The sequence below is a fragment of the Plecotus auritus genome (assembly GCF_963455305.1).
Source record: "Plecotus auritus genome assembly, chromosome: 5".
NCBI lineage: Eukaryota > Metazoa > Chordata > Mammalia > Chiroptera > Vespertilionidae > Plecotus > Plecotus auritus.
In genome coordinates, this window is record NC_137776.1 from 38,437,881 (window position 1) to 38,562,790 (window position 124,910).

The following is a 124,910-nucleotide window of genomic DNA, read 5'->3' on the forward strand; positions in this document are numbered from 1 at the left end:
AATGCCCAGTGGGGGTGAGGCCTTGTGTTAACCCCCAGGCAGGGCTGCAGATCAGCCCAGGGTGAAGGCCGTGGAGTAAGCAGGCTCTCTGGGTGGGCCCGGGGGAGGGGGGTTGGGAGCCCCTGTCCTAGTGTCCTAGGGTCTCCAGCCCTCCCACAGCTGCACCTCATGGGACTAGGGCATTTACGGGGGCTCTCACTCTCAGGGTGCTGCCAGTGTAGGGCTGGCCTCCTGAAATTCTCGAATGGCCCTGATTGCATCCTAACGGGATCTGTGTAAACCGGTGGCCTCAGAATTATCCACACACACAGAGACCCTCCCACTAGTTCCTAAAAATCACATCAAATGTTCCTTGTTTTGACTGCAAAACAACATGCTCATTGAAGATGTTTTGGAAAATACAGAAAAACAAAAGACAAGTGTGAAACCTCTCAAGACCTGGTGACTGTTCTCTCTGCTTATCTTTGGAGGGGGGCCGTGTGCACCTGTCTTCAGGGGCCCGGGGCTTGGCTGGAGTCACCAACATCAGGACTCTGAGAGCAGAGAGGATGAGGGAGGAACTGAGACCCCTAGAGTCGGGTATTGCCCTGGGCCTGGGGACCCAGAGGTGAACAGATGCCCCCTGAGGGACAAATGTGCAGTGATGTCCCAGGTCAGCAGTCCCAGAGGTAGAAGAAGGGCTGGGATGACCACAGGCTGGGGACAGAGAATCTGAATTGTGGGCTCTTGAGGTTTTACTCCCACCCAAGGGCCCAGGGACATCAAACCACTTGCCAGAGGCCCCCACTGAACAGGCTTCCCCCCACTGCTTTACATAGGAGTCGCCAAAATTCTCTTGCTGCCTGCACCCGGCAGGAAACCTCTGGGGCAGAAACACTTTGCTTAATATCCTGAGGTTCCCCAGGCCAGGGGCCATTCCCACATTAAACCGGATAGGAAGCCTCGCCCCTGCACAGGAATCCAGTGCCCCCAGGCTCAAGGCTAGGGAGGTTTGGGGGGCAATATAGGGCTGGCATCTGGCCTGTTCTAGAAGGGTTCATCCAGGCAGTGCTCAGCCAGTGTGGCCCCCCCACTGACGACACTCTGGCAGCGGGTGAGCGGGTTCCCTTGCCGGGCAGCAATCTGAAAGAGCACACGGAAAACCTGACCCCAAGTTAAGGTCTGTCCCAAAACTGCTTCATGCATAACACTGCGGCCTCACGGAGGAGGATGGTCCCCGTCGCAAGGCGTGCGCCCACGGAGCCCTCACTTCCCCAACACCGACCAGGGGGATACGGGAACGTGGGGGCCGCGGGGGGCGTGGGCTGGGCCTCCAAGCGGCGGAGGGCCACTAAGTGCCCCAAGCCCTGGGTCAGGGGCTCGGTGCGCGCCCCCGCTCTTTCTGCCGTTCTGGCGCTTTAAGAGTCTCCCTATTTGCATGGCCCCGCCCATGCCGGTGTGCGGCCCGGCTCCACATTTAAATAGCCGCCCCAGGGGCGGGGCCCGCCCCGAACGCGGTCCCGCCCGGCGCCTTCCTCCGCGGAGCGGCCACCGGACCGTGGCCCGGCCGAGCTCGCGGGTGTAGGGCGCGGAGCTATCGACGGCGCGGCCGCGCTGCCCGAACGCCCGCTCGGCCCAGCGGGCCACTCCCGACAGCGGACTCGCTCCAGGCGGTGGGGACCGCGAAGCCCCGCTCTGTCCCTCTCTGTCCCCATTCTGTCCCCGCTGTGCCCCCGCTCCGTTCCGCTCCGTCCCCGCTCTGTCCATAGCAGTCCCAGCTCTGCGCTGCTTTGTCCCGCCCTGTCCCCGCCGCCGACCACTGGCGATGCCGTGCGGTGCCGCCTGGGCGCTGCTCTTGGCTGTGGCCTTGGGGCTCGGGGCGCGCGGGGTGCGCGGCGCGGTGGCCCTGGCCGACTTCTACCCGTTCGGCGCGGAGCACGGCGACGCTGTCACCCCCAAGCAGGACGACGGCGGCTCGGGGCTGCGGCCGCTCTCCGTGCCCTTCCCGTTCTTCGGCGCCGAGCACTCCGGACTCTACGTGAGTACCCGAGCCCGCGGGGCGCCGGGGAGGGCGCTGTGCCCTGGCCGCTGCCCGCCACCCCGACTCCCGCCGCCGCCGCCGCCAGCAGCTTGGCACCACGGCGGCCAGAGGTGGAATGAGGACAGCGCTTCCTCCCTTGGCGGCCAAGGCCGGACAGCGGCCCGCAGGAGAAGCGGGCCGGGTGGGGGTGCGAGCTGCAGCCCCACCACTTTGGCGACCGGCGCCTGCCCCGCCCCTGCTCCCGCCTCACCAGCCTGGAGCTTGGACAGGGTGCACTGAGGGTCTGCCGGTGCCCGGTCCCAGCTTGGTGGGGGGAGTCCTGGCCCGGTCCTGACTTTCACAGACAGCAGGCACGGGCCAATTCTGTCTCCACCGCTCCCAGGGCGGGACCCTGGCCACTGAGGGAAAGAAATGCTGTGCCTTGTCACTGCATCGTGCACTTTCTGTGGGTGGGCCACAGTGCACTGGCACCTGACTTCCCCACATTGCCCGAATCTGGGCTAGAAAGGGGCTGGGCAGCCTGATGCACTGCCACCTCCAACACCAATGCCCGGAACACAACCTCTGCCATTCCCACCACCATCACTACCACCACCTTCCATTCCCCCATCAGCCCACCATCAGCATCACCCCCTGCACTGCCATCTCCCCCATCAGCATTGTCATCTGCTCCATCATCCCCACCATCTCCAACAACACCTCCATCACCATCCACAGCTTTGGCACTGCTATCATTCTTACCCGCCACTGTTCATGTGGCCTCTGCCACCCCCTCACCATCATCGGCTCCCTCTACCACTTGGCCACTCCACAGCTGGGTAGCTGTCTTTCCCAAGCCCGTGCAGAAAGACCTCCTCACATGGGGGGCAGCATTTGCTGATGTGACTGTGGTGGCAGGAGGCAACCATTGCTCTGTAGATGCACCCACTGGAAGTCCCTCTGGTCCAGGATTTGGACCTTGAGTCAGGACTGACTTCAGAAATGTGGAAGGAGCAGGGCAGATCTGTGCTCAGGGTCTTTGGGAGCCGAGGAGCCCCATACATCTTAGAAATAGGAAAACTCCTGTTGGCACCATCTTACACAACACTGCATCAACATGGCCCTAAGGAATTGGCCAGGCTCAACTTTCCCACCCATAGTCACAGGTGAAAATATTATGAAAACAGTCGACCCTCTGACCAGCCCCACTGAAAACATCGACCCTTGCCAAAACAACGGGAGAGAGAGCTCTGAAGTGGACAGATCCGCTAGCAAAACAAATGGTTTCATCAGAAACCAACATTCTGGCTGCTAACAAAACATAGATCTTCATAAGAGCTTTTTCCTGAAACAGAGATGTTATTTGAAAAACACTTGCCCATGTGGACATAGTGAGCCCCTTCACCTTCTCTTCCCTCTGTAGGAAAGAATGGAATTCTTGAGGGGGCAATGTCCAGAGCACCTTGCCTGAAATAACGACGGGCTCTGTGTCAGGGAGGGAACGGACCGGTGGGCGTGGAGGCCTTAGAATCACAGCCAAAGGAGGGAAGGGATGGTATTTGTTCTGAAACAAGTGGGTACGACCAGGTGCCCCCCACACCCACTCAGGTCCAGAATACACTTTCCTGCATGTCCCTGGATCCAGTCATTATCCAGCAGAGCACACCTGGGCCAGCCCTGAGCCCAGCCCCCTGTGACCAGCTGAGTGAGAACCCAGTCCCCGCCCTCCCTGCCCCCCCCCCACCCCGCCCTCGGTCCCCTCAGTCCCCAGCCCATTGTTTGGCAAAGAGCAGGCTTGTTGAGTGGCTGGAGAAATGGATGGATGGGTTGATGGATGGATGGGTGCCTCAGGCCCAGTCATCACACGGCATGAAGTCAGTAGTGACGCTGCTTGGAGATCAATGCTTTCTGAGTCTCCATGGAATCAGAACACAGGCTACACCCTACTAAGGATTCAGTCCTGTAATACTTGGGGGCCCCCTTTCCAGAAGGCACCCAGCATTAGGCTTTTTCTCACATCAAACAGCTGCATGTGCTAAGTTGTGAGGCTCTGAAAATCATGGACAGTCATTCTATAGCTAAGGTTCTACACCAGGCAGTGCTGCTAGGGCAGTGGTCAGCAAACTCATTAGTCAACAGAGCCAAATATCAACAGTACGATTGAAATTTCTTTTGAGAGTCAAATTTTTTAAACTTAAACTTCTTCTAATGCCACTTCTTCAAAATAAACTCGCCCAGGTCGTGGTATTTTGTGTAAGAGACACACTCAAGGGGCCAAAGAGCCGCATGTGGCTCACGAGCCGCAGTTTGCCGACCACGGTGCTAGGGGATTGGAGCTGCAGCACCCTGCTGAGGGACATGGTGTGTGAGTATAGATGGCAGCTGTGCCATGGCCTACGGGACTGGCCGAGGTGGAGCGCCCACTCAGGGTGGCATGGGAAGTGAGAGGCAGCGATTCTGCAGAAATCCCAGGTGCAGCCCCCGCCCGCCCCCCAACCCCGGGTTGGGTTATGGAGATGCAAAGGAAGATCTCGATTTATTTGTCACCAGGAACTGCAACCAGTGGCTTCAGGTAGCACGTCACCACTCAGCTTCTGTTCCCTCATTGGGTGAAGGGTTTGCCCGGTGGGCAACACCTGTGAAGGTGCCCCACCCTGTGAAGGGCCCACAAGTATGTTACAAGGTTGCAGAGGCCAGGAAGGGGGTGCAGGGTCTGACAGTCGTGTTTCCAAGACTGAGCTGTTGGAATGGTAGACAAGGTGTGCCCCTTAGGGTCCCTTCCACCTGTCACCCCGGGGCCTCCTCCAACCCCTGCTGGCCTCTCACCCATGCTGCTCTGACCCCTCTGACCCTCCTTGTCTTTTGGAACACTTTGGAGCCAGTCCCAGCATGCAGAGCTGAGTGGGAGCTGAGGTGGACAGTGTGCCCATGGAGCCCAGAGGGAAGGCATGGTATTAACAATGAATGACCGAGGCAGGCTGCAGTCCACCCTGAACATGCCGTCCCCACCCTGCCTGCCCCAGATCAGGGCCGCCATGGCTAGTCATTTCTTCCCAAAACCTCAGTTTCCTCTCTATGCAGTAGAATGCCCCCATGCCCATGACACATGTCCAACCATCACTGTCACAGCTGTTCTGGCCACCGGCTCCAGGCCATCTACAAAAACTGCCCTGACCCACAGGGACAGCCTGGTGAGATGCAGGCAGGCCTGGGGGTAGAGTCCTGCTTCTTCTGAACCCACTGAGCAAGCCCGTGAGAGCCTAGCCGGCTCCAGAGTGGCCCAGGAGCTGCCCCTCTTCTTGCTGTGGGCGCCCTCATGGGTGCTTCCTTCCTGCTGTGCTGAGTGGTGGGGGGGGGGGAGGGAGGGAAGCAGCAGAAGAAAGGAGATGCAGGGGTGGAATAGAGCAGGAGTAGGGTCGAGCTGGCACTAGCCCCCCTGCCCAGACCTCCTCCCTGGCAGCCTGGCAGAGGACAGGTGGGATGGTCATCCTCTGTACAGATGAGGAGACTCAGGCTAAGAAGGCAGATCCAAGGCCCCAGACTCCCATGTCCAAGTGCCTCCTTACCATTCCAGCCCAAACTAGCAGGACCCAGCCCAAAGTCCTGCTTCCTCCAGCCCACTGCACAAGGCGTGCAGACAGCATCCGAGCCTCTTCAGGGCCTCCCTCCCTTCCTTGTCCCCACATTGTCAGCAGCTGGACCTGGCAGCTCCACCTTAGAAACACGTTCACTTCCCAGCACCTGCAGTCAAGTCCCTGGGCCAGGCCACCATCCCCACTCACTGGCCCCCAGCTGTTGGCCCTGCCCCTCGAGCCTATTTACAGGGCGGCCAAGGAAGCATAGCCAAATGGGCCTCTCCCCTGCCTCTATTTCCTGCCCTTACCTTCCCCTGGTCTTTAGGCTGGATGGTTTGACCCTGTGCACCTCACTGGGCAGCAAGCTTGGCCAGCTGGGAATGACTCGGGTGTCCCCACTCCTTATCTCTTGGGGACTCTGTGAAGCCAGAACTTCTTAGCTAGAAGTGATCAGCTTGCCAGACTGTCTCTCAGACAACTTGCATGGAAACCTGGTGTGTTCACTCCCCTTGGACTTCTTCACTAATGCATTCATCCATGTAGCATCCGGAAGTCCTGTCTGAGGCCAGGGGGCAAGATGTGGTGGCAGCAGCATGTCACTCTGAGAGTTGAAGTCACTGTTTCCTGCTTTGTTCCCGCGCTGTCCCAGCTTCCAGGAGAGTGCTGGCTCCTGGCGGCCTCAGTCAGTGCTAGTCATCCATCTTCTGACATTGGATGACACAACCGTGATCCTGCATCCACACTCTCTGGTTTGTTTCAAGCACCATTAGGGTTCTACAAAACAAACTTGCCCTTTCATACAAGTTTCTGTTGCACATATGTGAGCATTTTCCCATGCCTTGAGCGTGTAAGAGCATGCTTTTTGGTGAGTATGATATTTCCTCCAGTCGCTGCACCATGTCGTTTTAACCAATGAGTTGTTGACTGTGGGTGGTTTCAGGATCTCCCATGAACTAATGTCGCCGGTGCACGACCCTTTGTGTGTCCTTATGCAAGTCTCCCGTTCTCTCCTTCCTTACCAAGTGGGTCAGAGGGAATGTGCTTCTCACAGCGTCTCCCTGCTGCCTGTCACCCAGAGGGCATCCTCATCTGCACCCTTCTCTCCTGGGTGAAGGAGTCACCTCATCTGGTCTGGGTCAACCTGGAGGCCACCACTCACTCAGCTCCTGCATGGTCCAGGACTAGGCACCTGGCCAGAGCAGATCCCAGTGTGGGACTCTGCAGGGTCACCTGGGAGCAGGAGAGAAATTCAGAGCCCTGGACCCTCCCCAGTATGCAACGGCCCCAGACTCCCATGTCCAAGTGCCTCCTTACCATTCCAGCCCACTGGTTTCACACCCCGCCACCTCCCCACAGGGGTCCCACTCAGTGGGGCAAGTGATTTGTTAACCACCAGCTGAAGCACTGCTTCCCACACTGAGCTCTGCAGGGAGACCAGGGTGGGAGGAGGGAGAACAGGACAGAGTCCAGGCATGGGTGCCGACCCCAAACCCTGCACACAGCAGGCAGCCAGGGCCCACTGTCCTCCAGTCAGTCAGGGCTTGTCCAGGGCCAGACACCACCCTTGGCACTTGAACACATTCTACCACCTGCACTAGCCTGAGGGGGCATCAGGCATAGGCCACCTTGGACGCTTGCTGGGAATGGGGCCTGGGATGGGCTGAGTCACAGCGGAGCAGCCACTGTCCCAAGTAATGAAAGGCCTAGGTGTGTGGGGGGAGCAGGGGTGTATCAGGCCCACAGTGGGAGTTTGTGTCTGGGCTCAGGCTGGTGATGGGTGTAGAAGGTGGGTATGGGGGCCCAGGTGATGAGGGACTGCTGCCCACAGGCGAGCATGTCCAGGGGCCTCTGTGGAGTTGGGCTCTGGCCCTAGAGGGGCACCTGGCTGAGGTGTATCAGAGGTGAGGCAAAAAGGTGGCTTTGCCAGGGAGGGGGAGACACGAGCGGCTAGGTGTACATGGGAAAGGGAAGAGAGGGGGGACAGCAGGAGGATATGGAAGGGACAGGTGTTGGAGGGGTTCAAAGGGCTGGGCTCAGAGAAGGCAGTGCCATGAGGCCCTGCAGGAGACCAGGGTGTGGCCACAGGGAATCCCTGGACAGCAGACAGCAGGAAGTGCAACCCAGGGCCCACAGCCCTGCAGGGCTTGGCCTGGAAGGGGAGGAAGGGCTGGTCCCCCAACACCAGCTTCTCTTTCCCACCCTTGGGAATTCCTCCTTCACCCCTCACCCTCACCCCCACCCCAACCCTGCAGCCATCTGGGCACTGGCTGCACTCAGATACCCCTCCCCCAGGAAGTTGGCCCTGGCTGTCCCTGGTGGTAATGCCCTCCCCTTCCAATCTTCCTGCAGCCCCAAGTGCTGTTCCCCCAGGGCATGGGTGCCAGCTAGGAGCCAGCCTTCCTCCTCCCCGGGCTGGGTGTACACTAGGCTCAGGGCTCCAGGGCTCAGACTGACCTTGCCCATGGGCCCCAGGAGCCCTGCCCACTCACTGCCCTTCAAGCAGGACTCCGGCCCCAACTGTGCTTGTGGGAGGAACCCTGATTACCCAGAGAGCTGCCAGGAAATAAAAGACATGCCTACATTTTTCAAAACAAGCTTATAAAAGGCCTCAGGGGCTTTATTGTTTTATTTTTGGCAGAGAAGTCAAAGCAGGAACCAAGGCCCGCCCTCTTGGCTCTGATGTTTGCAGAGCTGGGGTCTGTGGCCCCACATGCGGGGTCCCTGGCTCCCCTCCAGGCTGCCCTCTCAGAGCAGCCCCACCCCCAGCGAGGTGGCACCAGAGAGCCCTCCTGCTCTCCCGCACAGGGGACCAGCCAGCCCCACTCACACGCTTTTGGCTGGAAGTATCTCCAAGAGACTCTCCAGGACACTTCCGCTCTTTCCTGCTTCTATCCAAGTCGGAAATGCCACCAGCACAGTCTCTCTGTGCTTCTTCCCAAGCCAGCCAGGGCCAGCCGTGTCCTGCAGGAAAGGCCTGAGTCCCCACAGGCCAGTCCCCTCCTGACCACACATGTCCCCGCCCCCCAGGGCCTCTACCATGAAGCATGGGCCTCTACCATGCCCCAAGGGCCACCTGGAGTCCACAGTCATTGGGCTTCCTGTAGCATGTGGCCTCAGGGCTTCTCCCAGCTGACAAGCCACTCCCCTCTCAAGATTCTCAGTCTCTTCAGAGGGGACAGGAACACCCCCTCCTTGACCACAGGCCTCCTGTACCCGCCTGGGCAAAGAGGAGGCACTTGCCAGCTGCTCACCCTGCACTCAGATCCCTCCTCTCAGGCCGTCTTTGTGCTGTCCCATCCTAGGATGTGACACCCAATGGCACCTTGTTTTTCTCAGAAGCAAGTGCTTGGACACCAGAGAGGTGGCCCCTGCTGGAAAGGACAGCAATACCAGCACTAACCTCAGGGCCTGGGCCTGAGGGCCCGCAGGGAGGGCTGGGAAGGCTGCAGTGGGGGCAGAGCAGAAGGCCCTATACACAGTACCACACATTTCCCCTTTCTGCTCCTGGGTCTCCTTGCAACTCTACAAGTGTTCTCTGGGCTGGGCTAGGCTGACTTCAGGCCCACGTGGCCCCTGGTGTGGGGCAGCACTCGGGCCCTGGATCCTAGCAATAGCCAGGCCACAGCCAGTCTCTGAGAAGAGCATGCTGGTGGCCCCCTGTGTAGGTGAAGGGTGGGATTAAATACACCTCTCATCTGGGGTATGCACCCGTCCACAGGATGCGTCCGGCAGGAGGTCTGGCTTCACCCTTTCTCCTTGTTTCCATGTATGTGCTGTGTGTTTTACTAAGTACTATTGAAAGTAGAAAAGTAATAATAATAAAATTGATATTTTGTAGGAAGTAGCCTTTGCCAGGCAGGGCCCACCTCACCCAGCCCTTGCCCACTCCCCACCCACACAGGATGCTCAGGGTTCCCATCTGGACAGAGGACGTCCAAGGAGGATCCTGTCCAGGTGACAGGCCTGCCAGCAGCCTGCTTGCCCAGTGCCTGGCCCCGCTGCCTGCTCCGCTGTGGTCCTGGCCCTGCCCTGCTCTGGCAGGGGAACAGGGCCGGCTTGTTCTGCCTCCTTCCTGGACCCCCGGGCTCTGGGCCCACACCCCGTGGGGAGGCACACAGGAGAGGAATGAGGCCAAGTGCTGGTGGGCAGGCTGGAGCGGCCCCTGCACACACCACACACACCTGAGAGTTGGACTTGCACTTCAAAGGCAGGAAGGAAACCTGGTCCATCTGTGGGAGCCGGGCCAGGAGGGGGGATGCAGGAGGGGCAATGTGGCAGGTCCCACCCCAGCAGGTGGCCCATGGCGCCTGTGGCAGCAGCCCAGTCCCAGGACCCGCCCTGGGAATAGCAGGCCAGTGTCTGTGGGAGACAAGCCCAGTGTGTGTTGGTGGCTTCGCCTCAATAGCACACAGTCCTTCCCTCCTGCCCAGCTGCCATTTCTGGCATGAGGAGTCCCAGAGGCAGGGGCAACCTAGGATGCACCTCCAGCAGCTCAGTCCGCGTCAGTCCCATCAGAGGGACCAAGACTGTTTCATCAGCAGCTGCAGTCTGTTCCCTCATTAGGCCTCGAAGTGGGCGTCTTTGGTGAGGCATGCTGTGCTCTGCCCGTGGCAGGCCCGCCAGCAGACGGGTCCGCCAGGCTTTTTCCAGCAGAGGGCCAGGCAGTGGACATCTTCGGCCTGTAGCCATACGGGTTCTGACTGGCTACTCTGCTCTGAGCCCCACAGATAGCGAGTGGGCGTGGCTGTACCATTAAGCCTGGATTTGCAAAACCAGGGGTCCCCATAGCACAGCCACAGTATGGCCTGTGAGCTAGGGATGTTATTTATATTTTTAAAGGGCTGTAAAAACAAAAAGAAGGAAGAGGAATGCACAATAGAGACTGTATGTGGTCCACAGGCCAAGGAGGGTCATTGCCTGGCCCTTCAGAGAACAGCCTGCTTACCCTGATGAGGCCATTTGCAACAACCCAAGGTCAGTAAAAATCTGGCTTGTCTGGTCCCAAAGAGCCCCCGACATGGCCAGGGTGACCACTTCCAATTCTGCCCACAGCAGTGACTGGCCTTTCCAAGAGCTCCCCATGTTGGGGCTGCACTGGGAGGCTGCCGCCACCCAGGGGACCCTCTGTGACTGGAGGGCCCAGGAAACCAGTGGCGTCACTGGAGTGGGAGAAAAGGCTTCCCAGGGGCAGCTCCACTGTTTCACAAAAACCGAGGTGACTCTTGCCACTGAGCCATTTCCATTAGGCCTCCCACCCTGGGCCCTTCCCTTGTTAGTGTCAAGTTCCAGTCAACTCACCCCAAATGAGAGGCCAGCGAGTCACAAGGCCCCCACAGGTCACACTCAGCTTTGACAAGCTCTCACCCTGGGCCCCATCCGCGTCCCAATTTTAAACAGGGTGTGGCTGGGTCCTGCTTCAGCTCCAGCTGTGACCGACCTGCTCCTCTGGGAATCTCGGAGTTTCTGCAAAGGGCCTGGGCTGGGGCTCTGTGGTGGCCTCTTACCCCAACGGCTGCGCCGTGTTCCCTTCTCTGTGAACCCCTCACACTGGTGTTTCCTGTTTCTTTGGTGAAAGCCACCCTGGTGGGTGTGAGGTGGTACCGCTCTGTGGCTTTGACTCTCTTTTCCTGATGGCCCAGCATGTGCTGATTGGCCATTCGTGGATCTTCTTTGGAGAAATGTCTGTTTCGGGTCCTTTGCCCTATTTTTAATCAGGTTGTTTTGGGCTTTTTTGTTGAAGGAGTTTTCTCTATATCCCTTATTAGATATATGATCTGCAGGTGTTTTCTCCCATCTAGTGGGTTGCTAATCGTGCCTTTTGATGCACAAAAGGTTTTTAATTTCGACGGACTGCAGTTTGGTTTGGTTTGTGGCTGTGCCTTTGGTGTCACCTGCAGGAAATCACTGCCGAGTCCAACGCTGTGAAGGCTTTATCCTGTGTTTTCTTCTGAGTTTTAGATTTTGGGCCCTTACCTTTAGGTCTTTGATCCGCTGGAACTAATTTTTGGCTGTGGTGTTAGGTAAGGATCCCACTCCATTGTTTTGCCTGTGAATCTCCTGTTTCCCCAGCACCGTTAGTTGAAAGTCGTTTGACCACACGAACAAGGGGTTATTTCTGTCCTGGCCCATGGGCCTCTCCGCCTGTCTGTACATGGTAAATGTAGTTATTTTATTGTCAGGTAACTCTAGTATCTGGTGTTCCTCATGTTTCCACTTGCTCCTGTTGGTGGCGTCCTGCTTCCTAGTGCGCCCGTTATCTCCGACTGTGTCCTGGGTTTTGCATTTGAAGCATCATTCATGGGAGTGACTTGAGCCTCAGGTGAGACCATCTTCCTCCAGAAAGGGTGTTTCTCTGCTTCTGCCTGGCAAGAAACAGCTTAATCCAAGTCACAGGCGTGACGGGAGGGGGTAAGTCTGCACAAGACTCTTCCCTCACGTTCATCTGAACTGTGTGGGCAGCTGTGGGGTCCCAGCTTAGTGTGGGGTTCCCTAGGCTCCCTGCCTCGAGCCAGCTCTGAGCTCTGACATCTATCCCTCTCCCTCCATGAGGCCACTCAAATCGCAGGTCTGCTTTGTAGCTGTGGCTTCTATGTCTGCGGACGTAGTCTCTCAGGGAAAGAGCTCTGAGTGCCAGGGCCCCTCCATGCTCCTTGTCCTCCACGTGGAATCAAGACCCTCACTCGCTTGTTTGCTCGTTGGTGCCTTTGAGAAGTATATTTATGAGCCTTTTTTGCTGGTCTGGGTAACAGAGCCTCCCTCATCTAAGGGGGAGTCCTAAAGGTCTTTTCTAAAAGCACAGTTCTGACCACAATCTTCCCAGGAGTGAGTCAGGACAGCCTCGAGCCCAGCTCTGTGTTTGCCAACTCATTCACCCCTGCGAGGCCAGCAGCAGCATTAGCCCCGCCTCCGAGGTAAAAATCCAGAGCACAGAGAGCCCAGGCTGCACCTCCTGGATGCATAGCCAGCGAGTGGCAGGGTCAGGGCTGTCCAGCTGCAAAGATGCTGCTCCCCTTCCTCTGCTCAGGAGCTTCTAGGGCTCCCCCTTCCCAGAGTCCTGAGCACAGAAGCCACCAGGTCATTAGGCCCTTGCAGCCTCCCCTGGCAATGCTGGCCCCTGCGCACCCCGCCTCTGGCTATGGGCACTCCTGCCCTCACCTGATCCTTCCAGACCAGAGGCTGAGACCCTGTCCTACCCTCCGAAGGCTCCTGGCTGGAATGGGATCCAGAAGCTGGGGCTGCTGAGCAGGCCTGAGTGCCCCACATGTCAAAGACCAGGGCCCACACTGGGGCTCCCTGACCCCAGAGCAGCAGCCCAGGGCTGGGTACCCTACAGGGCATCTGGGACACGACCTGTCCAGGAGGGAACGGATCAGGCTGAGGGGTTCCCTGTCTGGGACCAGGAACTGCCAGGCCATCCTGGGATGCTCTTACCAAGCCCAACTCACTCTCACAGGGTGCCTGGTAGGGGAGGTTGGGAGGCGTTGGCCTGCCTGCCCACCCTCAGCCCCCATCAGTCCCTCTCTGGCTTTCTGCCCTGACAGGTGAACAACAATGGGATCATCTCCTTCCTGAAGGAGGTTTCTCAGTTCACCCCAGTGGCCTTTCCCATCGCCAAGGACCGCTGTGTGGTGGCGGCCTTCTGGGCGGATGTGGACAACCGGCGTGCAGGGGATGTGTACTACCGGGAGGCCACCGACCCAGCCATGCTGCGCAGAGCCACGGAGGATGTCAGACGCTCCTTCCCCGAGCTCCCGGACTTCTCTGCCACCTGGGTTTTCATCGCCACCTGGTACCGCGTGACCTTCTTCGGAGGCAGCTCCTCCTCCCCCGTGAGTGTCTGTCCTGGGGAAGGGGGAGGCACAGCTGGGCCCCGGCCTCCCTCCAGAGCACCCACTTTGCTGAGGGGTGTCAGCTTTAGTTGCCGGCCCATGCCTGAGAGGAAAGACTGGGTTCAGGCACGGGAGTCACTCATGAAGGTCAGAGCCTGACAAGGCCCGGGAGAGTAGCTCACACGCCGGGGAGAAGAGAAGGGTGATGTGTTAGCGGGTTTTCCACTGGGAATGCTTCTGTCCTCAAAGGGTCAGACAGGAAGTTATCACGTCTGTACTTCATCCTTGACTGTGCCAAGCAACAAATGTGAGCTCAGTAGTAAGTGAGCACTCTGCCCAGCATGGTAGTGCTGGTGGGCGGGTCCCCCTGGGTGGGTCCTCCCCCCGCACTGAGGACAGTGCTGTCCCTCCTGGGGGGTCACACCATGCACGAGAGGAGGCACTGGGAGCAGAGAGGTTCTCTGAGCTGTTTGTTCACGCATTTAACCCACATTTCTGTAGGGGCACCTCTTGGGGGGCAGGCTCTGGACAGAGCAGACAGGACACGGCTCTCTCTGGAGTGTCACAAACGACCATGTGGTAAAGGTGCCAGGTGCCCTGAAGTGGCCAGCATGGCTGTGCCAGCCGGAGGGTGGGTCTTAGTGACATGGGGGTTTGGGGGTGGAGGACCAGGATGGCTCAGAGCAGCCACTGGGGGGATGTGACAGGACACTGGGCAGCAAGGGAGCAACAGCAATCACAGCAGAGCCTGGTTCCCGTCACACACACTGGGGAGGGCGGGGTGGACAGGGGGGCCTGCACTCAGGCTCTAGGGGTGCAAGTGAGGGACTCGGTCCCGGATGTGCCAAGATGGCCATGCCCAGCGGGCATCTAGAGATGGAGCCCAGGGTCCCTAGAGGTGGCCCAGGGGAACTGGGAAGGTGGGTGAGTGGGTCAAGGGAGGGATGTGCCAAGTGACAAGATGCCCACAGACTCTGAGCTTCCCAGCAGCCAAAATGAACAAGTGAGAGAGAGGAAGAAGGTAGTTAGGCAGGTGCCTACGAGAGGGAGACACTCCCTGTGTGGGCTTTTCTGTGAACATGCCTGCAAATCTGCGCACTGGTGAACTTCTGTCCATACACAGCCCACTGACATTTTGTAAGTTTTGGTGTGTTTTTTTTCTTTTCACCAATTTGTTAACAAAACAACTTTGTAACAAAAGGTAAAGAAAACCCAACTATAATTCCTCTACCAGAAGACAACTCCCATCAGCATTTCCTAGTGTACACGGACCCACAGTCTGAACAATAAACAGAGCGGCCAAGAACATGCTGTTCTGTGAGTGGTGGTTGTTTTGTTCTTCACTCAACAGTATTGTGGGCATTTTCCTCATTTTATATGTTCTCTTACCTCATTTTAGAAATTACTCTTTCACCTCTGCAGAGGAAGAGGCACCCAGAACGCCTCCGGAGTTGACAGAGAACCTTAACGCTCCCATTTCCAAACCCGGAGATGTCAATTAGGAAAGGAGTATCCACATCACATCCTCATAAGACAGGGAGTCGGGATCCTGAGTTCGGGCTGGGAGGTGGTCTGTGACCGGAGACTTGGGAGCCCTCTCTGCAGCGGCAGCTCCGGAAGCAGGTGATCCACGAGTGGTGATGGTGCAGCTGCTAACGCTCCTCAAATCCGGGCCTCACCAGCACACAGCTCACGCTGCTGGGACCATGCTGCCACTCGCCTTCATGGCCATCACCTCCTCCCTGTCCTCAGAACTCTAGCACTTACGTTCACACCTTCCCAAAGGCAAGCGCTCAGTTCCCATGTTAACTTTAACCTAAGAAGACACACAGGCCACCACCATAAAGCAAATATCACAACAGAATGAGTCACACTACTTTTTTTGTGTCCCATTGCATATAAAGGTTATGTTGACACTATACTGTAGTCCGTTACGTGTACAATAGCATTGCTGTACACTTTTAAAAAAGTACATACCTTAATTAAAAATATTATATTGCTAAAAAATGCTACCCATCATCTGAGCCCTCAGTGAGGGTTAATCTTGGTGCTGTTGGAGGGTCCTGCCTCGAGGTATGGCTGCTGACTGATGGGGTGGTGGTTGCAGATGGTTGGGGTGGCCGGGGCAGTTTCTTAACATATGACAATGACATTTGCTGCACTGGTTGATTCTTCCTTTCACAAACTACTTCTCTGTAGTGCTATCAGCGTTTTACCCACAGACTTCTTTCAAAACTGCCGTCAGTCCTCTCGACCCCTGTCAGCTAAGTTTATGTGATATTTTAAATTCCTTGTTGTCACCTCAACAGTCTTCACAGCGTCTTCACCAGGAGTGGATTCCAGCTCAAAAAACTACTGTCTTTGCTCATCTGTAAAAATCAACTCTACATCCATTCAAATTTGATCATGAGGTTGCAGTAATTCAGTCACACCTTCAGACTCTACTGTTAATTCTAGCTATCTTGTTATTTCCACATCTGCAGTTACTCCTCACTGACGTCTTGAACCCCTCTGAGTCTTCCATGAGGGCTGGAACCACCTTCTGCCAAACTCCTGTTAAGTTGCTTTGTTGATCTATTTCCATGAATGTCCTTAATAGCTTCTAGAGTGGTGAATCCTTTCCAGAAAGTTTCCAATTTACCTTGCCCAGGTCTATCAGAGGAATCATATGTATGTGAGCTATAGCCTTACAAAATAATAAGACTTAAATAATAATGAGACTTGAAAGTCGACATGACTTCTTGATCCATGGGGTATAGCAGGCGTCCTCAAACTATGGCCCGCGGGCCACATGTGGCCCGCCGAGGACATTTATCTGGCCCGCTGGGTGCCGCTGCCTGTCCTGCTTAGCAGCCGACTCGTCCCAGGCCCGCAGTGCGCATAGGAATTTGTTCATAGTTTTTTTTTTTAAACTATAGTCCGGCCCTCCAACGGTCTGAGGGACAGTGAACTGGCCCCCTGTTTAAAAAGTTTGAGGACCCCTGGGCTATAGAATGGGTGCTGTGTTAGCAGGCATGAAAACAACATTAGTCTCATTGTCCATCTCCATCAGAGCTCTTGGGTGACCAGCTGCATTAGCACCTAACAGGAGAGTCAGCCTGTCCTTGAAGCGTTGAAGCCAGGCATTGACTTCTCCCCAGCTATGAAAGTCCTAGGTGGTGTCTTCCAATATGAGCCTGTCTCATCTGTATTACAAATCTGTTGTTCAGTGTAGCCACCTTCATTAATTATCTCAGCTAGATCTTCTGAATAACTTGCCACATCTTCCACATCAGCTCTTGCTGCTTCACTTTGTACTTTGATGTTATAGAGATGGCTTCTTCCCTTTAACCTCATGAATCAACCTCAGACAGCTTCAGACTTTCCTTCTGCAGTCCCCTCAATTCCCCCAAGTCTTCATAGAATTGAAAAGAGTTAGGGCCTTGATCTGGGTTAGGCTTTGGCTTAAGGGAATGTTGTGGCTGGTTTGATCTATCCTGACCACTAAAACTTTTTGCACATAAACAATAAGGCTGTTTAGCTTATCACTGTGTGTTCACTGGAATAGCACTTTTAAGTTCCTTCAAGAATGTTTCCTTTGCATCACAACTTAGCTGTTTGGTGCAAAAGGTCTGGTTTTAAGACAGTCTCAGCTTTCGACATGCCTTCCTCATTAAGTTTAATCATTTCTAGCTTTTGATTTAAAGTGAGAGACACGTGACTGGTCCTCTCACTTGAACACCTAGAGGCCATTGTGGGATTATTTATTGGTCCAATGTCACTATTACTGTGTTTCAGAGAACAGGGAGCCTGAAGAGAGGGACATAGACAGGGGAACGACGAGTGAAGCAGTCAGAACACACATTTATCAATTAAGGTCATTGTCTTAATGGGGTAGTTCATGGTGCCCCCAAACAATTACAATAGTAACATCGAATCACTGATCACAGATCACCATAACAGATATCATAATGATGAAAAGTCCAAAATATTGTGACACTTACCAAAATGAGACACAAAGTAAGCAAATGCTGTTGGAAAATGGCACCAACAGACTTGCTCAATTGCAGGATCATCACAAACCTTCAATTTCTAAAAGCGCCATAAATGAAACACAATGAAACAAAGTGTGCCTATACACCGTATGATCTCTGGTCACTGCCACGTCCACACACTGGCCCAGAGCCGCTGGCCCAAGGCCTCGAGTACAGGGTACCCTGAGGTGGGCATGCACAACCTCAAGTCCACTGAGGTTTATCCTGGCATGAGCCTCTAAAAGGGAGATTACTGCCTGCAGAATTTCATGTTCCCCTCAAAAATGTGCCCACGCATTCTCACATGCCACATCCATGTGGCCGGTTCCCTGCACCCCAGCCAGGAGTCCTCCCGCTTTCCTTCCTTGCCTTTTCAAACTTCCACACCTTTGATTCCTAGCGATGCTGGATTTGTTCCTGTGTTACCTGCTAGTTGTATTCTACTTGTCATGCATCTGAGCATAGCCTGTGTTATCTTTTTGGTCTTTTTCTCATTGGTCTGCGGAAGTTCTGTATTAAGAATACAAACAGTCTTACCTGCTGCATATATTATAAAAACATTTTTCACTTTGCTGTTTGCCACTCAGTTTGCGTTTATGGCACTTTGTGATATTCAGAAGCTTTTGTAGCCAAATGTATAAATCTCTCTCTCTCTCTTTTTTTTTTTTTTTTTGGTTTTTGTGTTAACCTAAGTCAGGCTTAAGCCTCCCTGAGAGGCTCTCATGGTCCCCATTATTTCTTCCAGTGCTGCGACGGTGTCATTTATAGCCTTACTTGATTTAGGCTTTATTTTCATGAGTAAGGTAAAATTCTGATTTCATTGTTTTTCAGAGTTTTCTATTCATCCCATGATCCTTTGCTCGATCTGAAATAGCATCTCATATGTACCCTACCCACTAATATTTTGGACTAGAATTCCATAAAAATCATAAAACCTAATTATTAAAAAATGCTTTTCCTTGATTCCTCTGTTCATCTTTCCCTTTTTTATGTTTTTGTCCTATTCCCTCAAGGCAGTTTTGTGGATTTGACCAAGTGAGCAGGAACTCTCTGTGCCCCCGGCCCCCACAGGGGACAGTGTCTGCTCCTGGCATCGTGGGCCCCCACAGCCCCCGTGCAGATTATTGGGGAGGGGGGCAGGTTGGCCTGTGCCAGGGCCTCAGGCACTGGAGACACAGTGGAGGATGGAGGACGAGGCCATCAAGGTTCTGCCCTATGGCTGACCAAACGTCTAGTATGTACAGGAATATTGGATGGGGTAGAGCCTGGGAACGGAGACGAGGTGGGCAGGACCCTGTTCAGGCCTCCCTCCTTGGCAGGTCAACACGTTCCAGACTGTGCTCATTACGGACGGCAAATTCTCTTTCACCATCTTCAACTACGAGTCCATCACATGGACCACAGGCACACACGCCAGCAGCGGGGGTGACGCCACTGGCCTGGGGGGCATCGCGGCCCAGGTAGGGGTTCCTGCTCGCCATTGCCAGCACTGTCATGAGCTGATGAAACGGACAGACCTCTCCCCGCCCCCACCCCCACCCCCACATGCACTACTGTGCAGAGGCTGGTGTAAGGCGATCCAAGCCTCTCACAGCCCAGAACCACAGAAACATCTTTGGCCAAAGGCCTTTGTCCTGACCACACTGCCTGCCACTGCAGCAGGGAAAGAAGGTCCTGGGATCTCTATGCACTGACTGCCCCCAGGTCTGGCAGGGCTGTGGCCCCAAGGACCTCGGCCAGCAGGAAATCCCAGGTGTGGGGGGCATGGTCAAGTGCCAGTGCCCAGGGCCTGCTGGTCGCCTTCTGACTGTGCACCCCCATCTACTTCCCCTGAGGTTGCACTTGCCTTGCGGCTGGGCCCTAGGGGAGACCCAGAACCCAGCAGTGAGTCATGGGGGGGGGGAGGGGGCGTGGGGGTGCCAGGCCCAACCCAGTCCTTGGCAAGCTGCTGACATTGGCAAGGACAACGTGGTGGGGGGAAGGGGTGGATACCCCTAAACCTTAGAGCTCTCTGGCTGTCTCCCACACAAGCTCTTTGACCTTGACAGTGTGTGCAGGAATGGTGGATGGGGCAGGGCCCCATCTGGAGGAGGTGGGACCATTAGGGAGACCTGCGGACCCAGCCCGTACCTGCCCCCACTCTCTCACACCCACCCAGGCTGGCTTCAACGCGGGAGATGGGCGGCGCTACTTCAATATCCCAGGCTCGCGCACTTCGGATATGGCGGAGGTGGAGACCAGCACCAACGTGGGCGTGCCCGGGCGCTGGGCGTTCAGAATCGATGATGCCCAGGTGCGCGTGGGGGGCTGCGCCCATGCAAGTAAGAGCACCGAGCGAGCAGCTCGGGCGCCGGGAGGGGCGTGGCCTAGGGAGGGGGGCGGGGCCGGAGGGGGCGGGGCGGGGACTTGGGCGCCAGCTCTGCCCCAGACCCAGGGCTGAGCGTGGCTACGCCCACTGCGGCTAGTGTCCCGCCCCGCTGGCCCCAGAGCCTCAGTCTCTTCCTGGGGGGGCCTTCGCGCCTCCGCTGCGCAGCCGAGGGTCCTGCTGGAGCCCAAGGTTTGCGGTGTAAAGGGGAGGAGTCCAGCCTCCTTCCTGGGCCGAGATGGGCGTCCCGGGCCACCTGTGTCCCCAGACCACCTGGGAAGCAGGTGTTCTGTTCACCCCATTTCACCTTTTCTGCTGGGACTTGCAGCTTTTTTGACAACCCGGACATACATCTACCCGCCGGGAGGGAGACATCCAAGGGTCCCTGACACCCAAGGGTCCATCTGGCTCAGAACACACTGCAGAGGAGGAAGGGTCCACCCCAGGGGAGAGCACGTGACCTGTGGGGACAGTGGGACTGGCTGCAGAAGGGTGTGTGGCACTGGGCGAGTCACAGACCCTCCTGAAGCTGTACTAATAAATAGAGGGATGGTGTCAGTGGTTGACTCAGCCACTCCGCCTAGAGGGGCTGATCATAAGCCCTACCAAGTCCTGGTCATTCTGAGGCTGATCCTGGGACCTCCCACCACCCCCAACTCACCTCTAACCCATGGAGACCCAGGCCACTGGGAAGGGCTGCTCCCCCTAACATAAAATGGGTGCGAGCTCACCCAGGGAGGCAGGCATGCACCTCAGGGCCAGGGCCGGGTGGGGTGTGAGTGCATGAGGGACAGACGCTGAGCCCCCATCCATGACAATGCGTGGGGCAGAAAGACTCACAGACAACTGGGGATGGTACCCCCTGAGAGAGACCTGGGAACCTGAGCCTGCCCACTCACTGGAGCACCCAATAGCCCCCAGTCGAGAGACTGAGCTTAGGGGGTGAGAGGCTCATGGCACCAGGTGCCAATGATTTCTCTCCCTCCCCCAGAGTAGCAAGCAGGGCACCTATGAGCCAAGCTCTCCTGCAGCCCCAGGGGCGCTCTGGTCAGTGGTGGCTCAGGGGCTTGGGTTGTGGTTGAAGAGTAAGGTATGGGTGCGGGTGTGGGCTGGTCCATGCTCCTCTGCAGAGGCTGCAGGCTGTGACCCTGAGGAGTGGGGGTCCTCAGAAGAGGGCCCACAGTCCTTTGTGGACCCCTTTCCTATGTAGAGATGCCTCCCTCTCTGTCCCAGGCCTCTGGGGGGAACAGATGGAGCAGGCACGCTGGGCCCTCCAAACTAGCTGCACAGAGGCCCTGGGAGCAGTGCTGTGGGAGAGGACCAGCCCCCTGGTGTCCCTACCCACACTGCAAGCCCAGGAGATGGAGCCAGTGTGGGTCAGTGCTGGGGTCACACACATCAGCTTTACCAGGAAGGGAGGGTCGGTTCACACCTGAGAGGCAGTGCGTCTGCACTGGGAACTCTAGCTCCTGAGCAAGGCTGGTCCAGAGACAGGGCTCGTGCAGTCAGCTGCCACACACCACCGTGTAGCCAAAGCGCAGACTGAGTGACATGTAGCTAAGTGATGGAAAGGTGCAGTCCTACAGCCTTGATGGCATTCTGGGCCACAGGGTACTTCCCGGAGTGCTCCCCTCCTACCCCTGACACCATGCCAGCTCTCTGGGGCCCTCAGTAACTTGAGTTACAGCAGGACGTGCCATAACCTGCCAATCTGTGCTGATTAACCGCAAATTTCAGCAGCCTTGATTCTCCAGGGGGCTCTACATGCTGCCTTTCCTAGACTGGGCGAGGGCAGTGTTGGGTGGCCCTAAGGGACTCCAGGAGGCACCCCCACCCTGGCCAGGAAGTACCAGATCTGGTTTTGCACACAGGGAACGGAGGGCACAGGGCATGCCCGAATTATGTAACTGTCTGAAGTAGCGCTGGGACCAGACTGCAACTGCCAGGGGGTCTGAGGGGCTCCCACACCACCTGTGGTTTCCACACAGGCACCCCCTTGTCCACGAGGAGCACTCGCGTCTCCCCATGTCGCTGGGAGTCCTCAGGTCCCTGTCTTCTTAATCCCCCGGACAAGTTCGGAAGCTGATAGATTAATGGAATAAGAAGGTGCTGTGGGGTTCTAAAGCCTGCCCTCCACCGGCAGCCAGGGTCACAGTTTAGGAAACAACATCCATGGGAAACACAGGCAGAGGACAGACATCAGTGGCACTGGGCACCCTTGCGCAGACCTGGGCGTTTTGCCGCTAGAGGGTGACACAGCCATTCCTTGGAGATGGAAACTTTAGGTCTGGGAGGAGGGAGGGATGACTGCTCTGCTCCTCCTGTGTCTGCAGCCTCCGTGTGCCTGGCTCTGCGCCCGTGCCTCAACGGTGGGAAGTGCATTGACGACTGCGTCACAGGCAACCCCTCCTACACCTGCTCCTGCCTCTCTGGCTTCACAGGGAGGAGGTGCCAACTGGGTGAGTTCACTGATGGCACCACCCACTGGGAGGCACTGGGCTCTGAAGGAACCCTGGAAGTGCAGCCAGTGGCCCCAAGTGCCCAAGGTCAAGGGTCTCTGTCCCTGTGGTGGGGGGTATGTGTGTGGGGCACCACTGGGGGTGCCAAACACAGTGGCTTCCTGACAGGTGTTACAGATGCCCCTCTGAGCCACTGCCCCAGGGTGAGGCCCAGGAAGGCCTGGTTTGCTGTCCCCTCTCCCCTCCTCCCAGGCGTGGCAGATCCTCCCACCCTGGTTCCTCCACTGAGGCCCCAGCCCACCTGTTTTTCAGATGTGAATGAGTGTGCTTCCCACCCCTGTCAGAATGGTGGGACCTGCACACACGGCATCAACAGCTTCAGCTGCCAGTGCCCAGATGGCTTCGGGGGACCCACCTGTGAGACAGGTAAGAGGAAACCACCTGGGCCCCCAAGTTTCGCTGGCTGCAGGGTGGTCGGGTGGTCCTGCCCAGCCAAGGAGTGGTGGGCAGCCTGGGGGAACTGTCAGGTCAGCCATGCCACAGAGGGCTTGGCACCAGGCAAGGGCCACCAGAGAGGCCTGAAGGTCCATGGCCTCCTGAGCCCCAGTGTTTATACCAGGGAGGAGGCCTTGGAACAGGCCAGTGCCCCGTTCCAGACTGGGCCCAGGTCAGAGCCAGACTGGTGGCAAGGCCTGGGTGTGGTAGGAGCCATCAAGCCCCCTCACCCCAGAACTGGCTTGAAGGGAATGTGGGGATGTGGGGAGGAGCCAACACCCCCTACCTTCTTCCTGCCTGTACCCTGGAACCCTGAACCCCAACTGCTCTGGTAGGAATGGAGGCTGTTTCTCTCCAACCCCCAGAGCTCCCACAGCCTGGGTATGGGTTGGGGTCCTTCTTGAGACACCCCTGGGTTCGAGTGATCACAGACTGGCTCAGAGCTGAGTTCCCATCTATGCTGCCCACGACTTTAGCCACCAAAGCACCTCCACACCTGGCGGGGGGGGGGGGGGGGACCCTCTCCTTCCTTTCCTCTCTCCCACCACTCCAGAGAGGGCTGCTCATTCATCCAGGATGTATCTTGTCCTTGTATTGAGTTGCTTGGAGACAGGCAACGTAGCTGGGGAAAGGCAATGTCTCCCAATCCCTGGATCTGCTGTCAGTGACCACCAGGGAGTCAGGAAGACTGAATCCCCAGGGAAGGGTGGGTGGGAGGGTGGACAGAGGTGGGCTGCACCTGCTCACTCCCACTCTGACTGAGAACTGAGTGCCTTTGCACGATGTCCCTGCAGCAACATGTCAACCCCCCAGGACCATTGAGGCCCCTTCTGCACCCCTGGGCACTGCACACCCCTTAAGGCTCCATCACAGGCTGTATTCCCCCACCTGGCTGGAAAGAATCTCTCAGCCAGTGCCCCAGAGTCCGGCTCTGAGCCAGCTCAGCGAAGCCCCCATCCTGCACGCACACCTGCTGAAAAAAACTCTATTCAGCAGCTTTCAGCAGATGAGCTTTCAGCAGCCGGTGGATGAGGAATGCCCTGGTCAGGACCCCCTACCACCTGACAGGCCCCAGGGGCACTGCAGCCAGGACTCCAACGGCCTTCCACCCTCTGCACTTGTAGCACAATCTCCATGTGACACCAAAGGGTGTGTGAATGGCGGCCAGTGCCAGGTGGTCAGCGGCTCCGCGGTGTGCGAGTGCCCAGTGGGCTACACGGGCAACGCCTGTGAGACGGGTGAGTGGCCTGCACTCGGGGAAGGTGGGGAGGGGGGAGGCAGAGAGGGAATGGGACAGAGAAGGGTGGGGCGGGGCCAGGAAGGGAGGAGCTACTCCTGGCCAAATGTGGAGCTGTGGTCAAAGGCTGGCTGGAAGCCCAGCTCCTACCTCCGCTGCCCACAGACCTGGACGAATGCGGCTCCAGCCCGTGCCTGAACGGAGCCTCTTGTGTCGACCTTGTGGGGAACTTCACCTGTCTGTGCACAGGGCCCTTCGAGGGACCACGCTGTGAGGCAGGTAATGGCCATGTAACCCCCCAAAGGTGATAGTGCTTTCGGGGTCACTGGCCTCGTTCCATCACCGTCTGGTTAGCCCCACCCCTGTCTCCTACACTGGCCTGTCCCCTGAGTCTCTGCGGGGAAACTGGTCTAGGCTGTGCCACCACGTGCTGTGTGAGACCAAGCAAATCAGTTCTCCTCTTGGCCTGTCTCCTGATTACACGCAGGGATGGGTGACCACGCTCAGGGAGAGCACTGGCTTTTAACATACCGCCTTGTGCCCAGACCCCTCACCAGGCGAGGGAACCACTGTGGGAGTCGGAAAGAAAACTGACCTGTATTACTGGGATGACATCCGCTAGTTTCCATTCTATTTCAAGTTGTTTTAAATGCTGGTTATGACTCAGATCAATTAAAAGACCAACTAGATGTTACAACCCACAGAATAGTAAACCCAGGGCTTTTATTCAAGGCATCGCCCTAACCTCCAGCAGCCTCGGCCCCTGTGCCCAGGACAGCTGTGCACACAGCAGGAACAGCTTCTCCCAGGAGACAGGACAGTCTAGTCCGATTTTCCTTGAGTCTAAAAACTTAAGGAGGAAATTATATTTGTGCACAAGTGAGAGGCAGATGGATGCTGTGCTGCCATGGGTCACTGTGTCCTCAGAAGAGGGTGAGGCTGTGCAGTGCGGAGGGGAGAAGGGTGGCATTCTGACCTGTTTGGCTGCTTTAAATTACTGTGTATGTCACAGTTGTCCTTGTCCAGATTTTAATCTAAATATCAGCATGTTTAACTAAATGCAAGTCAGAAAACATAAGTGACTTCAAAAGGTTTTGCAAAGAAACCACATTTTAAAATGATCTTTATTGTTGGAAGTATTACATATATTCCCTTTTTCCCCATTGACCCCTTCTAGCCTCACCTCCCACCCTAGGCCCTCACCACACTATTGTCTGTGTCCATGGGTTATGCATATATGCATACAAGTTCCTTGGTTGATCTCATCCCACCCACTCACTCACCCTCACCTTCCCTGAGATTCAATAGTCTATTCTATGCTTCTGTGTCTCTGGATCTATTTTGTTCATTAGTTTATTTTGTTCATTCCACATATGAGTGAGATGATGTGATACTTGTCTTTCTCTGACCCTTTGAGACAGCAAGGAGGGACTTGGAGAATATTATGCTATGCGAAATAAGAAACCACATTTTATAGAAAGAATAAAGCAAATGAAAGCAAACAGGAAGAAACAACAGAACTGACATTCTATTCCTGATATCAGCTCATTAGTCACATTACAAGGTACAAACCTTGACATTCTAATCAGATCCAGCAAGAAGTTGGCCAAACTTTGGAGATTATTTAAAGAGAGTGAGAGAGAGAATCTAGCTTCCTGCTCCTTGCCCAGCAAGATTAGCTGTGCTGGGAATTTCCCTCTTACTGTCAAGAACTAGAAAACCAGACAAACTACTGGATACATAGTTAAAAAAAAAAAAACACCATGGTTATAAGGTTACTCAAGAATTTTCATGAGACTTCCAAGGATCTTAGTGAGAATGTCAAAGACATGTAAAAGGACCAGTCAGAAATTAGGCATACACTAACTGAAATAAAGAATAATTTATAGGGATTCAACAGTAGAGCAGAGGATTCTGAGAATCAAATCAACAATTTGGGATATGGGGAAGCAAAAAAACACCTAATCAGAAGAGAAAAGAGAAAAAAGAATCCAAAAATATGAAGATAGTGTAAGGAGCCTCTGGGACAATTTCAAGTGTACCAACATTTGCATTATGGTGGTGCCAGAAGGAGGAGAGAGAGAGAGCAAGATATTGAAAATCTATTTGAAGAAATAATGACAGAACACTTCCCCTACCTGGTGAAAGAAATAGACTTACAAGTCCAGGAAGCACAGAGAGTCCCAAACAAGTAGAACCCGAGGAGGCCCACACCAGGACACATCATAATTAAAATGCCAAGGGCTAAAGACAAGGAGAGAATCTTAAAAGCAGCAAGAAAAAAGTAGTTAGTTACCTACAAGGGAGCACCATATGACAGTCAGCTGATTTCTCAACAAAAACTTTTCAGGCCAGAAGGGAGTGGCAAGAAATATTCGAAGTGATGAATAGCAAGGACCTACAACCAAGATTACTCTACCCAGCAAAGCTATCATTTAGAAGTGAAGGTCAGATAAAGAGCTTCACAGACAAGAAAAAGCTAAAGGAGTTCATCACCACCAAACCACTATTACAAGAAATGTTGAAGGGTATACAGGAAGAAGAAGGAGGAGGAGGAGGAGGATCAAAAATATGAACAATAAAATGACAATGAATACATATCTATCAAAAACTGAATCTAAAAATCAAAATAAAAGGACAAGGAATCTAATGAACAAAATAAACTGATGAATAAAATAGAACCAGAGGCATGGAAACATGGAACAGACTGATGAGTCTCAGAGGGAAGGGGGGAGGGGGAAGCAGGAAGAGATTAACCAAAGAACTTGTATGCATGTATGCATACCTATGGACACAGACAATAGGGTGATGATGGCCTGGGGTGGGGAGGGAACTGGGTAGAAGGGGTAATGGGGAGAAAAAAGGGGGGCATCTGTAATACTTCCAACAATAAAGTTTTGTTTTTAAGAAAAATATAGTGTCTGAATTTTAAAACTGCACTGGCCCATAGTCACAGTAGGTAGTGCAGAAGAGAACATCCGCGTACTTGAAGAGAGAAATGGGAACAGCTCAACATGCAGCACAGACAGGGTAAGGCTAAGACCAGCTCTCAGTGACTAGTGATGCGTTTGGCGTCCCAGGAGGAGGGAGGGCTGGGGGCACAGAAAGTATATGAAGAAACATTCGCTACATTTGATGAAAACTAAGACCCACATGTCCAAGAAAAGCGTTAAGGAAATCACATGAAGCCACATCACAGTCAACTTACTGAAAACCAGTGACAAAGAGAGAAATTACTCATCCCGGGAATCTGGCCCGGCTTCTCTATAGTACAAGAAATACGGCCAGGGACAAAAGAGAAACCTTTCATAATGACAAAGAGAGAAATTGCCAAGAGGATCAACAATTTTAAATATACTATTAACAAGAATCAAGACACATGAAGCAAAAGCTAACACAGTGGCTCTCAACCTTCCTAATGCCACGACCCTTTAATACAGTTCCTCATGTTGTGGTGACCCCCAACCATAAAATTATTTTCGTTGCTACTTCCTAACTGTAATTTTGCTACTGTTAATGAATTGTAATGTAAATATCTGTGTTTTCTGATGGTCTTAGGCTCTACAGCAGCGGTTCTCAACCTGTGGGTCGCGACCCATAGGTTGAGAACCGCTAGCAGGGTCGCCTAAGACCATCGGAAAACACAGATATTTACATTACAATTCATAACAGTAGCAAAATTACAGTTAGGAAGTAGCAACGAAAATAATTTTATGGTTGGGGGTCACCACAACATGAGGAACTGTATTAAAGGGTCGCGGCATTAGAAAGGTTGAGAACCACTGAGCTAACAGAACCACTAGGAAAAACAGATCATTGTCGGTGGAGAGGTCAGGATACGCCGGCAGCTCAGGACACGGGAACGAAGTCAGCAAGGATGGACCTGCCCAGCACTATCGGCCGCCTGGCCTGATGGGCATCCAAATACACATTCTTTTCAGTGCTCAGGGAGCACTCATCATGACGGGCCATCCTGCCACCATAAAATGAGGCTCAATAAATTCAAAAGGATTGTGTTCACTGACCACAGCAAAATTAAACTAGAATCAACATCAGAAAGGTATCAGGAAAATCCCAGTATTTTACTAAGAGATGCTCAAGCAGAACCATCTGGAAGCCTCCGGCCTTGCTGGGACCTTCGGTGCCCACCGTGGGCCCTTCTTACCCTTGCTTCTCATTCTGCTCCAAAGAGGGGCTCTCGGGGAAGGGGCAGCTGGAAATTAGCTCCCAGGAAATAAGCCTCAGGCTTAAACTGCGCTTGGCACTGGGAACAAAGGTTGAAACCCCAATGTGTGCTGCTGCTCTGGTGACCACTGTCTTTCTTGCAGGAAGCCAGCCAGTGCCTGACCCCTGCCTCTCAGCCCCTTGCCAGAACGGGGGGACCTGTGTCGACGCAGATGAGGGCTACGTGTGCGAGTGCCCCGAAGGCTTCATGGGCCTCGACTGCAGGGACAGTGCGTGTGGCCGGGCTGGGGCCTCCTGTGGGGTGTGCATGCAAAGAGCAGAATAGAGAATGTGTGAGCACGTGGGGGTATACACAGCAGCTCTTACAGAAAGGTCGCCAGGAGCAGGGCAGGGTCAGGAAAGGGCTCTGCCCTCTAGCACCCCCACATCGGAGGCTCCTTCCTCTCTCCATGGCAGGAACCCCTGATGACTGTGAGTGCCGAAATGGTGGCAGATGTCTCGCGGGCAATACCACCCTCTGCCAGTGCCCCCTGGGCTTCTTTGGGCTCCTCTGCGAATTTGGTAGGTGCCCAGAGTTGAGCTGGGGACATCTTACCTGCCCCTGACTATCCTCCAAACCAGGGTTTGAAGGCGGCTTCAGCCTGGACCAGGATCCACAAGGCCAGACCCTCCACCAGTGTTTCTGTGACCCCACCCCAGGAGGGAGCTGCCAATAAAAGTGCCTGAACCTGGTCTCCCTGGTGGGGTCACTGGGTCTTGCACAGCCCCACCCTTGTTAAGAACGCCAGGTCCCTAGGAAGACCTGCGATAGGGCTTCTTCCTCCCCCCGCAGAAGTCACAGCCACACCCTGCAACATGAACACCCAGTGTCCCGATGGCGGCTACTGCATGGAGTACAGCGGGAGCTACCTGTGCGTCTGCCACACTGACCACAACATCAGCCACTGTGAGAGGGGTGGAGGGCATGGACACGCCTGAAGGCTGGGTTGGCGCCCACAAACTGGGGGGAGGAGGAAGGGTTGGGAGGAAAGTGGCAGCTTCCCTGCAGTGCACCAGAGGACCTGTGGGTGCACCCCCACCCAGTTGGCAGTCCTCTAACACAGGCCAGGTCTCCACCCATCTTCCCTGCAGCAGGCTGACAGCCAGAGGGCACCTGACTGCATACAGATGCCATGCAGCATCTTCCCAAGCCTCTAGCTTAGCTGCTAACATGTCAACAGGTGCCTAATGCAGCATGTGATTAAACCTTACCACCACTACTATGTGTGATGATGGTGTTGGTGAGCTCAATCCCAGCTCCTAGAAGAGGGAGGCTGAATTCTGGGAAAATCAAGGATAAAAGAAATTCCAGGGAGAGGCTTTAGAGCCTGAGTGAGGAATCAAGACAGAGCAGAGTATATTTTAGGGGCCGAGGTCCCAGCCAGGGTGTCAGGGTGGCCTTGCCAGCCTCTTGCCCAGAATGCAACAGAGCTGCCCTCTGACCCCACAGCACTGCCCTCACCCTGTGACTCCGACCCCTGCTTCAACGGAGGCTCCTGTGAGGCCCAGGACGACTCCTACACATGCGAGTGCCCACGTGGGTTCCATGGCAGGCACTGCGAGAAAGGTGGGTGTCAGCACCCTGGACAGCGCCAGGGGCCTGGCTCCTCCCCCTGCCCGAGGGTATTTGTCCGTGCATTGGTCGCCCTGGGCACCTGGCCCCGTGGGCCTGTGGCTCCCCTTCCAATGGTTCAGGGGTTCCTGGATCTGGTCTGTGGCCTCTGGTCATCACTGCTTTCCTCAGAATAGGCTTCGTTTCCTGCTCAGCGTTTTTTCAAATAGCTTTTAGAATCATTGATTTGAAGGACATTCATTAGGATTTTGTTAAATCTAATCCAACTTGGAGAATGTCAACAACACAGCCACTTGAGAATGTAACTATTCTTCCCTAACTACTGACCAGCACCCACCCTGGATGGTCCCCTCCATGCAGTTTGAAGGGCCTGGGGCAGAGGTCCTGAGAGAGGGGATCTACAGACTAGACTGGCTTGGCCCCTCCTGCTGCCAGGCCTGTGGGGCTGAGAAGCAGGCCAGGGCCTGCAGGGCCCACAAGGGCCTGAGGACTGAGAAGACATGGGTGGGGGTGTTGTGAGCCCTTGTTTACCTGCCTCCCTCTCGCTCTCTTCCTTCCACAGCCCGGCCACGCCTGTGCAGCTCAGGGCCCTGCCGGAACGGGGGCACCTGCAAGGAAGCAGGTGGCGAGTACCAGTGCAACTGCCCTTACCGCTTCACCGGGAGGCACTGTGAGATCGGTGCGGCCCCTGCTGCCTGGGTTCGGCTAGGAATGGGGGTGGGAACCAGGACCCCCGACCCACCACCACGTCTGCTTTGGGACATCTGGGGACCAGGGAAGGGGCAGAGGTGGTGGGTATATGACACCTGACCCCAACAGTGCCCTCTGCTCCCAGGGAAGCCAGACTCGTGCGCCTCCGGCCCCTGTCACAATGGTGGCACCTGCTTCCACTACATCGGCAAATACAAGTGTGACTGTCCCCCAGGCTTCTCTGGGCGGCACTGTGAGATAGGTAAGGTGGATGCAGGCCAGCTAGAGACAGAAAACACACCCCTCATGGCTGGCCCAGGCGGGGGTGGTGGGGGTGGGGTTAGGAAGAACGGCACAGAGGGGACATCTCTGTGCAGCCCAGAAGCCAGTGGGGGGGAAGTGATGGGTGATAGTGGCCCCTGTGACCTTGCAGCCCCCTCCCCCTGCTTCCGGAGCCCCTGTGTGAATGGGGGTACCTGCGAGGACCTGGGCACAGATTTCTCCTGCCGCTGCCGAGCTGGGTACACAGGACGCCGATGCCAGGCGGGTGAGAAGGCCGGGGGACTGGGGTGGGGGCAAAGGAGTTCTTCCTAATCCTGGAAGAGCAGAGGACAGTGTGCAGGGGTGGAGGGAACAGAGGGGAAGAAGGAAGGAAACCTCTGGGCAGCCCATCCTGGAGGTCAAGGCAGGCTGTGTGGGGAGCAGGAGTTCTGAGCTCTGTGGCCTGGTGGGCAGAGTAGTGGGGCTGGGCAGGTGCCCTCCTGTGCAGAAGGGCTGCTGTGTCCTTGCAGAGGTGGACTGCACCCTCGAGGAGGTCATGCATGCCATATGGCGCTTCAACGGCACACGGCTAGGCTCAATAGCATGGTACTCTGGGACCAAGGCTCTGAGCACCCCCAATTCCATCCACGTCTGCCAGCTGCAAGGCATCTGGAGTGAGCCTCCCCAGTGCCATGGTGATCTGTGGGCCCTCTGGGGTGGGGCAGGTGGGTGGGCAGAGCCAGTGAGGCCCATGCCTTCATGGAGGAGCCCAGGTGTGCAGTTCTGACCCACTCTGCCCCTCCTCCCTTTGTTCTCCTTCAGAAGAAGTGAGGCAGTACGTAGCCCAGTGGCGATGGTGGGGATGGCCAGTGCAGTTCCACTCCTGACCATCCACTAAGGGCTCCCTGTCCTCAGAGCAGCCCAGACTCTGCAGATGGGGCAGCTGATGGGAGCCCAAGGGCAGAGTCCTAAAGAGACAGGTCAGATTCAGGCCGCACCTCCTGCTCTAGGCCCTCCCCAGACCTGTGGAATCAGACCCCACACTGACCAAGCCCTGGAGGCCCCCACATGTTGAGGCGTGCTGCTCTAGGGGACATCGTGCAGGCTCCCACAGTGCTGATGCGTGGTCTGCAGGCAGGGTACCCTTTGATGATGCCCTTGGGGTCACGGGGCTGCTAACACAACTGCAGGTGTATTGCACTAAACCAAAGCATTCCAAACTGTTCATCAGAAAATCTGTGTGATGTTTACTCATTTTTCATGAAACAAAGACAAATTAGTGTAGGGACAGTGACGGCATCCAGAGATGGGTGGGGCTCATACGCATTTCTATCTCCCAAATGTCCCGCAAAGCCCACCTGTGCACCGAGCTCAGGTGAAGAGCTCTGGAAGACAGGTGGGCACCGCCATGCCTCGGGCAGCTTTCCTTTACTCCATTCGGTCCTTCCTAGCCCCCAGCTGGAGGGTACTGGCTAGAGACACCTCGTCCGCCTCCCCAATGTGCTGTCAGGGGAAGAGTCAGTGTTCTGGGGAATGTGAGCACTCAGCAAAGACCCCTGAGAAGTACAACCATCTCAAAAATAGTAATGAGTCCTGGCCAGTGTTCTCAGTGGTTAGTGTCAGCCTGCACACCAAAGAGCCAAGGGTTCAATTCTCACTCCAGGGCATGTACCTGATCCTTGTTATACAGGAGGTTAATCTGGAATTCAAAAGCAGTTCTTCTGCTAAATTGACTGGACAGGCTGAGCCACCAACAGGGGAAGAAAATTAGCATCTGAGGTGATTTTACTTATGCCACTTCTCAAAACCTAGAATAAACATTATCCTAAATAGAGAAACATACCCCTTAAAACTGGAAATAAGACAAGGATGCCCATTGTCACTAAGTCTAACCAGACTTATATTGGTTATACTAGCCCAGTGGTCGGCAAACTCATTAGTCAACAGAGCCAAATATCAACAGTACAACGATTGAAATTTCTTTTGAGAGCTGAAAACCGACTTCTGCGCATGGGCCACGAAGTTTCAATCGCACTGTATGTGTGCGCCCGCATGTGGTATTTTGTGGAAGAGCCACACTCAAGGGGCCAAAGAGCCACATGTGGCTCGCGAGCCGCAGTTTGCCGACCACTGTACTAGCCAATGCAATAAAGAAAAAAATTAATGTCATGAAAAGGCTAAAGGAGGATGTAAAAATGTCAGTATTTTTAGATGATACAGTTGTGTTTAATCTACAGACAAACTACTCAAAAATGATAGGAAATACAATATATTTAGTGGATATGGGTTATTATAATAAAATTAGTTGCATTTTTATATATCAAAAACATTCAGAAAATAAAAAATCTATAATAATAAAAGCATAATATGCTAATTAGACCGGACAGCCCAACAACCTTCCAGACTGTGAGGGCTGAGCCCCTTGCACGAATTTCATGCATCGGGCCTCTAGTATATAAATAAATAAACATTTAGAGAATTTAATTATAAAAAACATATATACAGAGAAAAATCAATGAAACCAAAATCTGGTTCCTTGAAAAAGTCAATGAAATAGATAACCTCTATCTAGACTGATCAAGAAAAATAAAGAAAAATTGGCAATATTAGAATGAAAGAAGAGACATCACTAATGACCCTACCAATGTTTAAAGGACAACAGGGGGTATTGTCACTTTAGGCCAATATATCCTACAACCTAGATGAAATGGATGAATACCTTGAAAGACACAAATTACCAGAACTGGCAGAAGGAAAACTAGAAAATATGAATATCCCTATATCTATTAAATTTTATTTGGAATGAAAAACCTTCCTGCAAAGAAAATATTAGGACCAGATTTTCATAACACTGGTGAATTTTATCAAGCATCTAAGAAAGGAATTATACTCTATACAAGCTCTTTTAGAAAACACAGGGGGAAGGAGTATTTCTCTACTTATTTTATGAGACCAGTATTTTTGTGATACCAAAACAAGACAGAGACATTACAAAAAGTGAATTACAGATAACATTCTCATGACATACATACAAAAATCCTAACAATGTTACTAAATTAAACCCAGTACTACGTAAAAAGCAAAACACATCATGACCCAGTGAGGATTTATCTCAAGAGCACAGGCTGGTTTAACATCTGGAAATCAGTCAATGTAATACACCATATTAGGAGATAAAGGAGGAAACCATATGATCATCTCAATAGAGGCAGAAAAATCATTTGACAAAATTCAACTATTATTAAATACTTAATAAACTAAGAGTAGAAGAGCATTTCTTCAACCTGATGAAGGGAACCCATGAAAAACTCAACAGCTAATAATATACTTAATGATGACTGGCTTCCTGCCATAATCAGTATTGAGGCAAAGGTGTCCATCTCACCAACTCCTCCCAATGTGATCCTAGAGACCACAAACAGGGCCATGGACAAGAGGAACTAAGGGTATATCTACTGGAAAGGAAGCAGTGAAGATGGCACAATAGTGAACACAGAAAATGCTAAGGCAATTCTACAAAAGAAGCTATAGAACTAATAAGTGAATTCAACTAGGTCACAGGATTCAGAGTCAACATACAGAACCAGTTATATTTTCATATTCTAGCAGTGAACACGTGGGAAATGAAGTGAAACAAAATGATGTAAAATGGTATCAACATCATGATACATTTTTATATGTGAAATTCATTATAACATACATATAAAGGCCAAAATTATAAACTTTGTTTTTTTTAATATATTTTTATTGATTTCAGAGAAGAAGGGGGAGAGAGAGAGAGAAAGATCAATGATGAGAGAGAATCTTTGATTGGCTGCCTCCTGCACACTCCCCTACTGGGTATTGAGCCCACAACCTGGACCTTTTAGTCTACAGGCCTACGCTCTATCCACTGAACCATCTCGGCTTAGACTATAAACTTCTTTAAAAAGGATGAGAAAATCTTCACCACAGCTGAAATAAAATTTTCATGCACTTTGAGAAATATTACATTGGTTTCCCACTTCTCACCATACACAACAATCAATTCCAGATGGATTAAGGATTAAAATTTTTTTTAACTATATACACTGAGTGGCCAGATTATTATGATCTCTGAATGCATAATAATCTGGCCACTCTATATATATATATATATATATATATATATATATATATATATATATATATATATATATATATATATATATATATATATATTAGAGGCCCGCTGCATGAATTCGTGCATGGGTGGGGTCCAGCCTGGCCAGGGGGAGGGGACATGGGCGGTTGGCCGGCCTGCCTGCTGGTCAAACTCCTGGTCGAGGGAACAATTTGCATATTAGCCTTTTATTATATAGGATATACACTGAGTGGCCAGATTATTATGCATTCAGAGATCATAATAATCTGGCCACTCAGTGTATATTTATGTGGGAAATATAGGTAAATATTTTTTTGGCCTTGGGGTAAGAAAAGATGCCATAAGCCAGAAAAATAAAGCACTAACTATAAAAGGGGAAAAATGGACAAATTGACTGAATAAAAATTAGGAACTTAAAGAAGAAAGTGAAATATAAGGTACAAACTGGTTTCAAGAATATATGAAGAACTCTATGAATCAATAAGAAAAGAATAATCAACCCAACAGGAAAATCAGCAAAACTCACAAACAGGCATTTCATGGAGAAGGAGGTACACAAAACCAATGAATGCAAAGAATGCAGCAACCACCCATATGCCAATCAAAAGCATGCCGAGATGCGTGCAGTTGGCCAAACTTCTGGGTTGAAGAGGCCTATGTGTTGGTGAGGATGTGGACCACAGGATTTGTGAGAAAACTGCTGGAGGAAGTGTGAATTGTTTAAGCACTTTGAATACCACTTGGTAATCTGCCCATCGAGCTGACTGTTCATATAAGCTGTATCCCAGCAACTCCACTTCTTGGTGCACATCCACAAGCAGTAGATGGGGAAGCAGACACAGAAACACTTGTTTTGCAATAGTAAGAAGTGTAGGACCAACCCAAGTGTGCACCAAACAAGGATGGGTAAAGAACAGTATAATCACACTGTGGAATATTATACAGCAGTGAAAAGGAGGATCCCACAGAGAACCACAGCAACATGGAGATGTCTTATTAACGTAGCGTGGACAGAGAAGAGTACATATACTATTGATAAAGTTCATAAATAGCAAAAGCAAAGCCATGTATAGTATTGGTTAGGCAACTCATAAAAATTTAAATTTAAACAGGCACAGAAATGAAAGCCACAGAAATTCATGTCACATGGGGTGGGGATGTGCACATGACCTGATGAGCCCCTCAGCATTCTAGTGCCCAGGTTGAGTGCAGCTCCAGGAGTCATTATATCATTACCATCTATTTACTCACATGTTGTTAAGCATTCAAATTAAACTTTTCTAAATTGAACATTTTGAATTCAGTAGCACAACTCCCAGTTTAAGAGGCACACAGGGTGAACATTTTAAAACGAAGGACTCAACCCCATTGCATTGTTTTCATACATGATTGTTATTAACTGAATTGGCAAGATTGGGCCTGTCCACCTGAGCTGGGAAATTGAGTCCCACGGTGTCTCCTCAGAACAAAACTCATTTATATCCATCTTAATTTGGCTTCAAGCCATTACCTCTAATGACGGCAACATTGCTTTATTCTTGGATCTCTCCTGGCACCCGTGCACCTGGGTACTCCCTTCTCCCAGAAATTGACGAGTGCAGATCCCAGCCATGCCTGCATGGGGGCTCCTGCCAGGATCGAGTCGCCGGGTACCTGTGCATCTGCAGCCCAGGGCATGAAGGAGCCCACTGTGAGCTGGGTAAGACAGCCTGGCCCTCACCATGGGCAGCAGCTCCAGCAGCCTGGCCATGGCCTGCCCTGACCCCTCTTCACCCTGGCTGGTGTCTGGCTGGCTACACACTCTGGCCCCTGCCAGCTCTGCCTCCACATACCTGGGGAGATTGGGAGCTTGGCTAAGAAACACTGACTGCCTTCTTCTGTTCCTGTAGACTGGCTTCAGGGGTAGATAAGATGGGGTTCAGAGAGGGTAGGTCACAGCCCTGATACCTGGCCAGTGCTCCAAGCTGGTGGAGGGAGTGGGGGCCTGCCAGGTGCCCTGCTGGATGAGCTCTGCACCCCTTACACCTGTGTGGGGCTCTAATCCTTGAGATAGTGACACCACCCAGGCAAGGCCAGGCCCAGGATGTCTAGCCTGGGCAATAAATTTGGGAGTAGCTTGGGGTGGGGGTTTTGTGGGGCACGCAGTGGAGACGGCAGGTGAGGCAGAAGCCTCAGGCTGAACACGGAACCGTGGAGGTTATGTAAGTCCATGTAGGCCCATGTAAGCCCATATAAGACCATGTGGGGCCATGTAGGCTCATGCAGCCCCATGTCCTGTCTTTGCAGAGACAGATGAGTGCCAGGCGCAGCCTTGCAGAAACGGAGGCTCCTGTAGGGACCTCCCAGGAGCCTTTGTGTGCCAGTGCCCCGCAGGCTTCACTGGAGTCCACTGCGAGACAGGTAGGGGCTATGCTTGGGTGGGTCCCCTGTGTGCCCAGGCCCTCACCCACACTTGTGATGCCCCAGATACCCAGGCAAAACTGCTTTCTGAAAGCCCAGACCCTGGGCCACTCAAGAGAGCAGAGGGGAGGGGGCAGCCACCCTGGCCCTGCTGGACAGATTCCCTGGCAGGCAGGATTCTAGGGGTGAAGGGAGAGCTGGGCACCCACCAAGGATGAGAGAGACTTCCACCCCCGGCTCGTCCACGCCGCCCTTTCCCTTCTTCCCGCTGTCCTCTCCTCCCTCCCCCAGACACCCCTTTGCCGCTCGGGCCCACTCTTTGGGTGTTCTCCAGAGGTGGATGCCTGCGACTCCAGCCCCTGCCAGCACGGAGGCCAGTGCAAGAACGGTGGCGGGGCCTACCTGTGTGTCTGCCCAGAGGGTTTCTTCGGCTACCACTGTGAGACAGGTGGGGCATGGCCCGGACGCTCCTCCTCCGGCTCCTTCCAAGCTCTCCCACTTCCCCTGCTGTCCCTTTCCAGCCCAGGGTCTGGGCACCCCCCATTCCTACACCAGGAATAGACTCCCCCTGGGACATGTCTCTCCCAGATCAGGCATTCCCTGACTTCTGACGGGTCGTGCCCCCAGCACTCCCTGCCCTCTGGGGTTGTCTCATCTGCATTCCCTCCACTTGCTGTCACACCACTCTCCTAGAACAGATGTGTCCGTGGGGGAGGCTGACCTGCTTATGGGCGTGTCCCCAGCCCCCACTGGGCCTGGCTGGCAGCACTTAGCTGTGCAGGGTGGACGGGGCTTCCAGGGACAAGGTCTGTGACAGGACTGCAGACACAGGACCCTGCCTAGGGACAAGCACAATGGGGACTGTTGGTGAACAGGCCTGGGGTAGACCGGGGCCCAGAGGCAGGGAAGCAGCTGAGACAGTGATCAGGGACTTGCTGCTTGTTTGCAAGTATTTTCTGTGGTCATGCTGGGAACCTGCCCTGGGTGGGGACTCAAGTCCACAAGGGCAGCCACAGCTGCAGTGCAGAGGGAGGCCATGGAAGGGCTAGCGCTGTGCTCACCCCACCACAAGTCACTGCCTGCCAGGGCACCTTGGCTGGGGGTGGTGGAAAGATGGCCTGGCTCAGAGTCAGAAGGCCACACCTGCCCAGCCTCTGATGAACCCTGACCCCACATCCTGGAGTGTCCCTTCTCCTATTCCCACCCCCCACTGCCTGATAGTACCCTCATCTCCACCAAAAACACACCCACACAGGAACAACCAAGTCCCACAAGAGCAAGGCCCAGGCTAGTGAGGGGCCTGGCGACACCCCAGAGCTCAATGCTGCTTTTCCCCCTCCTCCAGTGAGTGATCCCTGTTTCTCCAGCCCCTGTGGGGGTCGTGGCTACTGCCTGGCCAGCAATGGGTCCCACAGCTGTACCTGCAAAGTGGGCTACACAGGCAAGGACTGCGCCAAAGGTGAGGCATGAGGGCACCAGAATGAGGTGGTAGGGCCTCTATTCCTCACTCAGGGGGCAGTAGACACCCCAAAGGACATGCCAAAGTGTCAAGGCTCCCCCTCCACCCCAGAGCAGAGCGTCTCAACAGCTGCTTCCCAGGGTCTACCAGGGAAGTAGGGAGGGGCACATAAGTCAAAGGTGGCATTAATAGTCACGTGTGCGCATGAGACCCTCCAGGAGGCTTAAGTGCGGTCATGTGTGTGCAGGAGCCTATTGCAGGAGCAATAGCCAGAAACCAAAATGAAAGCATCCCCTGCAGGTGCCAGGAGTGGCTTCCCTGCCAGCAGTGCCCACATCTGCCCCAGGGTAGCCAGGCCCCACAGTCACCAGGCTGGGCACCTGCTTGGGGTCCGGGGCTTTGATGGCCGACAGCTGACTGCCCCCCTTCCCTTGTTCTTGACCGAAACCCTGAAGAGCTCTTCCCACCAACGGCCCTCAAGGTGGACCAAGTGGAGGAAAGTGGGGTCACCATCTCCTGGCACCCACCCGAAGGCCAGGCTGCCAGGCAGATGCTGGATGGGTATGCGGTAACCTACGCCTCCGCTGACGGCTCCTTCCGCCGCACCGACTTCGTGGACCAGAGCCGCTCCTCCCACCAGCTCCGAGCCCTGGGGGCCGGCAGGGCCTACAACATCTCCATCTTCTCGGTCAAGCGCCACGCCAACAATAGGAACGACATCAGCAGGCCCCTGGTGCTGCTTACCCGCACGCGTGAGTCCGCCCCAGCGTGGCCCACCCCAGACACAGGCCAGGCAGAGACAGGCTGACAGAGACTGGCAGGGTTATGGAGCCAGGCTGGTGGAGGCGTGTGGAGAGGAGGGGCTCTCATGGGGAAGGGCAGTGGGACGGGTGGGTGGGAGCCACTAGGGATGGTGTAGAGCACTGGGGAGGGGGGTGCAGCCAGGGGAAGGAGTGCTGGGGGAAGGAGGTGGACTGGAGGGGTGGGGGGGTGCAGCCCTGGGCAGTGCTGAGCTCCCACCACACCAGGTGTTGGGAGGCAAGGTCCCAGGGAAGGGAGAAGAAAGGCATCCTGGGGCAGTGTGCCAGCCCTCACAGGGCACTGAGGGACAGATGGGAGTCAGGATAGGTGTGTTGTGGGGAAGGACAGCAGGGCCCTGAGCATGTGGCAGCATGGGAGTCCTGGGGGTCCAAGGGAGAATAGGGATCATCCTGAACTTGGCTTTAGGAGGAAGCACTTTCAAGGCTCCTCGAGAAGGGGTCTGCCCAGAAAAGGCATCTGGGAGGAAGATGGCCTCCCCTTCTCATTAGAATGGGGTCTCCACCAGGATAGCAGGGTGGGTGGGAGGACCACTGCCCACTGGACTGCTGCTGCAGCACCCCCTCCGCTCCCCTGGTCTAGGGTTTGGCCTGCACCCAGCCCCTTCTCTGGGTCAGAGGACTCTCCTAGCTTCTATCACCGATAGGCCCCAGCACCACCCCAATGATTACATCAGTGCGACCAAAACATCAGCCAGAGGAAAGACAAGGGAGTGTCAGGAGGGGCCCTGCGCCCACCCGCTGGCCTCTGGTGGAGCTGGCTGGCCCTTCGCAGCCCTGCCAGGGCAGGAGCCTGGGGCAGGTCCACCTGACGGAGTTCCCACTGTGGCTGAGGGATGCATTTAGCAAGTCCAGGCTGGCTGCTGCCTTACTCGGCGCCTTTCTGTGACCACCCCCCCTGCCCCGCCCAGCACCTTCTTGAGCCTCTTCTGTTGTTTTGAGCTCCCTCCTTCCAGTAAGGAGGTACTGGCAAAGCTAAGCAACCCTTTGTCTCCCAGGACCCCGCCCTGTTGAAGGCCTTGAGGTCACCAATGTGACAGCCAACGCCATCTCCGTGCAGTGGGCTCTACATAGGATACGTCATGCCACTGTCAGCAGTGTCCGTCTGTCCATCCGCCACCCTGAGGCCCAAGAGGACCAGTCCACCGATGTGGACAAAAGTGTGGACACATTCACGTTCAGGTAAGAGCTCAGGCCGGCCTCCTTTCCTCCTTGCAGCTCCCCTATGGTTGCCCACTGGCCCTGCCCACCTGAGGGGTAGGTGTGTGCCTCCTGTGTCCACATGGCACCTGGTGGTCCACACAGGGCCCAGCTACTCTCAGCCTGGGCTCATTCCTGCAGTACTTCCTCACAGGGATGCCAGACAAGGGGTAAGTGTTCCAAAAGAGCAGAGACACCCTAAAAACCTGGAGGCTGTATCTCCTGCAAGGGAGTGAGACAGACTCGCTACCTGGAGACCAGCCGGTCACGCAGAGCTCCTCCAGCCTGAGTCACATAGACCTCTCTGAGAGGAGAAAAAAACAGGCGAATGATACGTTCAAACCTTAACCTAGGCACATAAACTTCTTATGCCCAATTATTACAAATTAATGACAAACACAACTCATTCAAAATAGCTATCGAAATCACCACTTTAATGACCCATACAGGGTCTCAGACACCAGGCCACCCGGGATCAGGTTGGGCAGGCAGACAGTGCTAAACGATGAGAGAGTGAGGAAGGGGGACTGACTGGTAGCATCCTGGGGAGGGGTGGCCTCGGCCCTGGATTCTAGGGCCTGCAGAGTAAACACAGCTCCAGCGGAGGAAATTCCCATCCAGTTACTGTGCTTGCCAACAGATGTCCAGGCTGCTCCTGGGAACAGTACAGCAGCGTGCAGCCCAGAGCAGTCAGGGGTCAAGGGACTCTGTCCCTGGGCATCCTCTAAACTATCCGCACTGTTTAAGATTAGTCTGCAGCCTCATCAAGACCCATCTTTTTCCAGCCATGTTGGTCTCCCACCAGATGGTCATCTGTGCTGGAGACAAGACTCTGCTTTAAGTGTTGCTGTCACTTTTCTTGATTGACGTCCTGCCCACTTCCAAAGAATGATACGACAGAAACAATACCTGTGGCCCCAGGGGCACTTGGTGACTGTTGGAGTCCCCAAGACCACTCCCAGGCTTGCTGGGAGGACTCTCATTACTCAACCGAGGCCGCATGTACAGCTGAATCCGTGACAGAGAAACGTGATGAGCACACAGAAGGGAAGAGGCCTACGGAGAGAGGTTAGGGTCCAGGCATGAGCTCCCAGAGCCCCCTCCCCATGGAGCCACACAGGACACGCTTCATTCCCCGCCACCAGTTGTGACAACACATGTGAGGACAGAGACACAGTGCCCAGGGTTATTGGGGCTGGTCACAGGCGCCCCCTGCTGGTCCTGGGGAAGAGTCCAGGCTCCCAGGAGGAGGCGACAGCTCTGTGTGAACCACACTTTGCACAAACATTAGGCTCAGCGAGGCCCTCGTATTCGTGAGAGACTGGGGACCCACCTGGGAATTCCAGCCAAGGGCCCCTTACTTGTCTGAACACCAGCCTCCTGGCCATGCTGAGCGCTCTACACAGGCCTGTGCCTTCTCAGACTCTGGACTGGACAGACAGGGAGCAGCTTCCCACCAAGGAGCACCCAGGTCTCAGGCCACAAATCTGCCCTCCTGGAGCCGCCTGGGCCACCAACTAGAGACCGTCCACAGCCTAACCCCCCTGCTCTGGAAGAGCCACATGCAGTCTGGCCACAGAGCTGAACACATAGCCCGAGACCATCCTGTCCTCTCTCCCCACAGTGCCCTACTTCCTGGAAGGAGGTACACCGTCCGGGTGACCGCCCTCAGTGGGCTCGGGGCACAGGAGCGCCCTACGGAGAGCGTGGCCTCCGCTCCATTGCATGTGTGGACCCGTGAGTACACAGTGTGGCCGCTCGTGGCGAGCAGAGCCTTCGGAAGCCCACATCTCCCTCCAGCCCACCAGTACTCTCCTTAGTGGCTGAGACACTAGGACCCCAGCCCTGGGCTGAGTGTACCGGACACGGCAGTGTGCCCGGCAGTATAATCCCCTCCTGCTGGGCTGACCCTCACACCCAGCGGCTCCTGAGCACAAGGCCAGAGGAACATCGGGCGAGGGAGCCCACTTGCTGAGCTCCATGGTGTCTCATGGGGAGTGGACACTGAGCACTGTGCTGTCAATGGTGAACCTGTGAACAAGATGGAGGGTGGGGTGGGGGAACGGGTGGCTTGGTGAGAGGGAAGGTGTGAGCAGGGCCTGACCAGGTGGGGCAAGGAGTCAGCACAGGCTTAAGTTCTCTCTCTGACCCTGAATGCTGGGACCCACTCCCCTTTTCTATGTCCCAGGGGAAGGGGTGTGGCCAGGCTCAGGGGGGTCAGAAGTGCCACGCGGGAGGGGACACTGAGCAGGCTCGGGGCCTTGCTGGGTGCTGGCGGGCCACATTGTGGGGGTGGGTCTCAGGACAGGAGGAGGGTACTGCAGACCCCCACCCCCATCCTTCAGGACCACAGTAACTAAATCTGGTTTCAAACGTGGTTTCCGCAGTCCGTGTCAGATCTTTAAACTGTGTCCTGGGCACAAGACCCCATCAGTCCCTTCACCTCTCTCCCCTGCTCTGTGCCTCTTCCAGGGCCTCTGCCGCCAGCAAACCTGACTGCCACCCGAGTCACGGCCACCTCTGCCCATGTGGTCTGGGATGCCCCCACTCCAGGCACCTCATTGGAAGCGTACGTCATCAACGTGACCACCAGCCAGAGCACCAAGAGCCGCTACGTCCCTAATGGGAGGCTGGTGTCCTACACGATACGGGACCTGGTGCCCGGGCGGCGGTACCAGCTCTCAGTAACAGCCGTGCAGAGCACAGAGGGTGACCAACTGCACAGCGAGCCTGCTCACCTCTACATCATCACCTGTGAGTGCAGGGCAGCGGGCACAGGGCCGGGTGGGTGGGCCACCTGTACCCCAGAACCCTCACCCAGTATGGCCAACATGTCCAAAGGACATCAGACAGCCTAGAAATAGGACTGTGTCAACACGGGTGAATTTGTGTGAAAAGCGGTGGGGAAGGAAGGGTTTGTGGACAGTTGATGCTAGGTCAGCAGAATGCAACTTGGAAAAGCAGCATTTCGCTCCTCACCTTGTGTCATCTGACTCTGTGGACCCCGGACAGGCTGAACAGTAAATACAGGGCATCACCAGAAATAGGTGCTGAGAGAAGGCAGTGGTAGGACCCCAGTGAGGCAGGCAGTGCGGGAGGGCCCAGGGAGGAAGCCAGGCTGACCCAAGAGGAGCCACTGGACAGGAGCAGGGGAAAGAGAGGCCAGGACAGCCATAGGAAGGGTTGCAGGGAGAGGCAGGAAGGAAAGCCAGAGTGGATGGACAGAAGGGGAAGCAGCTCAGGAGCACGGCGACTCCAATGGGCCACACTAAGGATGTGGGCCTGCCCCAAGTGCATGGAGGCCCTTCAGGTCCCCCCAAGGTTCTGCATAGCCCTGCTCATACTTTAAAGCTCACTGGAGGTACTGTGGACAATGGTGTGTCTGAGCATGGCAGGCTGCTCGGAGTCTGACCCAGCTCAGCTCAGCTCAGCTCAACTCAGCTCCAGGGCATGTTGGGGCCACCTCCATGAGCCGGTCCAGGGAGGAGGGGCTTACAGGGGGCTGAAGCACGTAGCTAGATGACAAGGACCCACAGAGAAACCACACTGCCATTCTCAGGGCAAGTGTGGGGTGGCAACCTCGGCCAAGGGAAGTCCCGCCAGGTCGAGTGCCTGGCCCTGCCCTAGAGGTGGGGAACTGGACCCAGAGTGGGGGGTTAGGACCAGCCCCCCTCAACACTGCCAGGCAGTGTATGCTTCCCAGTAGGAATGCTATGGCTCCTCCTCAGGTGGGGTGTGGGGTCTAGACTTCTCATAAAGCCATAAAGGCGCCATTGGACTGCAGGGACAGTCAGGTCCCTTTAGTTCTCTCTGAGCAGTGGGGCGGGAAGGAGACAAAGGGAAGCCCCAGACCTGCCTTATGTGCCCCCCACCCCCTCACTTGCTACCTGCAGCCCCAAGGGATGGCGCCGACAGACGCTGGCACCGAGAAGGACTCCACCCTCGGGTGCTCAGAAACAGACCAGTCCCAGCGCGCCTGCCGGAGCTGCGTCTACTCAATGACCGCGGGGCCCTCGAAATGCCAACGCAGGCCCCCAGGTACACACCTCTGCCATCAGCCCCCGCTGGGTAACCTGGCATGGCCCTAGGCATGGAGCTCCACGTGGCGACACTAGTGACTCTCCCAGCAGGTTCTCGGAGCTCGTAGACGGCAGAGGACGAGTGAGTGCCAAGTTCAGTGGCTCACCTGGCAAATCGGTCACAGTGAGATCACGTGAGTACCTCACTCACCCAACCCCAGCACAGGAGGGATGAGGCCCCTAAACCTGAACTCAAGAGATGACTCCCAATGCCCATATCACAGCTGGACAGTGCCCACGGCCCTGGCCTCTGGGGTCAGCATGAATTGCTCATGCCATCCAGAGTCAGAGGAACCTTCCTGATACAGCCATGTGGGTTGAGGGTGCAGGTTGCTGGCAGGGCATATGAGAGAGGATGAAAAGTAAACATAATAGAAGCAGGTCCAAGACATGGAAGCTTTGCTTGTGAAGCCAGGACTCCAAGCATTGGTAATCAGTAGACAGGAGAGTGTGGCTCCATCTGAGCTGTTGCTACTCTCAGAGGTCCCTGGACCAGCAGCACCAGCCTGGGGGCTGCTAGACATGCAGGGTCCAGCTCAGAGCTGTGCCGGAGGAATCCATCTGCTAACCAGGAGCCAGGTGACTGGCACGCAGTGTGGCCCCAGGAGCTCACATCCTCATCACACTGAGGTCATATCCCGTGTTAAAAGCAGAGCCTTTGGATTTATGTCCTGCTTGGCCCAGACTAGTGGGGCCTCTGCCTGGCCCAGCAGCATAGGGCATGAGCAATAGATTGAGAAGCCCTGGCCCTTCCCTCCTGGCAAAGCAGGCCTCCCCCAAAATTCTGACATGGCAGGCCCACAAGACTGCCACAGATGACCTCAGACTCTGGGTGGGGATTCCCAGGCCTCACCCTCACCCTCACTACTAAGCCAGAATCCCACCTTCACAGAGTTCTCTGGCAGAGAGCCTAATCACCAGTTCAATGAGAAGTTTCTACCAATGACAGTGTTCCTAGTCAGGGGACAGGTGCACCAGGGAGTGATGAGGGAGGGCAGAGCATCCATAGCCCTCGGTGACCAGGAGTGGGGAGAGCACAGGCAGGGACCTGCAGAGCAGCTGACCTGCAGTTAGGGGTGGCCAAGTGTGCGGTTTGCCTGAGCACAGATATGAAGGGGGAGGGAATGTCATCACCCCTGAGAATCAGGGGTGGCAGAGAGGAGATGGAGTTTGAAGGAGACTTAGAAGCTGAGGCCAGGAGGTCAGCAGGAGGTTCGGCCCTGCCTCAGGCCACTGGTAACCTTCACAAAGAAGCTTTGGCCAGGGCAGCTGTGGAAGCCAGGTCCCTGTGGAGGGTTGGCAGGAGGTGAGAGGTGAGGGCTGGCCCCACTTGGAGAAAAGTGGGTCTTACTGGAGACAGTGCCAGAGACCATGGGTCCTGTGCCCAAGTTGGGGAGCCAGCAGGTGAGCGAGCATCCTACTCCTGCCATACAGGATGGCCCTACACCCTGAGGGAGAGAAGCAACTCAGGAAGGCGGCCCAGGGATAGTCCTGGGTGAGAGGCAGCAGGCCATGTGGTCAGCACTGCTCATCCTGGTTTCTCCTAGAACCCACAGCTCTGGTGCAACTCGAGGACACCCCTGAGCAGGTCAGCCTGGCCCTGCAGCACCCCAAAGATGATGGCAACAAGGACGTGGGAAGTAAGTCAGCAGGAATGGACTTCCAGGGCTGAGCACCCAGAGTGGGAACAGGAGGCACTGAGCCTGCCCCAGGGGCAGCCAGATGCCCCACCCTGGAAAGGAGGCACTCAGCACCCCGTCCTTTTACAGACCAACTACCCAGATCTGTCTGGACGTACCCCTGTCCCTCCTGCCCCCACCCCTCACCACATACGGCAGCCTCCCCACTGCCTCCCTGCAGAGGAACATGTTGAGCAGAAAGGCAGGAATCCACAGAGGAGCAGCACTGAGCATGGCCCAGCTGGAGCACCACCTGGCAGACCCAGGCTCGGTGAACAGGGCGATCAGGGCCCCTGCTGACACTGGGCTACACAGGGCCTAGACCAGGGGTGGGCAAACTTTTTGACTTGAGGGCCACAATGGGTTCTTAAACTGGACCGGAGGGCCGGAACAAAAGCATGGATGGAGTGTTTGTGTGAACTCATATAATTTCAAAGTAAAGGAGCGGAGGGGAGAGCAAGAGAACCGGATAGAACAGCTGGATCCGGCCCGCGGGCCGTAGTTTGCCCACGGCTGGCCTAGACTGTCCCCAGCACAGTCCTCCAGCCAGAGAGAAGGGGGTGGAAGCACAGGCCAGGGCAGAGCCCGGAGTCTCTCCTGAGGCCACCAGTGCCCGACCATAATCTAAGCAGTGACTCGAGGCTCCTCTGCCACGGAGGGCTCAGCGCTGAGGGTCCCAGCAGAACCACTGTTTGGACCCTGGCCCTCAAGGTAAGGGGGTCAGAGCCAAGCATCTCTCTGACCAACTGAAACGGGACTGCCCCTAGGACACAGCAGTGTTGGATACAGCCAGAGGCAGCAATGTGGCAATGCCAGCAGGCCTTCCTCTGGGGTCCTAGAGACTAACCACTCATGACCCGTTTGCAGACAACCCTGGGAACTGTACAGAAAACCCCTGTCAGAACGGAGGCACCTGCGTGCCAGGCGTGGATGCCCACAGCTGTGACTGTAGCCCAGGGTTCAAAGGCAGGCGCTGCGAGCTCGGTAAGTCAGGGCCCATTCAGGCCTGGCCTCGAGATGCCTGTTACAGCAGGCTGGGCTGAGACTGCTGGGCCAGGGTGGGTTTGCCATGAGGTGTCCAGGCACAGAAGTGGCGGGCAGTGAATCACTGGGCTGCTCACAGCCCCAGAGTGCCAGGCCAAAAGGTGCTGCCTGGGTAAGTGGGAGATCTGGGGACAGCCAGAAAGTAAGGAACATGGAGCGACAGCCACCCCACAGTGAGAGGTGGGTGAAGGGGCTCTTTTTGGCTCAGGGGCCAAAGGTTGTGGGAGGGAAAAGGGCCACAAGCCTCCCTCAGAAGACTTTTGGAGTGAGCCCTGAGGATACCAGTCCATAGGCTCCAAGGACCCCAGCCCGGGTGTGGACCTCCCAAGGGTGCGGGAGAGGGCAGCCAGGGCCCGAGCCCCCGGTGAGCCTCAGCCTCTTTTGTGCTCTGCAGCCTGTAAAAAGCAGCCCCAGCCCTGCACACGCCTGTTCTCGGAGACAAAGTCCCTGCCAGTCTGGGAAGGAGGTGTCTGTCACCACGTGTAAGTTTCTTCCCTCTGTCCCTGACCTCCAAAGTGTTTCCACAAAGTCCAGCTCACCCCAAAGAGGCTTGCTTTGACCATCTGTTCCTGCCATGTGACATGTTAGGAAACTGAGGCAGAAAGGCTGAACACCTTGTCTGAGTCCATGCAGCAGGGAGCAGAGGCACAGGAGTTCTGGAACCCTGATCCTCTGGCTCTGGACCCTTTGGGCGGCATTAGCCCCCTTCCCTGGACAACAGGGTCCTCTCTGCCACGGAGCCCCGGAAAACTAAACAGCAGCCTGTGAGAGCTGGAGTCGGTTCTGCCACTAAGTGGTGATGTGGCCCAGTTTCCCCATCTGTGAAATGGGCTCTGGAGGAGTTTGCCTTGCTCGCCTCTGAGGACCTTTCTTGCTCACACTCTGTGACTCTGGGTCCCACTCACAATCTGGTTAGTCACCCAATACATACTAGCACATCTGGGAGCCAGCACAGCTCTAACCCTTGGCACATGCAGTGAACAGGACAAGCCCTAGCCTTGCCCATGGCTCCTTCCATCCAGAGGGAGATAGCCATCCACAGAGAGCATAGGTGTGTTAGACAAAGGAAGTTCTGAGCTGCACTGGGACTTTGGATCTGCGTTGAAAGGCCCTCGACTTGGGGTTCTGGGGAATGGCCATCCAAAGTCATAGCAGCCACCAGCTCCCGGGGGCCTGACTAGGAGAACTCCGCTCCTGCCAGAATCTCCCCCACCCCACCCCTTCCTCGGGGTGGGGTCTGCTTTACGCCCGGTTTTCACTGCAGGGACCAGACCACATTTTAACATAATGATTTATGTGATTGGTTTAAATCTACCACATTGCTACTAGTTTTCTATGTCCTATCTAATCTTGTTACCTTTCTCTTTTCTTGCCTACTTCTAGATTATTTCTTAAGATTCTGTTTTACCTCTCCTATTGGCTCATTGGTTATACTTTTTTGGTTTAATTTTTTAGTGGATCTAGAGAGTAACAATATGCTCATCACAGTATCCCTTTATTTAAGGGAAGACTTGTTTCTACTTCCCCCTCAGTTCTGATTACCGATGTCAGACTTTTACTTCCACCATGCTCCAAGCTGCAAAATGTTGTTTTTCCTCTCAACAATATATTTTAAAATGTTGAGAGCAAAATCTTGTATTTACCTGCATGACCGCCATCTCCGGCACTCACTCCTACAACATAGGTCTGCTAGCAATGAATTCTCTCTACTCCTTCTAAAAAGATTTTTATTTCACCTTCATTTTTTAAAGTTAAAGTTGATAAATACAAAATTCTTGGTTGACATTTTTTTTCTTTCCACACTCTAAAGAGGTAGGTCCTTCCTTTGTCTTCTGCCTTGCCTAGTTTCAGATAAGAAGACTATGAAGCCCTAGCTGATTTGGCTCAGTGGATAAAGCCTCAGCCTGTGGACTCTAGGGTCCCACATTCAATTCCAGTCAGGGGCACATGCCTGGGTTGCGGGCTCCATCCCCAGTGAGGGGAGAGCAGAAGGCGGCCAATCAATGATTCTCTATCATCATTGATGTTTCTATCTCTCCCTCTCCCTTCCTCTCCCAAATCAATAAAATTAAAAAAAAAAAAACAAACAAAAAAAAACTATGAAATGTGTCCCCAAATCCCCTGTGGCTGCTTCGGTTTTCTCTTTATTACTGGTTTCAGGAAACTTACCTATGATGTGCTTCCGTGTGGTTGTGTGTATGTCTGTGTGTTTACAGTTTGGAGTTATGTTTGGAGTTTATTAAGTTTCTTATATCTCTGGGTTTTTAGCTTTCATCAAATTTGGAAAATTTTGGCCATTATTTCTTTAAAATATTTTTCTGTTCCTCCACTTCTCTCCTCTCCTTTCTGAAATTCCACTTACACGTGTATTAGACTGAGGTTGTCCCATAGGCCACTGAGGCTCCTTTCATTTTTTCCCCCAGTCTTTTCTCTATTCATTTTGGATAGATCCTATTGCTATGCCTTCAAGTTCACTGACCTTTCCTCCTGCAGTGTCTTAGCGACCACTAATCCAGTTGGCAAAATTACCATTTTCTTCAGAAGTTCCACTTAATTCTTTCTTAGATCCTCCATGTCTCTCATTATGTTTACATTTTTCCTTTAGACCACTGAACATGTGGAACAAAATTTATAATAGATGTTTAAGGCCCTTTCTGCTGTTTCTGTCATTGCTCATCTCTACGTGTTTTTCTAATCAATTTTTTTTTTGACTATTTATGAGTTTCTTGATTCTTTGTATAATTCTTTAAATGTCTCATAATTTTTGTTGGATGCTGGATGTTGTAAGCTCTGTTACTGCGTACTGGATTTTTAAATATTTTTTGTATTCTTTTCAAGAACATTGGGTGTGTTTTTTTCTGCAAGGCAGTTATTTTGAGTTTGATTCTTTTGAGGCTTGCTAAGGGTGGCTTTAGCACCAACTTTGTTCTTGGATTAATCCTGCCCCTCTCACTTCTAAGGCATGGCCTTTCTGGGGTTTCTATTTTTATAGAATGGCCTCTTATTGAGCAAGATCCCTCCACTCTGGCTCTCTTCCACTGCATGGTTCCCTCCTCTCCAGTGCTCCACCCCACAAAGCCCCACTGCCTCTGCTTTCCCAACTCCAATCTGTTTCCTCAACTTGCAACCACTGCTTGGATCCCGGACCTGAAATGAAGTCCAAAAAGTGTCTCCAGAATGAGTTCCAGAGTGACCACAGGACTCATCTCATTCATTTCCCTTCTCTCAGGGATCACAGTCTTGCTCTGTTTTCTAATATCTGAAAAAAAGTTACTTCTTATATTCTGTCCAGTTCTCTGGTTTTTTGCATTGGGAGGTAGTTCCGTATCCTGTTACTCCCTGATGGCCGAAGTCTTACCAAAGGCCTTAACTCCCAATGGCTCTCCTAGACTGAGCACATGAGCTGGAGCTGTGCCCATCCAACTCCCTGGATCTCTCTCTCCCTCTCCCTTGTGATGTTTGAGAATTTTAAAAAGAACCAAAATCCTTTCCATTCATTATCATCTATAAACCTGTGAGAGAGGTAATGTTTTACACAAAACTGGGGCTTAAGTTCCAGAGACATGCTAGGTGGAGCATGAAGTCAGCTCTCCTGTTCCACGCTGTTCATATCAAATGCCTGCATCTCCAAGGCTTCTCACGGTGAATTGCCCATCAATGGAGAAGTGGGTCATTGCATCTCAAGGCCACTAGGCCAAGTGGCCTGCCTCAAGCAAGATATGTCTTTTAAATTTCACATTTTCTCTCTTAATATCATATAACTCTCAATACTCCTCAAAATGTACTTAAAATGGGTGTATCTCATTTCATGTAAATTATGCCTTGGTAAAGTTAATTTTAAAAATTACATGACTTTTATGTGGGACATTTTAATACATCCCCATAAGGTAAAGTTTTATTAAGAAAATAATGGCCTTTCCCTCAAACACCTGCACAGTTTACCTGGTCTCCATGTAGCGGAGGTGAACCAGCTGGGCACCATTCTGCTCCAGTTCCTGCCTTGATGGAGCTTTCTTATGACAGGTATAAACGAGTCTACAAGGTACACCAGGATATCTGCTTCAAAGAGAGCTGTGAGAGCACAAGCATCAAGAAAACCCCAAGCAGGTGCGTCTCAGGAGGAGGCCCCGCTTGTCCTGCTGTGGCTCACAGGGCACAGGCAAGGGGACTGAGCACTGTGGATGCAATAGGTCTTGGGCTGAGCCAGGCTGTATATCTGCCCAGATGTGCATGTAAGCACCCCAAACAGGAGGTGCTAGGCTAGGTGGGTGCTGGGGTGGTCAGAGGGTGGGTGCTGTGGGGAGGTCACAGGGTAGGTGCTAGGGTAGGTCACAGGGTGGGTGCTGGGGGTGTGAGGGGTGGCTCTGGTCATGCATGTGCACTCAGTATCTGGTGCTCAAATTGGGAAGCATGAGCATTAGGACAGGCCCAAGTACATAACTACAAATACAGCAAGTCTCTGTTTACTTTTTACCCTCCCACACCCAGGTTCTTTCCCTAAAGGGCTCAAGGTAGTCAAAATAATTATTATATAAAGTACTGAGTACATCACATGCTTTCAAAAGAGCCTAGGCACAGTCTTCACAGGCCCCCAATAACCACACACACTGGGTCTGCATCACTGTGTTCAGGAAAAACGGGATGACAATTCACAAGGGCTGGTGCAAGTTTGTCCTTGTCTCCCCATCAGTAGCTCAGGCTCCCCACTGCCCCCCTTTCTCTCCATCTCCCCCGCCCCAACACTTTTATGCTGCATGAATTACCCAGCCATTCAGCTGAGTGGGAAGGGGGCATACAGACTGAAATGCTATCCTTGGCATCGGGCACACTGATGTGTAAGCTAAAGAAAAGGGGGTGGCAGCAGGCAGCTGGGTGGAGGGTACCACAAGGTCACAGGTCCACAGTTTCTTTTCATAAACCACCTTCTCTATTTCTTTCAGGAAACGAAGTAACAGTGCAACACTGAAGACAGCGTAGGTACTAGGTACGTACTTACATTCGCAGCAGCTAGGAGAGCTGCAAGGAGGCTCTTGTTAGAAAGCCTAGACCAGGCTTCAGAATTCCGAGGGAGCTGGGTGAGAAAGAGTACATAAGGCCTCACAGTAGACAAACCTGTGACAGATACGTCTTCAGGTAGAAACGAGGCTCTCTGCAGGGAAGACAAACTGCTTTGACTCAAGGAAACCAAGAAACAGGGTGGGGGACACAGGAATGCTAGGGGCTGGGGGTTTAAGGGAGTGCTTTCTAGACCCTGTAAATGGCCATCTATTGAAAGAAAAAACAGGGTGTGGAGGCCTTAGTCACAACTTTTGGGAAGTCCTAAAGACTCTGTCACTGAGAGAGTGCTTAGGAGCACTCAGAAACCTTGAGATGAAAGAAGCTTCCTGACTTCGGTTTCACCTAACATTTCCCAAACCCTATTGGGGTTCCACCTCCCCACATGGAAGCGGCCCAAGTCTTCACAGTCACTTGAAAGATACCGAGCTTCCCGCTGACCACAGGTTCTTGTCAACACAATGTCACTTGGTGGCCTGGGACAGCTCACTGCTCTCACTCCATCAATGAGCCAAATAGTCCATTGCCTATGTGGTAGGAAAGGGAGGTGCTCCGGGTACACGCAGCTTCACACAAGCCATTGTCACAATATAGCTGAGGAATATTATTCAGAGACCTTTACCAACAACCAGAAGCAAAAGAGCCTTGCAGTTGTGGGCTCACACCAACCAGGCAGGGATCTGCAGGTGGGAAGTACCATGAGAGAACCATAGCCTCCAGCTGCCATCCCGTCAGATGTGAAGTCACTCAAAGGCATCACCCCCCACCTCAGGCTCCAAAGACATGCGTATGCAAAACACATACTCCAAGCCCTACAAGCAATTCAGGACTGGGATCAAGAACCCACAAATATAATTTGGGTTTCAAATATTTATATTGCAATAAGTCACCTGAAAAAATATATTTTTTTAAAAGTTGCTCAACAAATCCATTTCTCTAAAAACAAATCAAAAACCCTCCACTAATTATCAAATACTGGCTTTTACAATACTAATTCTTGAAACAATGGAAAAAACACCAACCAACAGGACACAGAAATACACAGACACAGTCACACACCCAAAGCCACCACATAAGACCTCATTTCAACCCAGAGCAATGGGGCAGCATGCCTCAAGGAAAGATCAAGGGCATCACCGAATGGGGGAGCAGCCTGTGATGCTGCCGAAAGGTCCCTACCCAGGGGACATGGTCAGTCCTTGACCAACCTGCCCCACCCTGTGTACTGCCACGTTAGAGGGCAAGGACCTCACAGTTCTGATGTGGCAACAACATGGGGCCTGGGCAGCGAACCAAGTCACTAAGAGAGATGAGAAGTCACCGTCTCAGAGATAAGGATACCATTCTCCTCATGTCCTTTTTTTTTTTTTTTTCTTCAAAGGATTCTGGACATTCTTGCTATAATCCATCAACCTCACAAGTTTCTAAAGCCCAGGAAGACGAGGTCTAAATTGAATTGACAAGGACACCCTGAGTGACAGGGTCCTGGCTGGAGTCTTACCCCTCTGTGACTTCGCTCCTCCGGCTTCTAGAAGACAGATGGCCAGGCGGGTCCAGCCAGGGAGGTTCTCTAGGACAGACACCTCCTAGTCCCACACTGCCTCAGCACAGGGATGGAAGTTTCCTCCACGGTGGCCTGCGTCGCTGACGAGCAGCCATCACATGCGGAGAGCACTGGATGAGCCTGGTAACATCCAGAAACTAGTTCCAGATTCTAAATCATAGAAGGAATTCTCCCTTTGAGACCCAACAACCAAATTGAGGAGGAGCTGCCATCGAAACCTGCAGAGCAGAGGGTGGGGCTGGGAGGCAAGGAAGGCAGACTGATGAGGGGCACAGGGAATCAGGCTCACCTCCCCAGCAGGTCATTTACTGAGGGAGGTGAAGGCTAGTGATCCATCAACCGACCAGCAGATTTTGAAAGAGAAAATGTTCATACTAACATGGAGTTTAGATACTTAGTCTGCCCTTTTCCCAGAAAGGGTCAGGCAGGAAATATCTTTTGACTTTGTAGACTAGATGGTTTCTCTGGCAACAACTCAGCCCTGTGCTTGTGCACAAAAACAGCCATTGACATGTGCCTAACCCCGTGAGGCTGTTCCAATAAAACTTGATTTACAAAATTAGGGGCCACTTCCCCTTGACCATATGTGGCTAACCCCACTCAGGCTTCAGCTGATGCAGAGAAAGCCATCCCGGACGACGAGTCACAGCATGGCACCAAAGACCCACCCGAGTGTCATGGAAGTGCTACACAAACCCTGTTTGGGAAGGCACTTGGCCGTAGCCAGGGCTCCTCCTTACGGGTCTGAGTAATGAAGACAGGCATCTGGGGCGGGAGAGGCCACACGATGTTTAAGATCCTCTTAATCCACGACTCAGGCAACACAGTCTCAGGCTACCAGGCAGCAAGCACCATCTCCACACCAAACAGCTCCCAGCAGATGCGCATCATCGCCACACCACATTCCAGAGCCTTCTGAACAGCTTTCTTCCCTGCAAGTGAGGCCACTACAGAAGCCAGCCCACCTCGACCTGCTGGGCACTTTAATAGCCAACCCAACTAGAACCAGAGCCCTGATGCGTCTTCACTGACACTGCCCAAGTCAGTTTTGCAGCCATAGGAAGAGCTCCTTCCTCTCATCTTTACAAAACATTTTTTAAAGAGTTAGAGTATATTTTAGAGGTGTTTTTTTTTTTATTAAAGTTGTGTGTACATGTGTCTGTGTAGTATACTTGTCATTTTCAGAAAGGAGGATTAGTCATTTCAAGAAATCTCTACTGCGCTCCCAGTCTCAGGGCCATCTGAAGGCACAGGCTCCATCAAGGGGCTCCAACCCTGGGTGAAAGGAGAAAACCATGACCATGAACACATGCTGCTGACTCCTGCTGCAGCACTGCAACCTGTCACTGTGCGTCCACATAAGCTACAGCATCACCAGCAAATGACAAGACCAAGTGACATCACTGGAAAAGCAGATGAAACTTTCTATGACCATGTTAATGACCTCAAGCCCCTCAGCCACGAGGCAGACATGCTCGATTTTAGCTCAGAAGCATTTGTTTTATAAGTCTACTGAATCCTGGGCTTAGTGCCGTGTGGTCTTACAATTAGCCCATTTTGATGTTGTACAAATTAAATATCTAGTATAAAGACTTCCTGACACTAAAGGAAATTACAAATCATCCTTGAAACATTCCAAACAAGCTTCCACATGGCTCCTTCGTAAAACTCTTCTTCCTTGAAAATATTTAATGTTCACCCAAGGAAATTAGTAATGGATCAGAAAATTGTTAGGGCATCAACATTTACTTCTGTGTCAAAATCACAGGGGAGCAACCTTGAATTGCAGAGTTAGCCACCTGCTGACCAGGCTGGGTGACCTGACCATCCAGTCAGGCGTAGATTTGGGATTTAGGGTTCCACTGTGTCTCCTAACTGGGCACAAAAACCACACTGTATGCTCCAGGGAACATGCTGGTCACTTGGACACCACAAAATGGAGAATAAGTGAAAACACTGGCATGTGGTGAAGTATTTTCTTGTTCAAAAATTTTGTCCTGGCCAAGAAAGGCAGTAAAGACAAAAGGTCCCCTTTCCCTACTGCACATGGCTGTCACAGAGGAAATGAAGCTACTCGCCACCAGGGAGTTCAGCGGGCAAGAGCCACTTCGTGTCACCGAGCTCCAGCACCTTCCTTTAGCTGGACTGCCTCCCGCTGGCCAACCAGGGACACAGATGTCTGGCTCACATGTCCGAGGTTCCCTGAGCTACTTGTTTTGCACGCAGTGCCTCTCTGCAATCCCCTGGGCGCCAAGAGAAAACAAAAACACAACTGTTTTGACTCAGCACTGAATTCCCCTTGAAAATAAAGCTCAAGTTAGCCAACTGCAATCCATTGCACAGGGAAAGGAACTCTCTTTAAAAATTGACTATTTACTTTCCTTTTAAATAAAAGTATAACAAATGTAAGCCCATTTAAAACCTGAGGTTCTCATGAGCTGATACGGTCATATTTTGGGGACCACGGTCATATTTTGGGGACCCAGGCCTGAGAGCTGTTTCTTCACCTCAGCCAGCAACATTAGGGCTGGTCATTCTGTGCGGACTGTCCTGTGCACGGCAGGGCATTTGACAGCAGCCCTGGCCTCAACCCACTGGGTCCCAACTGCTCCTTCTCCTGGTCCTAACAACCAAAAATGTCCCCAGGTGTTCCCTGGGTCAGGATGGCCCCTGGTGAGAATAGGGCCCGACAGAGAATTCTCACATGGTCTGCAGGAAAGAGCTGGGAGCCTAACGGTTCTAAGTGCTGCCAGCCTAAACTCTGGTCACATCACCAAAATTGTTCTCTGCAGCATCAGCCCAAAGAAGGGGTGCCCAGAACATCCTAAGATGTACCCACCCTCCCCCATCATAGAGCTCATGCCCTCAAATCTGGGCCTCTGATCCAACGCTTCAAATCACTGCTTAGACCTACTGGGTCCCCTAGGGCAGTGGTCGGCAAACTGCGGCTCGCAAGCTACATGCGGCTTGTGAGCCGCGGTTTGCCGCTCTGTTGACTAATGAGTTTGCCGACCACTGCCCTAGGGGCCTTCCTCCCACTGGGTGTCACAGAGAGCTCCTGGAATGCACAACCACCAGACCCTTGGCCCCTGGCTGTGTTCACGTGCTCTTCTCCTCTGGCCTCCAAAGCCCCCTAAAAGGATGGGAGGTGCCTGGCTATATCTGCTCCATGGCTCCTTCTGTTCTGGCATGCCCCAGGTCAGCACTGCTGGCTGCTAGAGACATCAGGCCCCGACATGACCCGCTGGCCATGAGCAGGCATGAAAGCCAAATTCCCTGAGGTCAGAGCCAAGGCCTGCTCCTCACAAGAGAGAGAAGTGCCCAGCACTGTGCTGGCAGGAAGAACCTATGCAAAATGAAGCCAAACTGACCCACTTCCCTCTACTCTGCTATACACTGAATGCAACTATGAAATATTTTTAGATTAAAAACATGAGTATTTTTGTGGAAAACTTGCTACTTGTTTTCATAAAATAAAGTGCTAAGATGTACTAAAGCCTCCCTGCATTCTCATAATTGTATCTTTACCACTAGAAGGAAATGTAAAATGACGAGGACCAGAAAGGATCCTTGTCCCCCACACTGTCATGGAACATCACCCACAGCTATGACAGAGAAAATAAAACCAAATTTCGATGCACTGAGTTCCCAATTCCAACAGCTGAGAGTCAGTCTTTATTTTCGATGGAGCAAGGCTCTCCCCAGAGACCTGACAACAAATTAAACTAACCAACCTCCAACTCAGTCTGACCTACTTCTCAAGTGATCTATAATTTTTCATCAAAACACTAGTTTTAGAATGAAAAATAGCCTGAGAAGGTCCAAGTAAAGCTCCAAAAGCTCTGAGAGAACGAAAACGTCCTTTAATGTCTCTGGGCCTTCTGTCACAGCTCCTCCTCCTCCTGGTCCTCATCCTCCTCCTCCTCCTCACTAGTGCTTTCGTCACCAGACATGTAGCTCTCAGACTCCTCTTCCTCCTCCCGAGCCAGGAGCTTCTTAAAAACTTCAAACTCCTCAGCAGAAGAACAGGCTGTCCTGGACAGAAATTCAGCTTCTGAAACTCTGAGAATGTCCTTGACAAGAGGGTTGGGGATCTGCGTCTGCCCCTTCTTATCCGGGGTCTGGTACCGTCCTAGTCGCTCCAGGAATGTGTGTCTCTGCCTGATCTTGGTGATGGAGTATTGCAGGAAGTCAGTCCTCACCACATCCGAGTGCTTCACTCCCATCCTAAAGTAGGCATACTGGAGACACAGGCAGGTTAGGGTCTCAGGGCGGGTCCTCAGACCTGTTCTTCCACAGGCACAGCAAACTCAGCTGTGCAAAAGCATTCAGGAAGCGCACCTAACCAACAAGACAGGGCACCCTCTGACACCCACGTCTGCATGATGACTGACAAGTTTCAAAGCATTTTCAAATTCTTGTTGCAGGAAATAAAGGGCAGGAGTTCTATTTTTCTTCAGATGGCAGAAGAAAACAATGAATCAGAAAACATCTAGAGATTTGAACTAAGTCATCATAACTGTTTACCAAAAAAATTAAGACAGCTGTCATAATCATTTCTGAAATCAACATGCAAAACAGGCTCTAAAGATAGGAAGGTTTTACCTATTTTTAAATTAGCTATTTCAAGCAGAGGCCCCACTCGAACTCTGAGAATGGGGCAGGGTTATTCACCGTTAATGCAGGAAAGCTGCAGAATCCACCTCACCTGTACGGACGTGAAAGAACCAAAAGGGGGTTCTTTGGCCAGGGAGTATCCCATGCTTCTTACCCATAGAGCTAACCCTGCTACATGCCACTGGAGTCCGCTGTCGGTCCTCCAGTCACTCTGCCACTCTCACCTGGAATTTGTATTCCAGCTCACCCGGGTCCTCCCGAAGAACATAGGGACATCTGTGCAAAATCTCAGTCACTTGCTGAACCGTGAAAAGGCACTTCTCCCTGAGCACCTTGATGATGCGGTCAATGTCCCGCTGATGCATGGTGAAAATTTCGGGGCAACAGTAAAGCACCCTCTTTAGTTTCCCTGTAGAACACAAAAAGGATATTGCAGGAAAAGGGGCTAGCTGTGCCCAAGTCAAGCCAGCATTTCAAAATGAACACGGACACCCCCCCAAACAGGTGCCAGCCCCAACGTCTTCCCAGCAGGCCATCGAAGTGGGGAACCAGAACAGCCCATCACCCCACTGATAGCCTCATTCCTCAGACTGGACAACCCTTCCTCCCTCCCTGGCATTCCTGCCTCCTTCTGGCTTCCCAGCTGAAAGGTGCCTACTTTATATTCTAGGTCTCCTTCTGCCTCCTCACCTTGAAAAGAATTTGCCAAGGACTGACTGGAAAAGTCAGACAGTAGTGTCCCCTAAGTGGGAGCTTTGGGCTGAGGTTCCTTCCATAGTAAAAGTCACGGAAAGATGATCCATGACAGTATTTAATGAGGTAACAACAATGCACAAACACAACTACTGATTCTGAGTTAGTGAGAAGACCATATATTTTATCCAAACTGGGGCACTTAAGTGAAAGAGGCCCTAGTAACTGTATTAGGATAAATGTATAAATCGAGACTGCCCTAGAATTGGGGCATATAGCTTCCTATGGACAGTTGGGGAAAATTAGCACCAGGAACTTAAAATCATTTATATAAACTGTTAATTAAAATCTTCCTAACAGCTGAGTTAGTCACTGCCTTGATAAAATGGTCACAAATGACTTTCAGAAGTTTAGACTTTATCTTTGCAGCTTAAAGCTGTGCTGAGTTTGCCAATTTATGTAACAGCGCATAAGGCATTACGTTTAGCCTATCCGATTACACTAAAACAGTTATTAGTTAAGAGAAATACACAGGCTGTCTTTTGCTCATCTTCTAGAGGAGGCATATTGAGATCCTTTGAAATAGTGAATCCACAAACCTTTTCTCCCCCAACAAAATCTTACCAGTAAGAGTCAAGAATGAAAAATAAAATAAAGTAAAAAAATAAATAAATAAAAAATTAAATTAATAAAATATAAAATAAAATAGTGGAATTCATGTGGTCAAATTGGAGACCCTCATGGGCCCCCAGCCCCCCTTCTCCAGAGGCCCATAAAGAGATCCAATGAACTTCTAGGATTCTGGAGGCATAAAACCTGATGGGGGTGAGGGTAGTGTCTGGAGGAGACAGCGACTCCACCTGCTTCCCAAGAATCTGGAAAGATCTCATGTTCCACAGTATGTCAAGATACCCAGCTGGAACCCACTCTTTACAAGGGACTCTGTTAAGTCTCTGGCTTTACATCATACAGATACAAAGCATTAAGTCCACATCCAGTTACTTAAACATCAAAGGTTACAAATGCCCACTTACACAACATCACAGATTAACATCTATCTGCTGAGCATGCATCATGTGCCCACCACTGTTCTAGATTCTGAGTCCCCAAGGTGAACAACAATCCAGACAAGAGTCCCGGCCTGTCATTCAATTCCCCCTTCCTTCCTGCAATGCCTGCTGCCTCACCTCCAAACCAAATCACACATTCCTTTCAAGAACTTTTCCCCAGAAACCTCCCTAAATGCATCTCACCTAGGCTATTTGTATTCCAACTCAGAATGACTCAGCACTATATATAGAATCCACACTTTGTACCTTCTTCAATTCCAAGCTTTCGAAGGTAACTGGAGCGCTTCTCCATATGTATTATAGGCAGTTTCAATAATTGAGGACTTTTCTTCAAGGTCACGCACACAGGCTCTGGATTCACACCCAAGAGTATTAACTTTGAGGTGATACCCAGCAACTGTTGAGGGTGGGGACTTGGTTGTATACTGAGCAATTCTTGGACATGGACATCAGTGAAACCCATGTCCAGGAGGGAACTGATGACCTCCTCTCGATCCAAGGACCCTCCATCCACAGGAGCCCTCTGCTTCTCAAGGCACTGAGTAAGGCTTGTCCTGCACTCTAGTTCCTGCACACACTTTCTGGGTTGGACATGGGGTAAACCCTTAAGGGCCCCTCCACTGGAGGCTGTGGTCAGTTTACGCAGCAAGGAAGCCGTTGCCCTTTTCTGTTCTCCAAAATGAGGGGTCTGCCTAGCGATGCCAGCCCAGGAGAGGGGGATCAGGCGGTGCCAATCCGAGACCTGTAAAATGTAATACAAAAGGGAGTCACTTCCTCACCACTCCATGTAATGGGAACCCACACAAACATAACAGATTTTGTAAGAAATCTGCAAAATCCTATCTGAACTTTAAAAACCTAGAAGAGGTTCACACATAGAGAACAGAATCAAACAGTCTCTATTAGCTTCTGCTGCCACAACTGAGAGGACAGCGGCAGGGAGGACAGGGGAGAACTAGTTAAAGGCCACCTGGTCAAGTTTAGAGGAGGACTTTTCCTCTTATCTGCTAAGGTTCAGTGCCTGGGGGCTTACAAATTTAACTCACAATAGTCAGATTAACAGGAAGAAGAAAAAAAAGCCTCAAAGTTTCTTAATATGTATATGGAACCTAACCAAAGAGGCAGCTAGCTTCCTAGGTGGCTAAAGTTAGGGGCTAATAACTTAATAGCAGACAGGAGAAAAGGCTTCTACAAGAAAAACAAATGGGTTTCCAGGGGAACAAAGAGAGGTATGAAAGTCTGCAATAGGGGAGAGGATCCACGGCGGCCTCAGTCCCAAAAGTTTCTGCTTTGTGGTGAGAGAAAATCCGACGAAGCTTCTCCCTGCATCTGCTGAATCTCAAATGTCTTTAGTTTAAAACAATTTTCGTGCCAACTCTGGAGGGCGGAGCTAGTACTCACTCCTGAAATCTGGATCTCATACTAGTCTCCAGATTCACGTAGCAACATACATTCCGCAAAGCAACCCTGTTGTATATTACGTAACCTGTCGGCCAACTCGCGTACAGAATAGCTCGTTTGCTTCAGAAACCTTCAGCGGTTCTATTGGCGCAGAGCAAACCAAGCACGTCACGCGACACCAACGCCCCGCCTTCCCGCCGAGGACCCCGCAGTAAGTCGCCTCTCCCGGCTTCCCCTCTCCCAGCCACCGGTCCAGCTGCTGCCTCCACAGGGCAGGGGCGGCCCCCGGTCAGCGGCCACCGGCCTCCCTGAAGGCTCCGGCTGCAAGATGCCACGGGCTGTCGTGAAACAGCCGGCCCCGCCCGCGGCCCGCGAAGAGCCCGGCTCCCCACTTGGCCTCACCTGCCGGCCGAGCGCCGCCATAGCGAGAATGTAGCGACGCGACTCCTGCGCCGGAAGCAGAGCCTCTTCGTTCCGCCACTTACGCCCTCCCCGGTCCTGTGCTTCCGCCCTCCCCCGTACAAGCGAGAGAGGGAGGCAGTGCGTTCCGCCGTGGCCCTTACGAGAATGAGTCCTGGCGCCCCGAGACCGCGGTCCTCTGCCGCGTGCCTGCGCCCTCCCAGTAGTTCAGAATCACCCCGGAGGCGCAGACGGGCCACGTGCTGTGCTTCTGTCTCATGAACAAGAGCCTCCCCAGCCGTCGCACGTAGGGAGACAAGATGACCCGAACAAGCTTGCAGCCAGGTAATGATGTTTAAGATTTTTGTGTGAAAATCTGCGTTCAGCATGAATGCTGAGGACACACACACACACACACACACACACACACTAAAGATGGTAGGTATATCCCAGAGATGTCTAGTCTCCAGAGAAACCACAGAAGTCCAGTTTTCAAGGAATAGGACGCAGGAGCTGCAGCACATTTCCCCTTAGAAACACAACCCTAGCCACGAGGGTCTGGTTTCCTCTTAGGATGAAAGCCAGTAATGTTTCAGCCGAACTTGTTAAACAAAAAACTTGCCCAGCAGGCCGGGTCATCGGCCATCAGCCTGAACCACCACAGCGGGGCTAGGTGAGAGTGATGAGGAAAATAAGACATTTTGGGGGACGCCCTGACTCTGTATCCCTAATGCACATTCCTGTTAGCCTATAGTCTAGTGACTGCCCCTTCCTTAATTATCTGGTCTTCCAAGACCTGTTTTCCTAAATACTCCCATTTTACAGAGGCCATAAACCATGAACAATACACAACCCCCAGAGGGGGTTATCAGTGCTGGTGCCAGGCTAGGCCTTTCGATGTAGTCTCACGGCCCCCATCCCAACACACAGGGCTTTGTGCAAAGCCCGCAAAAGTTCTGGAAGTATGATCTATATTTGGGGGACAAAGAAACCAAAGGGTATAAAGAAAAAGCTTCCTCCATATTGGCTTACTCAGAATATGGAAATAGGCTCCCCTGAATCACGGTACTAATACATCTGGAAATAAATGGGTTTTTCCTGTATCTCCGGGTACTCCTGTGTATTTTTCAGTCCCCTGGTAAATTCTGTAACAAGAGCACATGCCCACTGTCCTGGGTCTGAGGGACTCTGTACACCACATAGGAGAAGATGCAAGTTGTTTCAAAAAACTGACATCGCCATAGATAAAGGCATGGGAGAAAGTGAGGCAGGCTGGTTCCAGGACAGGCAACAGTCCAGAGGAAGAGTACGGGCAATAGTATGGAAAAATCACACACCTGGGGGGCAGTGGCACCTGGCTGTTCTCTTTGGATAATCATGGAAATAGGCACCTGGAAGTTCAAAGTTCCAACACACACTCAGGAACGTGAACCATCTTTTGTTGTTTTTGCCCTGCTGTTAACTGATTAACTTCTTGTCTCTTCCTTCCAACCTCTGGCCACTGTAATTAATTCAGGTGTGGACGAAAGGGGCCACATGCTAATCTGACAAGCTCAGGGAAGGCCTGCATGGTGGTTTTGCAAACTCAGAGACCTAAAGTAACCACAAAGGATGGTCTGAAATTAAACTTTAACTAAAAGCAGTTATGTGGGTAGTTATGTCCTAGGCTGGTATCTTCACTGACAAGGTCAACCTTTACCTTAACGGAGCCTACGTGTCTTTTTGCATCTATAATAACATACCCTTAAAATGTCTGGGTAACTTGTAACTTCCCTTTTTCTGGACCCCTTAGGGAACAACCTAATGTGCTAGGCTCCAGGACAGATACCACAAATCCCTTATTATGTTAATTGTTCCTGCACCCACCTAAGTATGTGTCTATCATTTTACTTTTTATCCAATCCCAGCCCCCCCCCCTCCCGCCACTTTGCTTTCTCCCGCCTCTCTAGTCCATCACCAGTGGATTTCATGTAACCCACCTACATCCCTTTCCTTTGATTGCAATGTATAAATACAGATGTAACCCGCCATTCTCTGGAGCGTTATCTCAATTTGTTGAGGTTCTGCTTCCCGACATATGTCAACAGTTTGACTCAAATAAACTCATAAAAATTCTTTACAGGTTTCAATTTTTTTTACGTTAACACAGGACATCTTAGAATTTTCTCCTTGTCACTGTATTCATTCTAAATTTCTTTTCTAGACCTGTAGTAATTCAGGTATAGAGCCTATGCATCTTTCCAAAAAGGGTAGTTGTGAAAGAGAATGAAACCAGTGTGCTCTCCCAACTGCCTAAATCCCACACTCGTAAGACCCAAATCTTAGTTTACAAGCATTTCATGTTTTGTCTACTTGTTTCTGAACTGAGAAAAGGTATTTGATTCTTGCATGGATACATTTTACAAAGTACCTGCTCTGTGCCAGGCACTGGGCTGAGTGTTAAGACATATCTTTTTGGACAACGATTTTATTAAAAAAAAAAAAAGAAAGGGAAGGTTAAAAAAAAAAAAAGGAAGGTTAATCTTTCTTCTTTAAAACATTCATCTATTAGCACCTCAAAATAAATTTTGGTAATGCTTTTATGCCCAAAGCCTAAGAAAATCCTGGAAAGAATCAAGGAACCTAAGCAGTTCTCCAGCTCTGGGAATAAAGGGGCAGGAACTGAGGTGCAGGAACTGCTCTAAAGGTCCACAGCATCTTCATATTGTTCTGAAAATTTTGATTACTGGATTCATAGTTGGGACATGGACAGGAAAATGTGTCAGCCTCAGAACTTTTCTACCAGGATTCTTTCTGCAAAGAACACTCTCAAAGTATCAAACCTTCTACTTCCATAAAGTCAGATGAGTTTTAATTATTTTTTCTTGAAGGAAGGAAGAGTTCTTGGAGAGGAAGGACTTTGCATTATAAGCCCATTGCACACCTGTCTGAAGAAAACATTTGGTAATTTCTTTTGTTAGAAGCATCATAAACACTCCGAGGATAAATTTTTGGGGGTTTTCCCACTCTTGTTGACAGTTCTTAGAACATAAAGAAACGCATTTGAATTCTGAAGAGTAAACATCACTAGCTTTTTCCTACACTTAAGAAGAATAAACTTCTAAAAACCCTGCCTTTCCTGTCCCTAATGGAGGAGGGGAGCCCATCAGTGTTTTGTGATGGCAGGAAGACTAGGGCAGCACTTTCTAAAAGGAATAAGATAGCCCAGTTGAGCGTTGACCCAGGAACCAGTTGATTCCAGGTCAGGGCACATGCCCGGATTGTGGGCTCAATCCCAGTAGGGGGCATACAGGAGGCAGCAGATCAATGATTCTCATCATTGATGTTTTTATCACTCTCGCCTCCCTTCCTCTCTGAAATCAATAAAAATATTTTTTAAAAAATAAATACATAAGAGCAGATAGTGAAATCCCATATCCTAGTCATTGAAAATAAAGTGAATTGTCATCTGAGTGTCCTAAAATATTAACACAGTGAGTGCTTCCTAAATGAGCACTAGAAACTGAGCACAGGAACACTGCAGGCAGCCTGGCCCCCAAATGCCTTCCTGAGGGCTCCAGGCAGGAGGAGCTTTGGAACCTGCAGATAGTGACATGGGGGAAAGGGGTGGAGAGTCTTTGGTTTTGTTTTTTCCTGCTATCTCTGTGGTGGGAAGGAAATGAAAGATTTTCCTCTTGCCCCTGACCAATCCCTCCCCTCCCAACAGATATAAAATAGAGGCCAAATTTCATGTGTTTGAGCTAGTTGATTGTTTCAGAGAGGCACTGAGACCTGAGCAATGGTAGAACAGTGACAGTCTGGGCTGGATGCCCCCACATCACTGAAGAGGGGGGACCTGGACTGTCCGGCTGCAGGATGTCTGTGGATACTGGGCAGAGCAGTGTTGTGGGTGAACAGCAGAATCCTGCTGCAGTGCTCACTGTACATCAGAGCCCGGACAGACAGTGGGCCAACTCTAACGAGCTGTGCACGGACACAAGGGAAGTGTCTGAGAACTTACTCTCAGCCTCCTTAGACTAAGCAAGCTGAAGAGCTCCCACCCAGGAAGGGACCACCCCCAAACTGTCTGAAGGTGAACCTCTTTCCAGTGCTCCCCACACTGGCATTGCACAAGAATTCATACACTTTTTTTTTCCGACCAAACACCAAATGGCGGATGACGCCGGTGCTGCGGGAGGGCCTGGAGGCCCAGGGGGCCCCGGAATAGGAGGTCGTGGCGGCTTCTGTGGAGGATTTGGCAGCGGCATCCGGGGCCGGGGTCGGGGCAGGGGCTGAGGCCGCGGAGCCCATGGAGGCAAGGCCGAGGACAAGGAGTGGATCCCTGTCACCAAGCTGGGCCGCCTGGTCAAGGACATGAAGATCAAATCCCTAGAGGAAATCTATCTAATTTTCCTTGCCCATCAAGGAATCTGAGATCATTGACTTTTTCTTGGGGGCATCCCTCAAAGATGAGGTGTTAAAGATCATGCCTGTGCAAAAGCAGACACGTGCTGGCCAGAGGACCCGGTTCAAGGCATTTGTCGCCATTGGGGACTACAATGGACATGTTGGTCTGGGTGTTAAGTGCTCAAAGGAAGTAGCCACTGCCATCCGTGGAGCCATTATCCTGGCCAAGCTCTCTATTGTGCCCGTGCGGCGAGGCTACTGGGGAAACAAGATCGGCAAGCCTCACACGGTTCCTTGCAAGGTGACTGGCCGCTGTGGCTCTGTACTGGTGTGTCTCATCCCTGCCCCCAGGGGTACGGGCATGGTCTCGGCCCCTGTGCCTAAGAAGTTGCTGATGATGGCTGGTATTGATGACTGCTACACCTCGGCCAGGGGCTGCACTGCCACCCTGGGCAACTTCGCCAAGGCCACCTTTGATGCCATCTCTAAGACCTACAGCTATCTCACTCTGGATCTCTGGAAAGAGACTGTGTTCACAAAGTCTCCCTATCAGGAATTCACTGACCATCTTATAAAGACACACACCAGAGTTTCTGTGCAGAGGACCCAGGCTCCAGCTGTGGCCACCACATAATTTTATATAAGAAAAATAAAGTGATGATTTAAGCCTGCTAAAAAAAAAAAAAAAAAGAATTCATACAGTCCAAGTCAGTGTAATTTTTACTAACAAAATTGCTTTAATTTGGAAAATGTTCAAAGAAATAAATTAATGAAATACCCTGGTCATCAGTTCTACAAATTCTACCTATCAGATAAGCATAGACTGAGTCTGAGGAAACAAAACATATGAATATATACAGAAGTAAGAATTTGAAAATGCTTTTATGCTTTTCAGAAGTTCACAGATTCAAAATCCTTTCATAGTATGAAACTATTGAACTTTACAATGTTTTTCCAAGGCCATGAAAAAAACAAACTCCGTGTCTATTTTATAAACCTAAAATAATATAGCACCACTGGCTTTTGTTCTAGCATTTATCAAATTCACATGAGTTTTTAGATGAATTGGGCTCAATCTTGAGAATTACTTTTCCTGAATGGATGAGGACCATTAGGGGGCGCCCCCAGCTCCGGATGCTGAGTAACTTCATTGGGGCTCCTGCTCTCCATCTCCAGACTCATAGTGGACAGGACTCTACTTTCTGAAGAAAGAAGACATTGTATCACATGCTAACAACACATGATTCTCAAACACTTTGCTTCTCTCTGGATAGGAGTGAAAGACATCAGAAGGACTCTTCAGAACCCAACTGGCGAAGCCCTAGAGTTCCTGGACTGCTGAGGCGCTGTGGGGCTTCTACACCAGAGCCATCAACACCAGCTGGGCCCACCTGCTCTGAGAAGTGACCATATGGCTGCTCTTGTTTGGCTGTGCTGCCAGGAGCCTCACCTCTAGAGTATTGCACTCACTATTTGTGATCTTATCATCCCCTTCAGCCCACTCAGACTATTGCCTACTGCACCAGCTCAACTCCTCTGTAGGTGCCATGTCATCACAGGGTCCACGGGCACTCCCCCACCCTACAAGGACCACAGCCAAGCTCTGAACCCTGGTGGCATTCAGGGACCTCTGAAACAGAATCAAGCCCCATTTGTTCCACAGGTGTAAATCCAGGACAGGACAGCATGGAGTGGGAGCTACCCCACCTCCCCAGACCCAGAAGGCAGCCTGGGGAACCTCCTCACCCTATCTGGTTCATAGGTCACACCTCATACCTGGCTTGTTTATTCCACACACTTCCTCCCAGGTGTAGTCTGCAAGGTTCACGGGCTGGGTAACCCAAGGGTCTGTCACCAGCTTCTCCAAGGTGGTGCGCTGCTCAGGAACAGGCTGCAGCAGCCCAGACATGAGGTTCATGAGATCTGGGGACATAAAAACCCACCCTAAGCATAGGGCCAGAAGACCATCAGTGGTCCAGGCTGGGGTTAAGTGAAGGGCATCTCAAAACCACAGTCCTACCTGCCCCCAGGAGCACCTCCAACTGGGCAGCATGTGGCCCTGAACCCCCATTTTTAACTAGCAACTCCAGGTTTTCAGCACATGGGGCCTCCAGTTGTGCTTTGAGAAAGGCTACAAGAGCCATCTGTCACACTGAAATGAGAGCTGGGAGCTTGAGATCCTGCCTCCATCACTCATTGTGCAGAAATCCCTAATCATGGTCTGTTCTCAGGGGCTGTGACTGTGCAGAGCCCAGAATGACACAGGGTGTAACAGGAGTACTAGGATCCAGAGATCAAGAGCACCCTACAGTCCTCTCCTGGGTCACTGGGGGCTGATTGTGACCCCTCGAATGCGCATGCTGAAGCCCTGCCCTCATGGTGGTGGTAAGAGGGGGTGGGGCCTTTGGGAGGTGACCAGGGTGATTAGATGAGGCCCCATGATGATATTGGTGCCCTTGTAAGAGAGGCCAGAAAGCTCACTCTGTCCCTCTCTCTACCACGTGAGGACACAGAACAGGCTGCTGTCTATAAGACAGGAAGAGGCTCTCACCAGGAGCTGAAAAGGCCAGTGCCTGGACCTCAGACTCCCAGCCTCTACCAGCCGTGGGCAAACTACGGCCCGCGGGCCAGATCCGGCTGTTCTATCCGGTTCTCTTGCTCTCCCCTCCGCTCCTTTACTTTGAATTTATATTAGTTCACACAAACACTCCATCCATGCTTTTGTTCCGGCCCTCCGGTTCAGTTTAAGAACCCATTGTGGCCCTCGAGTCAAAAAGTTTGCCCACCCCTGCTCTAGACTGAGAAGTAAACCGTTTCTGTTTGAGCCCCCTGTCTGTGTGAGTGTCATGGCCACCTGAGCCAACTGAGACACAGGCTTCTAACCCAGTGGTCGGCAAACTCATTAGTCAACAGAGCCAAATATCAACAGTAAAACGATTGAAATTTCTTTTGAGAGCCAAATTTTTTAAACTTAAACTTCTAACGCCACTTCTTCAAAATAGACTCACCCAGGCCGTGGTATTTTGTGGAAGAGCCACACTCATGGGGCCAAAGAGCCGCATGTGGCTCGCAAGCCGCAGTTTGCCAACCATGGTTCTAACCCAAGCAAAGAATCAAGGCACAGACTTCATGCATGAAGATACTGGTCACCTTGATACTCATAACAATAAGTGACAACTATGGAATCACAAACTGTCAAGATTGGAAGGGACTTCAGAATCCTGTGGGCCAGCTGCAGACTCAGGAAGTCCTTTCCAGCTACCAAGTCCACATCTGCTTCCCATGCTGGTCCCCACTTCCGAGGCAAATCAAGCTCACACTGCCAGCTCATGGGGCGCTCAAGGTGTGACAGACACCCCCAGGCTTCCTTCCATGGGAGCTCCTGGGGCTTGAGTCCCTCCATTTTCCCCCCTCCCCACTGATGGTCACTGCCATGGCGAAACCCACAAGCATTAATGTCTAACTCTCAGAAGACAGACCCTGTGATCCAAAGGGGAAGTTCATAGTAATATAATTATCGTGATGTTTTAAAGTCAGATCCCAATCATCCTTCTGTTCAAATCAAAGTATCAGAGGAATGGCCCAGCCGGTGTGGCTCAGTGGTTGAACACTGACCCATGAACCAAGAGGTCACGGTTTGATTCCCAGTCAGGACACATGCCCGGGATGCAGGCTCAATCGACAGAAGAGGACATGTGGGAGGCAGCTGATCGATAACTCTCATTATTGATGTTTCTGTCTCCCTTCCTCTCTAAAATCAATAAAAATATATAATGATTAAAAAACAAAGTATGAGAGAAATGGAAAGAAGGTGAGGCCATCAGCTCTGATAAAGGCTCTGGGAGACAGAAGGTAGGGAGGGATGCTGGCTGCAGCCCTGCTCACCTTCCGACACCAAGTACGGGGGGTTTATTGCAGCTTCCAGGGTCTCCTCCAGCTCACAGAAGGGGTTCTCCTCAAAGATGAGCGTGTACAGCGTGACTCCCAGGGACCACATCTCTAGCTCCGGACCCTTGTAACTGACAGAAGACAGCACTCATGGCACACAGCTCAGTCAAGGAGTGTGAGCCCCAAGTCCCCAGTCACCCAAGATGGTGCCAAGTGAGGTTCAACATGCTCCTGACCACATCCTCAATATCCGGCACATCTGCTCCAGTCAGGTACCACTCTGTGCCAGGAGAGGGAGAAGACACAAAGCCGGGCAGCTGAGAGACTAATTCGGGAGACAGAATGCCCACCAGTGGATGGGACAATGTACATGGCACAAGGAATCAGAGACAGCATCCCCCTGGGGGTTTGGGTGACTTCCCAGTGGAGATGGACAGAAGGCACAGCAGAGTGCAAGGCAGCAGGGCCATAGGAAACAACAGGCAGTTCCAGAACAGAGTGGTGTTCCCTTCAGAGATGGCAGAGAGTAGATTTGGGCTGCAGGCCACACAGCCTCTGTCGCTACCCCTTCTCTCTGCCATGGCAGCACAGCAGCAGCTACAGACATAAATAAGCCAATCCACGTGGCTGTGTGCCAATGAAGCTTTATAAAAACAAGTGGTGGGCCAGATAAGGCCCAGGGTCATAGATGCTGAACCTTTGAGTGGACAGACATGAAAATGATGAGGGAGGAAGCAAAGCTCCTGAAGATAGGATCTAGAATCAGAGCTCAGAAGTCTTTTGGCCCATGAGATGGGAGAAGCACCCAGGATGGAGGACAGAGCTCGGAGGACACCTACAGCCCAGCTGGGGGGGAAGGAGCAGAAATGATACTGGGTGGGGCCACCGGGAGAAAGTGGGAGGATGGCTCCCTGGGGAGGGAGGCATGGGGTAAGAGTGGGGCAGACAAGCCACCCACCAGCACATTCATGGTCCTGTGGACACAAAGACCCCTCCAACACTGATGTCATGATGGGCACCACAGGACAACAGCCACTGGCACTCTGGGGTGCCAGGGTAACCAAATTATATCTTAAAGGCTCTTCGTGGATGATCCCTGCCCCTAAGTATGTCATTGTCTGTGGCTCTGGATGTGCACAGAGGTGACAGGGAGATGGTTTACTTATCCACCCCACCCCACCCCACCCCCCTTCTGCTGTGGACAAAAAGCCTGGTTGTTCTGCTCACAGGGCCAGCCTGGTGTGTGGATCAGGAGGGCAGCAGACTCCACATGAGCATCCTGCAGTCCTCTCTGCCTGACTCTGAAATGAACCATGACCTGAGGAGACACTGTGACAGAGTGCCCGTCACATCTCACACCAATGCCAGGGGATTTCTCGGAGCCTAAGGCATGGCATAGAGACAGCAGTGCCCATAAGCAAATGCTCCAGACTCAGGCCACCTGGGTTCTAATCTGGCTCTGACCAGGTCTGGCTGAATGTTCCACACACCTGTCACATGAGAACAGGACCAGAGGCGGGCTCTGAGAGTGTAGCACAGCACTGCAGGGAGGCCCACACAACACCGACATCTGTCCTTTTAGTCACAGGCATCTGCAGACAGTCTCCCTAGACCTCTGACATGTGTAGGTGCTGCAGGAAAATACCTGCTACCTGGATCTGATGAAAATAAGTCCACTTTATTACTAGTACTAGTATATGTGGATGACATGGAAATTCATGTGTGTGAAGCAGACAATACTGAGAACTGTTTGCACTCAAGCCGCAGCAACACCTAAGCAATAATCACTGTTCTCTGCTCTCCTGAGTCCCCAAGAGCAGGCCCTGGTCAGGCTGCCCCAAAGCTCCTAGGCTTCCCGAACAGACACCAGTGCAGCCCGCACCCCCAGGACCTGCTTCTCCCAGCAAGACACAACAGCACCTCCAGCCAAGGTGCTGTCTTGGCACAGTGCTGCCTCAGCTCTGCCTCTGTTACTGATTCCCTGCTGTATCAATGGCAGCCCAACATATTTTAAGGGAACAGGTTATTATTTCTGTCATCAAAATAACCCCAAACAAGACTCCTCTTTGCTTATTTGGAGAGTCCCATCTTTTGGGATTCCTTTATCTTTTTAACTTTTAATTATATAAAACTGCACACATAAACAAAAGTGAGAATCCTGTTCTCATTGCCCAGCTTCCCTGGCCAACCTTCCTTCCTTTGCCCATTTGCCCACTTTCCAAATATCATCCTTTATCCCTCATCACACATTTTCCCTGCCTAAAATTCACAGATGACAAGGCCAAGTGGTGTAATACGTACGGATTCCCCATGAGAACTTCAGGCGCACAGTACTCGATTGTCCCACAGAAGGTGTAGAACAGTTTGCCCCTTTCCAAGTAGGCAGCGGAGCCAAAGTCTATGAGCTTAATGGTGAAGTCCTCAGCAATGACGATGTTCTCATCCTTGATGTCCCGGTGAAGGATGCTCTTTGAGCGGAGATACCCCACCGCCGACACCAGCTGAAACCAAGAGGCCATAGGGCTTTGTACAAAGCAGTTCACTCAAAACTTGCATTTAAAATAAGGACTGACAAGCAAAACAGAAAACAATGAAGGAAAAAAAATAAAAATGTTCTCCAACTCATGATGAAACAGTGACAGGAAAAGACCACTGGATGCTACAGACACAACCCAACCAACACGGAGGCAGAGCACTTCTAGGCAGTGTGCTCACTACAGCTGGCACACGTCTCCCCGACAAACAGCAAACGAGAACACATGACTTTAAAAACTGCACCATTGTTATTATTTGTGACATGGACACAACAAAAGATCTGCCTTCTTCTCACATTTTTAAGTACACGACAGCATAGTGGCCACAGGTAGCAGGCCGAGCCTCAGACCACAGGGGTCCTCACCTACATCACTGATACTATACCTTCCACTGCCCACTTTCCTCCCACACAAATGCGTGAGTCTTACGTCCTCTCTCTGTGCTACTGAAAAAAACTTCCCAACAGACATCCACTCACACACCGACCCACACCACGATCATCTCGGGAGGAAAGACAGACCACAAGCAGAAGCTACAGAGACATGTGGCAGCACTTGAATGAGTGTGGGGTGGACACTAATGGGAAGTGGCCCCAGAGAAAGCCCAAGTCTGGCCGTTGGGTTCAGCAGAGTTCACACAGCAGTTTAGGAGCAGAGCTAAGTACGAAGCCACATCCCCAAACTATTATTTCAGGGCCCTGTGGTTTCTCAAAAAGCTGCAGCAGCCACACTAGCTACAACGCATGTGGGACTCTCAGCCACATGGACTCAGAGTTAATTCCATTGGAATCGGCTAATTTCCATGAGCCCAAGGTGTTAGCCTGCACTCTGAAAGTATAAAGTTACTATACTACACCACTGTCCCCTGGACCTGGGATGGCCCACACTGCCCATTTGGTGACAGACACCAACAAAGGTAGCTGTTCGGTAAGCTGAAGTAGATTGGTACTTTCTGGCTGCATTCATAAATTGGACACCAGTTGTACCATCAGCATTGTGATTTCACGATGTAGTCAGTCACTTTGATCATCAGACACAATACTATATTTACAAATGAGTATCTTTGAACCAGAAGCAATGGCTAATGATAGGTTAACAATCAGTAAATGTGTTTACCGGTATATATACATGTATGCAAACACATGCATATTTATATACTGAAACATGTATTTACAACATGCATGTACACACACACACACTTATGTTCACACACACATATCAGGGCCCAGTCAGGAAACAGACCACATTTCATCTGAACAAGGAAAGTTTCATCAAGCTTATAACTACAAAGGGGCAAGAGAACCTGACCCTGGACAAAAAGTAGACCTACTGCTGGTCCCCAGTGTCCTAGTTGCCAGGAGAGCTGGTCACAGGCCCCATTCACCATCCCTCCACCCCCCAACCAAGCAGGCAGCACACCGATAACAGGCATTATGTATACATATTTACATATGATAATAATAGTTCTATAAAATGACTCAGTTTACTATATTATGTATATAGATTTACTAATGGGCTACAGATACTTGCTGCAAAAATTGTACAACTTCGAACACTATAATCACCTATATCAGTAGCCCCAGAATTAACAAGTTAGGTGGCAGCTTTTTCTTTTTAATATCTTTTTATTGATTTCAGAGAAGAAGGGAGATGGAGAGAGAGATAGAAACATCAATGATGAGAGATAATCATTGATTGGCTGCCTCCTGCACACCCCACACCAGGGATCAAGCCTACAACCCAGGCATGTGCCCTGACCAGGAATCGAACCCTGACCTCCTGGTTCAAAGGTTGACACTCAACCACTGAGCCACGCCAGCCGGGCTAGGCAGCAGCTTTTAACAAGTGACTACTGTTACCTCAAACAGACACTCTTTTTACCACGAAGATTTCAGAAATAAATCTTCGCCATGAAGTAAAGCGGACGAGTATATGATCTTCCAACACAGGAAGTGGGAGAGAGGTAACATTCCTTGCACAGAACCACAGTGCCTGAAACTATAAGTAGGTGCCTCAGAAACTTAATATCAGAAATCCAGTAACTTCTGGGAGTTTATAGCTTTGAGAAAGCAATGTCAATTCAGGGAAGTTGTCTTTAGAAATTGAGTAACCTCCAAGTGACTGTTAGTCTAAGAGCAAACCTGCCTTGTTCACATCCCCACTACATCCAGGACATCCTGCAACACATCGCCCTCAGGACTCCCTGTTGCACGCCTGTCCACATGCCCCTCCAGGCTGCCGTGCTGCACATTTGCCTTAGAGATAGGTGCTCTCTCATTTAACCCTAACAGCCTCATGGTGTGGGCACCAGAATGACTGCTGCTTCAGTGGTTTCCTGGTTGTAGGCAAAAACCTAGATCAAACCTGCAGGTCGAAGAGCTAAGTCTGACAGCTGTGTTGGCTCACTTTGAGGTTGGTGTGAATAATCTATGTATGTAAATAAACTTTAATCATTAACCCTACCTCCCCAATCATTCCAGGTATCTGGCCTCATCCTTCCTTCCCAACCTCACTTTTTCTACTTAAACCACAAAATTATCTTCTCAAAAACTGAAAGCTAGACGCAACTCAGAGAGGGCTGAGTGCAGCCTCCAGGACAAAGCGCCCCAGCCTACGCTTCCTACACAGCTCTGGGCCGAGTTACCTGTCGGAAGATGTAACTGGCCAACGGCTCATCCAGGCTGGGGTGGTGGTCGATGAACGCAAAGAGGTCCAGGCCAGAACCGTGCTTCTCCATCACCAGCTGAAAGAAGCCCTGGTTCTCGAATATGTCCAGGACCTGGGAAGAGACAACGCGGGTCCAGCACTGCCCAGATGCCTCAGACATGTTTAGGATGCTCCCATGAGTCCCATCAGGGCGTCTCTCAAAGAGAACCACTATCCACCTTGATGATGTTGACGTGCTCCACCCTGGACAGGATCGATATCTCCAACGTAACTTTTCCAAGTGTGGGATCCTCGATCCAACAATCCTCCAGAACCTTCTCCTTCTTAATAAACTTGACCACCACCTATGAGGAAAGCAGAGGGGAGAAGCTGCCCCGTGGGACCTGGTACCCACACTGGCCACAGCGGCAGGCAGGACCCCCACATGTTAATCCCCTGGCCCCAGGGGCATGAAAGAACATGATAATGTGCCCTTGCGGCACAAGGACATGTACAGTAAGTGGATGGGACAGCGCAAAGCCCAGGGGCTGAGGAGCCACAGCCTCACCGGAAAGGGAGGCCCCAGAGACCTCGGAGCAGACACTCCCCAAAACACCCTGTCTCACCCTGATTTCTCAACTGAGAACTGGATGTTTGGGCAAGAAAATGGAACTAGACGCCTGAGAACTAGAAAATAGTCAAAAACCGTCATCGACATTGATTCTGAGACTAGTCATGATCAGCAAGGTTGATGAACACAAGATCGATATATGAAAAGTGGTGTGAGTACAATGAATGATAGTACCCTGAAAGTGTAATAGTAAAGTAAAGGAAACACAGACGTGGTCATCTCAACAAATGCTGAAAGACAGTTCATAAAACTCAACACTCTAAAAAACAATTTAATGAACTGAAAATAAAATAAAATCTCCTCAAACAAAAGGTATCCATCAAGAAATAAAAGGGGTGTCTGTGAAGGGCAGGGAAACAGCAGGAGACCTGTGGCATACCTGTCACTTCACCGGCTCTGCAGGTACTGCCCAGTTACAGGAGGGAAAGAAAAGTTGAGGAGACACAAACAGAAAAGGAGAGACAATTGTCATAACCACAGAGAAATATCGTTTATCTAGGGACCCGATGAACAGTTGTCAGAAGCAGGAAGACAGTTGCAGACTTCTGACCAAGCATCAGCCCAGGCATGCAGCTCTGATAATTCCAGCAAGCATGGCCCTCCCAGGACTTGGCAGGCTGGCATGGGACACCAGGCACTGTTCGCAGGGACAGGCAGCACTGTCACCACATCCCTAAATCACACACACACTGGCAACTACCAGTCACCTCTCAACAGGACTGGCTCTGAGGCTCATCCAGCAGCAGAATATGTGAAATGGCCAGGATCACCAGCCAGGGAAGAAACCCTGCAGGTCTGAACCTGGAAGTCAAGAAGATGTAGCCCTGGTGCATGAAGGAGCATGGATGCCATTCATGGTGTCTGAAGCAGCCAGAGGGACAGCCAGGGCTGAGTGTGTTTGCTTTGAGGAGACCTCCTCCCAGCATACAGATCCCAAGCAGGGCCGGCCGCGTGCTGCACACAGAGGACTACTACCCACTGAGTCCCAGCATGCAGACATGAGGACTAGAAGTATGGGACCAGCCCCACCTACCCCAAGGGCCCAAGTACCTCCTTATTCTGATTCCTGTCCAGAGCAGTCCATACGAAGCCAAAGGCCCCGCTGCCCAGTGGGCTCAGCGTACTGTACTTGTGAGAGTATGCACCCTCACAAGCTGCCAGCCCCTCCAATTCTCCGGCCTTGGGGGGCTCCTCAAACCACGGTCTGCTTCTGAGCATCTGTGTGGGTGAAGGAAGGTATGAGGGGCCACATGCAACCATCGGAAAGGAGGCGGCAGCAGATGGGTGCATTACCCCACCATCCCTTGCAGCTGTGGGGACAGTGGGACCCAACTCCTGTGTAGCCCATTCCTCCCATGCCCCTGGGAACCCATCCTGAGAGCCATACTAGCACCCACATTGAAGCATGTTCACGCCCCATCCTGCACATGGGCACATGCAGATTTGAAACCCTACATGTTGATTAATACTAGTACACAGGACATTAGAAGACAGAGTTAAAAAGCCTCCTCCCATCCTTCCCAGAAGAAACAGAGAAGATGCTGATAGGAAGACACTTCCATGCAGACAGGCAACTGCAAGGCAGAGCAAGCTGCACATACCCACCTCCCCTGGGCTGGGTCCAGGATGTTCACACGCAGAGTGCGTGGAGCTGGGCAGGCTGGCCAGCAGCAGTTGGGTACGAGTGGCCGAGGCCTGGTGGCCGTGCAGGAGGTCTTTCACCAGCCAGCAGCAGAACAGGGGAGTAGGGCCTTGGAGCTCTACCCGCTTCACCTCAAACTGAACACCTGAGGGGAAGGCGAGAACGCACAGCCCTCCACTGACTTCACCAAGACATCATGATGAAACAAGCACACACCTTGGGCAGCACAGAACCATACAGAACACCCAGGGCAGGGGGGCAGGGAAGCAGGGGGGCAGGGAGCACCAGGCTGAGCACAGCGGCAGAATCACCTCCACTTGGTGTGGAGCCAGCGGCTTGGTACATCCGCAGCAGCCAGAGCCAAGGGAAGCACTTCAGGGATACCTGCAACCACCTGCCAACTCAGGAAAGCCTGGAAAACCTGCCCTCAACATACCAACATGGGGAGGCTCTGCCTCTGTGGAGGAATGTGAATGACCCAGCGGAAGCACACACACGTGCGGGCTGTGGGCCCTGAGTTACATTGAACTACACATGCTCTGAGCTTGTGCACACATGCACTTTCACACGGCCTCCAGGTCCTATACCCAAAAAAGAGGTTTTTATGGGGGGAGGGGTGTTTACATATGATTTTATTTTGTTTATATTTTTCAAATATTTTTTAAAATAACTTATGTATTACTTAAATAAGTTTTTAAAGTTTAGGGGGAAAGCCTTAGGAATCAACAACACAAAACCCTAAACAACTGGCTAAAATATTATGACCTATTAAATAATTGGGAAAATTAAAAAGAAAGTAAGCCTTGGCCAGGTGGCTTGGTTGGCACATCTTCCTGTACACCAAAAGATTGTGGGTTTGATTCCCACTTGGGGTGAGTACAGGAGGCAATGTGATGTTTCTCTCTCACAATGATGTTTCTCTTTCTCTCTCTCCCCCTCTCCGGCCCTCTCTCCCTTCCTCTCTCTCTAAAATAAATAAATTATTATTAATTAATTAAATATCCTTGGGTGAGGAGCAAAAAAAAAAGGAAAGGAAAGCAATCACCCTCGAAGAGGCAAGTGAATGGGCCTGATCCCTACACCTTCCCAGAGCGATGCCAGTCAGAGATACAGCAGCCTGGCCCTGGACGTCACCCCGCCCTGCTCTGCAGCCCCAGTGGGACCTGGGCTCCCCATCCTGGGAATGCATACTATAATCCTGGTGTGCAAGATGTAAGTTGTAACTTCATGTCCTTGAATGCATCACTACTGCCGAAACTACTAGGGTGGAGAGCCATCAGACCCTGGGATGAGGATGCCCTGCACCCGGTTGCGCTCTAGGAACAACCCCCCAGGACATACTCAGCAGTGAGCCATCTCTGTGGCAGCAGCTCCCCAAGTAGGTGCCCTCCTGGATCTCCCGCTGCAGGCTGGTGGCCCTGGACGTCGCCGAGCTATCCCCTCTCACAGGCGTGGAGGTGACCTGGATGCTTGGCCTGGGCTCCTCTAACGGGCACATGTGCATGGGGCTGGATCCCAACCTGGGAAGGACACAGCCAGGGCTCTCTCTGCCACTCACATCTTCACATTCTGAGGTGTCAGATAGTTCTGTCTGATTGAGGCCCAGATGGGTCTCACAGAACTGCCGGCCTTCACCAAGATTGAAATAAGTGCCAGTCAGCAACAACAGCTCCCTGTCATCCAGAACCTCCGCCCTGTGCCCATGCAAAGTGCTCACATCCACATCGGAGCCAGCCAGCGAAGGGGAGGCTGTCCCCACGAGCTCAGACGAGGCACAGGAACAGTTGGAAGAAGTTCGTTCTGTCCACCGGCTGTAAAACACTTCCTTGAGGTTCCATAAAAAGGAATTTCCGTCAGCCTCTGGGGCCTCCACTGTGTCCAAGACGCCAGGGAGGTCTGTGGCTAGGGCATAGCAGGCTGAGGAGCTGCCGGAGCGGCCGCTGTACAGGTCTCTGCCTCCCAGGTCACACAGCGACACAGGGGCAGTGAAGGGGGTATGCTCCGCCGGGACCAGCTCAATGGAGGAGATGTCCTGAGGTCTCCCAAAGCTCGACTTGGACAGCTGCTCCTTCAGTAAGCAAGTCTGAAGCTCCTCCCTGTTGTCCTGCACTCCCAGCCACTGCTCCTCCAAAGCAGGTATGGAAAGTGAGAGTCGCGCTGTCCCTGAGGGACTGGCGGCCATAGCTGGGCTCTCCTGGGATGTGCCCCACTCAGCCCCACATCCAGGGTGCAGCAATGGAAGGCCCACCCCTGCCAGCTGTCCCGCAGCATCAGCCTGATGGTTGGCAGTGCTCAAACCCATGCACTCCAGCTGTGCTTCCTGGGACAGGCCACACACTTCATCCCAGCTCCTGTCCTCAGCTGGGTTCAGAGCTTCAGAATCTTCACAGGAAGCAAAGGGTCTTATGGCCACTGAGGCAGACCTGCTTCCCCTCAAAAGCTCCTGGCTGAGGCTCTCTGTTCCTGTAGGTTCCTGCTTCTCCAGGACAGTGTCCTGCTGGTCCTCAGGTGATGACAGCTGGCGATGGGCTGGTGGGCTTCCTTCTGGAATGTCCTGCTGGTGCTCAGGCAATGACTGTTCCTGGGCTGGTGGGCTTCCTTCTGGAATGTTCCACTGGTGCTCAGGCAATGACTGTTCCTGGGCTGGTGGGCTTCCTTCTGGAATCTTCCACTGGTCCTCAGGCAATGACTGTTCCTGGGCTGGTGGGCTTCCTCCTGGGATGCTGCACCCCCTGGGGATTACAATACAAATAGCACAGTTACTTAGGAGCCACAAAAGAATCAAAAACAGAGATCATGTGAACTTCCCTTCTATTACTGAAAAGTACAAAGCATTTAACAACATAAACTTATGACAGAAAAAAAAGATTAAATTTTGTAATCAAGTTAAAAAATAAAACACCAACACACATTTTCCAGATAAATGCATGTTTAGCAATGATTAATCAATCAAAGCCACAGAGCACCAGGACCATGTGCTGAAGGGTTGTCAGCAGTACACAGCAGCCTCACGGAAGGCGGGAGCAAAGGGAGAAGGGATTTGATTGGCCCCCCCACGAGCATGTTCAGCATAGGGTAGCCCCTGAGGAAGAGGCTACCACCATACAGATAGAACAACCGTGCAGAGATCTGGGTCAAGACCCCTCCAGGTGGTCTGGCCGATGTCAGCCCCAGGCGACACTGGCACCAAGACCACTGGAGGTGGCCATGCCCAGCCTCATTAGGCAGACATGCCAGTAATGTGGTAGATGTACCAGAGGTTCACGGAGAGGCACAGGAGACAAAGGACCCCACTCCAGGATGGGTTCCACTCCAGGAGGAGGGAATGGCGAGCAGTTTGGAGGAGCAGTGGGAGTTGCTGCGGGGACCTGAGAGATGGGACAAGGATCTGCAGAGGCCAAGCAATAAGTATCTGTCCCTCTCGCTACAGCTACACCTACAACTCCATCCATCCATTGATGCCAAGAGACCAGCCCTATGTCAGTCTCAGGAGCTGCAGGCCATCTGCAGGAAAGCAGCTGAGGCAGGAGGGTCTCATTGCCCTTACCAAGCAGGGTGAGCATCCTCTCCCATGTGGTCCAGGGTCAAGCTCTGCACTGTCCCTCCTTCATCTGCACCTCCCCAGCAGCCAGGTGTCACCTTGTCAATAAATTCTGGCCATGGAGAAGTGAGGAAGTATGGGGAGGACCCTATCCTCCTCCCTACCCTGCCTGCTCCCCCACTACCAAGTCTACAAGCTATGATGAACAGGGGGATGGCAGGGCCTCCAGTGGTGGGTGCCGTGGGAACCTGGGACAACCCGCCCTTCCCCAGCTTCTGAGTGCCTCATTCAGGGTCTCAGCATCTGGTCTACACTCTAAAGGTCCCACTCTGCTTCCTCACCAACCGACTGAAACATAGGATGGACTCATCTAGTGGGACTCCCTCATTGCATAATCACATCCCAGAAAACAAGCTGTCCAGGGCCCTGAGGAGCTCAGGACAGAGCGGAACATGCTACCATCTGAGACGCCTGCAGCAAGCACTCTCAGACCATGTCCCATAGCACACAGCCTGCTGGGGCAGAGCCTCCCTCCTCATCTGTGGATGAGCCAGGAGAGAGTGGTTAACTGCTCAAAATACCAAGAGTGGACACCAGTTATGGAAGAAGCCAGGGAGCCTAAGCAAAGGACAGGAAACAGCTGGAACACTTGTCAACAAGAAAACATCTACCTGAACTCTGGTGTTACACAGAAAGCTGGTTCTGAGGTAGCACCACAGAGAAAGATCTTCAAGACACACAAGTGTGTGCATGTGTGCACGTATACACGGAAGACAACATGTACACTGTAACCTATTTATGTACATGAGTGTGTGCATGTGTGCATGCGCACAAGGAGCACAACATGCACAGTGATCTATTTTGTTAAAGGAACAGGGCAGCTTTTCATGAGCACACATGTATATTATATTTAAGTGCACAGGGAAACGGTCTAGAAGAGGGGTGGGCAAACTTTTTGACTCGAGGGCCACAATGGGTTCTTAAACTGGACCGGAGGGCTGGAACAAAAGCATGGATGGAGTGTTTGTGTGAACTAATATAAATTCAAAGTAAAGGAGCGGAGGGGAGAGCAAGAGAACCGGATAGAACAGCCGGATCCGGCCCGCGGGCCATAGTTTGCCCAAGGCTGGTCTAGAAGAATACAACTGCTGACAGTGGTTCCCTCTCGGAACGATTGGGAGATAGTCACCGAACATTTGCTTTTTGCCATTATTCTTCTGTACTTTCGAAAAGTGCACATTCATTCACATATTACATATTTTTAAAATAACTGTAAGACTGGAAAACACAATTATGTGGATAAATCTCCCAGCCACAACAATGAGCAAGAGAAACCAGGCATAGGGAATGCATAGGTCAAGTTCAAAGACAGCCCTGTGACCTGCATCCAGACCCTAGGGCAGTGAGGGCGCTGAGTCCTAGGCAGAGCAGAAAGGCCAGGCACACGCACACCCTCGTGTGGTGCATTACTGTGTGCTACGCATCAGATTTTTAAGGATAAAACTGGTTGAAACACACCAAAATGCTATGCACAATAGGATGTGGTAACTGAAAAGGGCATTTTTTATTTCTACATTTCTCATTTTTCCAAATTTCCTAATATGTACTTCCTTTAAATAAAATACTTTGTTACTTAACACACACAAAGAGAACAGATTCATATAATTTTTTAAATGAGAAAACTGCTCATATCAATTCCCTGGAACCTACCTAAATGTTTCAAGTAACCTGCACCAAGTGACCTGCACCTTGCAGAGGACTTACCCCAGAGTGGGCAGAGATGAGAGGGGAGACGGGAGCCGGGCTCCAGTGTCCACTTGGGTCTGAGTCCCTGTGACAGCTTCTTGGCTTCCCGCAGGCTTTGGGGTCCTGTCTGGGGGCAGCATGTGGTCACCAGCGAGCATGCCATTAACCCCTGGATCTAGCAACAACAGCAGAAAAGAGTGTTTCCCATTTGCAAGCAACCCTGCTGAGATAAACCTCCTCATTTGCCAGTGACTCAAGGGAATGAGGGAACAGGAGATAACCTGATCTACTAAACTCCATCTGCCCCACGTTCAAAGCCTGTCCCGGATCCGGTCACCTCTAGCCACCTCACAGGCACCCAGTCCAGGCCAGCATCCTCTGCCACCCTGCTGTATTGCCCTGGGCCCTGCACTTGGCCAGCATGGTCCCACTAACACCGCAGTTGGAGCAGGTCCCTCATCAGCCCACAGCCCTCCTAAGCTCCACTCTGACACAGGATAAAAGACACCATCCCTAAGATGACCACACAGCCCTGTGACCTGACTCCTGCTAGCTTTCCAGAACTGCACCCAGCCCACCCACTGAGGGCAGTGAGAAGGCTGCCAGAGAGTGTGTGGGGTGCAACTCCTTGCTCCTTGTCAAGGGAAAGTGAGTACACAGGAGGCTGCAGAGTGCCCCACTCCTTCCCCATTCAACCAGAGCTAAAGCTGCTGCCACAGCCCTGAACTCCAGGACAGGATTCACTAAGGGCAGGAGCCGTGAGCTCTTAGTCCTCACTGGACACTAACAAAGTCATAGAGTGTGACTTGGGGCAGGTGTGGGAGTAATTTTAAATGTTAAATTAGCCCAGCCGGCCTGACTCAGTGGTTGAGCATTGACCTATAGAACCAGGAGGTCACAGTTCTATTCCCAGTCAGGGCACATGCCTGGATTGTGCACTCAATCCCCAGTATGGGGTGTGCAGAAGGCAGATGATCAGTGATTCTCTCTCATCATTGATGTTTCTATCCCTCTCTCCCTTCTCCCTCACTCTCTGAAATCAATAAAAAAATATATTTTTTAAAAAAAGTTAAAATAAAGGTACAGGGGCCTTGGTCAGTGTGGTTCAGTTGGTTAGAGCATCATCCCGTACACTGAAAGCTTGTGGGTTGAATTCCTGGTCAGGGCACATACCTAGATTGCAGGTTCGATCCCTAGTCAGGGCACCTACGGGAAGCCAAATCAATGTCTCTCTCACATCTATCATTTCTCTCTTTCTCCCTTCCCCTCTCTAAAATCAATAAGCATGTCCTCAGGTGAGGATTAAAAAAAAATTAAAAGCACAGTGATTGCCCTGGCCAACATTCTCAATGGTTAGAGCACTGGCCTGGGCACCAGAGCATCGAGGGCTCGATTCCTGGTCAAGGGCACGTACCTGGGTTGCAGATCCAATCCCGCCCTCCAGTCGGGGCGCATGTAGATGGCAACCAACCAATGTGTCTTCGTCACATCAATCTTTCTCTCTCTCTCTCTCTTTCTTTCTCCCCCCCGCCCCACCTCTTTCTCCTTTTCCCCCTCCCTCCTCCCTTCCACTCTCTCTGAAATCAATGGAAAAAATATCCTCACTGCTTGGGTGAGGATTAAAAAAAAACAGTACAGTGATTAACAGATAAAGAAATCCTACTGTGACTGTTTTACATCAGGTTAACTTGATATGCTACATCAGACCTCAAACTACATAAAGCTACATAGACTTACTTATAAAAGATAGTCAATTAGCTACGGCATCCTACATACAGGCCTGTGGGAACTTATGACAGGCACGTGGGGGAGTTCTGGTCCTCTCCCTGCTAACACATTAGTAGGACATACCATGTCCTGTCCCCAGGAAACACTGAAGGCCCATCAGAAACAGAGGAACGCAGAATCCAACACACACAATCCCTGATCTCTCCCCATCCCACCTGGCACACCCAAGCCCCAGCTCCCTCCTGTCCCCAATGGAGGTTCAGGCAGGCTCCTTGGGAGGAGGCCCCAGGCTCACCCTCAGCTGTGCTCCAGCCCTGCAGGGGGTCCACAGTCGTTTCCTCAGGCCCACTCTGGTTTCCCATGTCCAGGCGGCTGACCAGGTCTGGCAGTGGTAAGGAGCCCTCATATACAAGGTCCATATAGTGGTAGAAACCAGGGATCAGGAAAGTGATGTTCTAGAAAACAAACAGCAGCACTCAGAACAGGTGAGAATCCAGACCTGTTGCACCACCCACCATCCCTCCTAGAGGGAGAATGGAAACAAGATGCCCAGTCTCTGGGGTATCATTCCTTCAGGTGAGAGAGACCGAGTCAGATTTCCCTGAAAGGCCTGAAATCCTCTAATGCTCAACATGGAATTCATGACTTTTTGCCTTTTTCTTGTGAAAAAGAGAAAACTAACACACTCCAAAGTTAATTATTCAGGTATCTACACACTTTCTGAATTTACTCCTCAGGCCTGGGAGCCCATGTTTACAAGCTTCCTACTCCAATGTCCTGGCATAAAAGGACAAAGGGCCTCGGGCAGTAGGAAATTGACCCCCAGAATCCAGCAGGGGCCTGTGCTGCACCGGCCATGGCCCCAATGTGAGGGTCTTGGGCCCCGGACTGCAAGGACAGCCACTTTATCTGAGCTGCATGTGGCCCTAACTCCCGGGCTGCCCTTGGTCGTATGAATCCAGAACATGCTCTCACCCACACACACACTCCCTGAAGGGACCTGCTGTCCTCAACACTCCTGCAGAATCCCTTGTCCAAAAATCATGCCAACTAAGTCTCCATTAACTTCACCTGAACCCTGAGCCCGGGGAGGACATCACCCCTAGCCAACACCACATGGAATAGAATGGCTGTTCCACTTACAACTCAGCTCAAAGGACCGACTTGTAACCAGAACACATGATTGTCACCTGGGCACTAAGTTTGAGGAGGTTTGTTTGCAATAACTGGCACAGGACCACTCAGCAGTCTTGGGTAAGAAAAAGGGGTAGTCACCACCCCTGGAGCTTGGCCCCTGGTGTGCGGGGACTTCTACCTCCCATGTGCAAGGAACTGAGAGAGAGCGCAACAAAGGAAGAAGGTCACAGAAACACCTTCCTTTGAACAGCAGGCTTCCCCGATAATTCCCAGGGCAGTCAGGGGAGAAGCAGACAAGCCCCGACCTGAAGATTCAGAGCAAATGCCCACAGCTGTGACACACACCCTAGTCCAGTCTCTTAGACCAGACTCGATCAGGATGAAGCTCTGAGGCAAGAGCTCCCTCCCTCTGCTAGGGTGGCTCTGGAGATGGTCCAGAGGGTTAGAATGCTCAGTGGGGTCTAGAAAAATCGAGCAGGGGAGTGGTAAAGTGAGCAAGGAATCCCTTTCGGCCCGTATGCCGAGTGAAGCCAGCAGCCGGACTGAAGACGTGGAAGCACAGGACTAGGGACCAGCGCACACCGTCACTGTCAGACCCAGACCAGCTTCCCCACAGGGGAGTGGCCAGCCATGCAGGGAGAGCCCACCTTGCCCAGAAGCTCGGTCCTCCCATAACCAAACAGCATCAGTGCGAAGCTATGATTGATGCCATAGATGGTCCCGTCCGACAGGAGGGTGATAAGGCCGCTGATGGTGGAGAACACCCAGATGGACGCCGAGTAACCTTGCTCAGAGGCCGCCTGGCCAGCTTCTGCCTCCTTGCTATTGGGCTTAGGTTTCAGCTTTAAGCTCAGAGGGAAGGTGGTACCATCCTTGGCTCTTCCAACAGACCTTTGAATCTTGAGATTCTGAAAGAAAGATGCACCACTGAAGAGATGGCATCTCATCGCTGAGCTCTGAGTCTCTGCTGCTTTAGATCATCTATCACATACCTGGCATGGGGTCACCTCAACATCCAGCTCCCTGCACCCCTTTCACCCCCTGCACCGTCCTCCCTCCCTCAGTCTCCCAGGGAAGGCAGGGAAGGCGGTCAGAGCCCCACCTGTGGGACAGGCTGGCCAGGTGCAGGGAGCTGCACGGAAGGGATCAGGTCTGTGATGCGTTGCCCAGCCACCTCGTTCCCACACTCGTAGCCGTGCAGATGGGCAAAGACACTGTCACACGACGTGATCGTTCCCTTGGAGGAAAAGCCAGTGTTATAATAACAGCTTTCTTTTTTTTTTAAAATACATTTTTATTGATTTCATAGAGGAAGGGAGAGGGAGAAAGAAACATCAATGATGAGAGAGAATCATTGATCAGCTGTCTCCAGCATGCCCCCTATTGGGGACCACGCCCGCAACCCAGACACATGCCCTGACCAGGAATCAAACCGTGACCTCCTGGTTCATAGGTTGATGTTCAACCACTGAGCTACACCAACTGGCTGTAATAACAGCTTCTTATACTTCAGCTTCAAACTTCACTGAACCTCAGTGACACCTTCAAGCTACTCCTCCTGCAAGAGGTACATAACAAATGGACTTCTAACAACAGGTCAGCTGGCTCCTCCCGCCACATGGACCTAAACTGTTCAATCTGGAGGGATCTGCAAATCCCAGCACACTGCAGAAGCTCATCAGCTAGTACGATGACCACGTCCACAGCTCACGTGCTGTGCAGCCACCATCCTGAGGGCTATACGTATACTATTTTATTAAAGTGTTAAAGCAATCCCACGAGTGGTTACAATTATATTCTGATTTGGCAGATGAGGAAACTGAGGCATGGGAAGATAGGTTCCTTGCCCAAGGACACAATTACTAAGGGACTCAGCAGATGGGGGCAACCTCCAGAACCCTCACATTGTTGCTGCCTAGAGGCACTAGGAACAGTGTGTGTGATGCACTGGGGAGAAGATGCGAGGTCAGACTCGTGAAACTTACATCACTTTGGAAAGAGACCCAGGCTGATACCCTCTCCACTGGCTCCAGCACAACCACACAGCACAGGCGGGGCTCCTGCTTCATCCTCTTCATCCACACGGACACTGGGATCCGCTCCCTGCTTCTGCTCACAACGTCCACCTGTGGACAGGAACAAGCTGTACCTGCAGCCTACCCCTCCCCGCTAGGCCAGGCCCTCCCCATTCCAAGCACATGGTATTTTCAAGCTCTGCTCACCTACCTGTACTTTGTGTAAATAAAGTACAAACAAGGTTTCTGACACTGAACTTCACAATCTTTGAGTGAAAGTTCTACCAAAGAGTAGATTTTATTATCAGTGGCATCTGTAATTTCTTAAAGAAACAGACACAATACATGCTGAATATCTTTCTCTTCTCATCAGTCAGTCCCTAGGACAGGTAATTTTTCTGGTGTATTAGATCTCTTCTAATCTTCCAGTGCCTGAGACCCAGGGCTCACCATCTAACATGCAGTTCAACCCATCAAAAGCCGGGCTGGACACATCCCACTAGCCAGACCCCCAACAACACCCAACAGTAAAAGCATGTTTCTCTCTTGGGAACCTGAGGTGGTGCCTGCAGGTTTGCAGATGCTGTCAGGCTTGCTCCCAAATGAGCAGCGCCAGGCCAGCAGCAGTGGCTTCTGTTCCTGTGGTGTCCTCGCTGCCCCCCTGCTGCTCCCCAGGCTGCACGTTCCAGCTGGCAGCCAGTCCATAAGCCCGGACTCACCACTGTGCCAAACACCACAGCAGCGTGGCCGCCAGCCTCCACATGCTCCTCGCTGAGCGCTTCCACCACATCGCAGTCTGGCTTCAGGAAGAACTGTGTGAGCTTCAAGCCTATCAGATCGTGGCTGCTGTATCCCAGGAGCCGGCAAGCATTGTCGTTGGCAACCAGGATCTGAGTGTGGCAGAGCGAAGGCACCAGCATCACCAGCAGCATCTCTAACTCCCGGAGCAGTGAGAAGAAGGTGGCTTGGGCACCCTCAGGGGAGGGAGACCCATCCTCTCCCCACCATGTACCATGGGCAGGCTCACACAGAGACGCTGTGTCTGACCGAGTGGAAAGGAGAATGTCCCCTGACAAGATGGGCATGTCATCAAGACCAGGAGGCAGTGATGGGACATGCGCCACACTTCCAACAGTTTCAGTTCTTTGTGTATAAAAATGTGCATTCATGCCAACATATTTAGCTCAAATATTGAACATTGTTCTTATTTCAGTTCAGCCAACACTTCAGCAAGCACAAGTAAATAACAGGCCTCATCCCCTCCCTGAGTCATGTGCTTGACTGAGTCGCATTTAGGTCTCCGAATTCATATCTCAGTTGTTACTATAGAAGTAAAACCAAACATTTTTCTAATTGCACTTAAACGCACAAATACCTCTAATTGAGGTCACAGGTTGAAGGCACAGACCCCAAACCCATGGCTACATCACAAAGTGCAACAAATACCTCTGAGGTCTTGGCATCCACCGTGAAGATGGCCTTGTTGGGGTTGCCCGCAGGCGATGGTAGCAGGGGTGTGGAGCATCCCGAGGACAAGCCGCGCAGCAGTGAGCAGCAGGACGTGCTGCCCAGGAAGCCGGCTGGGTCCACCTGCTCGGCCATGGTTGGGCACTGCACTTTCCCTGTGCAAATGTTTTGGGCAGCCAATGACGAGAGACAATAGGAAGTCCATCTGTCTTCTGGAAAGAAAAGGAAGCTTTAGAGTTCCTGGCTGCCAAGAGCTTGCTTCTGAAACACACAAAGCCCACAGCCCTCACCCTCAACCCCTGCAAAAGGACTAACCTGTAGAGTTGATTCATGTGCTAATAGTCCCCAGTCCACCTAAGCCAGCCCCAGGGGCTCCATAGCCAGCAGAGCTGTGTACCTCAGAGCTCAGCATTTCTGTGCAAATAACACTCTGAGGTCCCTACCCACCAGCCAGAACCCACTGCTGCCCTATTCCCAGAAGTTCACTAATTCAAGTACTACCTGCTGTCTCCACTCCCCTCCCTCCATTCTGCTGAACCAGTCACTCCTCACCTCCAGAAAGTCTGCTCTTGGCAACATCTCCAGTGGCTCCCCCCAGCTGTTCCCACATCCTTCAGTGCCTGCCCTCAGTACAGCACCCTGGCCCTCCCCTTCCCAGCCTCTCACCACTGCCAAGGCTCAACCTCAGAATCTCTGTTCCCCTCCTGGCTCCAGCAGCTGCCCCATCTCAGTATTGTCAGTCCTTCTAGGGGATCAAAAACCAAACAAGAGTCACCCTCCTATCCCCTCTGGGTCCTTCACTGAGGAGCCTCTACCTTCTCAGTTAGTGGCCTCATCAGATCAGAAACCCAAGGTCAGCTCCACTACCTCGCACATTGGGACAGGCACTGTGGTGCCAGCTCTGCCTCTGCTCCCAAATGACCCATTCCTGGGCCAGCGCACCTGGCTGAAGCCCAGTCCCGAGGGGTGGTTGCCTCATGACCCCCAGGTCCCCTCTGTCAAACTGCTCTTTCCTCAAAACCAGACCCATACTCTCTCCCTTGCAGCCCATCTCTGGCTCCCTGCCATCTCTCCACTGTCCTAACATCCCTGTGTTCCAGGCCCACCCAACTTCTAGGGTGTTCCCTGCTGTCTCCTGAAGCAGCACCCCTGCCCCCCTTCCCCTGCAGATGACAAGCCCCTCAAAGGCAGAGCAACACTTTCTTCCTTGCTGTGTCTGGGCCCAGAGGTGTCTGGGCTCTAGCACCCCCCCCCCCCACCACAGCTGTGAAGCTGGCTGTCCCCACCTGGTCTGCTCTACCCGGGGTCTAGGAGAGCCTGAGCTTGCAGTGCAGTCAGTAGGTACTGGCTGAACTAACTAGCAAATCTCTTGTCTCACCTGCAATGCAGCCCAGCCAGGACAGTGTTCCCCACACTCTGAAGTAAGAGATAATATTTTGCTTTAATTTGACCCTGAAATGTAGAGAATTCCAGCCACTGCCTGAAACGGGAGAGTTTCCTGCCTAAGAATCTCATAAACAGACACATCAGGAAGGACGTGCAGCATAGTTGGCAAGAGCACACAGACCACCTAAACCTACACCTGTCTCTGCAAGAACAGAGACGAGATGCCCACATGACCACAAGGAGTTGGTAGTCACCGGAGAGTGCCATCCTGCTCTGGCAGAGTTTCGAGAGCCCATTCTTTCTGCTCAGGTGTCTGTGGGCCGAAGACACAGACTTGCTGAGCTGGGGGGAGGTCTGCACAGCAGGGCCCTCGGAGGGTGCCAACAAGGATGGGTTCCTACACAGACACTTCCAGTCCTTTTCCAAGGCGGGTGAGCCTCTGTCCTCCATTGAGAGATGGTAGGCCGTGGGAACAGCCGTCAACTAGAAAACAAGGAGACCCTAATCAATATCTGCAATGCGAGAAGGTGAAGACAGTTTAACCAAGTAATTCTCCCCAAGGCTGCATTAAACTCAGCTCCAAACTGCCCTCTGGATCAAAACCTACATGAGGATAGTTGAACCAAAGTACTGCTAAAAAGAGCTCTTCAGTGGCATACACAGGAAGAGATGGGAAGGAAGACAAAGAGGGGAAAACGCACCAGAGTGGGAGAGAGCCGAGGGGAAGACTGGGCTACAGGTTACAGAACTGAAAATGTTCTCAGGTCAAGAGAAACATTATCAATACCATGAATCAAGTGGTTGATGTAGCTTCTAATAACATAGCAATGTAAGGCCAAGGCTGAGAGTCTAGAGATGCACCACAGCAGAGATTTATGTCTTGAACTTTTTATTTTTAGTTATTTGTGGATTTTCATGCAGATATAAAAAAAATACAGAAAAATTCCACATGGCCTTCACTGGGTTTCCTCTGATGGCTCCATCTTATGTAACTACAGTACAGAAAAACCGCCTAGAGGCCTGGACCAGGGGCTTGAGAAGTGAGGAGTCCTAGGGCTGGGGTGACACGCCCACCCAGAGCCCGCATCATCCAAATTTCAGGTTTCCTCCGTGGGTCTAGCAACAAGATGGCATGGTGAGGAAGGACACAATGGCATAGGATCCCCTGGTTCCAAATTTGGGTGGCGGGTTTAAATGGTTCACTTTATTGTTATGATGCACAACTAATACTGCATTTATCCTTTTGTATGAGGCAACTGTACGTACTAAAAATTCAGAGATGTTTTATATACACATATACATCCAGCATGGGATCCTGAAAAGCAATAGCTGAATGAGTAGGAAGCTAGAAAGAAATTAAATAAGAAACACTCAGAATGTATTGCTTTTGTTCAAGTAGCAATATTTAATGTCTCTAATAATTTCTACAGTAAGTAACTATGACATGATCCTAGTTTTCTACTTCTTCAACCAATCTACAGACAAAACACAGAAGACTTGATTACAGCTTCAGACTTACATTGTAAATGTTACAAAACTTTACTTTGTAAAAGTAACAAGAACCAGGGGGCGGGGATGTGAAGCCTCCATAAGAGCAAGAAATTTTGTCTTTCATGAAAAGAAATAATTAGCCTTAAATTGATAAACCAGCAGATGCGGGAAAGACAAATCCTTTTCCCTTTGTGCTTTCTGCACTGCCTGTGGTCCTTCATGGGCCAGCTTGGCACTGCACGGCATATCCCAACCCCAGGGACTCGAGCCTCCCAGGGCCTCTGGCCTCTGAGCACAGAGCTTGACTTCACACCACTTGTAGATTACTTCCTTTTCTCAGGGTTAATTTTGAGTCAAACAGCAACCAGAAGTGTGTGCAAGTCCAGGCCTGGGTATTTAGAATAGTTTTGTGTGTGTTTTTTTAAGCAATGGCAGTTTGGTGTTGGGGTGGTGGTGTGGGGACCCGAGTGAAGGGGGATTATCATGGGAAGCTGAACACAGAGAGGACTTCATGGTGCCTTAGAATAATCCTATTCCTGTTGCCAGTTTTGATTCCAGAAGGTGTGAGTGACCCTGCTCAGACCAAACAAACAAGGAGAGCTTTGCAGGGAGCTTTTGGAAAGCACTCCTTCCTCTTATGGGTGAAATTCATCTTTGTGCCACTAGAACATAAGCTAGGAAGCAAATAGCAACTGTCCCCACCACTGCTGTACAACCAAGAGCAGAACCAGCCTCAGGATGAAGCCCACACGTGGACAGCAGAGTAGAAAGTGGCAAGAATGTCACTGTGCACCACCAATGAACCTACCCTAAAATCTACCTTCCTCTGGACTGCATGCAGGTTTGGGGACTAATGACTTTATCGGCCGTCAGAGCCATTTTGAGACTGCGTCTTTTTCTTGCATCAAGCATCCTAAACAATACCCAGTACAACGGCTGCTGTAACAGAGGGTGAAAGCAAGGGGTTCCTCAAGGAGGCACCAGCAGAGGCACAGCAGAGTGAATAAAGCCTTCCAGGCAGAACCACCACAGGTCAAAGATGCCCACAGCCCCTGGGAAGGAGTAGCCGGGCATAACTCCCAGGGCCCCTTGTACCTGCCCAAGTAGTCTGGATTTCATCCCTAAGATTCACTTTAATGACCTCTATGCTCGGGAGCAACAAGACCAGACACACATTTTATGAAGATCACTCCAAGGGCAAGGGTGGGGGGGCGATGGAGAGAGAAAGGTTACGTGATCCAGGCAAGAAATTATGAAGTCTAAAATTAAAGCAATGGCAGAAAGATGGCGAGGGGAACTCGTAAGGAAAAACTCGACATAGAACTACCATCGATTTACTGGGTGATGGAGGTGAGGGAATGAAAGGCATCAGGACCACATCACGAGTTTTCAACGCAGGCCACTGCCATTCTCTGGAAAAGAAAAACTGGTGACGGTAAAATGAAGGAGAAAGCTGGTCGTGCTTGGGACATCCAAGTGAAGATGTCGGGAAGCCGTGGTCTGTACCCACAGCTCACGCATTCATCCCACATTTACTGAAAAGCTCCTACGTGCCTGGCACCGTCCGCAGCTGAGCAAGACACTGCCTCGGTTCTACAGCTCACCTTCCCGGAGCGCAGGCAATAATAATGGATAAAGCGCACAGTTAACTCCAGGGGAGGACTGAGCGCGGGAAGGGCTGGGCAGAGGCAGAGACACGAAGGACCAGGGAGGCCCGGGCCCAGGACAAACGGCCGCAGGACGGCGGGCCACCTCCTGGGCCGGAGCCGCACGGAGGGGAGCCGGCAGCGGCGGGCACATAGCACTCAGGTTGGCTAGTCGCAGGGCCGCGCCGGGGCCCCACGGAGCCCGGGCCACCTCTCCCGAGCGCAGGTATCTCACCTGGAGCCGACGAACGACACCCGACCGAGTACCCCGCCACGAGGAAACCGTTCTTCGCCTCCAGTCCTGCCGGCCAATCGTAGAGCAATTCACGCCGATTGACAGGTCCCATAGACCAACCACTGGCTCCTGTGGACGGGAGTTAGCGAGCCTGAGTGGAGAAGCCCGCGCTAACGGTAGCTAAGGACGCACCAGGCTCCTACGCGCCTGAGAGGCACCAGCGCCTCCTCCAATCCCGTCCGGCAGTCGCCGTTTCCTTCTTTCTCGGAATTGAGAAGGCTGAGCAGCGCGGAGCTCGCCTCTCAGCTGCCTCGCCCTGGAGGCGGGGGCTGCGGGACGACTCCCTCACGGGCCTAGCGCGCCTGCGGGGCCGAGGACTGATGGAAAGACTGCGGCGCCTGCCTGTGTTGGGTCGGCGTCCGGGGTCTCGACCGGCTCTCTCAGAACCTGCGGCGGAGCCGGTCCCCGGCACGAGCGCGGGTGTCCCGCGCTGAGCCCGCCCTGAGCTGAGCGTTAACTGGAGGAGGCCCCTTTAACAGGCTAAGTTCGCGCGGCGACGCCGGGACAAATTCGGCCCATTGTGCAGACGCGGCTGATGAGGCTTGGAGGTCTGCACTTTGCAGCCCCACGCAGAAACCCGCTACGAGCCAGCCCAGATTTTTCTCTCCGCTCGCCTGCAGCTACGGCTCCGTGCGTGCACTTCGCCAGTCCCTGCCCTCTTCCCCGCTCCTCGCCTCTCTACACCTACGGGCGTTCTTAAATTACTTGTCCGGGGGAGGTCAGGCGGCCGGACTCAGGGATGAACTACAACTCCCATGAGGTACTGGAGCCGTGCAGGACCGTTGAGGTTCAGCCTCCCTGCGCTGGAATTCCATTGGCTGGCCCAACTCCGAACTGGGAGTCCTGATTGGCTGAGGGTCCTGAGGCGACAAATTCCGGAAAGGGGAAGAGCAGCCAACATGGCGGCGGAGCACGGCGCGGGCCAGCAACTGTCGCAGGAGATGATGGAGGGTGAGCAGCCTGGCGGGGCGGCGACCGAAGGGCCCAGAGGGTGGGGGGTGGCGGCCCACACTGGTCTTCCCCGAGATACAAGAGGTGTCCCGCCTCCGGCCGCGGCTCAGCCCTGCTGCGCGACCCCTGACAACTGCTGGCCCTCTCGGAGGGGCGGGGGTGGCCGGGAAGGCGCGGCAGTCCCGGAGATGCTGGACCCCAGGCAGAGAGGACAACGGCGGCGAGAGCCGTGCCTATGTGTGGGGGCTGACGGCGCGGTGGTTTCGCAGCCCGAGCGCCCACCAGCTGATTGGAGCCTCGCACTGAACCTCTGGCCTGACCCGCGGGGTCAGTCCCCTTGCAAACTAATCGGGAATCGGGAAACGGGCAGGGTGCCTTGGGACCTGCCCGAGTTGGTTCATTAGTGAGCGTGGCGGCGGCGGAGCAGGGTCCTCTCCAAAGCGAATGGGTTGTGGGGAAGGGTGACAAGCAGCCGAGAGATTGTTATAGAACACCGGTACCTGTTTACAAAGCTATCACAGTTAAGCAAAGACTAAATTCAACTCTTCCACTTAGTTGAAAATATGATGTGCATTTCTGTACATGTAGTTATATACCAATTGGAGAGTCAGTTCTTGAGTGCTTATGTGCTGGTTTCATGGAGGATACAGTGCTTGTGCCTGGCAATGCAGGTTTCCTCCTATCTGTCTTGTATGTAAATGTTAGGGAAGAAAGGGGCGGGGGCGGTGAAGGAAGAGCTGGCATGTATTTGGGAGTGATGGCTGCACAACCAAAGCCAGCTCCAAGTTGAACGTTAAAGATTCAGCCAGGTTGAGGTTGGGGGAAAGATCAAAGGTCATTTCTGGCAAAGGAAACCACATAGTCAAAGGCAAATGGTGTGAAAGAACGTGGCCTGTTTGGAGGAGAGTTTGACCAAGGGTGACATTCATTTTGGTTGAGGGTAGAGAGTGCCAGTGAGGATGGCAAGAGAAAGTCATGGATGGGGCGGGGAGAGTTCAGGCTCTAAAATTTCCAAATTCACCCTAGCCACTTGTTCAGTGGTTAGAGCATCCACTCTCAGACGGAAGGGTCTCAGGTTCAATTCTGGTCAAGGGCACTTACCTCCGTTGCAGGTTGGATCTCTGGCCCTGGTGGGGACACATGCAGGAGGTAACCCATGGATGTCTCTCTCACATTGATTTTTTTTCTCTCTGTGTCTCTCCCCCTTCCTTCCACACTGAAAATCAATAGGAAAAAAATATCCTCAGGTGAGGATTAACAAAAAAATGAAAATCTCCAAATTTTCGAACCTCTTCAATTCATGCTGCCAATACCTTGAGCCAGCCCATTGTCCCCAGTGCCCGAAAGTCACCTCACATACTAATCCTGTCCCATACCTCAGATCCTCTGTAGTCCTCAGAATAGAGTCCCAGGTTTCACGTTGGCTGTCCCTCATTAGCTAAGCCCCTCGCACCCAGAGCTGAGCCGCACCAGATCTTGGCCCAGTAGAACTTGCTCTCCTTTAGCTTTGGCTTAGTGCTTGTGCCTGGCAATGCAGGTTTCCTCACTATCTGAAAGTGAAATGCTCCTATGACACCTTTCAAAGCCAAAATGGAATAAAGTGAAGAGGCAGTTATCTTAGGGCACATCTTGCTAATGGATGCACAGAATCAAGATGAAGCATAGACACTCACAGATACTTCAAAGCTATGGCATCTTGATGCTGAGATGCCGGGTATAGTCCCTGGGGTAGGAGCTTGGTGGTGCCATGCTGGCTGATTGGAGTTCAAGCTGCCTCTATTAGAGCTCATTGCAAAACAAAATGATGCTATTTTTGCTTTTCACATTTTTCATGAAAGAGAAAATTCTCTTTACAGTTCTTTCATTAGTGAAAGAACTAATGTAGTTCTTTCTTAAAGATGACATGGCATAAAGTGAACTTTTGGGAAGCAGGGAGTACCTGTAATTAATTTATTAAATGTTTACTGCTTTTTTTTTATTAAAAGCGAACTGCTTCTGTGCTTCTCTAATTTAATTCTGATCAACACTAAGATATAGTTACTAGCTCCCTTCTGCAGATTTGAAGGCCTGGAAAAGGGAATAACTTTGCCAACCTGTGTTTCTAGGGTCACGATGTAGACTCAGGAAGAGTCATTGGCATTCCAGGAGTTTTTGGAGTCAAAGATCAGATTTGGATTTTAGAATCAGATCACATTCTCTGGCAATGGAGAATAGATTAGACAGGATCAGACAAATCACAGAAAGACCATTTAGGAGGCCCAGCATGAGCCCAGGCCACAAGTAATGAGTAGCTGAGCCAAAGCAGTTGCCAAGGACAGGGAAGAGGAACAGATGTGGAGGTTTTGGAGGTGGATTTCTTAAGGATATGTTTTGTCCAGCAGTCCTTTCCTAGATGCTTCCTTACTTACTATGCCCAGTGGAGATACAAAAATGAAACAGAACTTCCTTCCCCTCTGTAGATAAGTTGGACTCAGGAACAAGAAATCTTTCAGTGTAGTTGATAATTCCAAGTAAGTTCTAAGTGCTTTGGGGCTTCTAGACCAACTTCCAAAAGAGGTCATGAAAAAAGTTAGGAGAAAGGAACATTACTTTACAATTTTTCCAATGAATTTTTACCAATCTGCCACATTTCATCATTGCCTTATTTATTAATTCAAAAAATATTTATTTGCCAGCCCTTCAAAGCTTTGAGCTGGCTGGCATCACTATGTCCTGAGGGTTAGCATCTGTGACCTTTACGGGGGGCAGTTAGCACTATTGGCTGTCTTCTCCTTCTTCATTAGAGCTCCCTGCCCACAGTCTGATTTGAGTTAGTCTTGATTTCTTTCAGAACGTGGGCCTGTGAACTGGGCTGGTTTTCTTGACCAAATGAAATGGATAGTGGAGCATGGATGAAGGTATGTGGTGGAAGGGTCACAATGGTCCCCTCTACACGGATATCCAGGCTTCACTGCATTTTAGCACTAGTACATTTAATCGCAACATCCCAGGGCATTCAGAACACCTGGCAACTCTTCATGAGCTCCTTGAGGAATAGTGTGATACTCACCTTCACGCCCATGTGGCCTCCCTGCCCCCTTCCTAACCTACCCCCAGATCTCCCTGCCACTGTACAGATGGTACCTGGGACATGGAAGATACTCAAATGTTCATTGAACTGAATTCAACAAATGTTTTTAAATGAAATTTTTTACTTACAACTGGATGTCTGTTTGTTATATGTACTTCAAAGAGAACATGATGTGGATGGGAATTCTCATTGATCTGTGTGGGTTCAGTTGACAGGCGGGTCGAGTCTGAAGAATCGGGCGATGAAGAAGGGAAAAAGCAGAGCAGCAGTATAGTGGCAGACCTCAGCGAGCACAGCCTGAAGGATGGAGAGGAGCGGGGGGAAGAAGAACCAACAGGTACCCTGCCCAGTTAAGAACCTTCATCACTAAAGGGGTGCAGGCAGTGTTGCACGTAATCTGTCTCCCCCTTCCCAAGGTGGCAGTGTGTGTCATCCTGGGGAGGACCACTGTACTGTGTTAGTCTGCTGGTACAGCCACAGAGGCCCCAGTGGGCTAGGAACAGGGCCCGTCTGAGGCGCTCCCCTAACTAGCTGACTGCCAGCACTTGCAGACAGAGTGCAACTTTTCTAATTCCACTGAAGGCAAATACTAATAATGATATTGGTACTAGTGTGTCATTTGGGACAGAATCAGAAAATTGTTTTATTAACCATATGTTCAGGATGAGATTTGCAGTAAACATTATGGCTGACTACCATGCTTTGATGTCCTACCATAGTAATACAAACTGCTTTCAGAATAGCACTTTTAATGTCTTAAAGAAGTCATTTCTTGAGTCCTTCTTCACCATTTTTATAGGCCTGAGGATGGACTTCTTCATTGCCCAGGTGTTAGGGAAATCCTTTTATGTGGAAAATGTACCAGTGGCCTCCTGTTGTTTTAGTGAATAACAAGAACAGCAAAATGAATTTGGAGACAAGAGAAGTAAGTCCTCAGCCCATGACGGTAGCTTTTCACACTTCCCAGCCATGATCTTAGCCCATTTGTTTGTTGCTTAGAAAATCAACTTACATTGAAAAGAATGAGAGTAGAAACCATCTGAACAGAAAAAAAGCTGTCCAAGATATATTATTAGGTGAAAACAAATTTCCAAAAAGAATGCATGTTAAGATCTTGTTTTTATTTAAAAACTATTAATAATATGTGGTTTTACCTGCTCCAGAGAAAATGCCTCAAGCTGTTGTTGAAGGTGTTGCTGAACAGCAGGTTGGTGAAGGCCTTGTACCTTCTGCATTTTCTAGGTTTATATACAGTTGTGGATGTTCAAGGTAGTAATCATACATTTTACCTTTCTATTAATAAAAACAACAAATTTATAAAAACCAAACAAATTTTTAAAACAACATTGTACTCCCTGTGCCGGTGAAGATGACTGGTAACTATAGCAACCTAATTTTAAGGCAAAGGAGATTACCACAAAAGCACCAGTCACATTTCAGAACTGCAGTCGATATTCTGGAGATGATGTGGGTGGGATAAGTACATGGGAGTGACAGTAAAAGCTTTCATTGCTGTCTGACTGAGGTCTAGAAAGCCAAGCAGGTGAGAGCATCACCTGTCCTCACGTATGAACACCTGCTGCTTGTGCTGGACTGGAGAGTTGATGGAGCTCTGTCATGGGCCTCTCCCAGGCTCATGAACACAGGCTCACTACGACGAGCCGAAGGGCTCATGGTTCCAAAGTGCAACAGCTGGATTTGAGCCCGGTTATCTAAACCAAGCATTCTTTCCTCCAAACTGCTAACTGATTAGAAGTTCTCTGGGCATACACATTTTTGTAGTCCTTAGAGAAAGTAGGACTTGCTCCTACCTATATTTAAATCTTAAGTTCAAATAAAACAAATTCAAACATGTCAACTGTTCCCTTTTACTTAATTTCCCTAAGAAATCACAAAATATGGTCAGTGCAGCCCTGACTGGTTTGGCTGAATGGATAGAGCGTCGGCCTGCGGACTGAGAGGTCCCGGGTTCGATTCTGGTCAAGGGCATGTACCTTGGTTGCGGGCACATCCCCAGTAGGAGGTGTGCAGGAGGCAGCTGATCAATGTTTCTCTCTCATCAATGTTTCTAGCTCTCTATCCCTCTCCCTTCCTCTCTGTAAAAAATCAATAAAATATATTTAAAAAAAAAAAAAGAAAGAAAGATGTTCTAGTCTAGTAACTTTGTTTTAAAGGATAAGCTGACCCTTTGGGGGCCTGTCCTGTGCTGGATGGATTACAGACAGAACCCCTTTAAGCCATGTAACCACATGTCCTTGAGGAGCCTGGGATAGCCCCAGTTTCCACCTGGTAGCCCAGCATGATTGTCTGTGGTGCCCCTTTTTATTCTAAAGCATCCTGGTTTGGACATTGAGTGACCGGAGTATCTGGCCTTCATTGCATAGCCTTTCTCACTGCAGCATCCTGGGTCCTGATGGTGAATTTAGGCTGTCTTGGAGCGGGGGCGGGGTGGGGGGAGCAGGTAGCTTGGTTATATCTCTTGGTTTTGTTCAGCTTTTATTTAATTCTTAGGTTGATGATATCTCATAAAGTTTTGGATAAACTGTAAAAGACATTTTTTTAAATCTAGCCACTATTGATCATTATGGAAAAGGTATAGTGAAAAAAGACTAGGAAGTGATTTCAACCAGTGTGGGGCCAGTACTTCCTGATTAAGCTGGTCCTATGTCAAGTGCGCCCCTCTGAGGCCTCCATTCCAGGGGCCAGGCTAAACTCAGGAGATTGGGAGCTGCAAGCGAAGGGGCAGCAATGGGAGCCAGGCAAGACAGTAACAACCAGTTTACAGGAAATAGATGAGATGGCAGCTACACGCCCCAACCCAGAGAAGCTCTCAGACAGGCAGGCTAGCCTGGCTTCTTCAATAAAGCATTGGGAGAGCAAAAAGGGACTTTAGAGAAAAGCCATCCAGCCTCAATATATGACCTTCATATCCTAATTCAAGCAGAACTCACTCAGTGGGAGAAGAAATCATAAGATAGTTGGTGAAATCAAGAAATTACTGTTACTCTTTTTAAGAATTTAACCCTTTTAAACATAATGCCTAGATAGGGTCAGATGAAATGAAGATGGGGGAGACCTGCTAATTTGAGACTGAATTCTGCAGCAAGAGTGGTTCTTGCAGCCCTCCTCGGCCTTCGGATGTCCCAGGAGGCCCAGCCTACGGGGTGGAGGTCTCTGCTGGGATCAGCTCCCAGCCTCCCAGTCAATAAGTGTATTTAAATTATTCAGGAGGGCTGATCTGTCTGCTAAGCCATGCTTCATTCTCTTGTGCTCTTTGCAGAGAGAAGTGTTTGTAGATGCTGGGCCACTTTCTGAAGCAATAAAAGGCACATCCTAGAATATCTGATATCCCCAGCATGGTCTATAGTCAAATGGCCTGATTTATTGCCACAGACTGAAGATGGAGAGGGTGACGAGTGGGGGGGTCCTGCTGCCAGTTACACAGCTCTGGTTGTCACCAGAAGTGGGAAGTTGGTGGCCAGCCTCAGACCACATTTCCTTTCTTGGGATGCTCTGAAGTACAGATAGCTGAATTCAGGAAACTCAGAATGCTGGAAAGGTGACCACGGCTGGAGTAGGGTGTTACTTAGCCCTCTGCGCCATCCAGATCCTCCAGGTGTCATCTGTTGGTGTCTCCTCTGCATTGGAGTCCACTCTGTGCCAGGAGGCCTGCGTGCCAGCTTTTCACCGAAACTGGCTGCTGCCTCCTGCCATGGGAGCTCTGAGTGGGCTCTTTTTTCCTCTCTCTCACTTTTTCAGGACAAGAGCTGCCTGTGGATATGGAAACCATTACCCTGGACAGAGATGCAGAGGTAATGCCTCCTGCTCGACCCAGCCTCAGGGGGCGTGGTGACGGACCACTCTGACCATCAGGTTATCTTTTATGAAGGTGCCAGATTAGTAAGTGATCCCCTAGAGGAGGTCGTCTAAGCCTCCCTTGGATGGGTCAGATTCCTTGGGGTCTTACTGTTTTTTAATAGCACTGATTTGAATTTCATTTCTGTTTGCCACATTGTGGCAAATGAAACTCCTTTGACTCATAAATCAATAGATCCAATGATTACGTTATAAATGTGGGGTGCTAACATCCACATTTGAAAAGCAGTCATCATCCAAGGCCTGCAGAAGCACCTATTGCATAATAACCAACCATGGGGCCTCTGGCGATGCTGTGGCTGGGTGTACCTTCTTGCACCTCGTTTTGCGCTAGGGGGTATACCGCTCATTTGGAGGGTTAGTTTTACATAAAACTATGATAAATCGTAGTTAAATTAATGAGCATCTTGAAGTTCACCTCCATGTCCCTGTCACCTATCTGCTGCAGACTCCTGTGTGGCACTGGCTCACCTATTCTCCTTACCCTCATGTCCACCCCCCTATCAGGCCTCTTCTTAGCTCCTGTCCTAGGAAGCAGGGCTCCTAGGAAGTAGGGCTCTGGGCACTTCCCTGCAGCTAAGTTCAATTTCTTCTGTTTCAGGACATTGACCTAAATCACTACCGCATTGGAAAAATTGAAGGATTTGAGGTTCTGAAGAAAGTGAAGGTGAGAAGGAGGTCTGTCCTTTCATGTGAGGTGATTTTTGTAATAGTCCAGAGCTTGCCCCACCCACAGGGTGTAGGTACATCCATAACTGAGACTCAGTCTGAGGGCAGGCACAGTCCGGCAGGAGGTGCCACTTGCATCAGGAACCACGTTGAGCATATTTGACTTGAACGTGACAGTTTGGAGGAGTAGTGCAGGCAGCTGTAACTCGGCCCCAGTTCAGGCAGTGGCTCAGACCCACTGCTGCTTGCAGAACCTCAGTTCAGGGCTTGTCTGCAGCTGAGCCCGCATCAGACTGTACAGTCCTGAACTCACCTGAGCCCAAGGGTTCACTCTGCCAGAAAACAGCATACACCCCAAACTGACGAAAGCCTCCCTTACTGAGTAGGTCTGCTTGGTGCAGGGCCTGTCTGCAGCCTTCCTGTGGGTGTCTTCCATCCTCCCCATGCCAGCCCCTTTCTAGAAAACAACAGGAGGATAAAAACCACATCCTTCATCCTAAGGCTTTCCCGTGACCTCCCCACTTGTTGCCTATGTCAAGTGTTCTTTTTCCAACCCTCCAGACTCTCTGCCTCCGTCAAAATCTAATTAAGTGCATTGAGAACCTGGAGGAGCTGCACAGCCTCCGAGAACTGGACCTCTATGACAACCAGATCAAGAAGATAGAGAATCTGGACACACTAACAGAGCTGGAGTGAGTCCCAAGCCCCAGGGATGGCCCAGGGGCTGACCAGTGTCCCCAGAACCAATCTCTGCCCTGGCTCAGCCCTGGAGAGGCCACCTCTGCATTTGGGTCCTGTTCCATTCCTGGCTCCATCGGTGGCATCAGCTTGCCCAGTTCCAACCTGTAAATCAATCTTTGGGTAGAGGCTGCTGATTGATCCTGTTAGTAGGGGATGACATGGTGTCTGCCCTCGGTGCAGTCCTGTGAGCGGGCGTTGGGGGCTCTGGAGGCTGTTCCCGGGTGGGGATGCCGCCCTTCAGACAGTTATATTCTGAGTTCTGTGTGGCCTGTGCTTTTCAAAAATAATGGTTTTGCTCATTCCAGGATTCTAGATATTTCTTTTAATCTACTGAGAAACATTGAAGGGGTTGACAAGTTGACAAAACTGAAAAAACTCTTCTTAGTCAACAATAAAATCAATAAAATTGAGAACTTGAGCAACTTACGTCAACTGGAGATGCTAGAGCTGGGATCCAACCGCATCCGGGTAGGTGTGGGCATGGCCTGGGGGTACAGGATGTATATTTTCCATTTGGTGTGATTTTTTTCCTCCCCCAGAAACGAAAGTTATTTTTTTAAGAAAAAATACTAACTAGGGTCAGTATTAATAAGAATATGTGCCCAAATGGAGTGGCCTAGCCTTGCTGCATGTAGGTTTCACTTGCTCTCCATCCCAGTCTGAGCTAAACTCTTAGCAAACCAACCCAGTTACCAGTACATTCTGCCTGAGGTGAACTGATCAGCCCCAAACACTTTGGTTGTGTTTCTGACAATCCTGCCTGACATGAGCGTGTCCCGAGCAGAGGGGCTGACAGCAACCTGACCTCCACCAGGGCCTTAGGAAACCTGTGCTTCCCACTGGCCTTGCTGAGCAGCTGAGCTCGGGTATCTTTGAGCACTTCTTCCCCTCCGTTCCTGGGGAAAGTAGCCCTCCGTATGGCTTTTGGAAGTTTACAGCAGACGGTGGTCAAGTCCAGCTTGGCCCTTGAGAGTTGGGCAGGACACAAACAAAAGAGGTGGCTGTAATGAGGACAGACACTGTTGGTGGTAATGTGGCCACAGACAGCAGAGCCATATGTTTAAAACTAGAGAGCAGTCATATCAGTATTTTATTAAGTGTCTCTGTGGCACATTCCAGGAGAGGTGGCTTGTCACAAATTACCGCAGGCAGTAGCTGTTAAGGGTGCCCTCCCCTGAATCTCTTATCCTCATAGATTCCCCCCCACACACACACCCCCAGCCAAGTCCTGCTGCGATGGGCAGACGAGCTGCACCTCGTGCACTTGATGCGGTCACCACCGTGCTAGCATGCCCTGACTGAGAGGAGAGGAGGGAGACAGATCTGGTCACTGCACATTCATTAAACCCTGCTGTGTCCAGGTGCGCAGAGAAAGGAGGGTGGGGAACGAGGAAGAAGGGCACAGCCGGATCCTGCGTGGGGGCTCATTTCTGGGGAGACTGAGGCTGGTGGGATGCATTGTAACAAACCCCACATAGACTAACAGAACAATGTCAGCTTAGAACTGGGAGGACTTGCGAAATCTGGTCCATGGAGGTTGGGAGTGAGCCTGAGAGACAGGCCTCAGACCCTCTGCCTATCCTCAGTTTTTCCATTCTGTACTTTCAAGTAAAATTTTACTAGAAAGTTTCCAGATTGAGACTTGCCTGACACCCCAAGACCAAGTCCATAGAGTGCTGTCCCCTCCCCTGGGGAAATGGGATGGCCGCACCGTGACAACTGGTGCTCTGTCCATTTTACAGGCCATTGAAAATATCGACACATTAACCAATTTGGACAGTTTGTTTTTGGGGAAAAACAAGATCACTAAACTTCAGAACCTGGATGCACTCTCCAACCTGACAGTCCTCAGTATACAGGTATCAAACCAGCTTGCCCCGCCTCCACCCCCTATCCTGAACCAGCAGGGCCTGCATGGTCTCCCAGCAAACCAGAGCTGCTACTTAGCACAGTTTTCTCTCCCACTGTGTCCATGATCAGCACTGCATCACGAGCAGTTGAAGCATTAGATCTCATATGTGCACATACTCCTGTGAACATATGCGTGTTAGACTAACACTTCATCCTTTTATGGGTCACGTTCCTTTTCCTGATAAAAGTTGCTGGTGGTTTTTAGGCAAAGGGGCGTCTTCAGAAGGATAAGTTTGTTCCAAATGTTCCTAGCGCATTTGGCTCAATGGTGGGTGAGGGTCCTACTCTGCGTTTGGGATCAGTCAGCACCTGAATATTGCCAGGCTCACATGTCCTTTTCTGTTAAAAGCCATTGAGTGGAATCACACCAGGGAGGTGGGATGTGTGGTGGGTGTTCTGGCAACAGGGACTGGGTGTGGGAGAGCCTCATAGTTTAATTTGAGTTACAACATATCCTGAAAGAAATAAGAATTTATTTTAAAATATTCAGTGATCTTGACATCTGAACTACTAAGCTGATTTTTATATCCTCCCTGAGTACATCTAAAAACACTTAAGTTCTTTGCATAAAAACCTTCAACCTTCACACATGAATTGTAGCCCAGGACAACAGACTGGAAATGCTGATCTTTCTCTTCATAACCCGATGCTGGCCTGTTTTAAGTGGAATGCCCAATTGTCCGAATTCTCCAACAAGAGAAACCTTTCCTAAAAGCTGTTTTATCACACATGATTCTGATGGCTGTTGGCTCTCCCTCCCAGAGCAACAGGCTGACCCAATTGTCCGAATTCTCCAACAAGAGAAACCTTTCCTAAAAGCTGTTTTATCACACATGATTCTGACGGCTGTTGGCTCTCCCTCCCAGAGCAACAGGCTGACCAAGATGGAGGGTCTACAGAGCCTGGTGAACCTGAGGGAGCTGTACCTCAGCCACAACGGCATCGAGATCATAGAAGGCCTGGAGAACAACGTAAGACAACCTCTTGTCCATCTGGGCGGGTGGGCACAGGGCTTGAGTGGCAGGCAGCTGGCCAGCAGCACACTTTGGCCTCCAGGGCTGGTCTTCAGTAGATGCTGCCTCTGGAGGTTTCTCATAGAGAACCTTCCAGTCCTATAGACAGAGTGACCCCTCTCACCAGGAAATGCAGGAAAGTCCCCTGAGTGAGCCCTAAACCAGTGCTCGCACCATGGCCAGTGTCTTAGCACAGGCAGTGAGGGCCTCACAGAGGCAGCATTCACTGCACAGCCTCCAGCAGCACTATAGGCATTTGCTAGGGTGTAAAATCCAAACCCTACCTGCTCGTGTACACCCCTGTACTCCCCTCCCCCGTACCACAGAAGCCAGCAGGAGTCAGCAGCTGTTGTTCTCCTGCCTTCTGACCACTGCACTTCCCATCCTATAAGGGACCATAGGGACAGCTCATCTCAGCTGCCCAGGATGAGTGGCTCTCCCAGTCATTCTTGCACATTTCTTCTTCCTCCTCCTCACCATCCCTGGTAAGGACAGGCCTGTCTACACTCTTCCACAACCCCCACCCCTGGCCTGCTCCTGCTTAGCCCAGCACAGCCTCAGGTGCATAAAGGCAGGACAGCCTCAGGTGAATGCGTATGGGGGGCAGATTCACCCGGAGCTCCTGCAGAAACCTGGCCTTCCTAGGCTGCCTATAGACTAACTGCTTTTCTCAGAGCAGCATTCAAGCAAGTAATGTACTTTGCTCGTTCAGTTTTACTGGGTTGCTTTCGTTCTCTTCGATTGTCAGCAGCGTCACCTGACTGTTCACTTGCTACTGCAAACTGCCTTTTACTCAGGAAAGGCTCCTTCAGTCTTTGCCTTAGCCCCTGGACCTAGTTACCATGAGTAATGTTTGGAGGAAAACCATGTTCTGAATTTCATGTCACCAACATCTACATAAAATTTGGGGAGAGTTAGAATTTGCTTGTGGAAGTTTAGTTACCTTCCTCTGTACATTGAGGCATAGTTCTGAGAGGTGGAACTGTGGATGGAGGCCATGGGACCGGAGCTGGTCATGCTGTGCTCATGGAAGCCCAGGCTGAGGAGCCCCTGCCTATGGGTGAGTCAAGAGGTTAGGACTCCCTAGGCCTCTGAAGCAGAACAGAAAGCAGTTGTGGCTCTAAGGGTAGTTACCTGATTGTACATTGGTCCTGATCAAGGGATTCTTTCCTCAGGATTGCTAATCAGCTAGAGGTCAAATATTCATCTATACTACTTCTTTTTTTTTTTTTTTTAAATATATTTTATTGATTTTTTTTTTTTTTTTTTACAGAGAGGAAAGGAGAGGGATAGAGAGTTAGAAACATCGATGAGAGAGAAACATCGATCAGCTGCCTCCTGCACACCTCCTACTGGGGATGTGCCCGCAACCAAGTTACGTGCCCTTGACCGGAATCGAACCCGGGACCTTTCAGTCCGCAGGCTGACGCTCTATCCACTGAGCCAAACCGGTTTTGGCTCATCTATACTTCTAAGCTTTATCTCCTCACTTACCTGGCATTTATTTTTGTGGTGGGAGGTAAGGCAGTAAATGAAATGGCAAATCCCCTGTCCCAACACCACAAACAATCCTGCTCCCAGCACCTTGGTGCTCCTCTGCTCTGCTATTCCCTCTATGCATGGGTCTTCCTGCTGGTCTGGCCTGAGCTCTCACACCTGTCCCCCTGCTGGAAGTCGGAGCCTCTGGTGCCTGCTCTCCCCACTTTCCTTTTGTTTTGCAGGGAGGGGAGAGATTCTTACTGGTTTGCTCTCAAAACATTGTCCAGCTCCCCAGAAAAACATGAGGTGTTGAGTGCCTGATTCCCTGTCCTCAGAGCTTCAGGGCCAGTTCTGGTAGCCAGGACCCCGCTCTGCTGCTGAGCCTGTGCGCCCAGACTGCGCAGAGATCAGATCTTGCCATGTTTCAGGCTACTTTAGCTCTGCTGGTTTCTGCACCTGCACTGAGAGCTATAGAACATGGGCATGGCTGGAGAGACCCACCCTCAGGAACATGCCCCTGCCATGCACCTACTGTGCACCCAAGGGCTGCCCACAGGCCCCTTTTCAGTCCCTGTTTGCTCTGAAGCCCCCTGTGTGCTACAGGCACTCGCCAGGCTAAGGACACATGATGAGCCCTGCATGAGCACCCCAGTTCCTGCTGTCACTGCTCCACCCCAGGTGGGACATGGAGTTTAGGAAGATGGGGCTGGGCCCACAAAGAGTCAGACACCAAGGCCAGAGTGCTTCTGAGTCAGCAGAGCTGCTGTCTATGTGCTTTAGGGACAGGCAGGGGGTCATTTTATTTTACTGGGACATTCTTTAACTTGCCCATAAACTTGGAAGGGTTTGGCGTCAGTGTCCCATGGTCTAGTAGAGAATGGGAGAAGGGACCTGGTCAGAAATGGAGGGATGAGACAGAGGATCCACATACTTTCAGAGCTCTGGGCACTGTCCTCTGCAGGCTGGACTCCAGACTCCTCTCCCATCGCCTCTCTTCCATCGGCTGCAATTCCAGGCCAGCCAGCCCCCTCCCTTAGTGCCCAGACTTCCCCTGCCCCTCCTCCTGGTGGCCTTTCCCTGGACAGGACAGCCTAATGCAGGAGCATGGGCTTGGGACTTTACTGCCCCTCCACCACCTCCACCTGTGCCTGTGCAGTTTCTTACCTCGGACCAGCCCAGGCTCCTTCCTGAATGAAAAAATGCTATTCTAAGAATTAGTGTCGGAGGGGTCCTTGAGATAAGCACTAAATCTCAGGTGCTCCATACAGCCCCAGGGGCCAGGCCTCCCTTTGCTTTTCAACAGGAGCTACCCTGACCTTCCCAGGACTGTCATCTCCCTGGGTCCTTGTGGATGGGCATCTGGGAGCTCCGGGCTCAGGTCTAACAGAACCAGTTTGAAATCCCGGTGATATCGAGAGCTGGGTGATGTGGTTGTGGGGATGCTGTGTAGTGGGCGGGGGTCATCATCCTGTCAGCATGCCTCTGTTCTGCAAGGGCAGCTGGCCCACAGCTCTGAGCTATGTTCATGGCCATGCAATCACCGTTGAACTGAAGTATACCCGAGACAAACTTTACTTCCTTATTTAGAACAAACTCACGATGCTGGACATTGCGGCAAACAGAATTAAAAAGATTGAAAATATCAGCCATCTAACAGAGCTGCTGGAATTCTGGGTAAGTTGAGTACCCTCTGGGGTGGGTGAATGAAGAGGTCAGTGAGTGTATGGCCTGCAGCCCTGGGCCTAGCATTCAGGATGACAGGGCTCACGGGTGATGGGGTGCGAGTTGCGATGGGCATGTGCAGAGGTTGGAGGCTGGTGGCGGCATTGTATGTGCCTGTGGCATCAGCATCACCAGGAACTTGTTAAAGATGCGGCTCTCTGGCCCCACTATACCCGACCAGCAGACTGGGTGATTGCGATGTACATGGAAGAGAGACCTGAGGTCTCTCCAGAGGGCCCTGTAGCACAGAGATGGGTGGGTGTCCTCTCTGGACACCCTGGAATCTGCCTCGAGCTGTCTCGTGGCTGCAGGTGTGGCTTAGGGAGTCTGTTGCAGTCAGTTGGAAGAGAAAACGGATGTCAGGCGTCTGGACACCCCTCTAAACAGGTTGCAAATGATGGTGAAGTTGTCCTCAGTATCAGGATCCTATGCGTGTTCCAGGCATGTTTACTGCTGGTCCCTAAGCTCATGCCCTGTGGGGTCACTGCCCGTATTATCTCTGATTCTGTGAAGTGAGTGTTGTCCTCGATGCAGTCACTCTAGCCCAAGATGCGTGTCGAGTCTTAAGGCATGATTCTTCCTCCTCTGACCATGCTGTGGACCCTGCTGGTATCCTGGCAGTTTTCCTCTCCTTAAAAGGATATCCAAGTGTCCCTAGACCACAGGTTTCCCACGGTGAAAATGTCCCTCACCCCTTATTAAAGCATTGGGCCTGGGGTAGCACCAGAGTGTGTCAGGGAGGCCCAACCAGACCACGGTGGTAGGTGTGCTGGGCTGAGTGCACAGGGAACGTGAGCCCCAAGGCCCCTGTGCTGCATCCTGAGGGAAGGTGTGGCTGCTGGAGGGCTGGGTGCATTGCACTGAGGGGATTTGGCTCTGGAGGGACCAGAGAACCACACAGAGAAACCAAACAACCAGAGACAAGACCTGCACCACGAAAGGGGTGGGTGCTGGCAGGTTTGGGGACACAGCTGACACTTAAGTAGAGTTTCTGAAGTATGGGATTCCTCTGCATGCCTTGCCAAGGGACAGCACATGGGACCTGGGCTGCTGAGACAGGTAGGGGCCACCTGGCTACCTGGGAGGGAGGCAGGCTCACGACTGCTGGAGGTTGGCTAGCACCTGGCCCGGAACACAGGTGTGCTGTTCCTCAGACCACCAGACAGATAGTAAGCACAGACAGAGCTGCCTCTGTAGTGTCCATACGGCTCTCCCGTCCGACTGACAATCACGGCAGCCTGTGAAGCAGGCAGCATTGCCCTTTTCACAGCTGGGCAGTCAGATTCCAGTCAGATGGAGGGCGCCTGCATGACAGTGAGAATGTGTTTATATGACTATATCCGATGAGGTGATGTCCTGACATTAAAGACAGCCATACAGAGCTGCCATTTGAACACTGGGCAGAAGCAAACAGGCAAGTCACAGAGGAGGGAAGTAGCAGTTGCTTGTAAATACATATGCATTTTCTGTCTCAAGTCTGTGTGCATGTTTGTGTGTGTCCTCCCAGATGAATGACAATCTCCTCGAGAGCTGGAGCGACCTGGACGAGCTGAAGGCCGCCAAGAACCTGGAGACAGTGTACTTGGAGGGAAACCCCCTGCAGAAGGACCCACAGTACCGACGGAAGGTGATGTTGGCACTGCCCAGCGTGCGGCAGATCGACGCCACCTTCGTCAGGTTCTGACCCTCCTCGCCCTCACTTGCTTCTTTCTCTCCAAAAGAACTTCCTAGCCACGGTTTTTTAATCCACCCGTTGCTCCTGAAATCATCACTATCAACGGTCACAAACCAATGGCAATAAAAAGGCACTGAGTGATCACTGCCGTGTGTACCGCCAATCACACTCTGGGAGGCATTGCTGTTCCATGCACCACACGGTGTCCCGTTGTTCTGTGTCCTCTCTGAGGGAGGTCACTCAAGCATCCGTGTGCTGCTGAGTGGGCATTCAGGGGCCGTCCCAGTGGCCTGAAGCCTGTCAGCCCAGAGCTTTCTAGTCTTGTAGACCAGTTGATGTTTTAAAAATGATATTTAAATGATATTTAAAAACAAAACTGCGTAAAGGGTGGCTCAGCCCTCTGCTGTGACCCTCAGCTCTCTTAAAGAGCAATGTCGTGTGCAGGCCCCGCTCCCCTGTTCCCCCTTGCCCCTGCACCCTATGGCCCTCTGAGGTCATGTTGCCACTGACAGAAGGTAAACCCACCTGAGGCTCCTCAAAGACTTTCTGCAAAAAGCTCACCTCTGACCACCTGCAACATTGTCTCCCACTCTGACCCCATCATCGTGTTGACTCGTGTTTTACAAAATTTACCTCAACAGCCCCAGGGGTCTGATTCAGTCTACATAGACCTTGTCATCCTTGGGGTCTCAGATTTCTCCTCTGCAGAATGAGGACCCACACGCAGTCACCACAGGTCCCTCTGCTCCCCACTCTTCAGAGCTGCCCTGTCCAGGATAGGAGCCACGTGCTGCCACTCATGGCTGATTCAGTTCACAGTAAACTTCATTTAAATAAAGTGGAATTAAAAATTCAGTTTCTTGGTTGTGCTCGGCACATCCCAAGTGCTCAGTAGCCACAGCTCTCCAGGGCAGCCTATCTGACTGTCACAGAGTGCCCTCCTGGCCAGCACTGTCCTAGGTCCTGTGACACTGCTGTGCACAGGCAGCCCTGGGAGCCGGGAGCGCATTGGAGCTTTCGGGGCAGTGGTGAAGCCATAAGCATGGCCAGGGAAGCCATAAGCATGGCAGTGATTGCCCTAAGGTTGAAGGCCATGTCCGAGTCCTGATTTTAATCTTGGCCAAAATAAACCATGCAACCTGACCGTGAGTGCCTATTGAAGAGCAAGCTCCTCGAAAGGAAAGGGGTGGGTAGGATGGGGCCCCTTGGGATGGTTACCCAGCACTCTGCCATCAGCCAAAAGAGATGTGTTTAGACACAAGGGTTCAGGATTGGGGTGCCTGTGTTGAAAAAAGTTATTCCACCCCAAAAAGGACATACTCCAAGTGAGGAACTGAAAAAGGAGGAATTTTCACCTTGGGGTAGAAAAGGGAGCAATAAAGTTTATAGGAAAAGAGAATTTTAAAGTAACCTCTAATAGAAATCAGTTATGAAACAGCCAACTCACAACTAGGAAAAATCCAAAATCTTCCAGCAAAGAGGACAGGGAGGAGATTCAAGGGGTGTCGGGGGCAGAGGTGAGGCTGTCAGTCTGTCCAGCCTCATATCCTCATGGGGACAAAAAAGACAAGGAAGCCCTGGGATGGAGGGGAGACTCAGGCTGGGTCACAAACTGAAATCCAGCGTCTGTTCTTTCACATTTGAAAGTTATACAAAAAGGTTGAAGGGAAACGTGCTAAAAATCCAACACAATCCTAATTAAAATCCAACCTGATTTTTTAAGAAATTCATTAAACTTTAAAATTTATACAGAAAAAAGGACCACATTGAACCTTGAAACTTTGAAAAAGTCCAGTCAGCTTTGAGGAGATGTCAGTAGAGGTCATTTCCTGCTGGATTCTACTGACTGCAGACCTGCAGTAACCGCAGTCAGCGGGCAGACATGGGCTTGGACTGCGGGTTGGCTCGGGCCAGGCAGGGTGCACACTGGGCCAACTTAGAGGACTATAAACCTCGATGTGAATAGTAGAACAGGAAATTAGTAGAAAAATGTGGGAAAACCTATTTGTGAGCTCAAGAGTGGAGAAGAACTTAAAACCCCAAAGTGCAACCATTGGACAAGAATGTGGTTTTTTTTTTGTTTGTTTGTTTGTTTTTTCTTTTCAAATTTTTATTAAGGTATTATATGTGTACATATCTTACCATTGCCCCCCACCCCCACCCCACTCCCATACATGCCCTCACCCCCCAATGTTTTGCATCCGTTGGTTACTCTTATATACATGCATATAAGTCCTTCAGTTGATCTCTTATTTCCCCCACCTCTCCCTAACCTTACCCCTGTAATTTCACAGTCTGTTTGATGCTTTACTGCCTCTGTAACTATCTTTTTGTTCATCAGTTTATAATGTTTTTCATTATCCCCAAATGAGTGGGATCATGTGGTATTTTTCTTTCATTGACTGGCTTATTTCACTTAGCATAATGTTCTCTAATTCCATCCAAGTGCCTACAAATGGTAGTAATTCCTTCTTTTTTACGGCAGCATAGTATTCCATTGTGTAGATGTACCATAGTTTTCTGATCCAGTCATCTGCTGATGGGCACCTAGGCTGTTTCCAAATCTTAGCTATTGTAAATTGTGCTGCTATGAACATAGGGGTGCATATATCCTTTCTGATTGGTGTTTCTGGTTTCTTAGGATATATTCCTAGGAGTGGGATTACTGGGTCAAATGGGAGTTCCATTTTCAGTTTTTTGAGGAAACTCCATACTGTTCTCCACAGTGGCTGCACCAGTCTGCATTCCCACCAGCAGTGCACGAGGGTTCCTTTTTCTCCGCATCCTCGCCAACACTTGTCGTTTGTTGATTTGTTGATGATAGCCATTCTGACAGGTGTGAGATGGTATCGCATTGTTGTTTTGATTTGCATCTCTCGGATAATTAGTGACTTTGAGCATGTTTTCATGTGTCTCTTGGCTTTCCTTCTGTCTTCTTTCGAAAAGATTCTATTTAGGTCCGTTGCCCATTTTTTTATTGGATCCTTTATCTTCCTTTTATTAAGTTGTATAAGCTGCCTGTAGATGTTGGAAATTAAACCTTTATCCGTGATACCATTTGCAAATATGTTCTCCCATACAGTGGGGTTTCTTGTTGTTTTGTTGATGGTTTCTTTTGCTGTGCAAAAGCTTTTTATTTTGATGTAGTCCCATTTGTTTATTTTCTGTTTGGCTTCCATTGCCCTAGGGGCAGTATCACTGAAAAAGTTCTTTTGGCATATGTCTGAGATTTTGCTGCCTGTGGATTCCTCTAGTATTTTTATGGTTTCCCGTCTTATATTTAAGTCCTGTACCCATTTTGAGTTTATTTTTGTGTATGGTGTAAGTTGGTGATCTAGTTTCATTTTTTTGCATGTATCTGTCCAATTTTCCCAACACCATTTATTAAAGAGACTGTCTTGACTCCATTGTATGCTCATGCCTCCTTTGTCAAATATTAAATGCGCATATTGGTTTGGGTCGATATCTGGATTCTCTATTCTGTTCCATTGATCTATATGTCTGTTCTTGTGCCAGTACCAGGCTGTTTTGAGGACAGTGGCTTTGTAATACAGCTTGAAATCTGGTATTGAGATCCCTCCTACTTTATTCTTCTTTCTCAGGATTGCTGTGGCTATTCGGGGTCTTTTTTTATTCCAGATGAATTTTTGGAGAGTTCTTTCTAGGTCTGTGAAATACGCCGTTGGTATTTTAATGGGGAGTGCATTGAATCTATAGATTGCTTTGGGTAGTATGGACATTTTAATGATGTTGATTCTACCAATCCATGAACATGGTATGTTCTTCCATCTGTTTACATCTTCCTCTATCTCTTTTTTCAGTGTCCTGTAGTTTTCCGCATATAGGTCTTTTACCTCCTTGGTTAGGTTTATTCCTAAGTATCTTAATTTTTTTGGTGCGATGGAAAATGGGATTGCTTTTTTAGTCTCTCTTTCTGTAAGTTCATTGTTGGTGTATAGAAATGCCATAGATTTCTTGGTGTTAATTTTGTATCCTGCTACATTGCCGAATTCATTTATTAAGTCTGTTAGTTTTTTGATGGAGTCTTTCGGGTTTTTTATGTACAATATCATGTCATCTGCAAATAAGGACAGCTTTACTTCTTCTTTTCCAATTTGGATGCCTTTTATTTCTTCTTCTTGTCTAATTGCAGTGGCTAATACTTCCAGTACTATGTCAAACAGGAGTGGTGAGAGTGGGCATCCCTGTCTTGTTCCTGTTCTTAGGGGAAATGGTTTTAGTTTTTGCCCATTGAGTATGATGTTAGCTGTGGGTTTATCATATATAGCTTTTATTATGTTGAGGTATGATCCTTCTATTCCCACCTTGTTGAGAGTTTTTATCAAGAAAGGGTGTTGGATTTTGTCAAATGCTTTTTCTGCATCAATTGATATGACTATGTGATTTTTATCTCTCAATTTGTTTATGTGATGTATCACATTTATTGATTTGCGGATATTGAACCATCCTTGCATTCCTGGGATAAATCCTACTTGGTCATGGTGTATGATCTTTCTGATGTACTGCTGGATCCTATTTGCTAGAATTTTATTGAGGATTTTGGCATCTACATTCATGAGGGATATTGGCCTGTAATTCTCCTTCATTGTGTTGTCTTTATCTGGTTTTGGTATTAGGGTGATGCTGGCTTCATAGAAGGAGCTTGGAAGTGTTCCTTCCTCTTGAATTTTTTGGAATAGTCTGAGGAGGATAGGTTTTAGTTCTTCCTTGAATGTTTGGTAGAACTCTCCTGTGAAGCCATATGGCCCCGGGCTTTTGTTTGCTGGAAGCTCTTTGATGACTGCTTCAATTTCTTCCATAGTTACTGGCATGTTGAGATGTTTAGATTCTTCCTGATTGAGTTTTGGAAGTTTATATTTTTCTAGGAATATGTCCATTTCCTCCAGGTTGTCCAGTTTGTTGGAATAGAGTTGTTCGTAGTATTTTTTAACAATCCTTTGTATTTCGGCGGGATCTGTTGTTATTTCACCTCTTTCATTTCTGATCTTGTTTATTTGGGTCCTCTCTCTTTGCTTCTTGGTGAGCCTGGCTAGAGGTTCATCAATCTTGTTTATCCTTTCAAAGAACCAGCTCTTGGTTTTGTTGATCTTTTGTATTGTTTCTTTGGTCTCTATGTCGTTTATCTGTGCTCTGATCTTTATTATTTCCTTCCTTCTGCTTACACTGGGCTTTTCTTGTTGCTCTTTTTCTAACTCTTTGAGTTGTTGGGTTAGGTAATTTATTACCCCTGTTTCTTGTTTTTTGCAGTAGGCTTGTAGAGCTATGAACTTCCCTCTCAGGACTGCTTTCGCTGTGTCCCATAGATTTTGGATTGTAGTGTTTTCATTGTCATTTGTTGTCATGATGTTTTTTATTTCTTCTTTGATCTCTCTGGTAACCCAGTCATGGTTTAATAGCATGCTGTTTAGTCTCCATGTGTTTGATTTCTTTGGGTTGTTTTTATTGTAGTTGATTTCCAGTTTTATGCCACTGTGGTCTGAGAAGATGCTTGATATGATTTCTATCTTCTTGAATTTGAAGAGACTTTGCCTATGTCCCAACATATGGTCTATCTTTGAAAATGACCCATGTGCACTTGAGAAGAATGTATATTCTGTGGCTTTGGGGTGAAATGTTCTGAAGATGTCAATTAATTCCATCTGGTCTAGTGAGTCATTTAGGATTGATGTTTCTTTGCTGATGTTTTGTTTAGAGGATTTGTCCAGTGGTGATAGTGGGGTATTAAAGTCCCCTACTATGATTGTATTGCTGTCAATCTCTCCCTTGATATCCTCCAGGAGTTTTTTTATGTATTTGGGTGCTCCTGTATTGGGTGCATATATGTTTACCAGAGTTATTTCTTCTTGTTGGATTGCTCCCTTTAGTATTATGAAATGGCCTTCCTTATCTCTTGTTATGTCCTTCAGTTTGAGATCTAATTTGTCAGAAATAAGTATTGCTACCCCAGCTTTTTTTTCAGTTCCATTTGCCTGGAAAACCTTTTTCCATCCCTTCACCCTCAGTCTGTGTGCGTCTTTTTTTCTGAGGTGGGTTTCTTGTAGACAGCAGATATATGGGTCGTGTTTTCTTATCCAATCCGTTACCCTATGTCTTTTGATTGGGGCATTTAATCCATTTACATTTAAAGTTATTATTGATAGGTACTTATTTGTCGCCATACCTATTCTTTACCCCTGTGTTACTTCTTCGCTTCCTGTTTCTTTCTTTCTTTCTTTTTTTTTTTTTTTACAGCAGACCCTTTAGCATTTCTTGCATTGCTGGTTTGGTGGTAATAAATTCCCTTAGTCCTTTTTTGTCTGTGAAGCTCCTGATTTCACCTTCAATTTTGATTGACAGCCTTGCTGGGTACAGTATTCTTGGATTCAGACCCTTCCTTTGCATGACTTTGTATATTTCATTCCATTCCCTTCTGGCCTGATGAGTTTCTGTTGAGAAATCAGTTGCTAGTCTGATGGGGGTTCCTTTGTATGTAACTTTCTGTCTCTCTCTTGCTGCTTTTAAGATTCTTACTTTGTCATTGGTGTTTGCCAATTTAATTATAATGTGCCTTGGTGTCGGTCTTTTGGGGTTCATTTTGCTTGGGACTCTGTGAGCTTCTTGGATTTGTGTGTGTTTTTTCTTCCCTATATCTGGGAAATTTTCTGTCATTATTTCTTCAAAGAGGTTTTCTATTCCTTGCTCAGCTTCCTTTCCTTCTGGAACCCCTATTATGCGGATGTTGTTTTGTTTCGTGTTGTCCCAAAGTTCCCTTAGACTCTCCTCCTGCCTTTTAATTTTTTTTTCTAGAAGTTGCTTTTCTTGGGTATTTTTTTCCATCTTGTCTTCTAGCTCACTGATGCGGTCCTCTGCTTCTTCTAGTCTACTCTTGATGCTTTCTATTGAGTTCTTTACGGCAGCGATGTCATTTTTCATTTCTTCTTGGTTCTTCTTCATTTCCTCTTGGTTCTTGCTCATATTGTCGAATTTGTCTTCCATTCTTTTCAGCCACCTTATGACCATTTCTCTGAATTCTTTTTCTGGAAGGTTGCTTGCCTCCATTTCGTTTACTTCCTTTTCTGGTGATGCCTGCTTTTCTTTCATATGCGGGCTGCTGCTTTGTCTCCCCATGGTCTCTCTTCTCTGGGTGTCTGGTTATGTAGTTCTCTCTCTCCTGGGTTGATTTAAAGGCACAAAATACAGCACTACCAGGTACAGCGCACAAGGCACTGAACAGGAATGTATTCACGATATTAATAACCTCCAATAAAGGTGACCACCAGAGAAAGGCAAATTAGGTGATAGGAGAGAAAGAAGAAGAGGAAAAAGGAAAGAAAGAAAGAAAGAAAGAAAGAAAGAAAGAAAGAAAGAAAGAAAGAAAGAAAGAAAGAAAGAAAGAAAGAAAGAGAAAGAAGGAGTGTGAAAATGAAATTGGGAAAAGGGAAAGTAAAGAGAAAAAAAAAAAAGTAAGAGAGACAAGAAAGTGACTAAGAGAGAAAGGGGAACAGACTATATATATTGGGGATAAAACTCCAATAGAACACTCACTAATCCCAGAAAATGCCAGCAACAAGTGCCTGGGGATTAGTACAAACTACCACACCAACTAATATGGAGTGAGGCAAGGGAAAGCTGAAGCACAAAACAAACAAAAAAATAAACAAAAGAAGAATAAGCAAAACAATCTCACAAAAAAGCATAAAAATTGGATATAATCTACATTCAAGCAAACAACAACAAAAGGACAGAGAGAAGGACAAGTTTATGGATAGCTCAGACAGCAAAGGGAGAGGTGTATGTGGACTTGGAGCAGAGGATTGGAGATTAGATATGTAAGTAGGGTGAAATTTTAACAAGGGGTAAACAGAAAGAATAGGGAAAATCTAAAGCATTAAAAGGGTAATATAAACAGGACACTGAAAAGGGGGAGGTTAGGAAGAGAGTGATGGCCTAAAGGTAGAGTTGAGATAGAGTAAAACGATGCTAAAGGAAAGATAAAAATAGAATGTAGAACCCTAATCCCAAAATAAAATGAAGAGAAAATAAAATGACACTTTAAAAAAAAAAAAAAAAAGATAAAATAGCAGTAGTAATAATACGGATTGAAAATAAAAATGTAATCATTAAAAAGGTAAAATCAAGTGATGAAAAAAGAAAAAAAAAGTTTCTTGATTAAAAGATGCAAAAAATGAAAATAAAAAAAAATTAAAAAAATAAAAAAAAGGTAAAAATAAAATGTGAAGTAGTGAAGGTCATTCACTTCCTCTGTTTTTCTGTTTGGCACGCCTGTTTCTCAGTCCAGGCAGTATTGCAGTTCCCTGCGATCCACTGCTCTTCGGTGTTGTAAGCCAGTCCTGATTTTAAGCAGGCGGTGTGTCTTAATTTCTCGTATTCCTTTATTTTTGATTACACAAGAGTCGATTTGTGATTCAGCCCCTGGGTGGCAGTGTTTCTGGATTAACTTCCGAGTCTATCTATGGCCTCTCTAGGCAGTGTTAGAGCCTTCTTTCTCTGTGGCACTCGTCACCGGCCTGTGGGAGTGGTCTGCCTCAGAGCTGACTCTCTGATGGTCACTCCCCGCTCCGATCCCCAGGTTCCAGAAAAACAACCTTCCCCTGCAGTCTCCCAGGGTGTCCCCAACTGGGTGATCCTATGTATTGGGCTTAGTAATCAGAAGCAAGAATTTCAAGAGGAAAAAGCCCAGTTGTGCGTACTCCGGGACTCCGCGTAAGCCCAGGCACCCAGGGAACGCAGGGGCTGCGCGTAAGTCTGGACTGCCTGAAACTCTTAGGGTGTCCCTGCACTTCAGATCAAAATGGGTTGCTTTTTAGAGTGCCCTTCTCTTAGCAGCTCTGAGGACCCCTTTCCACAATCACAGATCACGCCAGCCCCTACAGCCACGGATTTTTCTAGGCACAGACTTCCCTGGTCCTCCAGCTCCCACAAAACGCGCGTTCCTCTCTCCCGCCGGGACCAGAGACCTCACCTTATCCCAGGCGAAATCTGACCTTTCCGTGGTGGAGTGTAGAGCTCCTCTGAACCCGTGTGCTTGCGCCAGTTGGGGTGCGTTGTTCTGGGGCTCGCAGCTGTTCCTGGGGTGCCGCCGTTGTGGATTCTCAGGCTTCAGATAAGCTCCACTTTCCGGATCAAGATGGCGCAGACTCCGCGTCCAACCCCGCAGCTCCGGGAGGGGACCCAGCCACAGTTGGTGCTGCCAGGTCAGGGGAACCCCGTTCAGCAGTCCCCCACCTCCTTCTGGAATTCAGCTGTCTCCCAACCAGCCAACAAACACTCCTTGTGCGACCCTCAGCTGTTCTTTCTTTCTGCTCCGGGACAAGGCTCGGAACACGTCTGTCTATTCCGCCGCCATTATTCCTAACCCCCCAACCAAGAATGTGGTTTTTGTTGTTGTTCTTTAATATATTTTTTATTTCAGATAAGAAGGGAGAAAGAAATAAAAACATCAATGAGAGAATCTGATTGGCTGCCTCCTGCATACCCGCCACTGGGGACCAACCTGAGCATGTGCCCTGACCAGGAATCGAACCATAACCTCCTGATTCATAGGTCAACACTCAGCCACTGAGCTATGCTGGCTGGGCTGATGGGGGTTTAACATAAAAGGGAAAATTCCTGTAGAACAGAGAGCACCTTGAATGGGCCACAGATAGCAGATAAAAGGTATTGCGGTATCGCAGCATTTAAATCTGGCAAGAGCCTAATATATGTAAAGAAATTTCCCCAAATCAGAGAAGAGGTAGGAATCTGTATAGAAATAGGCGAGGGCAAGAGAAGTCAGAGGGCCATCAGCAAAAGAAGTGCTAGCTAGACCAGGGGACCCCACATGCACCTGGGTTGCCTAAGAAGAGTGCTCAGCCTCACGCACCTGAGCTCAAAATACCGTTAGTGCCCATGCTGGGGACCGACAAGGCCACAGCCACGTGCAGTGTATCTCCATTAGAGAGGTACAGGACAGCTCCAGAAGGGACCCTTGTAGATGGGATGGGGTGGGCATGGGAATCCAGACTGAGAGTGCTCATGAGCACTGGGCAGCAGGGACGGACCCTCTCTGAGTTTTGAAACAACCAAAGACAAAGTCTAGGAGGTTAGTTTTAGAGAGGGGGTGGGGGTTAAAAAGAGAAGCCAGTGGGTGGCACTATTGATGGTACAATGAGGGAAAGCCCACCCACTCTGCCATTCCCACTGCCAGGTGCAGTGGAAGGAGCAGATCACGCAACTATCCTATATAATAAAAGGCCAGGGACCATAAGCGTAACAAGCAGAATGACCACTCAACCAGTCGCCATGAGGTGCATTGACCACCTCTCAGTCCTTTCCGTCTCCCACCTTCCCCACCCCCACCCGCAGGCAAACGGGGAAGCGGGTGGGTGTCGGTGGGGTGGGACTGGGGACTGGCAAGCGGGCGGAACGGCTGACCTCTTGGTCCCTCCCCCCAGCCCGCAGGCTCCGATGGATCAGCCGTGGTGTAGGTGGGAACTGGGGTGGGTGGCGGGAGGACAAGGCTGGCTGTCAGGCCATTGGGATCCCCAGCTCATCCCTGGCTGCTCAGGGGCTCAGGCCAGTGGGAAAGTGGGTGTCAGCGACTTCACCTCTTTTGCGTGGGCCGGGCTGGCTGCTGATGAAACATGCTGCCCACTCAGGGCTGCTCACGCGGGCACTGCCACTACCACCACTGCTGGGTCTTACGGTGCTGACAGAAGCTGCGGGGCCTGCCCACAACTTACCCACCCCAGCGGCAGAGGTGGCATTCAACCTGGGGACTTGTGAACTGGCAGAAGATGGCCCTGATTGCAGGCTAGGCCTAGGGACCCTACCCGCATGATTTTGTGCGCTGGGCCTCTAGTAATTAACAATCACATAGGTACAAGGTGATGTGTGCGAGGGAAGAAGGCAAGAGCATGTTGGGCGTGCTCACTGAGGAGTCATTGTATCTGGCTGGAGCGGGATGACCCTGAAGAAGGGCCAAACTGATCAGAACAGCCCTGAAGGAGGCTGACAGGGCGCAGGGAGGAGGGAAGGAAGAGGGTGAGGAGACACTGACAGAGCAGCCTGGAAAGGGCTGGGCAGAGGGCAAAGGGGGCCTTAACACCAAAGGGAAGGTCTTTTTTGTTAAGCTGCAGTAATTGGAAGCTTTTTATTTTAACTTCCATTAAATGTATTTCAAAATGTTGCATAAGTAGATATAAAAAGTTATAGTCGAGGATGAAACCAAGATGGCAGCATAGGTGAACACCTAAACTGCTGCCTCACACAACAATTTCAAAACTACAGCTAAAAGACAAAATGGACATCATCCAGAACCACAGGAAAGCTGGCTGAGTGGAAATTCTACAACTAGAAGGAAAGAGAGGGGCACACAAAGACTCAGAGGAGCTGCAAAAGGCTGAGGTACGGAGATGTGCGCAGAGAGGACGGGCAGCTGAGTGCCGGGCTAGCTTTCTCTAGCGGGAGACGGAAGCTCCCGACTGCACTGAACCCCAGTTCTGATGGCACCGAACCCCAGTTCCAGGCTAGACCCTGGGGTCCCAGACTCATACCGGGGGAGTCTGGACTGTCGGGAAAAGAGAGGAGCCCACAGAAACTCAGGGGAGCTGTGAAAGGCAGAGGTCTGGAGGTGCGCATGCGAGTGTGCGCAGAGAGGACTGACTGCTGAGTGTGCCATTGGTTTTCTCTAGCGGTAGGAAGAAGGAAGCTCCCGACTGCGCTGAACTCCAGTTCCGGGTGAGAATCTGGGAATCCAGATTCATTGGGAGAGAAATTGGACTGTCTGGCAGTGGGCGAAACTCGAGGGCGGCTTTCTCTCAGAGGTGCTTGCAGCAATTACCACGGGACACTGAGACCCAGGGGCCTCATAGGGCAGGGCTGACTGGAAGCCAAGGCTGTCTGCTCCACCCTGAGACTCCGCCCCATCCAAGCTGAGCTCAGAGGCTTTTGCAATAGTGCAAGTCTTATCTCATAAGGCTGTCTCCAGCACAGAAGTTCTCCCAGCGTAGACATAGCTGATCCTCACAGCCAATTGGCCTAGAGGTCAATTCCTCCCCGCAATACCAACAACAATCAAGACTTAACTACAACAAGGCTGTACACACAGTCCACAAAGGGGTGCACCAAGAGTGTCCACCTCAGGTAACTGGGGAGGCTGAGCCACTAGGCCATATAGGACACCTAGCACACAAAGCTACTCTACCAACTCAGGGAAGCAGCGAAAATGTGGAGACAAACAGATCACAAACGAAAGAAATGGAGGAAAGCAAACGACTGAGAGTTCAAAACCACAGTTATAAGGTTTTTCAAGAATTTCCTAGAAAAGGCCGATAAATTTAGCGAGACTCTCAAGGATCTGAAAAAGGACCAACTAGAAATTAAACATACACTGACTGAAATAAAAAATATTATACAGAGACCTAAAAGCAGACTAGAGGAATGCAAGAATCAAGTCAAAGAGTTGAAATACAAAGAAGCAAAAAACACTCAACTGGAAAAGCAAAAAGAAAAAAATAATCCAAAAATTTGCAGATAGTGTAAGGAGCCTCTGGAACAACTTCAAGCGTACCAACATCCGAATTATGAGGGTGCCAGAAGAAGAGAGAGAGCAAGATACTGAAAACCTATTTGAAGAAATAATGACTGAAAACTTCCCCTACCTGGTGAAAGAAATAGACTTACAAGTCCAGGAAGCACAGAGAACCCCAAACAAAAGGAATCCAAAGAGGACCACACCAAGACACATCATAATTAAAATGGCAAGAGCAAAAGACAAAGAATATTAAAAGCAGCAAGAGAAAAACAGTTAATTACCTACAAGGGAGCACCCATATGATTGTCAGCTGATTTCTCAACAGAAACTATGCAAGCCAGACGGGAGTGGCAAGAAATATTCAAAGTGATGAATAGCAAGAACCTACAACCAAGATTACTCTACCCAGCAAAGCTATCATTCAGAATTGAAGGTCAGATAAAGAGCTTCACAGACAAGAAAAAGCTAAAGGAGTTCATCACCACCAAACCAGGATTATATGAAATGCTGAAGGGTATTCTTTAAGAAGAGGAAGAAGAAGAAAAAGGTAAAGATAAAAATTATGAACAACAAATACATATCTATCAACAAGTGAATCTAAAAATCAAGTGAATAAAAAATCTGATGAACAGAATAAACCGGTGAATATAATAGAATCAGGGGCATAGAAAGGGAGTAGACTGGCAATTCTTGGGGGGAAAGGGGTGTGGGGGTGCGGGAAGAGACTGGACAAAAAGGGTACACCTATGGATGAGGACAGTGTGGGGG

At 50.9% G+C, this 124,910-nt stretch overlaps 4 protein-coding genes and 1 pseudogene across 11 annotated transcripts; 3 read left to right on the forward strand and 2 right to left on the reverse strand.

The window, feature by feature from the left end:
• The first annotated feature begins 1,484 nt into the window (after positions 1-1,484).
• On the forward strand, positions 1,485-55,299 carry SNED1 (sushi, nidogen and EGF like domains 1). Of its 3 annotated transcripts, none has more exons than XM_080668026.1 (31): positions 1,485-2,017; positions 13,116-13,403; positions 18,736-18,876; positions 19,575-19,737; positions 22,115-22,240; positions 22,553-22,666; positions 23,860-23,973; positions 24,138-24,251; positions 28,301-28,426; positions 28,614-28,718; positions 28,990-29,103; positions 29,647-29,763; positions 30,332-30,448; positions 30,605-30,721; positions 30,893-31,006; positions 36,429-36,542; positions 37,130-37,243; positions 37,578-37,691; positions 38,589-38,702; positions 39,158-39,454; positions 40,519-40,702; positions 42,345-42,457; positions 43,193-43,474; positions 44,614-44,758; positions 44,836-44,933; positions 46,347-46,439; positions 47,346-47,462; positions 47,917-48,004; positions 51,546-51,629; positions 52,463-52,506; positions 53,959-55,299. In XM_080668026.1, exons 1-30 carry the CDS (start codon positions 1,805-1,807, stop codon positions 52,497-52,499), a joined length of 4,077 nt encoding a protein of 1,358 aa, XP_080524152.1. In that variant the 5' UTR covers positions 1,485-1,804; the 3' UTR covers positions 52,500-52,506; positions 53,959-55,299. The 3 variants fall into 3 exon arrangements, with proteins under 3 accessions (XP_080524152.1, XP_080524153.1, XP_080524154.1); XM_080668027.1 differs by having other exon boundaries at positions 44,848-44,933; XM_080668028.1 differs by having other exon boundaries at positions 44,851-44,933.
• A 2,475-nt stretch (positions 55,300-57,774) lies between these two features.
• On the reverse strand, positions 57,775-62,420 carry MTERF4 (mitochondrial transcription termination factor 4). Its single transcript, XM_080668030.1, has 4 exons — positions 62,325-62,420; positions 60,768-61,263; positions 58,983-59,167; positions 57,775-58,382 (listed from the first exon to the last, which is right to left on the reverse strand). Exons 1-4 carry the CDS (start codon positions 62,343-62,345, stop codon positions 58,026-58,028), a joined length of 1,059 nt encoding a protein of 352 aa, XP_080524156.1. The 5' UTR covers positions 62,346-62,420; the 3' UTR covers positions 57,775-58,025.
• A 4,050-nt stretch (positions 62,421-66,470) lies between these two features.
• On the forward strand, positions 66,471-67,341 carry LOC308248988 (small ribosomal subunit protein uS5-like; annotated as a pseudogene). The gene has a single exon. The product of its transcript is annotated as a small ribosomal subunit protein uS5-like (transcript).
• Positions 67,342-67,429: 88 nt separating this feature from the next.
• On the reverse strand, positions 67,430-94,552 carry PASK (PAS domain containing serine/threonine kinase; the record flags this gene model as incomplete). The annotated part of the gene is given in 19 exon segments (XM_080668036.1): positions 67,430-67,909; positions 68,484-68,630; positions 70,593-70,726; positions 72,897-73,096; positions 75,774-75,908; positions 76,015-76,140; positions 77,457-77,624; positions 78,012-78,193; positions 79,390-80,780; positions 83,354-83,510; positions 85,359-85,518; positions 86,848-87,108; positions 87,303-87,437; positions 88,186-88,326; positions 88,935-89,105; positions 89,662-89,894; positions 91,323-91,536; positions 91,538-91,551; positions 94,441-94,552. Coding segments are annotated over 19 exon segments (4,212 nt in total). The 3' UTR covers positions 67,430-67,778.
• Positions 94,522-121,077, forward strand: PPP1R7 (protein phosphatase 1 regulatory subunit 7). Of its 5 annotated transcripts, XM_080668033.1 has the most exons (12): positions 95,378-95,451; positions 98,282-98,348; positions 98,730-98,858; positions 102,281-102,333; positions 102,999-103,064; positions 103,628-103,758; positions 104,113-104,275; positions 105,550-105,666; positions 106,585-106,689; positions 109,798-109,884; positions 111,440-113,672; positions 120,997-121,075. In XM_080668033.1, the coding sequence occupies exons 2-11, from the start codon at positions 98,339-98,341 to the stop codon at positions 111,614-111,616; spliced, it is 1,038 nt and encodes a 345-aa protein (XP_080524159.1). In that variant the 5' UTR covers positions 95,378-95,451; positions 98,282-98,338; the 3' UTR covers positions 111,617-113,672; positions 120,997-121,075. The 5 variants fall into 5 exon arrangements, with proteins under 5 accessions (XP_080524158.1, XP_080524161.1, XP_080524157.1 ...); XM_080668032.1 differs by lacking the exon at positions 98,282-98,348 and having other exon boundaries at positions 94,522-95,451; positions 120,997-121,077; XM_080668035.1 differs by lacking the exons at positions 98,282-98,348; positions 120,997-121,075 and having other exon boundaries at positions 94,588-95,451; positions 111,440-111,609; positions 112,277-113,053.
• The last annotated feature ends 3,833 nt before the right edge of the window (positions 121,078-124,910 follow it).

Bases quoted from the DNA above. Each gene is read 5' to 3' on its own strand.
- PPP1R7 (XM_080668035.1), top strand. From the start codon at position 95,256: ATGAGGTACTGGAGCCGTGCAGGACCGTTGAGGTTCAGCCTCCCTGCG. The intron at 95,452-98,729 runs GTGAGCAGCCTG...GTGTGGGTTCAG, and splicing joins GTCGCAGGAGATGATGGAGG to TTGACAGGCGGGTCGAGTCT. The intron at 103,759-104,112 runs GTGAGTCCCAAG...TGCTCATTCCAG, and splicing joins GACACACTAACAGAGCTGGA to GATTCTAGATATTTCTTTTA.
- SNED1 (XM_080668026.1), top strand. From the start codon at position 1,805: ATGCCGTGCGGTGCCGCCTGGGCGCTGCTCTTGGCTGTGGCCTTGGGG. The intron at 37,692-38,588 runs GTGGGGCATGGC...CCCCTCCTCCAG, and splicing joins CGGCTACCACTGTGAGACAG to TGAGTGATCCCTGTTTCTCC. The intron at 44,759-44,835 runs GTACACACCTCT...TGGCGACACTAG, and splicing joins ATGCCAACGCAGGCCCCCAG to TGACTCTCCCAGCAGGTTCT.
- MTERF4 (XM_080668030.1), bottom strand. From the start codon at position 62,345: ATGGCGGCGCTCGGCCGGCAG. The intron at 61,264-62,324 runs GTGAGGCCAAGT...TACATTTTACAG, and splicing joins TGGCGGCGCTCGGCCGGCAG to GTCTCGGATTGGCACCGCCT. The intron at 59,168-60,767 runs GTACAAAGTGTG...TGTGTTCTACAG, and splicing joins AAAGCTTGGAATTGAAGAAG to GGAAACTAAAGAGGGTGCTT.